At 45.0% G+C, this 144,179-nt stretch overlaps 2 protein-coding genes across 3 annotated transcripts; one reads left to right on the top strand and one right to left on the bottom strand.

Annotated features, from left to right (window-relative positions):
- Window positions 1–34,321: 34,321 nt before the first annotated feature.
- On the top strand, window positions 34,322–96,443 carry LOC139054265 (synaptic vesicle membrane protein VAT-1 homolog-like). 2 transcript variants are annotated; one of them, XM_070531003.1, is made up of 10 exons: window positions 34,322–34,688; window positions 72,917–73,046; window positions 75,905–76,120; window positions 76,987–77,129; window positions 81,239–81,342; window positions 81,679–81,734; window positions 89,058–89,252; window positions 90,663–90,761; window positions 93,814–93,919; window positions 95,558–96,443. In XM_070531003.1, exons 1-10 carry the CDS (start codon window positions 34,474–34,476, stop codon window positions 95,566–95,568), a joined length of 1,275 nt encoding a protein of 424 aa, XP_070387104.1. In that variant the 5' UTR covers window positions 34,322–34,473; the 3' UTR covers window positions 95,569–96,443. The 2 variants fall into 2 exon arrangements, with proteins under 2 accessions (XP_070387104.1, XP_070387103.1); XM_070531002.1 differs by having other exon boundaries at window positions 90,663–90,803.
- An 8,593-nt stretch (window positions 96,444–105,036) lies between these two features.
- LOC139054264 (heat shock factor-binding protein 1) lies at window positions 105,037–117,070 on the bottom strand. Its single transcript, XM_070531001.1, has 4 exons — window positions 116,863–117,070; window positions 116,541–116,665; window positions 113,714–113,780; window positions 105,037–106,332 (listed from the first exon to the last, which is right to left on the bottom strand). The coding sequence occupies exons 2-4, from the start codon at window positions 116,661–116,663 to the stop codon at window positions 106,244–106,246; spliced, it is 279 nt and encodes a 92-aa protein (XP_070387102.1). The 5' UTR covers window positions 116,664–116,665; window positions 116,863–117,070; the 3' UTR covers window positions 105,037–106,243.
- Window positions 117,071–144,179: the final 27,109 nt, after the last annotated feature.

The following is a 144,179-nucleotide window of genomic DNA, read 5'->3' as shown; positions in this document are numbered from 1 at the left end:
CGTCACCAAGGGAATCTCTTCACGACGCGTCCTACATCTAGATGTTAATGTTTCATAATCGTTAATGTCTATGTGCAGAAAACTTTCTGTAATTTTAGTACGTGTGGCCTGTGTGCTATATCCCTACGCTCCTTAGATCGACAGCTTTGTCCACTAAGCTCCGGGCGTTTATGTTAAGTCGCCGAAACTCGGCCCGTATTCACAAAAATGCCCTTCTGCTAAAATTGCCGCTAAGAGCAGGAGCCCTGTCTTGTTTCTTGGCGTCGACATCATGACTATAATGTAATGCATATGACGAAGATAACGCGAATACGTTGTTTTCGTTTTTCATTTCTTGCTTTGTTCTGCGTGTAAATACGTTTTTCAGAATAGCCAGCGATCTTATTATTGCCGTGGAAGCTTATGCACAGCTAATCATGATAATGCAGCTGCGCTGTATAGTAAAGGTATACGTGTTGAAGTTAGCAATTGAACCCCGTCGGTTTATATTTTCTAGTCAGCAGACTTTACCAACACTACCATTATGTTGCTAACGCGTTTGTAACAAATGCGACAAGCTGTTCCAAACTTAAAATTAAAGTCTGCTCCTACAATTACCCAGTGTTGGCAATGTTGGCCGATGTGATTGGCTCTGCGTTGGTGGTCGAACGTCGTCCAACATTAGGACAGCGGTAGCAAGTGTAAATCCCCATACTTGGGCCTCTCGTGGCAGCACACTTCAGGCTCACGTCAGGAAGGTACGTATAGACCGGCCTCGCGCCCGACATATTCGTCCGATTAGACAGGCTCTTACCATGGCTCCTGTTTTTACTAGCTCTGAGTAATACAGTCACAGTGCCTGTAAAAAAGGAAAAAAAGAAAGATGCAACTGGTGAATTGTTGTTCTATGTATATTGTAGCATGTATATACGAAGATAATTTTTTTGCTTTTTCTGTCTTTTTTGTCTTTGCTGCGTTTTTACATAAGGCCTGCGACAGGAAGCGCGATAAGAGGTGGGGATTATTCGCGCGACAAATCGCATTGTGCTGGGGGGGGGGGGGGGGATGATTCTGTAAATGTCCACCTGGTGGATTGTCCATTTCGACCGCTGCTGATTGGCTGGTGCTGATTTAGCGAGAAGGAAACTGGCTAAATCCCCACTTGGCGGACATTTACGGCATAAGCCCCCCTACCCCCCCTGAAACAAAATTTCCTTAACTAGCCTCTGAATTATTTACTTCAGACTACTATACAGCAGCAGCTCGTGTTATTATTGGGAACCCGCCGCCTTCCACCCGCACTCGTGGGTTCACATGGCACAACCGACTTTGAAGAGCGCACCACCCTGTTACCGATTCGCGCACGCTGCAACGATGGCTCGTCGCCATAAATGTTTCTACATCTTCGAGCGCGTGACTTCTCGCCGTGACTCTTCGAGACTACGGCGAGAAGGAGACACTCGATCGTGAGTACACAAACCGCGGCGCGCAGAGGACACATGCGACGGCACTTCTGCCGGCGCAACCAAATGCGAGGCTCGCGCGCATGAAAAAAGCCTGGTGGTCTTCCTCGGTGGCAATGAAATTTCTCAGCGCCTGACACACATTATGTACGGAGCGTGACTACGGCGACCTCGCGCGGATTAGATCCATCTCCACAGAGAACTTTATTTCTCTTGGTGACATTTACCCTCACATATCGCACAGCGAAAGCTTATAAGCTGAGATGAAGTCCGCGCAAGTAGCAATCGGAGAAGCCCAGCTGGGAAAATGCCTTCAAGTTAGGGGCCATAACGGTAGTTTAGAAGGCGGATTTTCGTACGTTACAAAGCGCGCAGGGACGACTGCATTATTGCGATAATCGTCACCGTTCACTAAGCGGCATTCAGACTGGAAAACTTGGGTCTGCGCATGCCCTGACGCCACGGCTTCGAGACTTTCGTACTCTCTACAATAATAATAAAGAAATATATAATATAAGTAAAAAAAGGAGTCTAAAAACCTGCCGTTATTGCGTGAACGAAGGTATATGCGTGTTTAATTTATTTGAGAAGACAAATCAAAGACACACGACATTATTTAGACATCGAAAAAAGAAGGGGAGGAAGGAAGGCAGGGAGGTTAAACAGACATGCGTCCGGTCTGCTATCGTACGCAGAGGCAGGCACGTAGCCAGGGGGGGGGGGGGGCCGGGCCCCCCCCGAAATCAAGTGGCATACCCTCCCCCCCCCCCCCTCCTCCCCACCGACGCCACCACTACTCACACATTCCTAAAGCGCCGCCAGATCAATGTTGAGACTTCGCAGCTGTTCATCGGTCAGCATTATGCTGCCTTTTTCACTCCTTTTAGATGGCGGTAGTTATCGGCATCTCTTGTAATGTGAAGGACAGTTTTCTCGTAGATTCCACACCCGCGCGTTTAACTCGAGATGCGTTCAGTTGTCATCATCTATTCAACCGTCACGCGCATAGCTGTTGCTTTTGTTAGTTCAACCTTCTTTGTTTAGGCTGATTCTGGGACCAGGAGAGGGATGCGGCTGTTACTCAGCTGTCTGTACTCTCATGGAACGAGTTGCGCCCGGAGAAAACGCCAATTGCGTTTAACTTATCCCTTTGCTTCATTGTTTCCTTGAGTTACGGCTCGCCGCGACGATGGCAGATGCCCGGAACCATATACACGTGATATGGGTTAGCTAAGGTGGGAAATAAAATAATGTGAAAGAGCGTCCATCATGGAACCCTGCAATAACCCTTAAACCCATAAGCAAGATGACTGTCGCCCGTTACCTCGTCTGTTTTTCCCTAACTGTATAGCAGTTTTCGTGCAAAATTGGCAACTGGAAACAAAAATCGCAAGGAGTTGAGAAATTAAGCGATCTACTAAGGAAGAGAGCCAAGGCAACAACCAAACTGCAAGCAAAAGCGAATAATAAAAAAAGTTAACCGTTGTTTATGAGAATATTTATGGATCAACATATTTTTATTTAAAAAGGAAGTAGAGAAAACGCCGCCGGAAGTGGAGAACAATTACTTGTTTTGAATGACGCTTCTACAGTTATCGGTCGAACCGCCTCACGTAGCCACTTCTCTGCTGTGCTTATGTGGGTGTTTTTCTAACCTATCACAGTGAGCGCAGTACGTCTAGAATTGCAGAGTCCTGCGCTCTACGCGGTTGTATGGGACTGGCGGCCGCACAGCGTTACGCAATTCGCGGAACTGTCAAAACTGATCAACAAGACGAAAATAACTGATATTCGAAACTATAACATGAGAAAGACTGAAGAAGCCGTAAAAAATGAACGCAGCCTGAAATCAGTAAAAAAGAAACCTGGCATAGGACAAACCATGATGTATGCACTAAAAGATAAGAAGGATAACATCATCAGCAATCTCGAAGATATAGTAAAAGCAGCGGAAAATTCTAAGCTTACCTGTATACAGTACCCAGAGAAGTCACGATAGTTCACTTAGAAACAGTAACGAACAGGATACAGAAACTCTCCTATAACTAGCGATGAGGTCAGAAGGGCCCTGCAAGACATGAAACGATGAAGAGCGGGAGGATAAGGTGGAATAACTGTCGATTTAATCAAAGATGGAGAAGACATAATGCTTGGAAAACTGGCGGCTCTTTATACGAAGTGTCTATCGATTGCGAGGGTCCCAGAAAACTGGAAGAATGCACACATTATACTAATCCACAAAAAAAAGGAGACGTTAAAGAATTGAACAATTATGGGACCGTTAGCTTGCTCCCCGTATTATATCAAATATTTACCAAAATAATCTCCAATAGAGTAAGGTTAACACTGGATTTTGTCAACCAAGGGAGCAGGCTGGCTTCAGGAAGAGATACTTTACAATGGATCGCATCCATGTCATCAATCAGGTTATCGTGAAATCTGCAGAGTATAATAAGCCTCTCTATGTGGCTTATATAGATTACGAAAAGTCATTTGATTCAGTAGAGATACCAGCAATCGTAGAGGGACTGCGTTATCAAGGAGTGCAGAACGCTTACGTAAAAAGCTTGGAAAATATTGCTACATGCGTGAGGTATTTGTTTGTTTGAACGAGGCGCGTAGGCGCCATCACTCCAGAAAAGAGGAGGAAGAACGAACTGGGCTCGCGCTGTGAATCTAACCGGTCAGCGCTGCAAGCGTTGTTGTAAATATAATCTGTAAATAGTTTCTCGTCTTACTGACTCGTCTTTCGCGTTAGAATATCTACAGAGGTTCTACAGCTACCTTAATTCTGCACAAGAAAAGCAGGGAGATGCCTATAGAGAAAGGAGTCAGACAGGGAGACACAATTTCTCCAAAGTTGTTTTCTGCGTGCTTAGAAGAATTCAAGCTATTAAACTGGGAAGGCTTAGGAGTAAAGATCGACGGCAAATATCTCAGCAAACTTCGCTTTGCTGATGACATTGTTCTATTGAACAGCAATGCAGACGAGTTACAACAAATGATTGGAGACCTTAACAGAGAGAGTGTAAGAGTGGGGTTGAATATTATTAAGCAGAAGATGAAGATAACGATAAATAGCCGGGCAAAGGAACAAGAGATCAGGATGGCTAGTCGGCCACTAGAGACTGTGAAGGAGTACGTTTACCTATAGGTCAATTAATCAGAGGGAACCCTGATCATGAGAAGGAAATTCACAGAAGAATAAAAATAGGTTGGATCGCAAACGGCAGACATTGCCAGCTCCTGACTGGAAGCTTACCATTATTATTGAAAAGTAAGGTGTGCAATCAGTGCATTTTGCCAGTGCAATATGTCCAGTGCCAATGCATTTGCCAGTGCATTTCCCAGTGCATATGGGGCAGAGACTTGAGAGCACGTTAAGGACCACGCAAAGAGCGATCGAACGAATATTGCTAGGCATAACGTTAAGAGAGATAGAGAGTGGTTTGGATCAGAGAGCGAACGGGTATAGACGATATTCTAATTGACATCAAGAGGAAAAAATGTAGCTGGGCAGGTCATGTAATGCGCGGGGTTGGATAACCGTTGGACCATTAGGGTTACAGAATGGGTACCAAGAGAAGGGAAACGCAATCAAGGACGACAAAACACTAGGTGGAGCGATGAAATTAGGAAATTCGCGGGCGCTAGTTGGAATCGGTTGGCGCAGGACAGGGGTAATTGGAGATCGCAGGGAGAGGCCTTCGTCGTGCAGTGGACATAAAACAGGCTGATGATGATAATGATGATGATGATGGAGGTGGTGGGCCCCCCCCCCGAAAAAAAATCCTGGGTACGTGCCTGCGCAGAGGGAAGGTGTTTAAGAGATGAAAACTAAGGAGAGATAACTGTGAGTGCGCGTTCATCCGGGGGGGGGGGGGGGGGGGGTTGCACATGAAGACCTACAAACGATCAGTGATGTCTGTTGACTTCAGGCACTACAGCATGCTGTAACGCACGCATGGCTTTCTGAGTTTGCGATACATTAGGCCGCTGTCCAAGGACCTTTGTCACCGATGTTCACTGTAGACACACACGAAAAAAAAAGCATAAATGAAAGGCAGGAAGGTTAACCAGGACTGCGCCCAGTAGACTACCCTGCACTGGGGGAATATGAGAGGGAAGAAAAGATTAAGAGAAGGAGAGAAACTCATGAGCATGTGCGCTGGAGTCACCGAGGTACATTGGAAGTCTCGGCTAGACGCTCTAGCCTCAGCGGCCGGGTGTCACACACGGTCGCTGAGTACGGTTGACTTCAGGAATCGCAGCAGTGCTTTTGTGGTCTTCCGAAGCCGTGATGTACTTACGATACCATGGCCACAAGATCTTTTCCAACGAGGCAGATCTGCCGTCTATCAGTTTTAGAGCGGCGAGGGGGGCAAGCCTTTTATCTTCGAAGTACAGGTAGTAGCACAGAAGGTGTTCTACAGTTCCTTCGCTAACACAGGCATTGTAATCGACGCTATCGATCCTTCCTATCAGGGGCCTTCTGGCGCAAGCGACAAAGTAGTGTTTATTCACTTGGGATAAGTCGCGGTTACATTGAAAGGTCGAGTCAACGGAAACGACGATGAGTGAAATCAGGTGTCTTCTGTTCTTAAAGGGACCCTGAAACGATTTTGATGATTTTGTAGAAACGTAATGAGTCGTTAGGGTAGGTCTTTCTGATCATTAAGTAACATATTTAGGCGTTCCGCGTAAAGCATGCAATTTATTACGTGGTTTTTAAAATGTGCGTCGCTACCGATCGGAGCGGCTCCGCTTCCCTGAGTTTTCAGTCACCCCGTACCAGTTACTTGTTGCCCGTACTGCCCCGTACCACTGCTGCGTAGCAGGGGCGTGTGACGTAAGTTGGGCGAGCTATCCGATTGGCTACCCACGTTCTGTCATCGGTAATTTTTCCATCTTTATGGTGAACAAATGTTGTTCGTAATTGTTTGAATGTTAGTTAATTTGTTTCTATAAAAAAGAACGTAACAGAAAGAGAATGCACAAGGACAATTTATCACTACACTCAAGCACTTTCGGCATACAGCAAGTGTCGTCTGCTTGTGTTGCAACGTGCTCCGTATTGGCGCGAACTATACGCGACACGCTGCTGTGAATGACATGAATATACAGGGCGTCCCAGTTAACTTAAGCCAGAGTTTAATATATGCAAATGCCACGTAGCTGGACAGAACAAAGGTAATGTCGTTTGCCGTCCCTTGGAGATATTCAAATTATATTTTTTTCGTTCCGCGTAATTAGACAATTAGTATTAATTAAATAATCAACTTCTCAAATATAAACTTCTCGACATTCTCAAATATTACAATTACATCAAAAGTGTCAACGAGAAAATTGTAGAGCGACATGAAAAACTCCCGGTACAGCTTTCTGTTTCTCAATTTACATGCTACATAAAAGTGTTTTTCCGAGCGTGAAAAAAGCCCGCAAATGCACGCAAAATTTCCGCGTGACTGGCCGCTCGAGGCACTTTGCGTGTATTCGCTGGCTTCTTTCACGCTTGGAAAAACGCTTTTATGTAGCACGTATTGAGGGACAGAAAGCTGTATCGGGAGTTTCTCACGTCGTTCTATCATTTTCTTATTGACACTTTCCATCTAATTACAATATTTGAGAAATTGATTAATTGATTCAGAGTAATTATCTAATTAGAAGGAATTAAATAAATAATTTGAGTATCTCCAAGCGACGGCAAACAACATTAGCTTTCTTTTGTCCAGCCGTTTAGAAAAAGTTTATTTCAACACCACGCAGCTACGTGGCATTTATATTTTAATGCTCTGGCTAAAGTTAGCTGGGACACTCTGTATATGTATATACTTACAAAACCATAGCCTTAGTAGCACAGGCGTTACCGCGGTGGGCAGCTATGTATTTGGATAAATGAGTAAAGTTAGGAACCTATTTGTATAACGTACAATCTGCACATTTTTGTGCCACAGTGCAGCACATAGCTATTAATCCAACACAATGAAACAAACCATGGTTCATCTAAACGTCGCATTAAGATCGCCTTGCACAGCATAATAGATCACGGGTGAGACAAGGTAATTTCTACTAACTGGTCTGTGAAACTTAGTAACTGCTCAGTAAATGAGACAGCACTTGCTAAGCCTGAATTTTGGTAAGTAGTGAACAGTTAGTGAAGAAATAGTAATGGGTGGTGAAGCCACTAACTGCACCCGTTACTGCCTTTTTACAAGCTACCTTTTTCTAAAAGTGTGATATTCTAGTTGACGCTTGCAAGTTAATGTTACTGCGAGCTTGATTAGCTAGATCATCTGTCATTGTCTTGTGCACACTCTTGGCTCCTAAATGTGGATTTCCTATAAAATGGAAGGTCTGCAGAATTACTGGCCACAAGGAAGGCACAGCCACATAGCCAGGAAAACTTGGACGTTTTTATGCCGCAATCTGCACTGCAGGTTTCTGAATGTCCGTTATCCATTTCTTTTTTTTTTTTGCTTCGTACGCCGTAACCGTAATTTTTATCATTTGTTTTATTGGCCCTTTTGCTTTAGGTGCAGTCAAACCGTAGTCTATGTTATTCTAACCCACCGGCACTGAGCCACCGAAGCCCGCCTCATATATACAGTGCCTGAAAAGTTATTGAAAACTATTAATGGCGTCTCATCCTTTCCTTTTTTTCTTTCTTTCTTCTTTTGCCCTGTCCATACTGAAAGCCCAGGAATGCATTGCCCACGGGTCCCCATGCGGCCCACTGGGCTCTTGGATACGGCCTTGGGGGTCCTACTACTCAGCCATGTCGTTCTTCTCGTGTTGCCTAAACCTTAGTGAATTGTTCATACATCAATAAGGCTTCCGCTTGGGCTAGTTGCCGCTCACAGGTCGCGGTTGGTTTGAAATGACGAAGCGCAAGCTGCCATGTCTCACCACAGCGCATTTTTATGCGAAGCATATTACGAGGGCTCAACCCAGCTCCTCAGGCGCGGCGGTGACCATGAAATCACGTGACACCGTGACGTCACGACAGAGGAGAACCGGCGCTCCAACTCCCGCCGTCGCTCGCGGCGTCGCGCCCCGCATCGGACGCGGTGCGCGTCGAGCAACGCAGCGTTCGGCGCGACAACGAAATGTGCGCCTGAGCAAGCGCCGCACGCCTGAGCCGACGTTATGCGAAGCATATTACGAGGGCTCAACCCAGCTCCTCAGGCGCGGCGGTGACCATGAAATCACGTGACACCGTGACGTCACGACAGAGGAGAACCGGCGCTCCAACTCCCGCCGTCGCTCGCGGCGTCGCGCCCCGCATCGGACGCGGTGCGCGTCGAGCAACGCAGCGTTCGGCGCGACAACGAAATGTGCGCCTGAGCAAGCGCCGCACGCCTGAGCCGACGCCGACGACACCGGCTTTTCTGCGACACGAGCTCCTTAACGCTGTCGCGTTAAAATAAAGGCTAGTATGCTTCGCATCCTGGGCTTAACCTTAGCTAAGCCACAGCCATTTTTTTTAAAAGTTTTTTATTCGGGACGCACATTTTTGTTGTTGTTGTTGTTGTTGTTGTTGTTGTTGTTGTTGTTGCTGTTGCTTCCTCTTTCGACGCCACAATTCTGTTGATTCTGTGCTTTGAGATGGCGGCGGAGCATATATATGCTGACTGAAGGAATAAAGACACTTGGTTGTTAGTCAGCGCTGTGGTCTGTGTCCCTCTTTATCGACGTGGTTCGAAAATTTAGGTAAAAAATATTTTTTTTTTCGGGTAAGTAGCACATGTACCGTCATGGGTCAAAAGTTATCATGTACACTTCATTTACATCGTGACTCAATGGCGATATCTATACTTTATCAGCCAGGCTCGCAGGTCAGCTTTCACTTTTTTGTACGGTTAGCTGGACGCACGCGGAGAGTTAGACGAGGGAGAAGGATTTCCCAGCAGCAAATAAGCCACTGAAATGAATGAACGATGATAACATATGCTAATTTGGCTTAGTACACCGAGTAAATGGACATCATCCAGTTGTAAAAGGAATCTTTGCAGAACGGCCAAGGCACGCGTTTCGCCAGAGAAAGCACAGCGTTTGTTTCTGTCGCATCGCAAGCACTAATTCATGACTCCGTATCACAAGCAAATTCTCGACCTCAGTGCCTTAAACTAGTTCAAAAAAGTTTAAAAAGGATGCTTCCCGCTTGGCTTCAACCTAGAGATCACGTTTCAAATCGTTACAGCAACTTTTTTTTTTTTAACCAACTCAAACAGATGGTTTCTTCCGTTTGCGGATTGGATAAACGATGTACACAGTATTGGCACGCGAACTAAAAATCATATTGCTGAGGGTGAAAATTGATTTAATCTAATCGCGTGCTTGAAGATTTTTTAATGCGCGACTATAGCGGCGGAGAAAAAAAAATAATCTGAGCAGTTTCCAACTGCGGTTGAAGGTATATGCGTCGTCCTTCTCGGCGGAGGCAGGATACATACAAGCAGGTGAACGTGCATTCACCGCGCGTTACCACGACTCGCTGGCGCTGATTGTCCCATATCAGCATGCCAGCTAATAGAAAACACCAGCTCACACGCAGTGTCAGTGAAGTCTATATATGATTTGTCCTATAGGAAATCTATAGGCACTTGGTCAAATAATACTTGCACTAATTCAGTTTGCACATCGTCTGTATCGTCGTCTGCACATCGTCTGTATACATCGTCGTCTGTAAACGCCATGTATACCTTCCGCGTATTGTTCAAGCGTCTAATTTACGGATTACTGCAGGGATTTTCCCTAAAAAATCTGTAACGAAGCTGATGTCATTACTGCCGCGAGGTTGCATCAGTGTAAGGGGAATATGTAAAGCTGCTCCGAACCCAGCTATGCGCGAGCAGTGCGGCGTTGTTCGCGGCCGTTGATGCTGTAATGCATTTTATTGAGTTTCGCTGACCACTATAGTCTACATCACGTACTGCGGCACAGAAATATCGCCAGGACAATCCGTAGCTCATTCTCGAGACGGATATTTCGGAACAAGGCTCCTGATAATTGGGCATGTCTTCATCACTGCCCTGTGGAGGTACTCTCTAAACAACACCTTCGGAAATACTTTCGCGAGAGTTCGCGTGATTTGCACCGGACTCGTCGGTGTCTACATGCGACAGTGTTCCTGGCACTGTGCCAGCTGGGAATGCTGTTGCTCTATAGAAGCCGATGCGTCTGGTGCTGTCACACGAAATATCACCAAACTGTCACCGAGATTGATCGTTCGAAAACATATATACCACCTCAGGTTGCAGTTTATTTTCGCTGCTATGTTCCCGCTATTATTTTTTTTTTCAAACTACTCTACATACTGCATAAAGTTCTTCACTTCACCTTCACCAACTCCAAGACGGTCTCTCGTCTCCCAAAGTCGCAACAAGTTGCCACGTGTGCAGTAAAAGGATTAATTTTTTAAAAAAAAGGTTAGTTATTTATACTTGGTTCATGATCTAATTGAACATCGCAATTTTTCACGCATGTCCGCCTTTCAGATATATTTAGTCGACCTGAATATGCGGAATTGGGCTGTCTGTCACAGGCGATGCTTCTATAGAGTAGAAGAAAAAAAGAAGCATACGGTAGTCTACTGAAGAAAACCCAGAACCGCTGTTCCACAGTATGTCTCCACTCTTCTGCAGGAGCAACGCGTTACTTTCGGAAGCCATGAAACGTGTCCGGGAGATTCTCTTCGCGAACAACATCAGGTAAATACGCAGTCTGCATGCGCTTTGCCGTTACCCTCACTCCGTGTTACCAGCAATAAGTGAAAGCGGAGGACGAAAGGCGTCGAAGAAACGAGGCTTCAAGGCGAGGAGGAAGTAAGACGTGGCCGAATCCCGAAGATGCTCAGCCCACGCTGAGACAGCTGTACACAGGAGAAGTGCGACTTTTGTCTGCGGCCGCAGTCCAGCACCTTTTCCATGTTCTGTCTATCCTCTATCAGCCGCTTGATAGACTCCGTGCGACAGCCCTATTTTCCGCTTGGCGGATCCGGTACATGCAGCTAAAGCATTAGAAGATTATAGAGTACTTATTTGCGGATAGCGTGGTGGAAGCGTCGATCCGGCTGTTGCCATTTGTTAGGCTTTCTCTTTTTATATATATGTATATATATTTTTTGTTGGTCTGCACTGGAAAGCCGCATCGTTCACTATACTACTGGGGATTAGACCTTGCTGCGGTGGTTATATGTCGGCCGACGTAATGTCCTGCGACCAGCAGATCTTCCACAGAACGATAAGCAGGAACATGTCCACGAATCCGCTGCATCGACGTAGAGGTTCCGATTGGATTGGGCGATTCTTGGTCGGTTCTGTAACGAGTGGCGGGCGCAACCGCGCAGTACTGCGAAATACGAAGCTTGCGCATCTTCTTCTCTTTCTCTTTTCTTTTTGTTTATTATATGCTACGAATAAAAAGCAAACAGCAGGCAAAAGCTGCTTGATGGCGCTAAAAGAAAAATCTGGAAAAAAGAAAAGGCGGGGGATCGAGAAGTTCATGTTCTAAATCGGCGAGCTGTTGCCGGCTGCAGTGGTTTTGAATTTCATTCCATTCATCCTAAAATGGAGATCAGGCTAATGTGAAGCACAGGTGAAAATTTTTCTCCACAGAGTTGCATTTACGCAGAACTGTTTGTTGAGCTGAGCGGGATATCCCAATTGGCAATGCAGCAGTTCCGTATTACATTTTCTATCGTCTGAGATGTACTTATTTTATTATTTTAACTTTGATGCTATAATCACAGATCAACCCCAGCTCTACGAATCCCGATATTATGAATAAATTCAAGTTCCCCACTTGTTTTTCATTGGATATAATGTGTTTAGCAATTAAATATTAAGAATGAAAATTGACCATCGCTCCCTATTTTACGAAACCGCCCCGAATAAAGGAAGGAGAAAAAAAAGCTAAAAATGCCACAAGAGGCAGCCGAACAGACTGCCACGATGGAGGCAGTTATGCTACGCTTGCTGGACCGTTTACAAAAATCCGTTAATGAATTGATCAAGGCCAATCAAATACTGCTCTTTAAAGTACACGTTCTAGAAAACGTGCAGACTAAGCGCGCTGAGCCAGTCAGTATGGAAGTCACTCCAGCGGCAGCTAGAGAAGCTACAGGTAGCGTCCTAGAGGCCCTCTCAACCCAAAACACTAACAATGGCGGGTCACACTAAAGAATTTATTATATAGCAGTGGAAATGCGCCAGTTTTCAGAGGCGAAAGGCCCCACTGCAGCAGTTTATCGCGACACAGGCGAACAAACCACATGTTATCTTATCACAAGAAACCAGAACTAAAATTTCTTCATTTCCAGATTACCGAGCTACCTTGGCACCCGGAGAGGGCAGACTCGACCTGGCGGTCCTAGTTGCGAAGAAATGCTTTTGAAAGGAGCATAAATTGCGATTGGGCAACACGAGGGTGGAGGTAATGCTTATCGAAATAATTCTCAGCCGCTAGCTTAAAAACAGCGCTTTCATTCTAAACATTTACAGTTTCCCGAGAGACCATCACCAGGCATTCTTGTCGATTATAGTCAAGGCGGCGGCAAAAGCAAAGGATGCTCCACTCCTGGTAGCTGGGGACATTAACGTGGCGCATCAGGCGTGGGGTTGTGTGAGACAGTCTTCTAAAGGAATAAATCTACTTCAAGCGGTTACAAACTGCTCACTAGAGCTAGTTACGGAACCACATTTTCCCACGCGCATTGGTAATTCAGTGTCGCGGGACACCACACCGGACCTGGCCTTCGTTAAGAACGCCACCTGGGTTAGTTGGCACAATAAGCAAGAAAATCGGGAAAGTGACCACTTCATTGTGAAAATTTCTCTGGAAGTTAGCGCAGCTCCCCTTAGGGTGTTCAGCGTAGTAGACTGGGACGCCTTCCGTAAACGCCGGGGTGAGGACTAAGAGTAGTACGAGTCCTTCTAAGACCTCTTAAGGAGAATAAAAGAGGACGTCAAGGCTGTTACTGAAACAGTCGTAACGGACTTGAAAGTCAACAGGATGGATGCGCACTGGGCGCACCTGGTAGTGCTCTAAGGAAAAAAACTCCTTACTCGCCATGGCAAACGCAGAGGTTCAATTGGAGGTTGTGTAAGCAAGTAGCGATGTTAAATTGTGAAATCGAAGCGTATAGCCAAAAATTGAGCAAGCAGCAATACAACGAGGTTTGTTGGGCAGCCGACGGACATATGCGTACGGGAGGCAAAAGGAACCTCCTGAAGCAACTGTTAGATGACTCACAATCCAAAAGCAATCAGGCCCTAGCTGTTGATAGAATATCCACGATCTTAAAGGATAGGGGCTAAAAGATGTAGACATACTTCAGAGTCTAGCAGACAGGTATCTCTCTGTAGTGCCCTCGGGGCACGAGGAATACCCAGAGTTTTATAGAACGGATCTCAGGGGCAAGAGACACTCTTCCCCTCCCGACCAGATTCCCATTAACCTATATGCGGAATCTAGTCAGATGATCCTCAGAGTCAAACCGGTCAAGATTCTAGGTCCGGCACTAAATGCAAAGGGAAGCAGCAATCTAACTGTTGTCCGCGCCAAGGCAAAGACGGAGAACAGGCTCCGATTAGTCACAAGAGTCTCGAAACGCAGAGGCGGCCTCAGTGAGAGCAATCTCCTTAGGCTGTATCATGCGTTCCTCATGAGCCATACAAACTACGTAGCATCGGCGCTCAACTGATCCCGCTCGAAGGAGGCCAAAATTGATGCGCTGAGAAAAAGCATCAAACGCATACCGGGAATTCAAACTAGCGCTAGCACGGAGCAGCTCGTACAATTAAGGGTTTGCAATACCCTGACGGAGGTAATCGAAGCAAGAAAAAGGTACAAACCGTCCGCTTCTCGTCTTCGAAAGCAAGCAGAAGCATATTAATGTCCGCAGGTCTAGCCCCCTTGGCCATCGACGCGAATGTCATCATGCTCTCTCACACCGTTAGGGCGACCTGCCAGGTTAGCCCTTTCCCACGGAATGTACACCCCCAGTATAATGCGGCTATATACGCAAGGCACGAGCCCGCTCTCTCATTGACTTTACGCACAAAAGGTTGCAATTAACTACCTATGTAGATGCTGCCCAGTATGGGCGCAACAGATTCATTCGTAGCTGTTGTAGCTGATCCTCACGGGAAAATCCTTAATGCAGCTTCGGTAAGACACACCACGGTAGAAGCGGCTGAACAGGCTGCCATCGCGCTAGCTATGAATGACCCCTCGCCTCCTTACATCTACACTGACTCGAGATCAGCCATACGAGCCTTTCTATCTGGCCTAATCTCGAAAGAGGTAGCGGATATAATCAAGCAAAGGACCGCCTGATGCTTTTCGACACTATCGCATGGTTCCCGACGCACATGGGAACCAATGTACATCCCAGCAAACCCAACCCGAATTAGCTAGTTCATGACCAGGCGCGATGTCTAACATTCCGCAATGGTCCCGATAAGCAAAACAGTCAGCATTGTGGACCCATTACTCTCTTTTCGTGAGATAGTCAAACACTATCAGCTCTGGCGCAGGCAATTCCCGCTCAGACCTCAATCTTGCACATTGAGAATGTTACAAATGGGACCTTTCCCTTCGAGAGGAAAGTTTAGCCGCTTTGCTCCGGACATCGACCCACGCTGTCCTTAGTGCAATGAAGAGTATTGCTCGTTAGCGCACATGCTCTGGCAGTGTTCTGCGTTACAAATCGCCTCTTTTCATAAAAAAGCGGGCTGGAAAGAGGCTCTCAGAAGCGGCGATCCCCAAGGCCAGCTAAGAGCTGTCCAAACGGCCCGCGAACGGGCAGAGGACCATGGTCTTCCGGCCCCCAACGTGGGAGCAGCCCGCAACTATACGACATATTAGTTCCTTAGGACCTTAAAAAGTTTGTTGACTGACTGAATGAGGGAGATCTGCATTCATCCTCTGGACTAGTGAACAATAAACAGCGCGAAAAGTGCCTAAAAGCGTAGAGTGATTGAAAAGTTCCTTTCAACTTGTAGATGGGCAAAGAAATTCAGATCGATGTTATTATGGCGATCGACACGGTGACTGACCTGTAGTGAAAAAAAAGGCAATCCATAATCATAAATTGTTGCACGCATGCCGGTTTCAGGCTGTGAAGAGTCTGGGTACCATGACGATGCCAACCCCCTAGTCATTGATTTTTGCTAATTACGCAAGCGCTGATGCCAGCGAAGACATGGTTGCAACAGAAAATTAACACAACGCAACGTACCCTGTGTTGTGCAATATACTTCATTAATCTTCAATAAGCTTAGCAAGGCTGACTGCAGTATATCTCTTCTGACCGAATTTATCTACCCACCAATCATCAGGCAGTGATGCTGGGAGCGCGATTTGAACATACTCCGCCTGCTGACGAAACCGTAATTGCGCTGATAAACGGAGTCAGCTGAAAGTTACAAAAAGTTGTCATTTATTGCGCCGCAACACTCGCTTGAGCATTTTCCGGATGTTATGCGATGAGCCATATGTTCGATAATACCGCTTGCGTGTACTACGCTCACACGTGTCTTTCTTTCTCATTGTTCAGCTGTAACAAAATACTGCGACAGTTGTCGCGGTTCCGCATCTATCGAGGTCTGCTACTCTAGCCTCATTTCGCGAAAGCGATTATTATTATTTTTTTTTACTTACTGTGAACGGATCCCGGATAAGTACTTGTCTCAGGTCGCTGTTTTAAAGCCCTATTTGTTGATGCGTCTAGCATTGTCTGGCGATTAAACGCTTTTTTTAGAGTTCCGCAATGTGCGCGCGCCTCCGGTCGAGATAGGAGCGATGTGTCGCTTGCATCCAATAGCTGACTAGCTGGTAGCTGACCCACACTTAACGGACGCCATCAGAGCTTTGCGTGTACAAGAGCGGGTTCTGCGCATTCACGATGCCACAGAGTAAGAGTTCTTTTACAAAAGACGCTTGCGTTCGCTACTTCTAAACGGAGAATGTTATAAACAGCGTGCCCATAGTTGGCGTACGACAACCACTCTCCGTGCAAAAGAACCCACGCCGAGACTGGGTACTGCGCCTGCGCCTCGCTGGTCCTATGATTTTTAGGCTAAGCTATTTATAAAGCTCTCTAATGTATCTGCATAACCTAGGCTTCCCTCTACCCGTGCTCATCGACCACACTCTCCTTTCTTTCCCAACCCCTACCTCTTGCTTCGAACTCTGGTGTCTCCCACCGCCCTCTCCGATGTGTTTGCTTGAAGTGCCAGGACTCTACAAATAGAAGGCTGCGCGGTGCTAAGGACAGAACGTCGCTTTTCAAGTGACGAGCAGTTGGAGGTTAAGGATATAAAATAAAACGCTGTTTTGGTCAGCTCGTGAATTATACACGCGGTGTCCTATCTACATCCGCCCAAGATGTTCAAGGCGATGGAGATGCTCTGGATGGGCGTTGGCTAGGTGGTGGTTATTGGGTCCTGCAGGCTATTCTTTTCCTTTTCTTTTTGCGCCTTAAGCTAGGAAGAAATCTGAAATGATTTACGCTACATGCGATCTAGAAGACTTGAAGGAATTCTGGGGTTTTACGTGCCAAAACCACGAATCGATTAGGAGGCACGCCCTATGGGGGACTCCGGATTAATTTTGACCACCAGGGGATGTAACCACCAGGGGCAGCATGTAAAAGTTGACGCAGTCATAAAACGGGTCCGTGAAAACTCTCCGCTTTCTGCTTTTATTGTGGCCAGTTAATGTACATTCTACTGGTTCATGGATTGCAATGACATTGGCCTCAGTCCAGTTCGAAGCCACATGTACAGCCGCTTGCCAGAGGAGTCGGGAGATCAAAAGTGGATATATATATATATATATATATATCCACTTTCATTTCCATTAATTTATCATTTCTTTAATTCAATTATTAAGTACAATTAGTTTCCCCTGTGTTGTCCTTGGTGTCTTTGTTCGCTTATGCTGATTACTAAATATCAGGCCCCTCGGTTAACCCCCTTTCTTCTCGTTCATATATATATATATATATATATATATATATATATATATATATATATATATATATATATATATATATATTTGTGTGTGTGTGTGTGCGCGCGCGTGTGTGTGTGTGTGTGTGTGTGTGTGTGTGTGTGTGTGTGTGTGTGTGTGTGTGTGTGTGTGTGTGTGTGTGTGTGTGTGTGTGTGTGTGTGTGTGTGTGCAATGCTACAAGGCGGCAATGCTACAATGCTTCCGGTCTTCTATTTTTCTGGCCAGTTTGTGAACGCTCAGCTCGAGCAGACATCCCCTGCCTCCGATCTCAAGTGAGCTCCGCAGACTTGCAATCAAAGTAGGAACGTGGTAGGTACCAGTCAGATGTGCAATTGGTGTTTTACTTCCCGTCAATGGTGCCTAAGCAAGCTGTGTACTTCGCTCAAAGGCTTCGCGTGTGCTGGTCTCCCTCCTTTTGACCCGATGTTTCACCCTTTAAAGCCATCTTTACTGCGCTATTAAGTACTTTGCAGTGAAGCCAGAGGTTCTTCCGAAAACGCAAATGTATGGTGGCCCGTTGCCTGCGGACATGTTGTTGTTGTAGCCTGTGGCACGTGTGGCTCCTACCCACGATGGGGGATTGGCCAAGAAATGGGTGGATTATACCGAAATAAATTGGCCTCAAACGCTAGAAAAAAAGTGAGATGACGAAGATGGATCCGGAGTTCCCCACTACAGTGTGTGCGATAATTATATCGTGGTTTGGCGCGTAAAACCCCAGGATTTAGTACTCGATTTCCTGTTGTACAACAAATCAAACATGTAATGTTACAGAAAAATCACACTAGCATGCCCCCCCAAAAATTCGTTTTCTTAGGCATAAATGTATCAGACATTATGCGAACTATATATGAAGTTGTATTTACTGATTTCTTTCGAACCGTGTGTTTTCTTTTTAGGCGTCATAACATTGCACAACTCTTTTTATTTCCAATTGCATTCCTGGCGTTACCGCTGCCGTTCGGAAAACATGCCGCTCATTTTCTAGTCTTTTGTCTGCGTGATATCTTGCGCAGCCAGAGCAATCACTCAAGCTACTGTGCGGCTTCTCGTCAACGTAATTATGCACGAAATTATTCATCGTAATATCCACCGGCTATGACTCCGTGTGATAACGTTTCTTTAATTGCGTTGACTCTTAGAAACGTGGGGCCCGCTCAGTACTTGCTGCAGTGACAAAGCGTTTCTTCTTCCACCTGTACGTTTTAGGCTGCATCTGCTGCCGACGCTGCAAATACTGCCCATACTTTACATGTCCAGCTAGCGAAACCCTCACTCACTCTCCCTCTTTTACTCTGTGAGGCTCTCGCCAGAGGCTCGTCCCGGTGTAACGGCTCATCCACATTGCAAAGCATGCGAGAACAAATCCGAGACATTCGCGCTTGACTCCACGCTGAGAGTGACAAAGTATGAAGGCGGGAAAATCAACGAGGCACCATACGCAGGAGTGCGACTCTATGCGCATAAAAAGTGGATACATAAAACGAGGAATACAGGGCAAATAACCGACAATTCACGCTTTCGCCGTTTGCTTCCAGAGCAAGTTTAAAAGCAGTGAGCTATGGCTACCGCCTATGCACTCTCATAATTCCTTTCGTCTTTTTTTTTTTTTTTTGCGAAAGAGTGCCCGTCATTTCCGTCACGCCGTCAAGTCGCCGCCAGGTCACCTCCTCGTCTTCAGGTAAACTCTCGCCATATGGCGAAGAAAAACAAAACATAGCGCCTATCCAAGTAATGCCCCTGTGGCAATGTGCACCAGATAGCCGAACTTGCGAACCACTGCGCTAACGGACTTGAATTTTTTGCTGGGCTTTGGACGCCGCACAAGCTCTAGGAGTTGTGGCATCTGTGCATGTATTTCGGAAGCCACGCCAGACAACACTCGAGTGAACAATTCAAGTCAAATCAAATTATGGGCTTTAGCGTTCCAAAGCAACACACTGGCAACGAGGGACGCCGCAGAGTGGAGAGCTCGATATTAATTTTATTCGCCTAGATTTTTTTTAACGTGTCCGTAAATATCGCACGGACGTTCTCGCATTTCGCTCCATCGAAGATGCGGCGGCTGTGGCCAGTAATCGAAACCGTGACCTCGTGCTCAGCATCAGAACTCCATAGCCACTGAATCACCGATGCGATGTCAGAATTTGGGGGACGATCTCACCGCTGGCATCCAGTTGTAAGGTTTGTAGTCGGGCATGAACTATGTGGTAGCTGGCCCATGCCGCCGTCCAACGCACCCACGCTTGGGACGTGGTCGTAGGGAGGAACTTGCTCTCATCGAGAACTAGGAGTACAAGATTTAATTACAATATTTACATTAAAACGTGAGATAGATTTCAACAGTCTAGCATGACTCCCAAATAGAACACGCAAGACGAAGCACACAGCAGACGAGCTCCAAGCACCAAGCACCCCGCTTGTCGAGCACACAGCTGGTTAAAAACACTCTGTCCTCCCTAGATCCTTAGGTGAGGGAAAACTGCTGTCCAACCTTCGTCCAATCGGACCGTCCACAGTCGTTGGAGGCGTAGTAGACCCGCCTTTGAGGGGGAGGGCTCACTCACTCACGTACGCACTTCGGATTCCCAGACCCCACCGAATTGAGCGGGTCTTCGTAGCCAGATTGTCACGCTTGACCCCAGCCGGCGCCTCTTAAATCCAGAGCTGACTTGTCTACCGGACAAGTCAGCTCTGGATTTAAGAGGCTCCACGAGTGTCAGAAGTCTGTGACGAATCCTGGGGATCGAGGAAACGCACCGCAAAACACCCTTTGTTAGAGAAGCTCTCTTGCTGCAAATAGACCACGAAGGCGACGGTGAATCAAGCAACAATACTCGGTCCGCCGAACGGCTAGCCTGGCCGACGGGCTGTACGAGGAGGCGCATGGTTGATTAACTTTGCCGTGGTCTCCAGTTCTCCGAAGGAAGTGCATGGTCGGTTAACGTTATCGGCGTCGCCGGTTCTCTGAAGGACGCCACCCCCGCGGGTCGATCGAAACAACTGCAGCGGGCTGAGATAGGTTTACAGAGCAGCACCCCTGCAGGCCGATCGTAACAGCGGGTACAACCGCGGACGAAGACGGTGCTGTGTGCATCGCAAAGTTGTTTTTTTATTTTAATGCGAATAGCATTGTTGGCATACTCAGACCAGTTTTCTCTCCGGCTATCCCACCATAAATATGGGACGATCCTGGAGATAGTGAAGTATAAATATGTGGGCCTATCCCGAAGGTAGCGCCGTCTAAAAATGTGGGCGATTCGCGTGGGTATGTGTCCCTGAATATGTGCCGCTCTTCAATGAACCTCTTTTGCGCCAACTTAGGTATGTGCCATTGAGTATGCACGGCTCTTCTACGAACCCCTCTGAGAGTAACTTGAGTAATTGTATAAAGTGCGACTGAGTATGAGCAGACTTTACAGCGGCGCCACCAGAAGGCGCCACGAGTCCAGAGGGGATCCGCGAGTCCAGAGGAAGTCCCGAGGTGCTCCTTAGATGGAACAAATGCCGAGAAAATAAAAGTAGGGCGAGTGCGCTCGTGCAAGAGAAAATTAAATGCGCGAGTGAACGTTGGGTGCGTAACATTCGCAAATGACACAAAGGCACACCAAAAAGATCCTGGAGCCATCTAAGAACACTCGGAGCTCCAACTAAATATTTGTGGACGGCTATAAGGGGTGAAGACGGTAACATCTTCGAAGAAGACGATGCCTTGCGATACATCACAGACACTGTTAGGGCTAACTTCGGCACAAAAGAAAGCATATAGTTGAAACCCAAACAGATGAAGCATCAACAGAGAAGTCTGAGAGATCAAAATTTACCATTAAAAGCTTTTACTGGAAAAAAAGAAGAAAATGTCGCTAATAACACCGCCGCTGAACCTGATGAAATTGTAATACAGCTAATCAAAGATATCGGTCAATAGAACAAGACACTGCTGACTAATGTCATTGAATAAGTGATTAGAACGAAGAAAATTCAAGTTGGATGGCATGAAAGCAAGATGAACCTCATCTACAAAGGCGAAAGTGATGACAGGACAGCTCTTATAGGCCAGTTACAGTAACGTCAATGATATATAGAATGGCAATGCAAACCATAAAACTAAAACTGCCGAAGTGGGTGGAAACAAATGATCTACTGGGGGAACTAGGTAGAATGGGCTCAGACCAGGCAGACGCTTAGAATATTTTTGTTCGAACTCGGCGTATAGAGGTTTCAGTAGCTCATAATAGACCTTTGTGAATAGCGTTTCTATATATTAAGGGAGCTGACGACAACGTAGACAGGGAATTATTATAGGATATTCTCAAGCACAAAGGCACAGATGGCGATTTCGAGGAGCTGCTGAGGGAGATACATAGAAACAACCAAGTAAAAAATTGTATAGGCAGGCCAAAATTGTAACGAAATTGTGCAAATTCACCAAGGACTGAAGCAAGGATGCTCTCTGTCTCCATTGTTGTTCACGCTTTATGTTAAGGGCATAGAAAGACGACTGGAAAGCAGTCAATTAGGATTTTATTGATCACACGCGTGTAGTGGACAAATGGCGCAACAGAAGGTCCACGCACTGATGCATGCGGACGAAGCTGTACGACAATGCAAGAGATTTACGGACACTGGCCAGTAGCTGTGGCAATGCAGCGACAAATCTAGGCCTCAATTTAGCACAGAGAAATCGGGAATTATGACCTTTAATGAAGAGAGGAACTACGTGGTGTCGAGTGAACAGCATGTCATACCCATATAAAACAAAATAAGTACATCGGCATATAGATAAACGAAGGAAAGACTCGAGCACCCACTAAGATAATCTGAATATAAAAGGCAAGCGGAATGCAGCAATAATCAAACATAGGGCACTTTGGGGCCACTATAAACATGAGGTGGTGTGTTGTATCTGCAAAGGATCGAGTAATGGTGTTAGCGCTGACGTTTGCAAATGCAATTCTGTGCCTAAAATCCAATATATTGTCGAGGTTGGAAGTTAACCAAAGATCGGTGGGCCGGTTGGCTTTGAGAGCCCACGGCAAAACCACAAATGAGACAGTGCAAAGGGACATGGGTTGGGCCCCGTTTGAAGTCAGAGAAGCGCAGAGCAAAATTAGTTTTGAAGAAAGACTCAAGAACATGGATCAAAATAAATGGGCGGCTAAAGTGCACAACTATCTGTACCTAAAAAGCGTGGACACAGAATGGAGGAAGAGGTCAAGAAGGTTGGCAACCAAGTGCAGGGTAAGTGAAAGTGTACATAGACAACTAGAAGTAATCAGAAAGAAAGTGAGAGAAACAGAGACAGCGAGCGGATGCAAAAATGGAAACGAGAAGGACGATGGAAATTCACAAGAATTAGAAAAAAAGTTAGAAGGGAAAATCTATACGTTAACACGAAGGGAAGTGTCTTGCTATTGAGGCTCGAGCTTGTTGCCCAAGGACAAAAACATACCGGAGCGAATATTCGCAATTGGGTGAAGCATATGTATGCTGCAACAAAAAACCCGGAGGCCACTCAGCACATCCTAACGGAATGCGAAGGAATTCGCCAAGCGAGACCAGTACGTAACGTAGAACTTCCAGAAACGCTTAGATTTAAAGTAGACGGAAGTATCAACCGGTCAGCAGTCTAGATAAGCAAGAGACGTTTAGAGTTTTGGTGAAAAAAAAAAGCGGGGAAGAGACTTATACGACCGGATCCATAACAGGCATAGGTAACGGTACAATTGGTAGATAGAGAAGATTGACGAGATGTATACAAGAATGTTAGTAGGAGAAGCATTGATAGCATACCTGAGTTACTCAAGCAGGCTAGGTGATGATTTGTTCCCGCCTCGTTTCAAAGGGGATGTCAATAAATAATCATCATCAAGAACATCATCGAAGCGCGAGAGAGGAACCGGGCTGCAGTACACGCCTCACACATGACGCCTTTCAACTATTCGTATACCTGGATTGTCATCGTAGATGAGTTCTGCCTGAATATATTTATTTAATTATTTATTTTCCCTCTTCCTTTCTTTCTTTCTTTCTTTCTTTCTTTCTTTCTTTCTTTCTTTCTTTCTTCTGTTTTAAGATCTACTTTTGCGAAAATGAGGGGGGAGGCGCTTTATCCGGAAAAGAAGTTTGGTGTTTCTGCGAATATTTCTGTCTCATAAATCTTTGCCTTGTTTTCTTGTGTAGGTCTCCCGCTGGCGGAAGACGCTGCGCCATTTGTGTTAACCTCATTTTAGCTGTGGTAAGTTGTTACAGTGGTATTCGATAGATTAATAACTCCATCAAATAAAGGATATCTTGAGTAGTACATAAGCCGATTTAAATAAGCGTGGTTAGTAAAAGCGAGTGATTAGGCTCCAATTGTAACTCCAGGCAGTCAACAAATGATGACGTTTTAAGTATAAACCACCCAGACATGCTTCATCACCTCGTCATTTGCCGCTGGTTTGAGACTGTCTCGTGCGCCGTGGTGCGAATCACAATGGGTGCTTCCATGGGCAATTGCTGCTTTTATCACTCGCGCTTCGTCGATGCCATCGTGGCCCAGATATTGAATTATGTATGGAGTGATGTTTATATCTTTCTGAAGTGTTCTTTGAAGAATATTCTAAAAGGCAGCAATGTATACAAACGAGACATCCCCTTTACTCTAACCCTGTTTTACTGACGGGAAGAGTTGCCGAATGTTTCTTTTTTAAAGCTATCTCCCTTTTTGAGCTGCTTTTTTATCATGGAAGAAGGTAAGTCGTGCAGACACGGACACAAGATAAGAGAAGCAGACAGCACGAACGGCGTTTGTGTTGTCTGGTTTTCCTCTCTTGTCTCCGTCCAGAAGGCGAATATATTTGAACCACATGAATGTGTTGTACCTGCGGTACAAAACAAATGTCAAAGGAGAACAGTTTCTATGAAGGATATTGTCACGTGGTAATGACGTTAAAGAACACAGTAGCAATACTGTGAAAGACAAAACTAGCTTTTATTGGGCGAACCTGTTCCCACAAAGACAAGCTACACTTAAAGCACAACGATAGCGGCGAACACAGTCGGCGATCGTCGAAACTCTTATCAGCGGGTCAAGCGCGTCGGCTTTTATAGATCAGTCGTCGAATGTTCCAGAGTGATCGCTGGGACCCGCATGCCTTCCACAAAGTTCTACGCCATTCGCGTCGCACATACATGCAATCAGATTGCACAAGGTTCGGCGACAACAGACAGCGGATGGAACCATCGATAACATTCCAGAAACTTCCGACACATGCAAGCACGTCCTGCGCTGTGTGTTAACATTTGTTAGGCGGTGAAACGGGTCGCCCGAGAAAGACAAGTACACGTGTCAATATGTTGAAAGATTTGGTGATGGTGGAATAAAATCGACGACGGTGGTGAGATGTATGGGCTTGTTGGTTGGTCATCATGGAATTGTATCTGGCATACGTCGCAGCAGAACTTGAACACAAGAAGAACCGACAGACGGACAAAACGCTATCAACAACGAAATTTTAATTCCGGGATCGGTCGTACTTATATGCAGACAAAACCACGTGTACAGCGATATCAAACCCTAAGATACATGACGGCATGAAAACAATATTAACATCGGTACATTAAAAAAACACCAAGATATCCTAAATGATGCATTTCAGATGAAGTCAGCTCTCGAGGCATGCGCAAATAATCAATTTTTTTCGCGGACAATGTCAGTGAAGCTTTGCTTATACATTGGTCAGCGGCCGAGAAAATGTGCTCGGTTTCTATTATTAATCTTCCACACTCACGTTTATTCCTGTCTATAATAACGGTGTCTTCAAGAAGAGGGTGACGTTTACATGCTTTGCAATGAAACGCTAGAAACGGTCACCTGATACACTTTTCACTTCGTTTCTGTGCTCTCCTAAGCGTTCATTGATGCATGGCGTTCTAGGAGACACCGCTATTACAGACAGAAATAAACGTGAGCGTCTAAGAATAATTATAGAAACCGAGCACACTTTCTTGGCCGCTGACCAATGTATAAGCAAATCTTCACTGTCTTGTCGGCGAAAGAAATTGATTATTTGCGCATGCCTTGAGAGCTGACTTCATCTGCAATGTATCATTTAGGATTGCTTGGTGTTTTTGTAATGTACCGGTGTTAAGATTGTTTTCATGCCGTCATATATCTTAGGGTTCGATATCGTTGTGCACGTGGTTTTGTGTGCGTATAAGCGCGACCGATCCCGGAATTAAAATTTCGTTGTTGATAGCGTTTTGTCCGTCTGTCGTTTCTTCCTGTGTTCAAGTTTTGCTGCGTTATTCCAGATCCCATTCCATGGAGGAAGAAAAGCCATCTCTAGGACCACGTGTAGAGCCGTCTTGTACAATTGTAGACATCTGGAAAATTCCGATTTTGTGGAAATTTAATTCCAAACACGCCACATTCCCCATGCATTTTGGTGGTCCCGGTATGCGCCTTCTGTTGGGACGTTCCTTCACCGAGAGAAATGCCACCGATCTCTGAAGGCTTATGTGCTTCAGGTCGCGCAACACAGGCAAGTAAGCAGTCAATGAGTCGATAAGGAGCGATGAGGAGTTTTATGGGTTTCATCACGGTTGGTAATGGTTCGATGCTGATGGATAAGGTACTAAAGAGTGATAAGGACTTATATTGGTCGGATCAATTATGATAAGGGTAATAAGCACCGATAAGGGTTGATAAGGGTCGTATCAAGTCCGATAAGGTTGATAAGGTTGATAAAAACCGATAAAAGTTTATAAGGATCGGATCATATCCGATAAGCTTGATCAGGACAGGTAAGGATTCATAAAAATGAAGTCGAGTGCGATGAGGTTGATACCGATCGATAAGGGGTGATAAAGCTCGGATCGAGTCCGATAAGTTTATAACAGTCGATAAGGGTTGATAAGGGTCGCATCTAGTCCGATAATGTTGATAATGACCGATAAAGGTTCATGAGGGTTTATACTGGTCGGATCACGTTTCATACCATTGATAATGACACCGGGTTGCGTGGAGATGGGCAAGCGGCACAATGCTTACGCATACTTAGAGAACTCTCAGAGGAGTTTCCGTGTGAATTTTTTTTTACGTTGTTTTTGACTACTCCCGGATTTTCAAGAGCCTCTTGTTCTGTTAAATCTGCCATAGTGTTAATCAATCGTAGTTATCATCCTTACTGGACGACTGTCAACAAGAAAAAAGTCGCAGCTATAGATAGTATTGTACGCGTGCGCAGTGGATTGTACAGTGGACTACTGATTATGAATGCTTAAAAACCGGTCAGCCGGTGTCGATCAAATGAGTTGGAAGTCAGCGAACTCTGTTCGCCGTTCGTCGTGTACCGTTTTTTTTGTGTGTGTGTGTGTTTTGCGTTGAAGGATGCCGAATGTAATTTGAAGAAAAATGTTTGAAATCCAGGGCAACGATCAGGGGGGTCAAGCGGACACGCGTCAGCACGTATTAGAAATTGCATGCCAAGTAAAGTGCACGATAAGGAAGCGGGAACAATGCGTTTCTGCCTTTCAGGAATCAATGTGACCGGACGTATGACACGTTTTTGTTCGCATAGCCTCTGACGTTGTACGATGTGCGAAAGACTTGCTGAAACGGCTAGAGATTGATTAGGCCGTTGCTTCTGGAATAGGCCAGTCATATCTGCAGTGCTTATGGCCCATATGCGGCCAAGGACAACCTTACTGGACGTTTGTAAATCTTCTGAACTTTCAGAACATGTGGTTAAAATCACTTTAACTTGCTACAGTATATTTCTTTTTCTTTCCAAAACTGACATTTATTCTTCTGTAAAAAGAAGCAGCGTTAGCTATTATTTTGGTATAACCGGCCCTGTTTGGCCAAACTTCTCTCGCTGCTAATAAACAAGAGCAACAAGGACAACAACATTCCTTTGAAATCAAATGAGTGTGTTGCTCCTACTTACCCTGTACATATGAAAAAAAAAATGCATATGAATATATATGTGGTAGCTTCTAAGTGAATATTTTATACGATTAAAAATTTGAAAGATGCACATCACACTTGTATCTTGAAATCACAAATAATTGTTTTATCGTGGTTAGGGCCCTGCAGCTGCCTTTGCTAAGCTGGGAATTGTTTTTGTATTCACAACGCGGTAATGCGTACCTCACCAAAGGGAGGTACGCATTACTGCGGTGTCTTTGGATACATCTCAGCGTGTATTTCGAGCTTGGTTGGAATGCATTGGTCGGACAGGACCACCGCACACTTTGGTCTGTAGCAAAGCGTGCGACGCATCTCACAACCGTCGTAATTTAGGATAAAATCACTGAAAGTGGGCAGTAGTTGGTCGTGATTCATCTTTAAATGATTTTTTTTTTCACCGCCAAGTAAAGACAAAGCCGACAGAGAAGCACACATGGACAGCTCTGATTCGCAATTGAACGTTGAGGCAGCAAAAACTGAACGTTTATTGCACAAAGCACGAACGCCAAATGGAAATGCGCATGTGCAACAGGGAAAAAAAGAATGAAAAAAAAAAACAGACCAGCTAAAAAAACACCAACAGCAGGGCAATGTAGCGCTTGTGTCTTTCTGAAAATTCCGTCTCGCACAAAAGCACAGCGACACGAACAAAAGAGAGCCTTATCACATAAGCAGGCCTAGTGCGCTGTGCATCGGCCAACCTTTTATCTACTTGAGTGATAACGAGATAGAATTTTTTTTTCAGAAACACATGCAAACGTTTAACACAGATTGCCTTGCATTTCGTGCTTTTGTTGTTTCGCCTTTTCTCTTTTGTTCTGTTGCACATGCGCATTTCCTTTTGGCGTTCACTCTTTGTGCAACAAATATTCGCTTGGGAGTCAGCGCTGTCCGTGTGTGCTTCTTCGTCGTTATTGTCTTTCCCCTTTGCACTGAAAAAAAAAAAATCATTTTGAACATCGTACAGTTACGTCGCAGTTGGTGTCGACGATTTCGACACCTTACATTTTTATTTCCTCGTTTGCCTCGTTAAGAGCAGGTGAAGAACTGAGAACTTTTCGGCGCGCCGTGGTGGCTCAGTGGATGTGCTGCTGAACACGAGGTAGCGAGTTCGATTCCTGGCCGCGGATACCGGTGTAGAGGCGGAATCATGCGCTCGCGCTTTCGGTGCACTTTTGAAGAGGCTCATGTTGCGAAAATGAAAACTGAGCCCTGCACTACGGCGTCTCTCGTAGTGGGGCTGTGCTGTTTGGGGACATTAAACATCACAAGGTCATCGCCATCATAGATCGATCTTTCTCTGCCAGGACGAAAAAAAAAATGCTAGACTTTTGAACGGTTTCCGAGATGTGAGAATAGCACTCTACTCGCGTGGAGCAGCGATCAGTATTGTGCAGTTCAGCGATGGGGGAGGCCTGTGGGCTCGCTGCCCGTGCAGCGGAGTTCGAGTGGTCAGGGCATATGCGCGCCGGGCGGTCACGCTCTATCTGGCGTGCTAGACCTCCCGGTGGCGCCGGAATCAGCGGTGCGATACAGGCGCGCTGTAACAGAAATGGAATGGCCGCGGGCACTGTGCAAACTTCCTCCGCGGATAAGGCGCCTTCACTTCCAGCACTGGCCCAGCGCGAGCAGCGCGGACGTTGACACTGTTGGGCGGCAGGAGTCACTCGCTGATTTACGGCGCCCTGATGGGCCATCGGAGCGCACGCGGGGGAGGATAATAGAAAGAAAAAAAAGAGGAGGAAAGCTTCTCGTACAGTATACGCGGCCGCCCTTGGCGCGATAGGCAAGTCCTTTCGGCTATGTGTTTCGGCACTTCCTACACAAACGCCGGCCGATTGCCTTGTCGGTGCTCCAGAAGGCCTGCACTCGCCTTCGCGACGTCATTCATGCGCAGGTGCGACGAGGGCTGCTCGCGGAAGACGAGCGCCTGTCGATGCGGTCACGGTGTCGGCGCCTCTCGAGCAGACGCGCCCTTCGTTCGCATCACGCTCGCTGAGCTGAGCACCGTCTTCGGGCAGCTCGAATCCGGGCGCTCGGGGTCAGCGCGCAGCTGCCCGTCGTCGCACAAACCTGCAACAAGTATGACATATTTCTGTTGGGATGCAGGTATAGTGTATACCCTACGCAACAGGGAGTTTTGCAGCAATGGCGTCTTGCGTGCCGTAGAGTACGCGCATTTAGCGTGCGGCATAAAGAAAACAACGCTTTGAAACCTCGCTCGTTTTTTTTAATTTATTTTGTTGTATTTGTAAGCCGATGCTGGTCATTGCGACTGACTCAAAGCTAACGCAGCTGGCTTGATATCTCGGTTTTGCGCTGATGCGTGGGTCCCGTGCTCCCGTTCTCTTGACTTATTTTGCTCTTGGCGGACAAACAGTATAACGAGATTTTCCTTCCTATAAGAAAGGCTTTCCGTGCCTGTTGAAAAGTCCATCACGTAGTGCCATCAGGAGCGACTTACGAGACCTTGAGGTCTGGAAAGATTGTAATCAGCTAGTTGCAATCAAAGTCAAGTTGAGGTGGACCTAAAGAAGTGCATGGTGCGCAATCAATATCAAGTAGGATTTATACACCGAGAACACGAGGGAGGAGTTGACGACTCTGGGGCGAAGTGAAAGCGAGAAGTCTGAAGTCATTAAAAACGACGACCTCACATGTAGAAATGGGAAATAGCCGACAGAAGGAAATGACAAGAAAAAAAAAACGATTCCTAGTATGGAGGACAGAGTGATGTAGCAGACAGATATATTTCGGCACACCACCGGGTAAGTGCTCGAAGCTCTATACTGCGCATGCTAAAGGCTGATGGCTTCCGAGGCGCGCATGTGCACTGGCTTAGGACAAATCCATACAGGAAACCTACTTCCGGTCTGCGCCGCCTCTAACGTTTCTCGCGATCGAAGCTCACTTACATTGCGTCTAGACGAAAAATGTAAGGAACGTGTTGACGCAAACATGGCGTTCGTGCGCAAGCGTTGTTGTGCCTTTGTCAGCCTGGAAACAGCGCGAGAAACGGGGTCTGGCAGACGCCACACGAGCGCTGCAAACAATTGGATTTGTTTATTGCGTCGCTGATAAGCCCCATGACAACACGTGGTTTGTCGCATGACGTCAAATTAGAAAACACTAAAGAAGGGAGAGATAGTATAAAGTCAACAAAACAAAAAAACCTGAGGGCATCTATAAGCACTTCTTTGAGTTGCTAATGCCAAAGCACGAGCCGTCCTTCGAGTTATGAACTCGCAAGCAAGCGAGTGCGTTGAGACGCTTTGCCAAAGCCTGAGCACAAGGCCGGCCGGTGCGCTTCGATCCATGACGTCATGCTACCTTGTCCGAATGCCATAGAATCTAATGGAGACGCTCCCGAGCATAGAGTTTCCTGCAATATACTAGAGGGAACTCTGGCGCTGAAGTCGTTGATCCACCATAGGAATGATGAGAAGTACATGGACTTGTGTGATCTTCGTGCTTGTGGATTCAGACGTTCTTGTGGATTTGTTTATTACGCTTTATATGCATTCATTGTCGTACATTTCAGAGAAACCTATACTCTTCGAAGTGCAGAAGACGCTGCAGCGTCTTCTGCACTTCTGCACCCGCACAATCGCTACTAATTGCAACGGTTCAGCTTGTTGAGGTGGCCAAATCGAAACTCGCCAAGCGTCCCAAGGCACTGGCTTGCCCACGATAAATTCATAAGGGCGTTTCGTATCGCTAGTCAATGCGTGCGTTTGTGGCGTAATGGTTTCAATATCGGGCTTCTGTGCTAGAGAGGTCCTGTGTCCGAATCCTGGCGTATGGCAAGTTTAATGATGTTTATTTAATTATGTATTGCGCAGTACTTTGTTGAAAGTGACGAGTTTACAAAGTCATGAAGCCGTTTGAAGCCAGAAGGACGAAGTTTAGGCAAATCCATATGCTTCCCATCATTCCCTGGCTGGCTCAACCGCTCCCATTGCAGCTCTCGTATACACTAGCACCAGAGTTCCCTATGGTAATTATTGTATGAAACTCTATGCTCCCGAGTAAGCCGCGGTGATTTTGACGTCACCGCTTTCGTCATGCCGGGCTGGGCAATGGAAATTTCGGCCCAAGTAGCATGATGTCATAAAGCAGAGTGCACAGGCCTGCTAGCTAGAAGGCACTCGTTTAACCCAGTGGGTCGGGTTATGAGCGTGTGATCCTGGCTTCGAAACTCAACCCTGCCAACTTTTTTCCTTTAGAAAATTATTTCTTTCTAATATTAATTCCTTTATAGCGATTACCGAGGCGAAGTTCGAAAGCAGGCGAGAGCTTGCGCGACAAGGAACGCGCGGATAACACAGGATTTCGAGAGCGAGGTTCACTTGGCGCCACGGCGATGCCCTCTCCCCTCACGCTGGTGCGCCAGCGTGGCAGCAGTTGTGCCCTTTGCCCTGCTTTGCTCCCTCGATGCACGCGCAGGACGTGGCTTCGCAGCCAATAAAATTTAGGCGCCGTTTCGCTGCTACAGACGCCTTCTTTCTCGCTCAATTGGCAATTTGATGCTTTCGCATCAAGAATGCGCATGTCAAACGCGCCACTGACACCGTCTAATCGCTAAGGCATTCTAAGCATATCTATGATACGCAATTTAGTTGCTGTTTAGGCTAATAGACGGCGTGTTGGCACAACTGTTGGGAATTAGAAGAATTCCGCGGGCTTCGAACTCCAAACACTCATATAGGTCCTATAAATGGCTTTAGCATTGCGCATTTATTTTTAAATCCAGTTTGCACCCCTGCACAGGTCTTGCAGTGGATGGTCACTGTGCTGCCGCTCTTGATTCGTGTGTTGTGCGCGTACTCACTCAGCCCTGTATTAAGACATCTCCCGGTCTGTCCCACGCAGCAGTGACCGCAAGACGACAAGAGCACATTGTAGATCCTTTACTTTACTCCGCCTTTACTTTACAAACTGCCTGGTGTGACCTTCACACTTCGCCGAGCTTAATGCGCTTTTCATAACACATTACGGTCACCCTTAGCCTCCCCCCCCCCCCCCCTTGGAGTAACACTCCGTGTGTATTGTCAAAACGAAAGCGCACGCCCTCAACATCTGCGCTACAAGTTACCTTCTGTGACTGCACCCCCCCCCCAAAAAAAATAAAGATAACATTCCTTTTGAAGTTCCATGTTTTCACAATTCTACTTTACTCAAACTACGCGTCAGTCATCCGTTACAGCCGCAAAGTAGCGTGCCCATGTTTAACTCGCGTGGCACCGTTGCAAGGAGAGCTGTGTGGGAACCGACCGATAGAAAGTGATCCCAGCATCATTGTTTTGCCAACGAGGACTTTACGTGCGGTGTGCATGGGATGCGGTGAACACAAGTAATACACCCGTCGGGAAGACGACGCCGTTCCGCACGCACCAAAGGCGCAGAACGGCGCACACAGCCAGAACCGAGGGCACGGCCTCCATTCTCGATGCCGCATGCGTGTGCTCAGGCAGCGCCCTGTGAAGAATATTTGCGCTGAGGCACGCTGAATCGAAGCAGCCGCGCGTCGGGGAAGTCTGCTACCAGAGACTCAAAACCGCCGCAACTTATTGTTTGTCTAGAGGGACTTCGGGAACGCTAAATACGCCATTCAATGAGCACGACAGGTCTCTACAGGGAATCACAGCAGCTGGTGCAAATAGGCTATGCGCATGCATGGGTACATTGTCCTATAGGTGTAACCTTATTTCATGTCTTCCGAACGGCAAGCTATAGGAACATTTAGCCTGCCACAACTGTTCTTGGTCATAACAAAAAAAATGACATCTAAAATGACAGTTCCATATATATGAACTAGTACTTCGCATTACACGACAGCGGTCTGTGCTTTACGAAGTGCAGCGATTAAGTAATAGTTCACATATAAAATGCAAATGAGTCGTTGAAAAGCAGAAAAATTCTCTCTCCTTTTTTTTTTCACGTCCAGCCATTCAGTGAACGTGTGCCCAGAAATGCTATTACTATTTGATTAAGAATGCTGTCCACACACTAACAAAAAGAACGCACACACACCTGTGCGAGGAGCACATCCATCATTTTGCAACAACTGTATGCATAAATTTACTCTTAATTTCGTTATTTGGTAGCAGCAGCATCGTGAACAATACGTAGTCATTATTCTTGTTATGCGGTAGTTTTATATGGCTAAAGGCTTCACAACAAGTCACTCCGTTGTTTTAAATGCGGTCTTTACTATCCCTCTCAGCGCGATAAGTTGCAGAGAAAGGGGCGGGGCTCGTACTTTATTTGCAGTGCTGAGTCTCACTCTGTTCCCCTCCTTCCTTCTCGTAATGCGTTTGTTTAAACGGGTGATTGAAATATGTACAGAATCGCACTAAGATAAATTGAGAAAAAAAAAACGTTTTAAAGCGACACCTAAATATCATGTGGTGGTGCAAAAAGAACTTCGGATAGGATAAAATCTCCAATGCCACTCTTACCAACGCTAGCATGTTTCACAAACTGGGAAGACATGCAGATCAGATTGATGGCTCTATACGTGTCACCTGAAATTCTCCCACGCCGCCTAGAAGCCTTGCAATACTCGCTTGCAAGCAGAGACACGCACACCTCATCGCTCATGGGCACAATGGAGAGCGGTGTCAAAGGAGCGGGTTTCTGTGCAATGAAGCGACAAAAATCCCGGAGAATAGTGGCAAAAATGTTTTATTCGCTAAGGCAGAGAGCCGCCGCCCGCGACACAGAACGCGAGCAGCCATCGGAGCGGTTGGTGCTGTTGGCTGCTTGCCCCCGGATGAGCGGGCTTAGCCACAATGCTCGCCGCCGCCGCCACCGCCCCGGACTACTTTCGTCGCGAGAGTGCGCGTCCGCGCCGCCTTCTCACGCCGCCTGCGCAGCCCGCGATGCGCGCGCGCGTTGCTTTTCTTCTAGCTGTCAAACGCTGCCGCCAACTGCCACCAGTTGAGTCACAGTTCGCTAGGCTCAGTACGTCTGCTTCTCGGTGATCCGCTGTCGCAGGCTGAGCACCGCTCGAGTTTTTCGCGTAGGCATTTAGCTGAAAAGAGCAACTCGTCATGTCCGAGACCGAAGCAGCAACGAAGACGGAGGAACAGAAGCCGGCGGCAGCAGCGGCCGCCCCGGCGGAGGAAGCGGCGGCGGCCGCTCCACCGGTCAAAGAAATGCGGGCCATCGTCCTCACCGGCTTTGGGGGTCTCAAGACTGTCAAAGTCCTCAAGAAGCCCGAACCCACCGCGGCCGAAGGAGAGCTTCTCATTCGAGTCAAGGCCTGGTAAGCATGCTTGCACCGCAACGAGCTCCCCGGGCGCTCTTTTTTCAGTGCGTTCACGCGGATTCGAACTGCCGAATTTCGGAATGGGCGGTGTCTGTAAGATTGGCCGCTGCGGACAGGCTACCAGACGAGGTGCTGCTACAGCCGAACCGGGCCCTTCACGAGCCCGCTTTGTGGTTGTGACAGTTCCTCCGGTTGGAGCCAACACCCCCTTTAAGTGGGATCGCGCTCCCGCCTACCTACATCAGTTTTTGGGCCGATAGGCGCGACAGGCGAGCGTTTTTTTTTTCTTTTTTTTTACGTTGCTTTGGCTGCTGTGCGTGCAACAATTCTGGTAAGAACGTTCAGGTGAAGAGCGCGCATTTCTTGAGCTAGTTGTGCGTATTGAATTTTTGTTTTCGCCACTTTCTTTAAATAATTTAAAATTCTAAAGGAGCGGAAAATACGACGGTGCGCACTCTGCGGATGAGTAAGTATGGTGCGCTGGGAACTGCTCTGCGATTCCGAGTGGAAGGCGGCGGCGGTTCTTGGTACTTTTGTTTTTAATGCAACAGCTGTACGATGCGGAGCAATATTTCTTACGCATTTCTGCGGCGTTAAAAAAAAAAGTAAAAAATAGTCTGCTCTAGTTGCGTTTGTTGCATCATACTTATTGTCTGAGACACCTGTGTACATCTTAGAGAACTAATACAGCTGCTGCGAATTACTAATGGGCGTATAGTGACTTAACAGAATGATGGATAGCGTTTTCAACCGGTTAATAATTTGAGAGGGGAAAGGGGAGCGAACCGGTGATGCGGTGTCGGATCACTCTTAGGGTGACAGGTTGTTTTGCAGCCAGCCCCCCGCCCCCTCCCCCCCTCATTTTAAATGTTTCTGCCACCCTTTCCAGACTACACGAGTGAGCCATCCTAGACAAATACATGATTTATTCATTCATTCACTTTTCCGGTTAAGGATATTTAGGGCGGAATAGTGCGACAGCAAGTTCGCGTATGACGTGACGTTTGACGTTGCCTTAACAAGCGCCCACTCCTATATAATACATTTTACTACCGATAGCCCGGCGATTCGCGTCCCATCCTGCTCGGTTGAGACGGTGCTGCACATTAGTGTGCTGGGATAAAGCAGCTGTCATATTCTCGGTTAGGTTGGAACGTGGCGTAAAATCTTTACGCATGCATATAACACATGCGTGTTTGCACGGTCAGTTAACTTCAGACAAGTTACGCCGCTCGAAATTTTCAGCGCCTGCACGCTTTATCGCAGGAAATGGCTAGCCACTGAGTTTGCGAGGACGAACGGAGGGAGTGACAGAGTAGGCTTTGGCAAACTCTATACAATATGCATGCTGACTGCAACAGGGAACTGAGTTTTTTTTTTGCGAAATCAACGAGGTCAGTTTGTTTCCGTAGGTATGACTCAGAGCCGCCAGCGCACGCTCAAGGCGGTGTCGCTGAGTCACTATGATGCGCGGCGCTGAACGGCTCACAGGATGCGTGACCGCGTAACGCTGAATGTAAGTGTATGCCCTTCGTACGCTCCGTGTCCAGTTTATTGCCATATGCCAGCATGTCTGGTGTTCGGTCAAGCAGAAAAACTAATCTTGCTATCTCGTAGAAATACAATAGCTGCTTCACTCTTTGACGCATTACGCAATAGCGCGCCTTGCCACTAGTCCAAATGAATCCGTTGCGGACAATGCAGTGGGGTATTGCGTAAACCCTCAAACGAGTACAGTCTCGTTGCATTTGTTTGTGATTTAGTACTTAATAGGGATGTCATGACCTTGGGTCCTAAAACATAACGAGGTGTAGTATGGGGCCTATAGTTCAGTGTTAAGTGAACGATGACCGGGTTGAAGCCGCGTCCCTAAATGATCGGCGTGGTCACTTGCTTATCTAATCATTATAGTGCATCGCCCCTTCTCCTACGCCCTCACTTCCCCCGCCCGCCTCGCTCAACCATTCTTTCCCGAGAAACTGGGTGGGCGGATAAATGGCTGCTACGTGGACTATACCAAGTGTTCGACATTTTTTTTTTTTCGCTTGGGTTGCCACTCGGCATAACGTCACAATGGAGCTAAATATAAGCATTCATGCCCGTTTCATCGAGATACTGCAACAGTGACTTATAAAAATGTTGTCTATAATCCACCTTTCATAGTCTTCAACTTGATCTCTGTTCAATTCACACCTTTAAGAACGCTTTGCGGTTTGTCTTTGTCCCAGGGTACGTCCAGAGTAGATGGCCGGCATCCGCCCTGTAGACGCAGGAGCAGAGCACTTCGGACACCACTACATGCATTTAGGCATAACCATGGTATACAGCCGGCGAGAACGCCCAGCACAATACGTACATGGTCGTAGTTTCGCTGCTAGGCATATGCTAACAGATTGAAAATTCTCGGCTCGCATTTAGTCTACCAATTACAGTTCGCTTGTCGAACTAGTTGCACCGGACTCAAAAAGTCGCGGTAGGGCGTGTCTGGGTCGGGTCGGATACGCGTTTAGCGCACACGGCGGGTGGTGTTAGGCGAGTGGCTACATAGCAGCGCAGCTGCGTAGCCTTGCTTAAAGCATTGCTTACCGCCTGTGCTTCACACTGCTGGCAGCATCTTTTTCAAATGCCGCTTGCGGGCCCAGGTGATCGCCGTTGTTGTAGCTCAGCAAAAATGCGCTTCGAAACGGCGGCAGTGAAGGTTATTGCTCTGCGTGATTAACATGCCGCAGTCGTTGGCCGCGCTGAAAGTGGGATTAAAATGCACCTGGCTGCTAGCAGACGACAGGAGAAGCGAGCTAGTGGCGTTGGGTTCATGGCTCGGTTCAACACGCGACTGCTCTGGCTAGCTTTCCGTGTCATGCCCCTACCCTGAAGCAGACTGAGCTTTCAGATAAAATGTGCCGAAAAAATGTAAATTTCATGTGTGCGAGCAAACAGCGGAAATTGGCATCCACCTAAAGTAGCACGAAAGCTGCGCAGGACACTTGCTTCTTGTTTATATATCCGCAGGCTTATTAAGCGAGCACCTTCCAAGGGCGTGCAACCACCTCCACTCTTGCCAGCTGGTGTGCGTATGACTGGCGAAGAACTTCAGTAGTGTTGAGAAGCATACATGAAAATATTGTCAAGTGGCCTGTCATTCATGGTCGGCTGCACAAGGCTCCAGCCAGTTAATGCATTTTATTGTGAAAACGCTCGATCGCCCTAGTCAGCTGCCGTGAAGTGACACTGCAGTCTTCGGACCTCTCGTCGGGTCGACATGTTCGCAAACCGGAGCGCAGCTGACAGTTATCGATTTGCATTCTCGTCCAACTGTTTGGCAACGCTTGCCATGCACGGCTGTCTAGGCCCTCCCTATCAAGCGTGCTGAGACGTGCGCTAGTTTTCAGTCGGCGGTTGAATGCATCGAATCCGTGTCGCAAAAAGGGCAGACGGTGTGCAGTCGGCCATCTTGCCTCTAATAGGCCCCGGCAGGCGGGTACCCATGTCGAATGCAGTAAGGTTATTCGCTTCTCTCTCGCCCCCTTCCCGCACCCATTGTTGCAAATCTCTCCCCTGCGTCGCATTTTCTACGCGTTCGAGTCAAGCTAAGCTAGCAGTCTGGGTGATTGCAAACTCAATCGGCAAGTCGAAATGAGTCGGCCTGCGTTGTCTGCATTTTTTTTTCATTTGCTACAGAAATTGCACCCGTGGCACGCGCTTCGGTGTGCGGCCGTTATCGCCGCCGCGTTGTTCGCTCCTGTTCGCCCGCTTGTGGATCAAGCTTTTCTCGATTCCTCCCCTGGGAACTTGTTATCGAGCGCGCGTGACAGACGAAGCTTTGCGATAAGGGCCGCCTGCGTCATGGCGGCGTGGGCTGTAGTTCGGAACATGCTGCTTTCGCAGCTTTTGTCGCATGTCTTCTCTTGCAGTTCCGTGCTATCGCCAATCCGAAGTTACCGAGTTGATGGTGGGCGCTCGTCCTGTGTCCTTCAGTGGCGTTTGTCGGTTCGCGCTTTTCCTAACGATGAACTCGCACCAACTCGGCCAAGTTCGCCAGTTTAATGGGGAGACGGGCCTGCGATCTACCGTTCCTGCCGGACGCTATCGAGCAGCGTTCTCGTTATCTGTACGACGACCTCCGAATATTTTAGCTGAAAGCCACTCTTAAATGAGCCCTAACTAAAGGTGAACAAATTCGTCGTTATTCGAGCGTGGTATGGCTATACGCCGCTGAAGTCGTAGATTTAGAAGTATACGTTAAAATGGGCCAGCTCTTACCGATTTATTTCTCAAAAACAGCTCTAAACAGCAGAATAGGCACATGTACAACGCTCGTATTGTCGGTTTTATGTGTGTGTGTGCCTTTGATTTGCGTTGTGAAAGGGGAAAGAAAAAAATTGGATTTTACGTGCCAGGAACACGATCTGATTGTGAGGCACGCTGTAGTGAACTCCTGATAATTGTGACCGCCTGGGGTTCTTTAACGTGCACCCAAACCAGGGTGCACTAGCGTTTTTTTGCTCCGCCCCCATCGGAAGGCGGCGGCCGAGATCGAAACCACGCGACTCATTGCGCTCAGCAGCGCAATGTCATAGCCAGTGGGCAACGGGTCCGCTGTGAAAGGGAAATGGTAGATGAGGTTTTGGGCACATTTCTCATGGGGACGATAATCCGCAATAAATCTGCAAAAGGCGGTGCAGCTACAGGGTCGGTCTCGCACGGTTTCTGGAAGTTGCCGGTCTCGCGGAATCGACGTTTGCAGGTCCCACGGTTGGCATCCACTGCCGGCTCAAGTGAACCACGAGGTGGGTAATATTAGCTTTGCCCACTACTGCAGTGGGCAGGCCTCCACGTTCGCCCAACCGAATCCGCACCCTCGACTGCTTCCAAATATTGGGCTTCTAATTTATACTTCGGAGACGTACTGGAGCCCGGCCACCGGGGTTGAGTCGAACTATTATTGACAAGTAGTGCACCAATATGCAAGCTCAATATCCAATATTAAGGTATTCAAGTTGAGTAAACGAAAACTAGTTTGATATACCGCGTTTCTGCGGCGACTGTCACAGAATACGAAAAATAGTGGATTCGAGACGAAATGATCTTAATACACCAAGATTTGTAGCAGCTGTAGACATCAATTTCCGTAGCCATCGCCGATACAGTCAACGAAATTTGACTAATTAACTTTTAAATAATGACCTTGAGGGGCATGATATAATTCCAGAATTAAAGTCCAATGCACAAAATTATAACTTCTTGCTAGAAACTGAGTGTACAAGTTTCGAGAAACAACTGCTCAAAACGAAAAGCAGTTTATGCTTGAGTGCCTTCAATTCTGCAATTGCAGAGGGATTCGTAGTCGTAAATTAAAACGTGAATTTTTGTTAACCATAATGGAGATCGCGCAAACGTATGTTCGCCGCTACCATGAAGCTTCATCAGTAGAAATCCCGAATCCCCATCTTTTTTTTAAGCAGAGAGCCTTCTCAGAAACGTGAGGTATATATCGCTTCCAGAATTGATATTGCAGAATAAAGTATAGCCTGAATGGCTCCACGGAGGATGCGAACCTCTAAGCCAATCGTACACGGCGGTACAATGTAGCAGCGCAGCTATACATTCGATGTGTCCAGAAAATGGCGTTTCTAAACATTCCCGAAGCAAGAGATTGGTTCACAGGAAGATAGAGGATGAATGTCGCTGACTGTTAATCACATTGATATATTACCGGGTTTTCTTTTTCTGTAAACTTATCGCAGTAATGTAAACGACCTCCCCGCAACAAAAGTCGGGTCTTCTGCCCTTGCGATACCTCACGAGCCGCTCTGGACTCCTCTTAAGCGTGAAATTGGTCGTTTACATCTTACGTCGGAAAAATACGCCGATACTCGCTAATATTTCCGTTGGATGTATGCACTCATTCACATATACGCACTCGCTACGTTGCTGGTCACGCCCACTCATGCATACCAACACTCCACGCATACTGACGCCCATTCACGCTCGCCGGCAGTCGGTCGCGTTCATGCCGACGTCAATTCAGTCGCCGTCGCTGATTTTCGTTCGTGTTAACCAGCCCTCTTTGACACTCGTCGGCCCATTGAGAACTCATTGGCACTCTCTCGTTCCCGTCCCACGTCCACTCGATCACACCTCTTGTCTCTGCTCCATCTCACGCCTGTGGAGCAGTGCGGCGCGCGAGCATGAGTCGCTGGGCTTGCGAGTACGCCAACCTGCGATTTACATGAACCTGGCAAGAGCGGATCGAGTGTCAGTCTGAAATGCCTGTCAGGTTCGCGAAAGCCGGACCGGCTGGGTGAGTCCGCCTGCTTGAGTCGGTCTGGTTCGCTTGGCAATGTGCGTTTTGGGCCAGCGAAGAACCCGACACTGTGTTCGCCTCTGCCTGCTGCTCGCCTCGACTCGGGCTGCCGCTTAGCCCTGTCTTCGAGAGAAGCGCGTTTTGTGTAATCGATGACCGGGGTCCGGACTTGTGTGAATCAATTCGCTCTCCTCGCGTTCGTAACGAACCCAGTGGTTTCTGTCAATCGACATTTTCGGCGTGTGCCTGGTGCTCTCGTCAGTGTGCATGCCCGCCGATTGCGGAGTCGGTGGTCAGACTCCGACACGAGTATACCGCAAAAAAAGAAAAAATCTCATTATCGGTGACAATGTTTTTTGCAGTAATCTGCGCAGAATATATATCCTTTTGCCATGCTCTTAACAGGAAGCTTTAGCTCGGGCCCAACTACGACGCGGCCTATTCAAATACACGTAAAACGCAAAAACATTTTTCTGAGATAACCCCTGGACCGATTTTAATAAATTTTTTTGCATTTCAAAGTTAAATTCTAGTGACTGTTGGAAGCAGAACTTCGATTTATGTCGTGAATTTTCTTAAAGATTTTCAAACATGCGACCGCTTGAAAAAGGAATCACGAAGTTTACACATATATAGCTCTGCATCAAGAACAGATATCGCGGTTCTGTAAGCGGCATCCATTAGATAATTCAAAGCGGACAAATTTGGTATGTCATTTTACATCGTGCGTGAATTTGTTACGTTGGTTACAAGGGTTCTGCAAAAACTGTATTTCCATATTTAATTTTCATATGTAACATATCAATTTTGCCGGCTTTAGATGTACTATTAGATGCAATTCACAGAATTGTATTATCATTTTTCGTTGTTGAGCTACAGTTGTAAACTTGATAGTTTCGTTTTTTTGAAAATTTTCGATTTCCCCCAATTTTTAATAAAAAAAATTAACGACCTGAATAAAAAATTCGAAGCCACCAGTCACTAGATCTTAAGTTTTTATTTTAAATTCAACAAACCTCGTCAAATTTGGTGTATTGGTTGCCGAGAAAAACCAATCTCCTTTTACATGTATTTAGATAGAAGCACACGAGCTAAAGCTTCAAGCGGCGCAGGCTTGATACTCCGGCGATCCTCCATGCTTCAGGTGAAGTTTCTGTGTAAGCTTCGCTATTACGTACACACATTGCTTTATATCTTGTTTTCAGTTAATTGCTACAATGGGTTTTGAAGCAGACCCGAGCGTTTGTGCAGGTTCCAGCAATTTAGCTTTTCAACACGATATATTTTTAATATATAATCAGGTGCGCGAATTCGGACTAGTATAAAAGCGAGTAATTAAAGCGGGTGGCGATTAGTTTCCGACATCAAGCCGAGAACGCGAAGCTTTGTGTGCTAGTTGGCGCGGAACATTCATTTGCCCAGCGTTCCTCGCTCTACGGAGTATTGGTTTTCGTATTCCTTGGTCTGATCGAACAAACACTTATGATAGGACTAATAAAAATCGGTCCCTAGGTTAAACCCTGTTCTTCTAGTTGGTCTGATCGAGTAGTTTGACTCATGAGGCCAGGGGCACAGCGTATGCGTACGCCAGCACTTCGGAAGTGGAAAAGCATTGTGCCCTGTCGGGAGGCTCCTCCCACGCGAATGCGTTGGGTTCAGCGTTAACTGGAGTCACCGGAGCTGCGTGCGCGCACGCCGAGTAGACGCTTCCTTTCATCCAGAACCTTCCTCCTTTTTAATGATGAAAAAATGATGCGTATTATATGTAAGCGGGGGAGCTGGAGCAGCTGAGTAGAATAACATATTCAAGTATGCCGTGGTACCGAAGATCATACGCTTCCACTCCGGAAACGTTAATAGATTAGATCTATTTTGTGCGAAAAAAAAAAGAATTATGGGGTTTTACGTGTCAAAACCACTTTCTGATTATGAGGCACGCCATTTTATCTGCTTGACAAAAGTGAGTGTTTGGCGACGCACAATTCCTTGCGTCCCAGGGGATGCTTGCGGCGACAGCGCAGCAAATGATGCAGTGTTTGTTGGAGGCGCTTAGCAAAGCTGAAATATGAGATGCTGCCTCGCTCTATGCGCCTATGCAACTTGTTGCTTGTACGTAATTGTTTGAGTGTGTTGAGTTTGTACACTGTAAAAATGTTTACACCCTTAAGGGTGTTTTGTACTGGTAACACACTTACCGTTACGGCCTTACAAAAAATTTAGAGACCGACAACGGAGCTCGAACTGAACGTGCGATGACAAGACTTAGTTGAAAACTGTGTAATCATTCTGACAGCCTTGGGCGCACCGTAATATCCGGCAGGAGTTTCATCTCTCCCTGTGAAACTACCGGCCGTAGTTGCTTAGTGGCTATAGTGTCGGCATGCTAAGCACGAGGTCGCGGGATCGAATCCCGGCCACGGCGGCCGTATTTTGATGGGGGCGAAATACGAAAACAGCCGTATACCTAGATTTAAGTGCACGCAGTGGGAACTCTGGCAATTTCGACCACCCCAGGTGGTCCAAATTTCCTGAGTCTTCCATATTCTACGGCGTGCCTCATAATCAGATCGTGGTTTTGGCACGTAAAACACCATGATGTTTTTTTTTTCCTGTGAAACCCTCCTGTCGTATATTTGTGCGCGCCCAAGGTTGTCTGAATGATTACATTGTTCTCAACTACGCCTTTTGTCATCGCACGTTTAGAGCTCCGTTGTCGGCCTCTATAAATTTTTGTAAGGCCCTACACTCTTAGGCAAAAGTACTCTTTGGAGTGTACATCTGCCACACAATAATCGTCATTTGCCTTGCTTGCGTTTCCTCTCGTGAAAAAGCCGCGCCCGCTACTTTCCTGTCGGGAATGCTATGTCATGCTGATAACGCGCATGCCGTTCGTTACTGGGAAGTACCGGGCTCGCCGCGTTAAAGAAAGGAAATGCGGACAAGACAGGTAACGATTATTGTGTGGCAAAAGGGCGTAATCTTGCTTACGAGTGTAATGGTAAGGGTGTTACCAGTAAGGGTTGTTACCAGTACAAAAGACCCTTAAGGGTGTAAACAGTTGGAGCGCACTTCGGTAGCACACGCCACCTCCGCTCCGGGACAGCGTCGCTCGGCACGTTGGCTCCCGTCGCTGATTGAGATGTTAACGCTTTAATTCGTGCTTCCGAATGTCCAGAGTAGGCGTCGCCAGCGGATAGCAAAGGTTGACTTAGGCCTGGTTTGTGCGGCTTATGTTACGTTTAGAAGTATAGGCATTAACGTAACGTGGAGTCGGTGCAGTGCGCTTTCTTGGCTTTGCGGCTAGTCTCTTCCGAGTGTCGCCGAACCATTTTCCGCGCGCTCTTCGCCGCCAGCAGCTTACACTCGCGTCTGAACGAATGACCGGCGGCGTCAACAGGCTGCTATTGCCGTCCGTTAGTTTGCACAACCAGGTCGATACTGAGGCGACGGCGATCGAAGGAGGGCTCAAAGTGCCGACTCGCCGGAGCGACTCCGTGCGGCCGGAATACTTGTTTGTAAAAGATATTAAAAGGCGCCTATTTCAGTCGACACGGAACGGCTGGTCTCCTTGTAATGGACGATTCAATTAAGCGCGTACAATTTTTCCGAGTTTGAGAAATCTCTAGAATAGATTTGCATGCTTGCGCGGCATAAGTATGCTCTGCGATTTGTGTGCATAAGCTGACGGAACTATTCCAGCAGTATTGCAGAACATGACAAGAGACGTTGAAAGATCGCGATCGCGATCGCGAAGGCATGCATGCTGTATGTGTCCGTCGCATGTTGTGAGGTGTAGCAGATAGCCCAGCGCGCCCTGTTAGCGGTGAACTGGCAGCGGCCAACGCTTCGTTGTCGACCTTTGCTGGCGTGCCATTAACGTGTCGGCACGTAGTTACTCACCAATCTCGGCTGCTAAACAGCGGGCGCGCCTGTGTCGAGCACGCGACTGACCGCAGCTACTCGACTTTGGCATGCCGCTGTGGGGAACGCGCTCTCCCTTATCGTTCCTTTGTTTGAACTTGGGCTGGGGTGGGGCCTGAAATAGACGGCCTCTGTGTTCCTTAGCAGCGGAGCAGTTGCCTCAATGTCCAAAACACTCAAAGAGCGGCTGATAGTCTTTCCGTCTCCGTATCGCTCGGTGTTTCCGTCCCTGACATCCCCTCTCCCAGTCAGCTACTGTTTTGTCCTTATCAATGCTTGCCGATGGGAGAACGGTCAATCGATAGTTTTCGAGTGCAGCAGTTGGTGGTTGATCGGCTGCATGTTGCAAAACACGGGATTCTGTGCTACGCTGCAGTCGCCGCTCTTCGGGGAACGCGTCATGGACCCCGATTTCCTGGATATGTTCCAATAAGGATGGAATTCCAGTGATGCATGTTAGGCGAAGTCGACCGCAGTACCGAATTGGGCGCGTGGCTTAAGAGCTCGCTGCTTTAGTTTTTCTGTGCTTTTGCTTTCATCCCCTTCTCCACTTCGAAGCTTAAAAATTGGCAAATGTTCAACTGAAGGCTTTCTTAGCGTGGCTCATCATTGGTTGTATATATTCTGTGTAGCAGTGACGGTGCAGTATGCACTGCCGGTAGGTAACGATATAAGCCTTACTCATGTAAGACCCAGTCTGTCAAAATGTAAAGGAAAATGTGGCTCCTACGAGTCTGTACGTACGCACGTTGAATTGAAAAACTTAACAATGTCATCTTTGTGAAAGGCAACACGCGAGCGTATGACAGCCGCGTCGTCATGTGGCGCGGTGCGACGGCGAGATTTGAAAAGGAGTGGGTGGTGCCTCTATTGCGTGCACCCTTTCATTCTGTGTTGATAATGCATGCGAGCGCAGAGCAGGAGAATCTGATTGGACAATGTTATCTGTCATGCTCACCGTGTCTGAAGTTGGGATAGCTACAGTGCGTCCATATATATGTAAAATGAAATGGTTTTGTTTGCGGGCGTGCCACAAGAAAGGATCAAGGTAAAAGAATCATTCGGGACGGGAGTGCAAGCAGAACGCGGAACGGTCTCATCTCCTCTCGTTTTTGCATCCCGCCGCGGGGCCGCGCAACATGTGGCCGACGAGGCTGCTTCCCGCGCGCTCGCGTCTTCATTCCTTAAGATGACTGTACGTACAGTAATGCCACTTCATTCGCAGAATGATAGTTGGACTTTTGAGAAGTCTTTTCACAAATCCTCGTATAACGGGTTTTACCTCGAATCGGCAAATTTGTTATAAGCTGTCCTTGTACCGAGACACTGGAAAAATATTCCGGTAACCGGTCGAAACAATTGCATCGCGGCAACACGATTAATTCATGCCTGATATCATTGTTTAGCACGCAGCTATGTTTCTTCACAAGAAATAGCGCGCTATATGTAGACATGATTAGGAACTATTTTAGAATTCCTGAAATTTCTAACAGTAAACCGCCACTAAACAGCAACTTCGGCGAGCTACTTTTAACAGCAAGTGGCTTCCTCATTCTTGCAGTGACAATGATCTTGAGCTTGCTGTGACAAGGGCCCGGGAGTTTGCTACGTTTGTAACACGTTACTGCAGAATCATGCTTCAAATAATCGAATCACGTTGTTGACGCCAAGAATGGTTTTGTCGAAACAGCCTCGCACTGCTACGCAGCCGGCAGGAATTCGCGCTGTCGGGGTGGCCCGGGCTTTGTATCAAATATAGCTCTGTAGAGTATACGTTCGGTCTGCATTCGTTTAACGTGCATAGCTCAGATGGTACAAAACAGTGAATCACGACTGATGAGCCCCCCTCATTTTTTTATGTTTTATTTATTTATTTATTTATTTATTTATTTATTTATTTATTTATTTATTTATTTATTTATTTATTTGCCTGTAGTTGCGCCAAGCTTTCGGTAACCTTTAACTGCGCGTTTATACAGCTCAGTCAGTGAGCTTCAAGACGCACGCAAACTACCTGAAGACAACTCTGTAGGTATACGCCTCAGCCCTGAGCTAACGTTTCGACAAGAGTACTTGGTATTCGTCAGGGCTCCCATCTGCTTTCCTTGGCAGAGTTACCTCTCTGAAGGGCGATGAGCCTATGAGGTAGGAAAGAGTAAAGTGATGACTGGGTGTAAGGGGATGTGTAAACAAAACAGCTTAGCCCAGTCATCACCTTATACGATTCCCTACCTTCTGTAGGCTCGTCGCCCTTGGGAGAGAGGAAACTTTGCCAAGGAAAGCGGATCTGAGCCCTGATCGATACAAGTACCCTTGCCGAAACGTTTGCTCAGGGCTGAGGCGTATACCTTGCTCGCTCGCTGTTGATCTCTTCGTCTTCCTGTAACCCGTTTGCTTTGTTGTAAATTCGAAACTTTACCTTTCATCAGACTGCCCGTGCATTTTTCTTGCCATTTGTGCGGGCTAGCCTGCATACGTCCAGCGTCGGGTTAATGGGAGAGTGCCACTGGCGTTTTTGGTCGTACGTCGTCCGGACGCGCACGCTAATGGCTTTTGAAAGCCGAACGTTTTCGTTACGAAGACATCTTCTGTTAAAGGTTTACCAGTTAAATATCATCATCATCATCAGCCTGGTTACGCCCACTGCAGGGCAAAGGCCTCTCCCATACTTCTCCAACTACCCCGGTCATGTACTAATTGTGGCCATGTCGTCCTTGCAAACTTCTTAATCTCATCCGCCCACCTAACTTTCTGCCGCCCCCTGCTACGCTTCCCTTCCCTTGGAATCCAGTCCGTAGCCCTTAATGACCATCGGTTAAATATAATGGAATATAATGTCGTCAGTGTTATGCAACCCAATTCGCTGGCACGTTGTTCGCAATAATTTAATCAGTTTTATAACTTGTAACACAATCGTCACTTTTCAACGCTTAGATTCTGCCAGAAGCTTGTTACGGATCCGTCCAATTATGTGCAGGAGACGCGAAAACTCAACAGAAGATCAATTTAATTTGACACGTACCTCGAGAATGTCACTGTAGCGTTGTATTACTGCTTTATCTCGGATCATAGTCGATCTCTCCCTAAACTTTCAGAAGTCTCACCGTACAGCGTATGCCGGATGACTCTTCCGTATTTTTCCTTTGCGGCCGGAAGCACAGTCGTTACGCGGCGTCGTTACGTAGGTTAACGGTTAATATGGAGGCGGAGCCTTGCGTTTCATCTTTTGTTCCGGCATTAAGGTTAACATAAGCTGTTAAGTTATTAAGTTAACATAAGCTGCCGTAAATGTTTAGGTAGTGGAAAAACGGCTGCAGTTATCCGGCGTCATCCTGTTAACAGGCCCTTGTACGTCCGGAAATTCACAGTAGTGGACACCTCTGCCAAGCAAGCATAGCTGTCCAAGACCGTTAAGCACATGCTTGCCGCGTGTGTTGGCCATTCTGGCTTGCGCTGCCGTTCCTCAGGTCCGGATGGAAGTCGTGCCGCATCGAAGGCGCGTTAATCAATGTTACTGCTTACGTCCCCGCGCAGCTGGCGCGCAAGGTCAACGCGGAGCGTCCGAATGCGCCACGTGCTTTGACAGTGGCCCATTGCTCTGCACGTCACTGCTTGAAACTAGCACTGCTCCTCTTACAAAATGTGCGTTTTCTAATTGATCCGAGCTCGCGCAACTTTTCGCACACCATTGCATGTTTCGAGCGGCACGTTTTTGAAACGCCGTGCTTTCGTCTGCTGCGCTTTGTTCGTCCTATCGACAGCCTTTCCATGAGTTGTGTATACGCATAATGCCAAGGTTCTGTTCTGTGTTTGTGTTAGCGAACTTGCTCGCTTAACTTAGCTCTTTACGCCGTATACGCGTCAGCAAGCAGCCGAGTCGCTGCAAAATATACACGGCTGCGGGACAACTGCTTTTCCAGAGCGCGCGGTACAGGGAAGAGGGATCTTGCGCGCAGCTGTGGGCTTGTGTGGCAGCCTGTGTGCTGCCACTGCTGCTCCTGCACTGCTGTAGTATAGTGCTTGTCGCGCGTTACAACCTCCCGCCAGGTTGGTCCACGCAGAGACGTTCCAGATCTTTGGCTAAAATAACTTTACTGCGAGTGGCTTTCCCCGTTCAATCCTGTTGTCGGGCGCGCCTGTCTGGCAATCAAATGAGTGCAATGGACAGATTGCATTGGAAGATTGTATACGTCAGGAAAATCAATTTACTTGAGGTGCTTTCCGACAAGTTTCGTCTTCGATATGTTCAAGCGCACTTCTAGCTAAGCTAAGTCAAACGTTGATACTCGGAAATGTGCAGGTTTGGTTTGATAATGCGATGTTGCTGAAGTCGTTAGCTTGAGTTCGCACAAACTTTTCGCACGACCGCGCTTGCGTTCTGGCATCATCTTTCGTGTTACTGTATGTATTCACAACCAAGGCGGAAGAAGCAGGTATCGTGTTTGATGGGAAGCATGTATATTTAGAGTAATGTTTATTTTCAAGAGTGCGAAGCTTGGCATCCGTTGAAAGACGCCAGCTGCCGTCCGTATAAACACATGATCGAATTCCCCTCTCTCTGTTGCGCAACGCTTTGTTTTGCTAGGAGCAGGTTTACTTCCAAGAAAGTAGTCCTGTTAGCGAGCTTACTGTTCCGTGCATGTTGATGCAAGCTCGATAAAGTTGGCGGTTCTTGCGCCATTATAGTTCTTTTCGCTGCTCCATGGAGTACGTCCTGCAGCGTCGTCTAGTGGCTTTGGTGACGCGCTCAGCGCATGTGTACAAGCGAAAAAACTATAAATGAAGGCAAGTGCGTAGTATAAGGGCACTACTCTCTGGCATTTGAGTCCGGTGTGCAAGTGTTGATTGGGAACGTTGCGCGCGCTCTGTGCTACTTTCGTTGCGCCGCGAGTCTCGCGTGGCGGCTGTCGTACGCAGCCGCCACAGCGCGAGACCGCAGCTGTTGTCGCCGTTGCTCAGCTGTGAACTTTGTTGCACCCGCACGTTTGTGGTGGCAGGCCCCTCCTCGCACGAACGCGCGCCCGTCGAGCTGCGCAGATTAGACATGGTGCCGGTCCTACCACTGTCATTGACGAGCACCGTTTACGCGTTTTTGTCCACGTTGCGCGGACGAGGTATTCGGCGAACGTGGTTTTCGAGAGATCCACAGGCAAACGCTCTCCCCTCTGTTTGCACTTCCGTTTTTTCGTGGGCCGTCATTCTCTGCATCCACTGCATATAATTTGATTAGGCTTGTTAAAGAAAACTGCAATGTCGGGGGGCGTGTTCTCGGACTCTTTCGGCGATACTATCGCCTTCGCGTGTCGTATACTGCTCAACCAGCTCATCAGGTTTTGCTCTGATTCACCGTAAGTGGTCGTCCCAGAATATGTACCCTGGTTACTGTCGAACCAGATTAATTTAGGCAGTAATTTTTTTTTGCGAAATTTTCTTGCCAATCCCAGAATTCGGAAGCGTCGACATAAATGAGATTAGCAAGCAACGGAGCGAACTGCCACCGCCGAAACGAATCGCGTAGCAGGTTGTACTTCAGCCGGGATCACCTCTCGGCGCTTACCTTTGCACACGCTGCGCCATGTAGCGGCGCCGCCGCGAATCTGCGCGTGGATACCGATATGCATGGTGCGCTGCTGTCCGAACGCTGAGTAAGGCTCCATTTGTGATGCATGTAGTGCTGCCGGTCTCTATGGCGCTTAGGTGATAAATTATTGACCAACATCTCTTCGTAACGAACCAGAAACTATTGGCCATTCAATTCCTTTTTGTCGCCGCTTCTCCTTACTCCGCACAATTTCTCATATTTCCTACTGGTAATCTGGTTGTATCACTTAAAGCAGCAAACATATTTTGCTTTGTGAATTGGGCACAAGCCAAGAGTCTAGTAATACTATCGTGCTTATTGAGACTCTAGTACTGCTCTGCCTAAGTTCAAGCGTCCGGAAGATTACGCTGTTAGGGTACCGACCGTGGTACGCTTTATTCTTTTCTATATTTGAGCGAGACCTCAAATTTTATGCTTCAGTTGCCCTAAGGTTTCGTTTTTGTTTGCTTTTTAGTGCTGTCTTGGTTGCACTTGATTAAATCATGTTTGACCAACCGCTGTCGTGGGTATCAGCCATATCTTGAGGCAACATCAACCTGAGCCACCACACTGGTTCGCTGAGTATTACATGTACTTGCATGTTTAAAGAAGTTTAGCTTCCGCCATTTTTATTTGTGTGTGTGTGTGGTTACAGAAAGCTACTTAAACGGAAATATCACTCACTGCAAATGTTTTGCACTGAAGTTGTACAGGCAGTACCGAAAAAACTACTATTGGGGCAACTCGCTAAAGCGTGAGGCTGCTGTGCTGAAGAACATGTGGTGGCGGTGGCTAGATTCTGCCCACCGAAAAATTTCGTTTTTTATGGAAGAGGCCGTCGAAAACGGTTAAAGGGCCCCTCACCAGGTCTGGCTATTTTGAGCTGACAAGCGCAGTGCATACAATACGCGCCAACGATCGTGTCTGCTAAGTATCGCATCCCTACGTGCCGCGGAAAGAGCTTAACATTTAAACCAAACGCCGTTTTCCCTTCTCCTCGGGGGCGCCGCGCTCCCAGCCGGAGAATTGACGTATATCGCGCAAGTGCGTCTGCGTACATGTTAGTACTGTGACGTCACTCAGTGACGCGTGAGTTCGATAATTATTCAAAGCAACATCAGTTTGTTTAATCTGTGGCTTCATCAGACGGATTATAAGTGATAATAAAACATACAAACCGAATCTCTGCGTGTTTCTTGCTACGGTACGAAGTAAAACGAAAGATGTACTTCCGTTTCGTCTGCTTGTTCCCACGTCGTGCAGTCGTGCGCGAAGACAACGGAACTGTCATTTTCTACCGTGTCCCAGCGCCGCGATTATGCTTTCATCCTCTCGCAGCTGCTTCAGTGCTCGTGACTGTGGCACCAGCCTATACCGCTAATCGGGTGTTCTCGTGCATGGGCCCAAAATCGTACGCTGCGCGAAACGAGACAACCACAACAGCTTGCGCGCGATACCTGTCACCGGAAGTGCGCCACACACAAAGAACGCGACAGGGAAGAAAAAACGAAGGCAGCATCCGTGACGTATTCGTCACGCGCTCCTCCGGCTCTTTTCGCTTGCGGGAGGCTACACGGGGCAAGTGGAGTCCTATGTTGGCGGTGCTGCTCACCTCTTGAAATCATCGGTTCGTAGCACTTCAGTTTATCTCATCTATTGAACTAATTTCAAAAATTCTTGCTGTAGAACATGCCTTAGAGGGCTCGTAACAACTTCCAGCGTATAACCAAAATTTCCTGTGTGGCCTGGTGATGACTCTGTAAGAGACATACTGAAAAGTGCATAAAGTGTCATGAGAATGCTAATCGCATTGAAACGGGGGTATCAAGGTTTCCAACTCTAAATCAGTAATAAACATGTCGCAGTTTCGCCCGAAAGAATCGATTGCGATAGCAAATTAAGCAGTTATACGAAGTAAGGATAGTAGTTTTATTAGCCGTATAAGCTTGGAAACATTCGCTTACTAACTGAATTAGTAAGCATGGTGTCGGCGCGAGCACGCAAACGTGAAGACATCACTCGATGAGCGCGGACACTCGCTGTCAGAACGCTGGTGTAAGCTAGTGCGGCAGCAGCAACAAGCTAAGTGACCTTGCTGTCTATGGCTTCAACGCAAGAGCGGCGAGAACAAAGTGTGCACAAAGGTATGAGCCGTCGGCAGATCCCTTTCAAGATACGGCGCGCGCGACCGTGCAGAGTACGCACTTATTGGCGCTGTCGAAGCCGCGCCTCCCCCCCGCGCTGCCTCCCCGCTTTCCTTCCTACCGTGCGCGAGATTGAACCGCCGTCGTCAGTTCTTGCGTCCGGTGGCCAAATGAGCTGCTGCCGGAGCCCAACACCGCCCCCCATCCTCTCCCACGGCCTTTCGCGCGACGCAAGACGGCGCGTTTTCTCTCCGCCTTCCTCCCTCGCGCGCGCCCGATAGAGCCGCAATCGTCTGGTCCCCTCGCGTGCTTTCACTAGCACATACAGCATACGGCGCGCTACGATAGTGTTCTCGCCTTTGGACTTTATACGCGAGGCGACGGCAAAAGTGCGCCTGGAATGTCCATATAATTGTTACAGCCTTAGAACTATCACAATTGTGCATACTGTATCTGTCAAGACATCTAAAGCGTAAAAATTTATAACTGCTCGTACACCGCGGATTTGGGAGGACTTTTGCAAAACACTTGTAAATATTGTAACAATTTCGCGTAAGCTGTAAACTATATCAAATTTGACCGCCTTAGATGCTTTAACTGATGCAGTTTACAAAACTGCCATGTTTTTCGTGCAGAGCTATGGATTTGTAAACTTCGTGTTTTTTTACGCGGAGGTCCTGAATGAGGTTCAAGGGAGCTCCTAAATGAACATTGTGTCCTACATATCCTAGGACTTTCTCTCAAATGCAACAAACTTCATTCAAATCGGTGTAGCGGTCGTGTCACGTTCGATTCTGCGTTTTAGATGCACATGAAAGGGGAATTGGAATTAACCCCGAGCGAAAGCCTCCTGGGCAATTGGAGTTGGCCCCGAGCTAAAGCTTCCTCTTAGCAGAACAAAACGTCATGTGAATTTAACCGCTGCAAAAACGGGGAGTGTCGTTGTTCAGTATAAGTGGGATTTCGCGCATACGGTTAATCACTACTGAACTAGCGCGCTGTTTGTCTTGCCTTGCGGATCACGTATGGACATTCATAGCGCCTACTTATTCCATTCCACTTCATGGACGCACGAAAGTAAAGTACCTAATTGCATTGCATTTAAAATGTAAAGATGAGGTGAACAAACTTAATCCTTCCGGGTCTCACTGCGTACGTAGTTGTCTTGTTTAACACAGGTCAGGCGTCTGCGATGATATTTAGGAAAAGGGTGGTATCCATGATTGAAAGGGCAGTCCAAAGCCGCAAGCAGTAAAGCCTGCGCTGAAAGTTCGACGCCCAGAAAATTGCAGTCAGCGGGAACGCTGAAGTTCCGCATATTTCTAATGCGAAGTCGTTTTGCAAATATGCATTTCGGCGCGTAATCGCCGCCAGTATCGACACCCGACCCAAATTTACTTGGACATCGGCGACGTTTCCTTGCCCACGTTTGAAACCCACCGAAAAGCTCTGGGAGAGGCCGCCTGTTGACTGACAGCTGCTTGTCACGAATTTCTTTTCGTAATTACTGATATTTTCGTGTAATGGTTCCATCTGACGCGCGCCGCATGTCGACGTTCTTGCGAGTCGCGTTTGCACTGCCGCAGCGCCGGGCACTCGTGTCGCCTCCGCCTCGTCGACCGAGTGAAGCAGGTGGCCGGTGCTCTACAAGGATTCTTTGCGCATTCGCCTTGGAAAGTGAAGACTGCCGGGGCAGCCGCTTGTTCACCACGTGCCAGCCAAGTCTTCAAACGCGAGCTTGACGTGCAGTGATCCGAGCAAAGTCGGTCGCGTGTTTCGCCGGTATAGCTCCGAAGGCGCGGGCTAGGTTCGGCACAGCCCACGAGACCCGTTTCCACCGAGCTGCATGCCATTGACCGATTCCGCTCCAGTCAATGGTCTCGTTTCATGCGTTCCTTGTTTCGAGCCACTGTTCAGTGTCTGGCATCAAGCAGGGCTGGTCGGTTTTCATGCAACATGGCGAACCGCACAGGAGAGGGGCAAGGTGAACGCATATGTACTGTTCGTATCTCTTGTCTGCGCTGTTCGCCAGCCTCTGGTTCCTTTCAGCTCCTTTGTTTATTACAAAACCTCAAATTCGGCTAGCTTCGTGTGACTCAAGACCGTCATCAAACATTTCGGCTGACGTACTGGCCGGTATATCACTTACTGTGAAGTAGTCTAAGGCACACCTTCGCCGTAGGTGGAAGATTTTCTACTCGTGTCCGGTTCCTGTACTACGCCGCTGCCAAAAATGGCGTTCGCTTGCGAACCTGGCATGCAATGTTTGGGCTCTCTCGAAGGCAGTCACGCAAAGCCGTCGTCCGACCTTCGCTCTATATTTAGGACGCGTGCCCTCCCGCGGTGCTGCCTTTGTTTATGGCTGAGCCTGCGTCTCGGGTGTGCGGTTCAAGGGGCGCGCAGGCCATGTGTGATGGACGCTGGGTTCGCCGCATGCGCTCGGAACGATTTCAGCTTGTGCAGCCCTTCGCTGTAAATGCTCGGACCGTCGTAACAATGTCGCTTCGCGTGGTTCAATCGCCGCTTCTCGTTTCACGGAACAGCCTACAGTTGCAGCATTTCGGCGCCTTCCTGTACACCCCAGCGATATCACGTTAGTCCATGGCACGGGCGTATACTTCAACATTAGCTGCAGCCACGTATGGCAAACTAGCATACGCTTGACTATGTGGCCCACACGGGTAGCGCGTATATCCAGCTCGATCGCTCGGGTATCGGAGATGCTGAACATTGCACGTTCAGTCGCGAGTGCATTCTGTAAGATTAGAAGCCCTAATTATACAGGACACTTGCAGGTGTGGTTGCGAAGTGTAGTTGCTGCTAAACGTCAGCAGTCGCTGAGCTTTCTTTAAGCAGGATCAAATGACATGGTATTGACAGTGCTCGTCATCCGTGAAGCGTTTTATGGGGTAGAGGGACGTTTCGTTGTTCAGCGCGCCTTCTTTATGCTCATATTGCAGGGGTCTCAAACACGCGGCACACTCGCCATGGTGGCGTAGTGGCTTTGGCGTTGCTCTGCTAAGTCCGAGCACGCGGGGTCGAATCCCGGCCGCGGCGGCTGCATTTCAGTGGGGGCGAAATGGAAACGCCCGTGTACCGTGCATTGGGTTCACGTTAAAGAACCCCTAGGGGTCAAAAGTTATCCGGAGTCCCCCACCATGTGATTCTTCATAATATCTTGGTTTTGGCACGTGTTTAAAACCCCAGAATTTAATCATAAGCACGCCGTACGCGAAGCCCTCTTATGTGGCCTGTCGTGCCTTCCCTATATAGTATAGTAACGAACTTGGTTGCGGAAAGCTGTTTCTCACTTCCGAGCTCCATCCCCGAGCATTTAGGGGGAACTGAGTAATTTTGTGCTGCCTGCATGATAGTTAGGCCCATGTTGGTTTTTCCAATTAGTCGGACGTTTGCCGGTAATGCATGCGCCGTCGTGGAGCTGACTTACGGCGCGCTCGAGCTACTGGGCGGGCGCACACCGGCCAGCAGAGCGTAAGCAGGTGTCCTTTAGTCTTTCGACGACACGTGGTAAAAGATCACGCTGTACCACCCCTTGAAAACTTGCACTCGCACAAGTGTGATGTACACGATTGATGCACGCAGCGACCTCTCCGAGAAAGCAGCCGCGCCGATATGTCGTCACTAGGGGTATGCGAATAGTGATTTCAGTGCGAAAGCATCGCGCGGGTCATTAGGCGGGAAATCCGGCGTAGTTGGCGTGACCACACGATGGTCGGAAAAGGCCACAAACCTTCGACCTTCGGTGGCAGTCGAACCCCACGACCTTTGGTGTTAAGGCAAATTAAGGCACAGGGAATTAAGGTGGAGTTAAGGCACTCGAACCTTTGTTGGGAATCGAACCCTCGACCTATGGCGGCATGTCTAAGCATCGCACGATAATCGCAGTGCTTTCCATTCATCCACACAGGGATAACTAAGTGCTTCCTGAATTTTTTTTTTTTTTAGATCGAATACGAATCGAATGCTCCTAGAAGAAAATCGAATATCCAGTGTCTAATAATCAACAGCCGTCATCAGTTATTATAAAGCGATGTTCACATCCTGGTATTTCTAAATTTCGCAAGCTTCTTACATAGTAAGTTACGTAGCGTGGTTCATTAAAAGCACAAATGTGGCATCAGGTGCAAACAAGCAGTTTCCTCGCAGGCACAGGATTCTTCAGTATATGCGAATGATCGCGGTAAAACCTGTAAAGCGTGGCTACCTAAGCAACGTAGCCTGCTCCACTAAGCAAGTTATGTTTTATGCCCATGCTATGCCCGCGAGGGTGAAAACTTAACATAGTTCTACTCCAATTCTCTTTAATTGGGCGCAGTTGACGATTTGAAGTATTCGAAAAATATTCCCATTTGGAAAGTTTCGTATATTCGCACAGCCCTGTCGCACCGTATATATGGCTGTGACGTTAAGGCGAGATGAGCCTCCGAAATCCATTCTCATTACTAACAACGCTGTAACTGGATGAAATTTATGAACTGTATAGCTTAAGCTCCCATTTTTAAACGTTGTTTTAATCGAAATCTTAAGTTTCTGTTCCCCCTTCAAGTGGTAAACGTAGGGTCTTGTGTGCAAGTTCGGAGCTTCATATCATGACAACTGTTGTAAGATAGTCTACATTGTTCCACATAGAGCACAGATTGCAAGGAATCTAAAAAAAATAATCGTGTTTCGCTTCATTATCATGTTTTTGTATATATTTCAAGAAACTGCCATTTTCGAGAACATTATTCAGTGGTTTCCGAAAAATGCACATAACCAATATTACTGACCGGTATAAGCATATTTTACGTGCATATGAAAAATGATGTGTAAAATGCAAGTATCTGGGTCTTAACAATTTCGCAAATTTTGGTTGTGTGCATTTAGGGAAACTACTCGACAATGTTGTCGATAATGGCGGTTGAGATTAAACATGTTCTTCAAATGATAAAACGAAACATTTTTTTGGCTTCCTTGCAATCTGTGCTCTGTGGAACGGCTGTTTGATAACATTCTATTAGGGATTGATACGAAACTCCAAACTTGCCCAAGAAGCCATACTTTTTTTTTTCCACTTTGAGGACACAGAAAAATAAGACTTAGATAAACCAGACATAAAACAAAAAGGTTAAACTCCGTACATTTCGCCCAGTTAGCTTTATTATTAATCCAAATACATTTTCGGGGTGCATGCACGGCGGCTTCTGTAGCTATGGTGGTCCTGCTGCTGAGCATGAGTCGCAGGTTCGACTCCCGGTTGCAGGGGCCGCATTCCCGTATATGAGCTACACTCGAGGCTCCCCGCCGTGTAAATAGTCGTGTAGTTCTCGGTTTGCCCTGTGAAAGTGGGCCATAAAAGGCGTACGCAGGAAAACAAATGCTTCGTTTGTTCTTCGCATTTCTCGAATTTTCTCAGGAAATTCTGATAAATAGCAAGGAACGTTTGAACGATGCTTGCGAAAGCGTCTGGCGCATTCTGCACGACAGCGGTTCACCAGCGGCTCCCAGGTTCACCCGAAAGCACGCGTATCCGAATAGGTGTATACCCTCTTAAAAAGTCAGTAAATAGCTAGTAAATGCACGCGTTTACTAGATTATACTCTGCATTTTCCTACCTTTACTCGTTCTGTACGAGCCAGCGGCTAGTAAACCTAGTAAGTGCTGCCTTTACTATAGCCAGAAAGGCTTCTCAGTAGTTCTAAGTAACTATTAAGCCCACTACTTATGCAAAATATTAATTGTCCATTTAGGCATTTTGATTTCTCGTAGAATGGCCGCCTCATGGAGGAATTTAGACTAAGGGTTAAAATTGTGCTATCTGCCGTGGGCAAGTCTTAAAAATTTGGTGCCGCTAAAAAGCAAACACCCTGCATAGTATATAGCCGCCCAGATTCCATATTGAAGGCCTCTCGTTAAAGCATGAGCCAATCTAAATCGCTATAATGGCCACAGCGATATAATGGCCACGCGCGGCTTCGGAACTGCAATTTAGGCTCTCCTTGGCATCATGACATGCTCTCGACTTCGCCGCAAGATTCATAGGCCGGCAAGGACCTTTCGTTGGGCGATGCATTTGCACGCTCCCGGAATCAATCGTTGGATCGATGCATGCACACAGGAATGTGTTACGGATTTCGGGAGTCCTATTCAAAGTGCTTCACTTTAGAACAAATTGTATATGTAGTATGTCGTATATCGTATCGCGTCTTGAATTCTTAGACATTGCGCCGCATGTTTCTTGTTCTGTATTGCAATTCTTCCCCGAGTTCCCTTTTTATGCAGGGTGTCTCGGGTAACTTGCGGTAAGTTGACGCCCTCAGTTCGGCGCTATACTCGTCCTTCGCAAGAATTTAGTAGCGTCTACACCGAAGATATATGCTCCGCGTCATATCTGTGCATTCGCATGGTCCGGCACGAAGCTCGTTTATTTATTCGCGTCTCATTTGAGGGCAGCGTGAGAGGCTTGCGAACTGGCTACTTCGTGACCGTCTTCTTTTTAAAAGAATTTACAGCATGTTTTATTTTAAGCGCCAGAAAAAGCTACGCGAAGCAGCTTGCCACGAGCAATTCACTCTCGTTTTCAAAGCCTGTCTGACAGTCCGGTACTTACTCTTAAACCTTGAAAGTAATAAAAAAATCTACGTAGTTTATTAATCATAACAAATAGACCTTCTTCAAAACTGTATAGCCATTTTTACCGCAGCGCAGTTTGCCAAGCTAATGGGTGGCATGGTCAATATTTTACCAAGTCAGTGAAAGCTCTTTATTGGAAGGCATGTTTTCGCAGGCGTGCATATCGCTGACATGCAGCGCTTCCTCGGAAGGGGAAAGATTAGAAGTCGAAGAAAGGAAAGTAAAAATAAAACGCGTCAGTAAACCTGATCTTTACAGTTAAGACGTTAGTGGAAACTTACGGCCTTTCTCTATCGGGAACCTTTTTTTAAAGGTTTTCGAGTAGGCCAATTTGAGAGGTATCAGAACAAATCCAATGCTTGCTGTTTTGGAAGTCGGGGGAATAGGGACCTTAAGGCGCCACGGCGCTGCATTTTATGAAGTGGAATATGTAGTCTTGGTTCTCGTCATACCGAATCAGCGTCGAAGTATTAGCCTGTACAATTCGCGCGTCGTATGGACGATGACGTACATGTTGCCAATACTTACGCAAATGTGGCGAAGCCCACTTGTGGATTGGAAAGAGGTCCAATTCGAAAAAAAAAAAAAACGATGGCAGTTTCTCCAGCGGCTGCTTACATATATTGTACTGCCGTAATATGTGCGCTTTACACCTTCAGCTAAACATTTGGCCGCCAAAAGGCTGGATTTGGCACTAGCACATCGCTCTTTGGCCATTTGTTTCACCATGCGATTTTGCAGCTTTTGATGGTATAGTTGGGCATTATTCACTGCGAACACAGATTGAGTCTTCAGTGAAAAGGGAGTCGTTGGTCTAGATCTGTACAACATATGCAACTGCTGCATTGCGCACCGGAAGTTAAAATAGATTTTAAGACGAACGAGATGTACTGAAATAGCCCCTTCAGCCACGAATCATGGTCGGCTGTCGATACATGTGTGAAACATGGATAACGTTGTCGGGGTGCTGGAGACTTCTCTAAAAGAAATTATAGTAGAATTACTTGGTGCATTTTATGATCAGTCATCATTACAGGAACTGTATATTTGAATATTGTAGAGTCAGTCATGCTACGTTTCCTCATAAAAAGAATTGAATCACCCGCCAGAATTACATGCACAAGTTATTGGCCGCAAGCATTTCAAGAAAGAATTTTTTTTTCGAGGTTGCTACCGACATGCCCCATGTCAAACGTCGCATAAAACACGGTAGTGCCTTCACCAAAGCGGTACTCTGACGATACATGTCACTCAGAAGTAAAATGCAAATAATTTAGTTATGCAGGATGTTCAATTTGCCCTAAGCTTAACGTATGTTCTATTCCTTGCTACCCCTGCAGAGATTGCAAAACTAGGTTGCGTCCACAACTGTGGACACCGCGACTGAAGGGGACAGGGACCGTCTTATGCAGTCCAGTTAAAGTGAACGCAGCAGGCCATACTTGTGGCGCGTACGCTTACACGAGGCGCCTTTCTTGTAGCAGCTGAAGCTAGCTGGGCACCTGCGTTTCCATTCCTGCCCGTCCGGAGGCCTCATGGAGCGTGGTTTATTTTTCCCGCAGATGCTGCATCCGTTCAGGACTCTTGTTCGGTAGGAACCGCGTGATTAGGTGCCTCCATTCCAGAATCCTCGAGGCCTCGCGGTTTATTGTGAATTTATAACTCAAAGGGAAACTCTTAATTTTGGAGGCGAGATCAGGATGCCTTAGAACGTGTCGCTTTAAAGCGAGGTATACACGAAGGAAGGAGCGTGTGCTTGCTGCGGTAAAGCTAGGGAAACGATGGAACATGTTTTACTAGGTGACGATGTCTACCCGGGTGTCCGTCTATAGGCTCCGCTGGCCTCCTTGAAGCCCTTTAATTCAGGGATAGCAGAGGGAAGGTAAGCATGTCCGGATCAGATTTGTAAGGGGCGGTTGGAGGTTCGGTGCCAGAAAGGTAGACCACAAACAACGGAAGTGTACAGAAAGTTTCCAATAATGGTTCAGAAAGTTTGATGGTGGTAAATTTGTCTAAAAAAAATGTTAGTAAGACATTCAGCAAAATAAGAACAAGAGCTTGGTGGCGCAACCCACCGCCGTGTTTCAAAGAGGGCGCTCATCATCCAACCGTGCCTCCGAGATTGCGTGCGCTGGCAAGTTTTTCTCCGGCCGTCCCTTCCGTCCGGAGAGAGCGTAGTTCAGTGGTGGGTGTGGCCGGCACCTTCGCACTGCGGCGCACGCCACCGAGGGCTTTCACTGCGCTGAGGAGGCTTTGGACGCACCGATACAGTTGCTGCGGCTTGGATGAAGTGACGAAATTTGGCACTGTTAAATATCTTTCACTAATTTGGAAATGACTGCTAAAGGTCTACGAAGGGCGAAGTCATGGCACCTGTTTAATCTCTGCACCCACTACATTCACGCGTGCATGTACACGTGGAATATCTGTCGAAAACCCCCATGTACCGTAAGCGCACCGTACTTCAAATGTTGCGGGTTATATGTATATAATTTTGTGAGCTGGTTTCAAAGCTCACGAAATGATGTACATATAACCTGCAAAATGTAAAGTATGTTGTCGGCACTTGCTTTTGTTTGTGCACTTCTCCGTCTCTTCTCCTCTCTATAGAGGATGCTGCTGTGATAGTAGTCCTTTACACGCCTTCAGGTCCTTGCGCTTCAAGGACTCTGTTAGGACAGTAGTGCTTTTCCGAATTTTTATCCAAATGACCAATTTTCGCACATTGTAATTCTTTTACAATCCATCTTTCGCGTCCTTGGCACGCTTCATAGTCATTGTTAGTTTTATTGCATGTAGCTCTTACGCACTTTACAGTGACCGTCTTTTAGGCCCCTTTACAGCCCTGTTACATTCATTGCTCGTAATTTATCGCTTGACTTTGATCTCATTGGCTTGGCGCTCTTTGGCCAAACATGGCCCTTGCGCCATAAAACACCACACATCTCCGTCGTGATAGGACGTGACTTAAACGAGACGTAGCACGATCCGCCCACAGAAACGTATACCGCAATCGCTCGCGTACCTAATTTAGGTGTCCGTTAGAGAACCCCAGGTGGTTAAAACTAATCCTGAGTTCCCACTACGGCGTTGTCAAATGATACCTTGTTTCTGGCACGTACAGTTAACCACAATTTTACGGAACACGAGATCTGAACATGTGCGCATCCTCATTACGCAGCGTAGTATTCGCATTTACAGCCTCTGCCAGTATATGTGAACAACGTTGTGACGTTCAATTTTAACGACTGTTACAGACTGCTCGGAAATAAACGTTTTCTGAGATCTAGTTGCCCGTAAACTTTCGTGGTTGACTTTACACCACAGAATTCACGTTTTTTGTCGCAATCGCGCAGTAACGCTTCGTTCAGCCACATTGACAAGATTTTTCGCACTAGATTATTCTGGAGTAACGGCCAGTCGGGCTGCCGAAGTACGGCCATTTTGACGCCAGATTTTAGTGGCCTTGTTCTTCGTCATGCCAGGGATGCCGAGGGCCGTATTCTGTCAGTGGATCTTGATTGTGGCATTCGAATTGTTAATGTCTACGCTCCAAACAAGGCTAGAGGTCAAAGCGAGCTTTTCGCTGCGTGAATCATACTTGGTAGGCCCCTCTCGGCTTATTCTTGTGGGAGATTTCAACTGTGTTAGAACAGGTTGATCGCGTCTCCCATAGAGGAACTCCAAAATTCAAAGATAGGGCTTGAAATGCTGTACTGCAAAAGCTCGTCGATGGGCTGGGATGGGTCTATGCTTGGCGCGTGCTTCGCCCTGGACAGCCAGGAATGACTTGGACAGGAAGAGGCTTGCAGAGCCGCATCGATCGTTTTTAAGTCTCGTCGTCACCGGCTTCTAGTATGCATTCTTCATGGTTGGTTCCTTCTGGTCTTAGTGACCACTGCTTCCTACTTCTGCGGTTTGTCGACGAACAGTCTCGCAAGGGAACAGACTGGCGCCTAAATCCACGGCTCCTAAATGACATGCAGGCAACTGCAGAGGTATCACCCATTCTCTTTTGATCGCTGCGCAACAGAGAATCTAGATGGCATAGAATGGGATGAAGTGAAGGCCAGTGTGCAGCAGAGTGCTTCAGGTCTTGGTGCAAGCGTCGAGCGCGCTAGATTAAAATCGTCTCCGACGTGATCCTCCTGCTCTCGATGCCACTGTCATGCGAGCCTGGTATTGATCCAGCGCTGGCCTCACTCCGAAAGGAACTTCGGATCCTCTTCTAGCAATGCTGGGATGACTTGAGCCACAACCCGAGCAGAGCAGATGGAAATGGAAGCGTGGTGCAGCAGAAATGACCTCCTTTAAGAGCACTACTCTTTCCTAGTATAGATCCAAGTGATGGAAGCATAGCAGATTCACCAGACGAAGTTCTTGCACTGGCGAGGCAGTTTTACACGAAGTTGTATGCCGAACGAGCTGCCACTCCAGCTGTCTTTAGTTTCACCAGCTGAGTCGCCGGAAGTCTGACTCAGCCATAGTCGAGGACTAGCTATTTTCGGCTTTATGAAGCATAATCGCAGTCCAGGATCCAATGGTCTGACAGTTGAATTTTGTGAAGTGTTGAGACTGTTAGAGAAACCGTTATATCATTGGTAAACAGTAAAGGCTCTGTTAGCGTCTCAGAGAGGGGATAATCACTCTCCTTTGCAAGGATGAGTCAAGCACTGCAGATTCAAGAGCATGCATGGCGCCCAATCACACTTCTGAACTGCGATTACAAGCTGAAGTGTCGGTGACTAACTCAAGTACTCAGCACTGCTTTAGGTCCATACCAGGCATGTTTTGTCCAGGGACGTTCCACCCTGCTTCACGGTTTAGCAGTCAGGGACCTTCTTATGTAGGCAAATGCCAGGAAACTTCGAGGTATTCTGTGCTCCTTCGATCAGAATGCTTTCGATATCATTAGCCATAGATACCTGTTCCGGGTTTTGGAAGAGGCTGGCTTTAGCGTGGGTTTTCGGCAGATGGTCCCAGCTTTGTATTCTCGACCGACTTCTGCTGTTCTCATACAGGATCGCGTCTCGGAGACATTCATTGTGGGACGTGGTGTACGGCAGGGGATCCTCTCGCCTGCACTCTACGTGTTCTACGTGATCACTCTACGTGATTACTGGCAGATGACCCGCTAGTGCCACTTACTAACCTATTCCACTTTTTAGAAACAACTGGTTATCTGCACGAACTATAATGCAATGCAGGTTTACCTGCTCTAACCTTGCGTTTCCTTCTGTCTTGTCTGGCGCAGCATGGCCTTACTTGCCTTTGCGCCATTAAACCCCAACCAACCAATCTACGTGTTAGCTTTTGAACCGCTTCTGCAGAGGTTGTCCTTTGAGAGTAGAATTGGCAGGTTCCTACTTCCACCACTGCAGGTTCCCCTCAGGTTGCACTCTTTGCCTATGCGGATGACTTGTCTATTGTCGTCCCAGGCGAGGCATCAGCTTGCACAGTCTTGGATGTCATGGACAGTTACTGCGCGCAAGTGGTGCAAGGTTGAATAGGTCGAAAAGTGCAGCCATGTACTTGAACTCCACTCCGTCTAGTCCACAGCCCAATCACGGTCTTCCAATACGCGGCTGAGCATTTTTTCCATTTCGATCCAGACGGTCTGTCTCCTGAAAACTGGCAGCGAGCTAAGGAGAAACTTGAAACCGGAATTCAGAATTCAGCGCGTTGCCATGTCCATTGACGGCTCGATTTCAGTCCATTTTCCCCACTGTGTGCCTCGCTCAGGTTCCCTGCCTACCATTTATGCGGCGGCTGCGAACTCTCTGGTATGCCTCCGCAAGGTTCACCCCGACATTGATGTAGTTACAACTCCAATCCAAGAACTAGTCAATATCCTCAGCCCAGGTCTCCCTCCGCATTGCCAAAGGTAAAATATGTCCATCCACAGGCCAAGCTGGAAGCTCGTTACGGTCAGTTTCCTCGATGCCAGGCGAGCTGCGTTTGTCCTGCCTGGTGCGAGGGTGCCTGCCGTTGAGTGTGCTCCTTTTTGTGGCGGTCGAGTATTCGACTCATATCCTTACGCAGTGTTTGCTTCCCGCAGCTCTTCCCCAACGGATTACTAGTCTTTTTAATCTCCCAAGTATTCCATATCAGACTGTTCGATTTTTGCACCCTTTGCCTAAGCAGGCGATCAACCAGTTCGTGCTTCTTCTGGAGTGCTCATACCAAGTTTGGTTGGCACGCTGTGATGCGGTTTTCGAGGGGCGGGCGCCGGGCCTTCACGAAGTGATTGCGAAAGCACGGAATGAGGTCTGGTTCTATCTCACCCGGGAGCGGCATCACTTGGGCGACAAGAAGTTTCTCGAAGTGTGGGCTCGTCTTGCTGCGATTTTTTTGAGTCAGGTGGAAAGCTCTCTGTTAAGTTATGATACATGCTCCTAAGGTTGATCGACTTGGCCGTGTGTGCCAGTCGATCCACGGGGTTTTGTTTGGCTCAGTGGAACCCAGTGCCGGGACCGGTCGTGGCGCACCCCCTTGTGGTCGCGCTGCTCCGTGGATGGCTTTGGTGGTCTCCATGGTTGTATGCCTTGACCTCTTTTGTGTTAACGCAATCCGAAGGTCTGTCAGGCTCGTGTCCTGTAAGACCGGCATGGCTGTTTGTGCTGAGTGCAGGAGCTTAGTCGCGCTGCACCACTGCAGCCCCCCTTGTCCGGGAAGGACCGTTGACCCGAACCAAAGCACCCCGCCCAGTCAACCCGGGTAGAGGGAGTGCCGAGGTCAATGTACCAAATGATGGTGGGTTGATGAGTACATGTAAGCTCTGGGACGCGGCACCTCAGGGTACCAAGTCCTCTTCCCATCTGACAACGGCACCTCGTGTGCAGATCGATCTGACCACATTCCATGCTTCTCGCGCCAATTTCAGGCCTTTCTAAGCGTTTACGTTGTGACAACTGGGATTGCGTCTTGAACGCGTTTGTTTTCAACTTCTGGTAGCGTGATGGTTAAAAGACGGAGGCGCTCTCGATAGGACCTTGAAGCCTCGTACGCCTGCTTCAAGCCATTTAACCAGCCAGCGCACGCACGACATATACTGTCACAGACGGTTAAGGTGTACTGATGCTTCCGTATACAGCGCTTAAAATTGAGCGTATCTTCGTGACCACGACACTTTCAATCTCGGCCCGTTTTCTTTCAGTAAGATCGTCTGCTGAGTTTGTGAATGCAAGATCGTGGCTTCAATAGAAAAACATCAGATGGTAGACGTACTGTCAGGATTGGGGGCTCAATCCCATCGTCCGTGGTCCTTTGCCAAGATTGGAGTACGGCATGAATTCGAAGGTAGCTGGCCCATGCCGTCGTCCAACTTATTTACGCTGAGATCGTTGATGAAGTGAAGAACTGTTTCTCATCGAGAACGAGGAAAAGGGGTTTATTTACAGGAATTAACTCAGTCTAACATGACTGCTTGAGAAAAAGAGTATCAGTCCAACATGACTGCATGAGAGAAGTGACTCAGTCTAACATGACTGCTCAAGAGAAGTGTCCTCAGCATTCGCACAACCACAGTTTTTATACACTCGATCCGCCGGCCATACGAGGCGGCGACTGTTCATTTACTCATCACCAACTCGCCACTGCTCTGCAGATCAGTTTAGACACAAAGACACACACATTCCGAAGCCCAAACGACGGCGTTGGAGGGGTGCCGTTCCGGGAACTATTGGTGCCGATCGAGGGTCGCTCGTTGTTTTGCGTCATGCCGAAGCGTGAGAAGCCCCAAAATACGTCGTTCCCGCGGCAGCTTGTCCATGCGTGTCAAATCAGCTCCGCGTTGGGGAACTCCGGAATCATTGTTCACACACCGAACTAGTTCCGTCACAATGTCGATGGGGCTGGAGGAAGGAGGCAGTTTCCAGCACAAAGGCCGCTTCTTCGAACGCCTCCTAGCTGCAGCGACGATGAGGGGGACATGCGCGTCGTGTCGCCCTGTCGTAACTGTGTGGCAATCTTGTTTTGCAGCTCGCCATTCTTAACAGCGCAAAGGCCGCTTCTTCGAACGCCTCCTAGCTGTAGCGACGGGGAGTGCGGAATGCGCGTCTTGCCCCTGTGTCGTAATTGGGTGGCAATTTTGTCTTGTAGCTCGCCATTCTTAACAGTACCTGTTCAAATCGTCAATCGTTTCTTCCTGAAGAAATGCCTCGTCTGCTTCATCGCTGGTGTCACTATGCTACGTTCCATCCATAGCAGCAAACTCTCTGGAGGCTAGACTTGGTGTAGTAGCTTCGTTGGCACTTGGATATAGTTCGATGTTTTTTTTACAATTGTGCGCAACTGTATACGCTCAGTTTTGAATGACGGGTTTTAATCCTTAGAAATGCACTGTGGTATGCGGTTGCGTATGCGTTGTTTTAGGTCATTCTTATTTTTGTTATGCTTTTCGGGTTTGCAACCCGTCGCGAGGAGCCTCACAGGCATGCTCGCGCGAGCGAACGCTGTTGGCGCTGTTGTGAAGTCTGGGGTCTGTGCGGCCAACGAAGGTCCCATTGGTGGTGCCGTGCCAGGTGCCGGGAGAACGAACTGTTCTGAGCGACGTTGAAGAGAATGAAAAAAAAAGGATATTCAAAAAGTACATGGTTGAGTTTTACAACACGGCTCCAACTATCGGAGCACACTACGGTAGCGTCTTTGCATGTCCGAGCGTCTCATGTCCGAGAGTCTCCCTCCCCACAGTCGTCCGGATCCGCTTGTTACGTCCTTTTCTTCCCTCTTTCCCTCGTTGAGGGAATTCACTGGCCAATCAAAACGCCAAATCGTTCACCACCTCTATCGCCCCTTACTGGTCTTCTACGTGCTGCTCCTGTCTTCAGCGTGCTGCTGTGGTGCTTCCGTCTTCTGCTGCTTAGGTCTCCAACGTGGCGCACCTGTCTCCAACGTTGCGCAATAGGAGGCAACCACCCGCCGTCGACGCTTTTCCCCGGTAGTTATCGAAAGAATACCCTGTCATGGATCAATTGCCTTTTCGTGCTGTTCCTCCACCGTGGTGCTCGGGCCTCCACCGTGGCACACTGAGGCAACCGCGTGGCAAACCGTGAACCCGCCGTTGGTTTCCCCAGGAGTCCCTGTCAATGACCCTGTCAACGATTAATGGCCTCTTCGTGACGGCCAGGAGGGCGTCATTGCGGTCTTCAAGCGAAGTGAATAAGGCGTGAACGTCAACCGTGACAACTGTATGTCGCATGGTGGTGCATCCCCCGCTCTGAAGAACCGCCAGGCACGACAGCGCCCAGCGAAGCATGGACGGAACGCGCGGAGTGATAACTTTCCTTGACTGACCTTCTTGCGTAGTTTCCGCAGCGTTGACTGCTATGTATGGAACGGAGTATAAATGGACAGGATTTCCTTGAGGCGCGTAAAGCAATGCTGGCAGACCTAATCGGTGTCGCGAATGTCATCAGCCTCTGGCAGTAGCTTCCTCAGGGAGGCAACATCCAAATCGTTTACGCAAGTTTTTTTTTTCTTGGCAATCTTTTTGTGAACGCGTAAATAATCGGCACAGAATACTCGGACCGAGCTATGAGCCGCATGCGTAGCGTGTAGCGCGAACAGCGAGACCAAGTCGAAACGTTTGTACGGAACAGCACCGCGCTCTTTCTGTCGTTTTGCGCCGCTGTGAAGCCTCAACCTCCAGAATGTCACGGTTTCATCATGTGGTTTCATGTTTTATGAACAAGGCCGTCTAAAGCTTTTCACTGTGAAAATGTGTGGGCCATGCTCGTTATCGAAGGACGATGTCCGTCTGGCGCTACCAGTGACCTCTGCTGTTCTCAGCGTGGGGAAGCACGTCAGTTAGGTGCTAACAAATTACGCAACTTCGGCCGCTTTTGGCTCAGCCATGCCGCACTGCACTTTTCGGGACAGCTGAAACGAAGAGGTGAAGACGTTATCTGAGCGACGCGGAGAACATGTGGTAACGGAAACGAAATAAACAGCTCGGGAAATTATTTGGATAAGTTTTTAGCCAGGCGCAGTGCGAGTCACACGCGGTGGTGCCGCAGAAGGTTCCAATTAACATATACAGTAACTCTAGTTCCAGTATCCGTTGTACGTGGGGGATGGGGAGCAGGCAGTGGAGTCGCCTGCTGATTATGGAAGCGCTCCGTCGCTTACGGTTTAGCCTGCCTTGGCGACGCTTACGGGCGATTCTTCTGTGTGCACCAGGTGGGTTTGGGGAGTCTGCCACAACATGCACTCGCGGTGTTTCGCATGCTGTTGACAAGCGAATAATGGAAGCGTAAGTGCGGTGCCCACAGAGGTTGTAGGCTGGAAACTACGCGTTAGCACTGTAGAGGGCGGCTGCCCCCACCTCCACTCAGCTAGACGCAAATAAAATCAGACAGTACATTTTCGCTGACAAGCTGCCAGAGCGAAGTTCTCAAGCAGCAAAGAAATTAGAACTACATTTGCGTACAATGCAAAGTGAGACGATCACCAAAGGTACTGAAGCCAGCACGCTCAACATGGGCCACTTCGGCCCGTTAGGTTTCGTGAATAAAGTAAAAGAGGAAACATATTATCGCACCCACGTTTTGCCCGGCATAAGCGTATTTAGATCCAATTTTTTCAAAATTGCAACCATTTACTTTTTTGAGAACGATTTTTTTTTTTAAACTAGGAAGCGCTGGGAGAGCACGACATCGTTCCAAACCTTCTCTACAATTGAACTGCTTTCTTGTTTCATGTAGGAAGATACTTTGCATAAATGTTGCGGGGAGAACGTTGTATATATGTTTGGCACCATGGTTTGGCACTTCTATCAAGTTTCTGTGTGAAATAGAAAACGCACCAAGACGACTGTTTCATAATTTTTTCTGATTCGGGCCATGTTTGGAATATTACATTTTTTTTTCGATTGGGTGGACTGCCTGCAAAAAACTCAAGCGTATTAAAATGGAACGTTTTTCGACAAGCTTATCGTTATTTAATTCGGCCGTGAATTCGGCCGCCACCTTGATTTTTCTTTTCTTTTTTTTTGTTTTTTTTGCTTGCCGGGAACGCTTTTCGGGAATAAAATTTACGGTTCCATGCAGTTTGAATATTCCTACATGGCACATAAAAAACCAGGCAAAACAAAAATATCAACTGGACAGGCATGTTTGATCTCTTGTGGAATCACCCTTGAGCGTTCGCACGGGATCCGCGAGAAGCGCTTCCGCCCACGCAGTGGGTGTGGGCGACCCGGCGTTTTTTCGCGGCCGGAAGTGTGTGCACTGGTGGGGGAATGGCTTTCGCGGTCGCTGTCTAGTGACTGGTCGCCGCGGCATGCTCGACGAATTACTCCGGAAGCTGCGCGCTCTTGGCTGAGCAACAAAAACGGCGTCTTTCCGGGTCGTCGCTTTGGGGCGTGACAGAACGATGCGGGTCCAGAGTGGCGTGCATGACCGTTCGCTGCTAAAACTGCGCTCGATGTTAGAACGTGCTGTGCGCAAGCTAATTTTCTAAGTTAATTTTTTGTGAAGTTTACACAAGCTGGGCACTTTCATGCATGTAGAACTTGCAGCAGCTAATATTTATCACTTTAGACCTCTATATATCTGATGTTTTCTGTACCCTCAAGCAAATTGGTTAACCTTGTGAAAATTAAGTACTATGACTACGTGCATCTCTGTAAGCTGACAGCTTGACTACATTGATCAGTTTTTTACGTGTCTACTTGAGTGATGAATAATTTGAGCAAGTACTGCTAAATGTATGTTACCACTTGTTTAATACAGTTGATAGCTTCATTGAATATATAGAGTGAACTTATCATTCTACATACCTCTGTATGGTGCAATGAACTGCTTATCCCTATGCATATTTATCCCACCCATTAAAAAGCGCACTGTCTGAGCAACTGCCAGCATGCCTCTGCAAGGCTACATCTTCCCATAGCACGATCTTCCTCCTCCACCTGTCGCATTAGCAGCTGCAGAACTATCAGCTTGGGGCAGTTCTGTTGCCGCTCTAAGCCAGCTTTACAGTGCATATGACAGTGCTTTCATATGGACCACATGACGAGTTGTCGTAGGAAACTTTGGAAATAAAAAGCTGATGAAATGACTTTTGTGTAGTTCCACGGTCATGGCATCAATGACAACGAATATGCAAACAAAGCTGCTCACACCACATGGAGACTGCTGCATTCCAATTACACATCAAAGGGCACACTGAGGCAGCTTTGCTTTCTTAGATCAATGTACACTTGTTAGCTCAATGGAATGCCCTTAATATGCCTGCTAGACTCTACACTGAACTCCTAACTGCAACTCTGACCTCCACCTACGCTTTTCAGGTGGGAGAAATATATTCTATATTCGTTAGCTGCAATCGGGAGTTGCCTTCACAGAAGCTTATTCAACACTAATTGGAATGACATGTTTTTTGCCACAATTGAACACACACAAAAGGACAAAGACAACACGTGCGGCACTTCCAACTGATCTAATTTGGGCTGTGAACCATGAATATATATACACATTTCATATACACAGTTCTGTTGCAACTAATTGGAATGATTGACACTGCTGCATGCGGCGTCTGTGGCGACAGAGGGAACATCAACCAACTGCTGTGCCACTGTCCTCAATAAATTGCACTGTATACTTCAGTGTATTGCGATCGCAGGAAGATATCCACTGTACAGTAAGTCTATTTGAGTAGTGACCTAGCTGCTCATTGGCCTGCAAGGCAGTGAAGGCACTTATCTCTCAGAATAACTGGTGTGTATGAATGCTAACGACTGCATGGTGTTGTCCATCTATGTGCATGTATTCACTGTCTCCCCTTCCTATCTTTCTGTTCCTCTTTTCCAGTGTATGGCAGCCAATATTCCTTGTTGACAACCATACCTTTTTGTAATCTGTTGTCCTCATTTTACGTATTTGCTGAACACAGCATCTATGGCAAGTTAAAAAGTTTACTGCTAGTTTTCTCCAACTCAAACCTTACATCAAGAGTTCAGTTTTTAAGTTACGTGGAAGTTTGCCTAATAAGTGTGGAATTGAAACCAGTATACTTGGCTCAAGTAGCCACGTGTATACAGTTCTACCTGGGTGGGGTGCGGTCAACTTCCAGAGCAGCGTGCTCCTGCTTCCCACATTGTTTCATTTGCCTTGCTGGGAGATGTTGGACTAGTTCCAGTGAATTGTATCAGTGCCGCCAAAGCATCAGTTTTATCACAAAGCTGCAACACAGAGGAAATTACGAACATTTAATGTTTGGACCACAGATCCTCTGAGAATGTAAATTTTATGTGTGTAACATTGCTAACACAATGGCATGACTCCTTGCTACTTGCTGTGCCTTCTGAATGGCCTTGCAGGGACAAATGTGTTTTGACCACCTTACCGAAGGTTTGATCAGGCAGGCAATATTTTGCAGGAACCACGAAGCCTGCATGCTGAACCCATAGTATGCACCCAGTATGTAGCACTGAAAAGTGGAGTTAAGTTGACTTCCTGAATTAGTTTATCGATTGCAGCATGCATATCTGTAACCATGTTTGTCTAGGATCACTTTACGTGGTGTACTTGTCTCAGTTATGCAAATCGTTTTATTACTAGAAAACTATGGCAGTTTATCATTCAGCAGTTGACGTGTTGCACATTCCATGCTTTTCTCACCAGTATGGTCTTTATTGCAGCGGGCTCAACTTTTTGGACCTTATGGTGCGACAAGGAGCTCTTGATAACCTTCCAAAGACACCGTTCATCATGGGATTTGAATGCTCTGGCGAGGTGGAAGCTGTGGGTGAAGGCGTAACAGATTTTAAGGTGAGTGCCTATGTGATGCATACAGGTTGCAAGAAAGCTCGAGCCATTAATTTACATTGCAAGTGTTTTGCATTCTATCCACTATAATCCAGGGCTGTAATATTGCTCCATCTGCAATAATCAAGTCTGCCTGACTACGTTTGTCTAAAGAATTCCAATGATTGGTAAACTGGGGATGTATGCTCAGATTATCACTTTCAGTAATACTATCCCTTTCAGGTGACTTGGTACATCACGCATTAGAATATTCAAACAGTTCGACTCAGCGAGCTAATTGGCATTCACTGAAAAATGTCTACAAGAGTAACCGTTTGAGAATACGTCCCGTGATCACATGCTGACTGCATTTTTGACCCTTTCAGGCACCAATTATGTCCAGTGAAAATTTAGTTTTGAGACACTTTTTGTATCGGAGTCATGACAAGCATACTGCTGCCGAATAGGTTGTTTTCTAATCATTGAGTTTTGTCAAGTTTACAGAATGTGAACTCCATGCGAGTACTCTCTACAGGAACATCAGATATGAGAACATGAACTATTTCAGTCTAACATACTTGGAAACCGCCTGCCCAGCACTTAAAATGTGCTTGATGTAAAACATTCTGAAAAACAATAAACATTTAACCTGATGCACATGACAACATATGACCATGAGCAAACACCCAGGAGTCTACCTTTCAACCTGTTTTACTACAACACCTTACACAATCATTCAAACTTGCAACACAGGTCCAATCAGAAGTGTGAAGATGTTCGGGAAAAATTGTCATTTTCATCAGTGCCTTTGCACTATCTCTGTGCTCTTCCTGGATCCACAGTTGTACATTCACCTCAAAGGGTTAAGCATGATAGATTGTTTGCACATGTACTGAAATTCTTATGCACCATTTCATGCCCCATCTAGCTGTCAGGCTTTTCATTTTTGCTAGAACTGCTGTTCACACCAGACACCTGATATACTGTTAAAACAGTTGGACCCTTTGGAGTGTATTTGTCCCACAATAATCATCTGCCTTGCTTGCATTTTTTCTTCAAAACGCTGCACTCTTCAGTGTCGAGAATGCTGTGTCACGCTGATAACGTGCATGCTGTTCACCCGCCGTGGTTGCTTAGTGACTATGGTGTTGGGCTGCTAAGCACGAGGTCGTGGGATCAAATCCCGGCCACAGCGGCCACATTTCGATGGGGGCAAAATGCGAAAACACCGTGTACTTAGATTTAGGTGCACGTTAAAGAACCCTAGGTGGTCTAAATTTTTGGAGTCCCACTACGGCATGCCTCATAATCATAAACTGGTTTTGGCACGTAAAACCCCATAATTAAATTTAATTTTAATTTAGTGCATGCCGTTTGTGACTTCGAAGTACCACCGTGCTCTCAGCGTTAAAGGAAATGTGAAAGACAGATGATTATTGTTGTGGGACAAGATAAGCCCCAAAGAGTGTAGTTTATGGCATATGACAATTTCATGTACAGAAACTCGTTCTTCCATTGACTTCTGGGGTGCGATCTTGTACGCGTTCCAAAATAGAACGGAGGCGGTTCGTTCCACCGAGCCAAATACGGTTCGTCAATTTGAACCGCGCCGAACGCCATGACGTCAATTGTGACGTGATATCTGCTGTCAATCATTCCATGTCGTCTGCTATCGGACGAACGGAACGGAACATACCGCCTATTTCATGACGTAAAGAACGAACCGCCTCCGTTCTATTTTGGAACGCGTACAAGATCGCACCCTAGACCTACGCACATTTCGCTGTTAGCATGCCTGCATGCTTCTTTTGTAAACTGAAAATTACATATACATATGCATGCAAGCATACAGGCATATATATACAGCCACTTTTAAAATATGCAAATACCTCGTAGCTGGACTGAACCAAGGTAATCTTTGCTGTAGCTTGGAGATACTCTGATTTTGTGTGTTCTGCCTAATTAGATATTTAGTCTTAAGTAACTAATCAACTTCTCTATTATAATTAGATGAAAAGTGTCAATGAGAAAATTGTAGAGCTACATGGCACTCTCTATACAGCTTTGTTTCTTAATACGTGCCACGTATTTGTTTTCAGAGCACGAAAGAGGCCCGCGAATACACGCGAAAGTGACGCGTAACAGGGTGCTCATGGAACTTTGCGTGTATCCGTGGGCTTCTTTCACGCTCTGAAAAACCTTTATGTAGCATGTATTGAGCAACTGAAAGCTGTATCGGGAGTTTTTCATGTTGCTATACAATTTTCTCGATGACTTTTCATCTCATTATGATGGAGTTGATTAAGACAAATCTAATTAGACGGAATCGAAAAAAGTCTCCAAGTGACACTAAGCAATATTACCTTAGTTCAGTCCAGTTATGTGGCATTTGCATATTTATAAAGTTTGGCTCAAGTTACATGGGCCACCCTGTGTGTGTGTGTGTGTGCGCACAGCACCTTTTAAGCCTGTTAGCCAGCCACGCGCAGTGCTGCTGCTGGCACCATTGTATTGAAAGCACAGTACATTTCAATCGTCGGCATTTATTTGCAACAGTGGCTTAGCACCTATGGTGTTTTGTTGCTAAATACTGGTTACAGGCTCAATTTGCTGTGGCTGCATTCCACTTAGGCAGAATTCAAATGTTTATGTACCACACATGTTCAAAACCACAGGTCAAAATTAATCCAGAGCACTGACATCTTTCATATTTTCGGACATTGAATTCCATCAAAACAGCATGCAATTTTTATAAACAATATGGCAAGAAATTCAGCCTTGTTGAATTTCAAAGTTCAACAATCACGTTCAATCAACACACTAGCCATTCGAAACACTGATTCTTGATATCGTAAGAGTTCAAATAAATTCTTGCTGTGCAGGTTGGAGACCGTGTGGCTGCTCTGACAGAATACAAGGCTTGGGCTGAGCTAGTTACTGTGCCAGCCAAGCATGCTTACATACTGCCAGCGTCCATGTCCTTCGATGATGCTGCTGCTGTGCTCATGAACTACGTCGTGGCCTATGCTCTTCTTTTTGACATAGGCAACTTGCGAGAGAAGCAGACTGTGCTGATGCATTCCGTTGGTGGTGGAGTGGTAAGTTGCACTCAATGAGTCATACAGTGCTTTTCTTTGAGCAATACCTTTCTTTAACTACTTTTTTCACCTGTTGATTGGATGAACTTGTGCAATACAGTGGCACATACCCAGAGACCCAAGTTGTCTACTAGCTTGGCCCACTGGGTATGTGCCTGAACAACTTTAGCACTGCATGTGATCTTCGTATGTGCCCATTCTTGGCCATTTTCCTCAAATGGATGTGCTGAGGTGACACAAGGGCTGTGTAGCCTTAAATATATTAACGCAACAGCACCCCAATCACTACATATACCCTTTTGTCAAGGATAAGCTGCTTGATGGGGAGCTTTTGCAATGAAATTGCAGCCAGGATACTAGGGATAGCAGGGATGCTGCAGTTTCAACTGGGGTGCAGCAATTACAAGATGTACTGTCATGGTATCGCACGGCATTGTGGTTGGCAGCAAGATTGCCACTTCATGCATCTGCTGATGTGCCCATAGTTTTGCGGTTCACGAATGGCATGAGGATATTGTGCCCTTTGCAGCATGTAGATTACACAAAGCTATCACTGACCTTGACAATCTTCAATTGTTTCTGCCACAATTTTGTCCCCTTTGTGGTGTATCAAATGTTTCTCACAATTCCTGGCCTCTGCACTAATGTGTGCATGCTGCATTGTGTGATAACTGCTTTTGTCTATTGTTTTATCATTGTTTACCAAAATGGGCTCACTTCATTACATAATTCCACCTGCACTTCGTCAGAAAAATTGTATCCCTAACATACCTAGCTATTATAGAAATACTGTATTGTATAGTTTGTCTTTGCTGCTACTACTTACCTTGTGAAAATGGCGCTCGACAATGTTGATTGTTTTCTAGGGACATGCAGTGGCTCAACTTTGCAAGACTGTTCAAGATGTGACGCTTATTGGAACTGCCACCAAGAACAAGCACGAGTCCTTGACAAACTTGGTTACTCACCTCCTTGACCACAGCTCTGACTATGTTCAAGAGGTCAACAAGTATGTGCAGTGCATTTTTGTGCTCCCATTGACTTTAAGTTTGCTCTGGATGAGTGTACTAGTTTCACTGAAGGTCTCCCTAAATAGATGTTCGAGAGACCTTGCGTTATTCACTCTTGCTCTGTTCAAGTTATTGCAGCTTACAATTGAATGTGCTTTCTTCATGCTTCCCTCTTCATTATTGTGAAATTGCCATTTACAAATCAAACACCACAACTGGGTGCATTTAAAATATCTTCAATCATGCCCACTGCCATGTCATTAGTAGTGCTAGCAACTCTCAGTAACTAGAAAAGTAGCATAGCAACTGCTCATTTTGTTCACGTTTACTATTTCATACACTTCCGCAGTTTCAGTATTACAACTGAAACACAATACTGACGTTTACGCTCGGTGATATTCAAATGGGCTCAAATCATTGCACATCCAAGCCCAGCTCAAGTGGTGCGACATTTAAAAAGTTACAGGTTTTACTGTAAATCTATTAGAATAACATGAGGCCACTAGTGTTGAAGCCCAACATATATATATTAGTAGCGCCTATTTAATGGTGTAGTGTGCGCAATAAAATGAAGCTATCCTGTGCTCGCAACCACAGGGCTTTTTTTCTAGAGCTTTTTTAGGTATTCACCTTTAACTGTATTAAACTTTTTTCAAAATACATGTTAAGAGCTGAGTCCAATGGCATATTTCACTGGTACGATTGAAGCATCAGGTCACTCATCCCTTTCCATTGTATATTGCTGCCTATAGAGTGGTGATGCACCATTGCCACTATTACCGCATGGTTCTGTCAAGCCCTTCACCGTGTCACTGCTTCATCTGGCAAGGCACCAGACTGGCCTCCCTAGTGCTTCTTACGAGCATGCATTGCACATATAGCAGGCTGCGTGCCCCCATGAAGCACTGCTTGTCATATGTACGACTGTGCCCACAATCATGACTGTGCCCATTTCCCTAATGTAGTTGCAAATGAAGTAAACTTGCATTTTTCATGCAACGTTAGGATTTGGTACCCTGTACATGCTCAAATGCTAGAAAAGCATACCTTTAACACAATCCCAAAATGCATCATTCAGTGCATGCACAATGTGCTTGGAACATACATGATTTGCATTTCAATGTTGTACTAACTACAAATGCATTACTACTTCTATATTCATTAATGTTCTACAAAGTAATTCATACCAACAAGGTAGTAGCGATTTGTTTTGCTTGTTTGCACATTCTGCTTCCTAGTTCTTTCAGCTTCATATGACATTACAAATATGTTACACATGGATGAACTGTATTCAATATAACAAGTGACCCTTGTGTCCTTCATTGGTGGCAGCCCAGTAAGCCTCTCTTCAGCTCATTATTGCACTTTGTGCCCATCATTGAGTCATGTTGACTGACCAAGGGAAGTGGTATCTTGTGAGTACTTAAGTGCTAGCTAGCTGAAACACACTTTACTGCTTCATTGGCAGTATAGCATAAAAATTTGCAGCACCTTCGTGCACACTGCTGCAAGTGCTAACATGTGTGAAGAGCGGTGTGCTATAGCACAGTGGTTTCATTGTTTGATGCTTGCTGGGAATAAATCTTGCTCAAGCTAAGTTGTAAAGGTTGGCACACACCACCTGCTTGCAGTGCACCACTGAACACTGCACTAGCATTGCGCAGCATAGCACCAGTAGCTGTGGCTGTCTTGGACACATAGCTGCCTTGCCATCAAGTAGGGGCAACCAGATTCTTTTAAGTTCACCCACCTTTCCAGTAAAAAAAAGTTTTATGGAGCATTCACTGCATTGTCTGCACTATGTAGTGTGCTCTTCCACTAGTCAGATTGGCATGGTGCAGCTGTGGTGATGCTACCATCATACCATCATGTACATACACCTGCTGGCAGCTATAGCATATGGCATCTTGCAGACTGCACTTGTCACTGAGTGGCTGCATTTAGAAGATGTATGAGAGCTTGCAAAATTCTTATGACTCTCCAGTATAGCCAGAATTGCCTCAGGCACTTCAGTATTTTTTAGGGGTGCTCGAATAACAATTTTCCAATCGATTGCGAACGTTCAGGGAAAACAACCCTTGACTATGGAATTGAAAACCATAAAATTTTTATTTTTAAGCAATCAAATATAAATGTTGCAGGGAGTCTGTTGAGTAACAAAAGGCTTTTACATCAATACGTCTAATGGCTTCAACAAATAGATGTGGAGTTCGTGAATAGCTTGTAAATGAGAAACAAGGGAAAGTTGATATCTGGTGCACCAAGACAGTGACAGTAATGAAACAAAGGAACAGCACGCAGTAGAGTGTACTGCTTGGTGAAGGAGCTAAGTGCAATGCTACAGCACTGCTAAGCGTTTTAAGGGAACTTAAACGTGCTGAGATTAACCAAATAATGTAATGGTTTTCCCAAACCGAGACAAATTTGTAGGCTGCCCAATTAAATAGTGGCAAGTTCTACACAAGTTCCCTTTCCTCCAAGAGTTCACTCAAGAATGGGTTCAGAGAACTGATTCTCTAACAGTGGAATCATTTGCACGTGTATCCACTTACATCAGTCATTCTCCTGGTAGACTGACATATATTCCTGTCCTTCATTGCTATTCATATTCAATTCAATAAATAACTATTTGAAGTTGTTGAATATATTTGTTCTGTTCAATTATTCATGATATGATTGACAGAAATATATGAATTGAATAGCAATGTCTACTCAAAAGTTCGAATATTCGTACTGTTCGAATTTTCATACTAAACAGTGCACCCAAATATTTGAGTGCTCTGTTATGTCTGTAAAAGAAGACATTTGGCTGAATCAGTCATTCATGCTGCTGCAGTGAGCAATTAGTTTATAGTGATGCAAAAGAAACTGACTAGAAGCTTGCTTTGTGCTTAAACGGCTGCTGCAGATGTCAGGTCATTAGTTTTAGCAGTGTTGCTTCAGCTTCACTCTGCTCAGATTTCATGCGTTAAAGTGGCTGCAGAGAAGCGAATCTCCCAGAGACTCGACTGACGTGCTGTCAGCTTGGCTACAAAACATCAAAGGAGCAAGTGGATGCACACTGATGCTCCGCTCAGTAGTCTCCATAGCGGGGTGGAGGCATGCAGCGTTCTGCGATCCACTGCTGGAATGAGCGTTGCATGCACACACACTGCCGTTCCTGCTGTTCCGAGACGCCGCACTGTTCTGAGCGGAGCGAATCGTAAATACTCTAAAACTGTCTATTGAGGTTAGGCCAAGTTGAAAGGCATGTGCAACATGTTGCACTAGCACCTTTAACATTTTGTCTACTCTGCAAGTGCACCAGCTGAATTCTTGTGGCACCATATACATAAGACTCAAATAAGGCAGCTGTATAGGCCGATGTATAAAATCTACAATTTCTATTACTCTGACAGTGAAGATGGATGAAACGGAAGGTAATTTTTAGTATGTTTGTCTGCTATTTCAATCCGGGGTAATACGCTTGCATATTTCCATTTATCTACAAGTTTTAACTGTAGTTCAGGATATATTGTCACACAAAGTACCCCCTTTTTTTTACGCGATGTAATCGATGCTTTCTTCAGGCATAGAAACAGTCCTGTGCATTCTGTTGTACAGCACATGCACCTGTGCGTGGTAGGCTGCCACCCACCAGTGGGTGCCCGTATGCATGCCGAACAAGTGTTTTATGGGTGTGAATTTTTACTGAATTCAAAATAAGATGTGCATTCAGTTTTCAATTCAACAGGAAGTTTCCTATGTGCATTTTAGTGTTTAGCTATAGTATTCAACTTCTCCCACTATTCATTTCTTGTGCTATTCCTAACTGCAAAGGAGTCCTTGCTCATTCCTCAAATCATGCAGCACCTGTGTCAGAACATAAATTGCAAAAGATCTTACACATTTAACTGACAATTTTTAGGAATTAAATTTTATACATTGCTTGTTTTCCCACTGGTTGCCACCTATCATTTTGCATAATCGCACCATAAGTCAAGTTCCAAATGCAGAGTCATCCACTTGACCATATAACATCATGTTTAAGCCTTCTGTCTCACCTTCAGGCATGAGCATGCATTCATAACCCCATTTTCTTTACCAGAGCTTTTTCTTTTTTGTGCAGGATTTCCCCTGATGGAGTGGATCTAGTCTTGGATTGCCTTTGTGGTGAAGATTGCAAGAAAGGCTACAGTCTCCTGAAGCCCTTGGGAAGATACGTTCTCTATGGTGCGTGTGCATGCGTGTCAGCATTCCAGTACTGACATAAAGCCCTACTGGTTGACTTAGTAATGAGTGATGATACTTATGTAGGTCTTCTGACTTGCTTGTGGATGGAATCATGGTGGAAAATTTATAAACCGGTGCATCAACTTGCTGTTCACATGAAAACTTTGGGTCTAATTTTTAATTAAGCTTGCATATTCAACACCACCTTGCTCAAAAGTTGGTAAAACCTTGCTGCCTCGCTTTCAGTGATTTCTAGGAATTTTTTACCCATATATACATTTTTCTATATACATGTTTTACATTTCTTATATCCACATCTAAAATGTCTTTTTGCAGGAACATCATGCATTGTTGCTGGAGAAACAAAAAGCTTTTTCAGCTTCGCCAAATCGGTAAGCTGTACTTGCATATTGCACTTTCCAGATTGTGAAATCATTAGTGCAGGAGTGAGTATTGTATTACATGAAATGATGCATGTTCTAAATCAATGTTTTTCACCTATGAAATGCTCCATATGCTTTATAAATTCATTTACTACCTACCTGTTCTTCTATTCGAAACAATTACTTGAAGATAATAAGGGATATATACTTCAGCAAAATAGCCATAATTGGGGTTGTTACCCATAACCTTTTACTACTGCAATGCCTCAGTGGCTGGTGTTCTGGCGCTGAGTATGCGTAAAGTCAGATTGGTGGATGTGGTGGCTACATTCTGATGAGGGCACAATTCTTGTGTACTATGCTTTAGGTGCATGAGAATCCCATGTAGTTGAAATTCCAAAACTTGCATAGTTTCTCGTAGCCTGCAGCTTGCTTTGCGATATACTAACCCTCACAATTTTCATATTAGCCTTTTACCTTTATCTCCAGTGTCCTGCCTGGACCATTTATATGCCTTGCATCACCCCTCCTCCCCTTGCATAAGAATTACCTGAGCTTGCCAAAGCTAAATCCACTACCCACATACAATCAACTTACCTTGCTACTGTGTAGACCTGCCTTTCGCACAGCATCCTGCAGTTTTGACCTCTTGCAGTACAGAATTCACCACTATTATGGAATCTTTGCCCATTTCATTAGGTGCACTCATCACTTGGCTGCCACAACTGATCATGCCAAGCAGTCTGCCCATGTGGTGACTCAATATACCGGGTGTCCCAGTTAACTTCGACCAAGATTTTTAAACCCAAGAGCTTTAGAAAAATCGTACTGACTGCATAGTAGCGGCAGTCGTGTGTACTTACAGCCAGTATTTTTTTTCATCGTGTGGTATTAATTGCTTTTAATTAGTGCATTTTTCTAATTATTGCTTGAATTGCAAACATGTTCATTACAAATTTGTAGAACACTTGAATAATCTCTGGATATAGCATTTATTTTGTGCTGAAGTGCGCCTGGTTTTTCCGAGAAAAAAACAAAAGCCCGCGAATTACGCGAAATATGAAATAGATGCGCACTCGCACACTGTTACTCGGACGCGTCCAAAACCTTTGAAAGATATATGGCTGCATTAATTTATCACCACATTGTACGAGGGTTCGTCATGTAAAATGGCTCGAAGTTTCACGACCTAACTAGCGTGGTGCGATAAGTCAGCATCTGCGGACGCAAGAATGTTGTGCTCGATCACGAGGCACTTGGGATAGCTTTAACCTTTACGTATCGTGAAAAAAAGCTACTAAAGAAATTCAACCAATGTTAAAAAAAAGTGTGCAAAGGAGCACGAAAAAAAAAGGCAGCTTTAGGAATAACAAAGAGCTACTGAGGAGTTCATGTCAATAAAACAAACAAAAAGCATGCAAGGCATCTCAGCCACTCACAAAGACTCGTCGAAACGTGCAACTTGTTTAGCCATTTAGCCTTTGTCTATTGAACTCCGGATAAGAGGCAAAACAGTCTTTTACCTATTTTATTTCTATCTTTGTTGCAAGCTTTTTTTATCCAAGGATAGGGTGACATCATAAAGGTCCGTTAAACAGTCACGTTTTACACCAGTTTTGAGCGGTTATTTTCTATTTCTACTTATAGCATGTACTCAAACAGGTCAATCTGAAAAATTACAGTACTTGCTTCTTTCGAACACTTATGCTGTTGCAGCTTTGACCGACATTGGAATCTTGCTGCAGACTCTGCTTATTTTTGCCTTTAGGGTGTCGTGTGTGCTAGTTTTGCTGCTATACACGCGATCTTTTGCGTGGCCCAAGAAGTCCAGCGGTGTCATGTCTGGCGACCTTGCAGGCCAGGGTACAGGTCCGTACCGGCCAATCCACTGTGCAGGAAAAAGCTTGCTGAGCCACGCTCGAGACAGACTACTACTATGCACAGTAGCACCATTGTGTTGAAACAAGGTGTTCCGAAGGTGTGCAAGTAGAACGTTGCAACAGACGTTGTTCATTGGGCCCTCGAGGATGTCGTTGATGTATCATTGCGTCATTAGTGTATTGTAAAAAAGATGGGTCTGATGATATTGCCATCAAAAATACCACACCACACATTGAACTACCACGGGTATTAATGTCGTGTTTGTGCCAGCCAGTGGGGATTCCTATCGCTCCAGTAGTGCACTTAGTGAAGATTAACTTATGCGTTCCTGGAGAAATTAGCCTCGTCCATCCAGAGCTCACGAGTGAGTCTGGTTGTCCTTCACATTTCGTGAAAATCTAATTGGCAAGGTTGAGTCTCTTCACAAAATTTCAGTTTTTAAGTTTTTGATGAAGATGCACATGGTACGGGTGCATATTCGGAATTTTTCTTTTTCCACCTGCTGTTACCTTCATTTCATAGTTAGTCGGTGGAGAATTAGATACTCTTCAGGAATAAGATGTCTGCTTTGGTTAACCAGTATGTCCCTTTCATTAAGATAACCAATGGAGCAAACTAATAAAGTTCAAGGTGTCGCATGCCTGATAAGTAACCTCAAGCTAACCACATCTTGTGACATTGACGACATTCATTCTAAAATTCCGAAAAACATTCATACCATTCAGGCAATCTTCAGAGACTGACGTGCTGCCCTCAGACTGGAAAATAGCAAAGCTCATACACATATTTAAGTGAGGTAATAAACGCGCACCGGAAAACTACCATCCAATATCATTCAAATCTATATGCTGCAAAATGCTAGAACATGTAATTGCATCGAGTGTCTACAGTTACCTGGAAGCCAACAATTTTTTTCTAATCAACATGGATTTGGGAGAAACTTCTCTGGTGACATGCAATTATTAGAATTAAGCGATTTGCATACTAACATGGAAGAGCATCTACAAACTGATTGTGCCTGGACTAGACTTTTCAAAAGCGTTTGACCTTGGAGCACATTGCCATTTGATTTTATCACATAAATAACAATATTTTGCATGATACTCAATATAAATATCTTGGTGTTAACCTAACTTCAACTAGCTTGTGGTCAACGCATATTGTATACATCTGTGCCAATGCTTTGAGATTAGGGTACATAAGATGCAAGTTACATAATTCTACTAAAGACATTCATAAACTAGCTTATCTAACATTTGTTTGACCTCAGCTTGAATACGCCATATCCGTCTGGTCTCCCCATCAGAAATACTTGACCAAAAAACGAATCTAATCTATTAAAGGCTCCCTCACAATGTCTGGCCATTTACAGCTGACAAACTTATCGCATACATTGTGCGATAATGATCGTGTCTGCAAAGTATTAAATCGCTACATGCCGCGGAAAGATCCGAAATTTCAAACGGAACGCAGTTTTCCTTTCTCCTCACGGCCGCCACGCTAAAAGCTGGAGGATGACATACTCGTGTACCTGCGCCTACGTACCACTTTCCGCAGTGCGACGTTGCTCATGGTGACGCGAGACTTCGTGAATTATTGAAGACTTCTGTTATCCGTGTGATCTGTTGCTTGAATTGACGAATTGAAGTTTAGATAAATAATAAAACACAAACGGAATGTCTGCATGTTTTACTTCGGACCGAAGCAGGAGAGATGCACTTCTGCTTCGTCTGCTTGTTCCCACGGTCGTGTGGTCATATGTGCAGGTACCGAAACTACATTTTCTACCATGTTCCAGCGCGTGATCATGCTCTGTGGTCTGCTTGTTCTCCCTCAGTATTCATGTAGCACTGAATTATACTGCTAGTCATGTGTCCTTGTGCAGAACGCGCAAAATTGTGCGCTGTGCGAAACAAGACAGCTCGCACGCGACGCCATCAGCGGAATTGCATAGCGCCAAAAAAGTGAGGAGAAAAAAATGAAGGCGGGGCTTGTGATGTATGCGTCACCCGACCCTCAAGGTGCGGTATGGGAGAATGCATGGAAGGAATTTCGCTTGCGGAGGCTAGACAGGGCTATCGGAGAGTCTTGCTTGGCAGTGGAGCCCGCCTGCTGAAACCATGGGTTCACGGCACCGAAATTTATCTTGGCTATTAAAGAGCCGATATGAAATTTTTATGGCAGAACGCTCCCTAGAGGACACGTAACAACTTAGAGTATAACCAAAATTTGCTATGGGGCTTGGTGAGGGGCCCTTTAAGAAGAGGGCTGTGCATTTTATTTCACGTTACGACTAACAAAAGCATAACTCAAATTAAACTCGACCTCTCACTTGCATGATCGTCGTGCAGCCCTTGCATGATCATCGTGAAATAGCCCTGTTATCATTATTTCATAAATACGCCCATAATACAGCGCCATCAGCTCTGCCTTTTGAAATGTTTCAGGTCACGCTGATTGTACAATCGGTTCAATTTCATGCACATCTATGGAAAGACTTCCATTCAACTACTCCGCTCTTCCAAGAGCCATTCGCCTTTGGAACAATCTTCCTAACGCAATCGCTTAGTGACCGAGAAAATTTCCGGCGTCTTCTAACAATGAATAACCTAACATGTTTTTTCTTGCCTTGCCCATTATTAATGTGCTACTATCCCTTAAATACTGTTACTTGTAGCCAATTACGTCCTGCTCGCTCTGTAATTCTATTGATTACATTTTACTTTGTGAAAATTTCTTGTGGAGTGACCTCTCGTGTTCAAAAGCATTTGGTTTGTTCATTGTACAATTTTAATGCCACATTACACATTTTTTTGTATATGTATTCACACATGTATTCTAATTATTGTATATTCTAATCTGAGTGTCTGAGAATATTGTGAGTGTATATTCTAATCTTACGCAATGCCTCTAGGGGCCTGTAACGTATCTTTAAATAGACCTTTTTCTAAATCCTCCACACTAATGACCTTGAGGTTCCAACATATGCACTAGCGTCGCGCATACTGCCATGAGGGTTAGCAGCAAAGAATGCCAAAGCATTCCGGTTTTTGAACTACTGCCACAGTCCTGTGTTGCTTTCTTGTGAAGCTACCCATCTCGCAAAGGACTTTGTACATTCTAAGTATTGTTTATGGACTAGGGTGTTCTCCACAATGCCACATCCAGAATAGCTTGACTGGCTTCCTCTTGTTGCCGTGCGCTGCCCTCAGAGCCAGGATCATTTTAGCCTTCTGATCATTCGTGAAGGTTGACTCTTCTTAAAGAGCAGGTCGCTGGCGTTGTACTGTTAACATCTCCCGTTATGATTTACGCACCGACACGTCAAGCAAAAATTACTTATGTAATCAACAACAGCATATGCTGGCTGTACAGATCTGCCAAAATGCATTAGATGGACATAGCCTGTGCAAGGCTTGTTTCTATGGCTAAAGGGAACAAAAGGAACATAAGTTCCAGGCGCACCTATCTACAGAACAATGAGTGGGCAAAATTGGTCTCTAGTGCGCCGTCACGGTTTCCCGGCTTCGAAATTCCCCTCCCTCCCTACAGCTCCGCTACACTTATCAATGCGTCAGCTGCGTGTTCTCATGATGCCGTGACCTTCACATAGCATGAAGCCCTGTATCGAGCTGCTGCCGCTAGTAAAGCCATGTATCCGTGGCTATGCGCTTGGGAGTGCTTGCGTAGCAGTACGCGAGCACTTATCTATTGCATTTTAGATGTTTCGCGCGCTTTTGTTCTCTGAAAAACCGAGGCAAAGCTGAGCATGAAACAAATGCTTGATTGAGAGGTTATTTGAGGTGCCCTACAGCTTTGTAATTGATGTTTGCGATTCAAGCAGTAAATAAAAAGTTCACTAATTAAAAGCAATTAATACTTCGTGATGAAAAAAATACTGGCTGATGAAAAATGATACTGATAATGAATGGTACTGGATGAAAAAATTTAGCTCTTGGGGTTTTTTTTTTTTTTTAATCTTCGTCCGAGTTAACTGGGACAACTAGGGTGGTTGCTTGGGCTAGTTGGTAATTCATGATAAAAAATTACTTGCAGTGTGAAGGACAAGGACTCTGAGAGACAACATACACTGCACTGACTTCCAACAATATTTCGTTGCCACATCTTGTGTATATATTCAAGAGGGGGCATGCGCAGAAGATGCGCAGGCATGCGTAACACCCCTTGTGGCTGCCTTTCATTTGTGAAATACTGTCATTGATTGCTGTGCAGCTTCAAGTTGACACGGCAGTCCCCCATGTCTGCTTGATTATGCACAGCATTTCTCATGGTATGTGCAGTAAACTAGGTGCACTACTTTGCATACTACTATATAAAAAAAATGTACAGGACTACCATTGACAAAGCAAGATTATACATGTTCTGGGCAGGTTTTTGTGTATTGTGCAGCTCTTCTGGATAAGTCATTCTGCAGGTAAAAGCACATTGCAGTGCTTTAATTTCTAATTCTCGGCAGCTTGTGTACCTGCTTTGTGCCACGGTATCTCGGTAGTTATTGTGCACTGCTGAGCATGAAGTCACTGGTTTGATCCCAGCAGTGGAGGCCACATTCTGGTGGGGGTCCCAGAGTATGCTTAACGATTTGAAGTTAGTGCTCGAAACATTATGTTGTTTGTGATAAGTTTACAGGCCTGTGCATGCAAGGTCATTGATATAGCAGTTTCCATGCATGGCGTGTTAGCAGTTCGCCGTACAGTGTGTGGCAACCTGCTGTGGTGGCTTAGCAGCTATGTCATTGCACTGTTAAGTACGGGGTCATGGGTTTGATTCCTGGCCTCGGTGGCCACATGTCAAAGGGGGAAAATTCAAAAATGCCATGCACTGTACCTTGGGTGCACATTAAATAACCCAAGGTGATCAAAATCATTCCATAGTACCCTACTAGTGTGCCTCGTAATATCGTTGTCTTGGCATTGAAAACCTTAGAAATTTAAATGTGTGGTGGTGCATTTTGACTGTTACTGGAAATGAAATTGGCCAAAATTTATGTAATCTTAGGCTAAAGCCAAAACTGAGATTTCTTTGTAGCTGCTTTGTTGTGGTAAGGCTGCTGGTTAGGCGATGGATGTTAGATGATCTCATTAATTATTTGAGGTTCTGTTAATCGTGGTTGCTTCCTCGTTAATGGTTTGAGCTTACTTTGACTCCGGGCATCGCAGCTTTTTTGTTAGGTGGTTCACAGGTATTACAGGAATAGTTGTGCTCTATGCAGAATGAATCGCGGCAATGGAAACCATAAAACAAGTGCTTGTACTATGGTCTTTCTCGTTCATTTAATTGTTGCTGCTTGATTCCATCAAGCAGATCGACTGGCCCAGAAGGGTTTCTTGTAACCTAGAGAAGCAACAGCAGGGAATCTTTATATATTCAACCTTTATGCTGAAAATTGTGGCTAATGAAGTTGCGGAAATTTTCCTTTTTCTTCTGCAGTGGTGGCAGGTTGATAAAGTAAGCCCCATCAAGCTTTATGAAGAGAGCAAGGTGATCTCTGGTTTCAACCTTCGTCATCTCCTCTACCAACAAGGCATGCACGACTATGTCAAGGGAGTTGTCTCCAAAGTGTTCTCCCTCTACGAGCAGAAAAAGATTACTCCTGTTGTGGACTCATCCTGGGCTTTTGAAGACGTACGTGTTTTCTCCTTATTTCTGTAGTGTCAAAAATATAATTGGCTTAAAGGTGCGATGTTAGTTTCACACATGGTTCCCATCTAATTTATATCTGGAGTAGTTGAGGCAGCACTTGCCCTTATTCTCATGAATGCAGCTCTCAACAGTGATTTTTGCTCAGCAATTCCCTAATAATTATGTACTTATTATATCCTTCGTGTGGTTTACTGTAAACCATATCTTTATATATTTTAGCCTTATGCTGTGACATTCCTGCAGTACCTCACCATTTGTTTGGTTTCACCTGCTCTATTCTCCGCCTCCTAATGATCACACATCAATCAGTATTTTTGCAAGAAAATTACAGTATTAACTCTATCACCTCTGGCATGCCAGTGTTAGATAAAACACCAGTGTGCTTAGATTTAAGTGCATCTTAAAGAACCCCTGGTGGTCCAAATCATACTAGTCCCCCATTACGGTGTGCCTCATAATCAGATAGTGGTTTTGGCACGTAAAACCCCCATAGTTAATTTTTTTAAGCAAGCCATACTTCTTCCTGATACTTTAATTTTGTCTTCAAGCTATAAGAACACCTCTGCTTCAAATACATCATTGACTATTAAATTTTCTCAAGATAACTTAGCGTACATGAAAAAAATTAATGTAACGATGGATTTGGTTTCAACAGCAGTTACGCTGCTTGCATTTCACTATTTTCTCTCTTCAGCGTTTGTTAGTACTGAGCAATTATATTTGCTTGCACTAATAAAAGCATCTAAGCAGGCATTGCCTTTTGCAGTTACATCCATTTTGCACTTGAAGCAAAATGAATGTCAACTCTCCTGTGAATTTTGCCATGCACTTAGAATTATGATCGCTGTTTTTGTTCACTAAACTAGCTGAGATGGCTTGGGAGGAAGAGAAGCTGCTGAACTTGAAGTACTGGTGAAAACAATAGGTGTCACTGTTGCAAAAAGCACTCCTAAAAAAAAATGCAGGCAATCTGAGAACCTGACCTCTAGTAGTAGTTTGTTGTATCAGGGACAGGAGGAAGGCAAATCAAGGGTCGCCGGCATACTAACTGTCTTGCTTCCCAGTGGACACCTGAACTGTTCCACAACTGTGAGAAAGACTAAGAGAAAAGATAGAAGAGAGGAAAGTTGCAATAAAATCTGAAAAAATAGAAAAATTGAAAATTGAAAAGGGAAGTAAGTCTTTAAAAAGCTGCATTTACAATAAGCACTACCTCACCCTGGCCACCTTACATGGGTGAAAAGTTCTGGCATGCTCATTCGCATGCTTTCTGTGAGTTGCCACGTACAATAGAAGCTTTTTATTCTGTGCATTAATTAATGGCAAATGATTCTCGATGCTTAGCTGGCAGTTTTTGTAGCATCATTCAATTGTGACATTCTTTTCTCTCAGGTGACAGAGGCCATGCAGAAGATGCATGACCATAAGAATGTTGGTAAGCTGACGCTGAACCCCAGCCTGGAACCAAAGCCCAAACCCCAGCCAGAGAAGGTAGGCACACCTGACGCACACCCACGCCGTTTTAGTCTCAAAGTGAGCACAAGTCAGTTATCTCATTTCCTCACTAACACTAGCATGCTCATGTAATGCTGACTGGTAGTGGTTACCAACAATGCACTAACCTCTTTCCTTGCGAGTTTGCATTTATTTTTAATTTTGTGCTTCGTGAAATTCTGGTAATCCGACAGCAAGTCAGTGAGTTGCATGCTAGGGTTGTCCAGATACTGACTTTAAAGTATTTCCCATTAGCTGTTCGGTTGAACTGGGCAGAACCTTGATGTAACCATTTTCAATCAAATGAAATTCTGTTGCCTTTATGTAATAGACGGGCCTTTTATTCAGTTCATCAATATAGGTCTGAATTGCAGCTCTTCAGGAGCCTACATGAGGACTTGCATGGACTTGATGAGCACAATTGCTGCTATTAGCTAACCTGGCAACTGCAGCAAGTGTACTCTCCTGTTGACATATCATCATTCATGTCACATGCTCCTGTTGCGATGTCATTGGTCATACTCTGCACTGTTGCAGTAAGTTCCCAGTAAATTCGAGGTTGTGGTTGCTACAGAAGCTGCCATCACAAAACTGTTTTTGCTGCAACTCTGAACTCGCAACACATTAAAGCATTGGTGCAGCGAAGTTTTCATTCAGGCTTGAGTGCATTGGGACACTCATCCATGTGTACTACTACAAATTACTTGCCGAATATTTTTTGCAATATCAACTTGTTGATATCCCAGGACACTTGCCTCTTCCATTACTGCTGTTACACGAGCCGTACCACAGTTCAGCTATACAACCTTCTAATATAACCCTTTGAATCTTCATCCACTTGCCTTCTGTTAACCCTTTCTGGTTCAATGATACCGGCAGGAATACACTTTGCAACAAATATCAGACATAGAAAAGACTAATCTTGGAAATCTGAGTGTCGCAAACTCTATATAATTTCTCAATTTGATGTTGCAGATAAATGTGGTTTGCTCTGACATTTCATAAATGTTCCTGCATTGCATCCTGCTGAGGTTGTCTTTACAGCCGACTTCAGTTAATTTGACCCTGATGGGACCGCTGAAACAAATAATTATGTGGTCGGTCAAATTAAGCAAGATGCAGAAAACGTCCAAATGCACCGCTGATTTGTTTGACAGTACTTTCCCGATTCAACATGCCACCAAATCAAATGCACACCCACTTTCAGTGTCCAAAGTAGAGAACTAATGCAGAGATAACATTAAAGCTCTTAAACAAAGCAGAAATTAATGTGCAGCTGTTCGTTTAGCAAGAAAAATGGGCTAGGGTCTAGTGTTGCACAGTGGTGGCTGGTTTATTGAACTCGGCTTCGCCAAAATACAGCAGTGTTATGCAGCAAAGCATAAAAGCCTCGAGTGTAGTTTTCGGCTCAATTTTCATGCAAAAACAAGGTGCACCTTATGGTCCGGCAAATACTGTAATCTGACATTGTGAGCTACTGTTATTGCCTGAAAATCTTCCTAGGGCAGGCCGAAAATCGAAATTTTCGACTTGAGATTTTGACACATGTTCAATGCAGTCACTGTCCCCTAAGCTCTGCCGAGACACTGCCAGTAAAGGGGTGGTTATTGGGGTCACCATAGGGGTCAGGTGCGTGTATGCTGACTGGTCAAGCTTAAATTATCTGGCGAAGACCAATTTTAGGACCAAAATAACTAACTTTGGAAGACTCTTAAGCTTCGCCTTCAAGAGTGGAACACTATAGCATTCAAAGATCCCAGACTGCTGCTCGCGCTTCCCAGCAACTGCAACTTATGTAACCATGTTTTCCTGGAAACACTGGTGGCGAACGCTATGCACGAAGGCGAGCTTTCTGGTTCTCTTTGTTTGTTCCCCCCATGGCAGATGCTGTGGATGCAAGTGCCATGTGTATGGTTTCAAGGAATTGTGTCGAGTGCAGTGCTTTTACTAAGACGGACCTCAAACAGCAGCTGGAAAAGGGCTTTGAGTTTCCGTGTAACAGAATTGTTTCCTCATTAAAATTACAAACCAACACTATGTCTATATGTTGCAATTCATACTTTACAAATTTTTTCCTGCGTTTGAAATTCAATTAGTTCAGCAACACCTATGCACCACGCGGATTTTTCTCGTACGGACATCAGCGCCGACACCTATGCTGGATTTTCTGTGACACAGGGCCCTTAACGCTTTCGTGTTAAAACTTATGCCCATAGAAATGCATGGGCGCCGGCTGGAACCCTCAGTCAGGATCAATCAGGATCAGGCCAGTGCATGTGGTGCAACTTGGTCTGCAAAACACTCTCCTGCTCCTATATTCACTTACCTTGATATTACAAATGTCACACCTTAAGTAACAGGCCTTGTGCTTGTGGCCATTCCTCTCTTCCTCAAATGAATATGCATTCATGCATTGCCAAGTTGCATTTTCATTGCTACAAAAAATGGTGGTGCAAGCTTTGCTATAGTCATTATCAGAATTTCTAATTAAACCTTGCTTAATGCTCATTCACATGCTTCACAGTACTGTTACAGGGACAGAACATTTGCACTGTTTGCAGTTTTTAACGAAGTTTTAGTTACCTGGTTAGGATTTAATTTTGGAGAATATTTAAAGGTACAGTCAACCACAAGTTTATGGACCACAGGATCTCGGAAAACGTTCAATTTCCGGGCAGCCTGTAACAGCAGTCGGTAAAACCGAACATCACAATGTTGTTCATATATATTGGTAGAGGCTTCTGATGTGAATATACTTCGTGTTATGAGGCTGTGCAGATATTCGGCTTTTTCTCGGATTTCATCTTCCGAAAAATTTTATGGTTGACTGTGCATATGCATGCAGTTCAGTTTCCATCCCTAGGGCATGCATGTGTACTGCCATAGGAAAACTACCACTGTCATGCATTTATACGTTTTCATTATATGTGTAGCAGTGCATGTCAAGGTTATGTGCATGACAATACCATTGCTGTTAAGTCATTACTAGTGATGTGATCTTTCATTTTTTGCACAATGTTTATAAACATTTACCAATTGCTACCTTCAGTCAAAGGGAAAAGACAAGGAATCAAAGGATGGGAAGGCCCCTGTGCCTTCGGGTGAGAGTACGGATACAGAGAAAGATGCCAAAGAGGAACAGACCCCTCCTGCCAGTGAGTTTTCCTTCAGTGTTATTTGTGTGTTTTTAAGTACTTCACAATCTTTCCCAACTTGGTTACAACACACATTACCCAGACAACATGACTTCTTGGGGATATCATTGCAAGGTTCAAATTTATTTGTTTGCACGGATGTCCCGCGGACGTCTTTGGTATGTAGCTTATAGTATCGCTGTAGTGTATACACTTGTGCTCCCTCTGAAAACCTATATAGTGATTCCATTAGGTTGTAAGATCACTTAGGGATGTCATTGACATACCTCACAAGTGTCCATATGAACACAGCTTCTCTGCATCGGCTTTTGTGGCAGCTATTTCACTTACATTTATATGATAGTACAAGTTTTTTCAATTTGTGCAGTAGTTTACAAAACATAATAAAGCGCATGCAGTATATAAGATCAGATATGAGGCTGTTTCGCATATGCATGAAAGATATTAAAGCCTTGATGACTGCATTGCAACAGATATTTTAATTTCCTGTGTTCACCAAGAATAGTGGCAACAAACAAGTTTATGCAGAACACTGTCTACTCTGAACCAGAATTCAACCAACCAGATCGCTGGCAACACAAAGCACTTTCCAAAAAAGTTTACTCTATTTTAATGTCATAATTTAATGTTCGTCACTGAAAATAAACCAGAAAGTCTCCAGAAGGTGAACCCCTCCACATTGGCTCACCGACTATAGCTGCTGCCAAGCACAAAACTGGGTTTGATACCTGCCTGTGGCAGCCACTTGCCGATAGGGACGCAAAAATGTTTGTGTGCTTACATTAATTGCAAGTTGAACTTCAAGGGGGCTGAAATCTGGGGCAGACCACTATAGTGTCTTATAGCCTCAGTGTTTCTCTGGGACTAAACACCATGAATCAAATCCTTAACTCCCAAGAACATCCTGAAGTTGAGCAGTAAAGTATGAAAGCACTACATACATTTGTGGGAAGGTGGGTATTTAAGAGCACAGGAACCAGTCTGTTGCAGATATGCACACACGCAGACACCAACTCCATGCCTGCACACTTGCCAGTACTTGCTAGCAGTCCTTACAATTTACTAAAAGTCTTGTGTACTAAGTTTCCTTCGCTCACTGAGGGGTAGCAACTAGCAAAAAAAAAAGCTTGTGCAGAACACTGTGCTGAATGGGATTCTTGCACCAGAGGAACAACCAGAGCAAATTAGTTTAGTTTCTCAGCCAATGTGCCTCAGTAAGATAGGACAGTCTCGTAGTGGCAGTACATTTAACAGCACTGACCTGCTTTGTGTGTGGTTTTCAAGCATCCTCAAGGCCTCTGTACTTTAAAATGAAGCCAATGCCGACACCACTGCTGCTGCATAACTGTCGTATTCAGCTGAATGTGCTTTGGCCTGATGACTTGCTTATGCTTTGGCTAGTCCTGATAAAAAGCCAGATTCTTGACCAGCTATAAAAAAGGGGAATCAATCTCTCACCAACATGACTTCTTGCTTTCAAAATTGCTATCAAGGCAAATTTCATTTTCTTGCAAACCTGCCATGTGCTGCCTGTATGTCAAGTTCTTGTGCTTCCCACCTTAAGGCATTCTTTGTGCTTTTCTGTGGCCAGTAGTCTTTGGCATACAAATAAGGAGCCTGTGTTTAAATGCTTTACAGATGCAAGCTAAACAGCTTGCTGAACATGGGGCCCGGACATCTGTTGTTGCTGCAGGCTGCTCAGGAGCGTGAAGAAAACATTGCATGGTGGTCAAAGGAAATTTGTGTACTTCAATCTTGTCTGGAAGCTGCTTTGAAGCGAAGGGGTTTGGGACTAGCACTGCCAGCCCAACTCCTCCTAAACATGTCTTCAATCTGTGCTCGAATGACATTCCCTTTACGTGCAACTCTTTAAAGCCTATGCTTTGTCAGTGTTGTTCGAACAGTATCTATTCGAGTCTATTTGTTGTCTTGACTCCCAACTCTTGTTGACACTTAAATGTGCAGTTTTTCCATTGATTACATACTTTTGGGATGTTGTATCATGTGGTCAATCAAGATTGTGGCTTTAATGAAATGTGGCTATTGCTTCCCTTCCCTCCCTACCTGCCATTGGGGCTGTATCTTGGTACGACATATCATAATAGGCAGTTTTGCACAACTTTGGAGTCCCTGGCTGTGTTCACGAACGAACAGGTGCAAGTGGCTATTGATATTAAAATTATTGCACACATGTAATGTGAGCCCAAAATTTGCAAGCTTAATTTACAGCCTTCTGTGCACCCTTTGTAGTGCTGGTAGAGTGGTCCTTTCTTGCCCCTTTTGTGGAACCTTTTCCTAGCATTGTGCATTCTCTCCAAAGAGCACTGCAAGGTGTGCCACTCCTGATTTCATCGGTTTTTCAGGCTGTGCATTACAATGTTGGTCGCAACTTAATTGAAGGTTGGCTCTTGCAAAGATAATTTACATGTGTCGCTTTAAAGATGTGTATTTTTATGGCCGCTGTGCGTGCTGTGTTTCCACACTGCCTGTGATCTTGTTTGCATTAAAACTGTCTGTACACATATCTTCAAGTGTTGTCTGAAAAGAAAATGCATGAATCCAATGTCCTCATGAATGTTCATACTTTCTGTACACAACTGCACATTGCAGATCGAGCTTTTTTCAGTGCAGCCTGCACATTACTACCTCAACCACTTGCATCATATCACTTGCAAAACACAGAATTCAATAACAGTAAGTTAGATTTCAGAGCTTCACAAATCATAAATGAAGACATATCAAATGGACAGGTAATATTCTCTTTGTCTGCTGCGTATGCAATAGCTAGTTAAGCAACATTTCCTCAAACAGCAAATGCTGTACATGCAGCAGTATATACCATACTTACTATAGCGGAAGGCCCATACTTTAAGAAAAACTTTCAGTGTACAAGCCTTACAAGAGACAAGCTTACAGCTACTTGAAGTAGCCTTGAACTGAGCTTGAAGTGCTATGCAAATGAATGCAGCCACTGGCAGCAGACTATGAACACATTTAGTCGGCTTTCTTTTCAGTCGTGTACTGGTGCGATCTTGAAGTGGCTTGCAGGTATTAAACAGCGCACGGGTATGCACATGACAATTGGCAACTTTTTTCCAAATTTTTATGCTCCAAAGTGGGTGCGGGCCTTGCACTACTAAATATAGTGATAGCACGCACTAACCAATCGGAACTTGCACATTTTGTCAATGTAGACTCGAAGCGATGAGTTTGTGATGCACTGTGCCTTGCTTTGTCGAAAAGCCTTTTTGGCACAATCGGTTCAGTAGCTTTACAACTTCGCAATGCTTTTTCTTCGCTGTATGCCGCACAAAATTTAAAATGCATTAATAGTCGATGACTGACAGCAAAAAGCACTTGGCTTTGAGGCTTTACATTGTTCAGTTAAACATTGCCAGGCAGGTGTTCCAACGAGTCTTCACATTGCAAATATAGTCCTTCTGCACAAAATAGTCGTAATAATCGTCAAATTTGAAAGGTGTGAACTATGCGAGCTGAATGGTGATACATTAGGTATGCACTTTTCCACAGCAGCATGCAGTGGAGAACATCGTGGACCTTATTTTGAGCAAGCAATGAATTGCGTACTATAAGGAGTACTGTGCATGCTTGTGCTCAATTGCAACTTTTATTTCAGAAGATACATTTAGTAAAGATGGCATTCAATTGATTGGTCTAAGTACATTGTGCCTGATGACCAACCAGGCAGTTGATCAAGCATCTAAATGTGTACAACAAAATTGTGCCACAGTTATTGTATCAACATCATATGCTACCCATTATTTTTCCAAATTCAACAGTGTTCTACATAAAACTTTAAAAATATTCCAAGTGTATATAACAGCATGTTGCAAAAGCCGGATTTCTTATAGAGAGATCAATGATCTGTTCGGCGCTGTTAATGACACGGTTGGAGATCCCCTATTTGCAGAAGGGTGCTGCAGCCACTGCCTTTTTGAAACTGATTAATGTCCGTGCACTCGAATAGTAAGCTAAAGCAGCCATCTGTCTTAGCTTTAGCCATTGGGCTATTGCTTTTGCCACATTTAACTTGGGCAAAATACATGTGCAGGTCTGACTGTGCACAGCAACCCCTGTATAGTGAAAAGGTAACACAGCAAAATTTCCACTTGTTTCCAATTGGTCCCATTTGTGTATTAGTACCCAATTGGGCCACTTGGAAAAATTGGGCCAATTGGTTGTATACCATCTGGCTCAAATGGTGCAGTTGGCATAAAACCAATTGGTTGTATACCATTTGGCTCAAATGGTGCAGTTGGCATAAAACCAATTGGTTGTTGCCAATTGGGTCACATGGTGCAGTTGGCATAGAACCAATTGGGCCAATTGGCACGGAACCAAATGGTGCAAATGGAGCCGCTCGACGGGTCAAATGGTTTCGACTGTGCACCGCCTGCCTGCGCTGTGTGAATCTGGCAAACTAGCACAGCAATAAGGAACCACATTATTACGTGTTGCTCGGCTAGTTGGTTCATATATATTGTGATTTAATATGATGCAATACAATACGAACAGCACAGAAAGAGAATCTCTTCATTAATACTCTTCCCCATGCTTTTCTTGCTTCACATCATATCACACAACAAGGAGCCACTACTTCCTTAAGATGATAACTACATGTGACAATGAGGCAACAAGTGAAAAGTAGGATTTAAAGCTTTATTACTAAGAAAAATGCAATGCGGGATACTGTTCATGGTCCTTTTCCGGTCTAGTCGCGCCACAACCTGCAGAAATGGATAAAAAAGAAAGACAGCATTGTGTATAAAATCCTGAAAAACCTGTTGCCCTCAAAAGCTGGCAAGACAGGCAAGCTGATATTGGATAAAAAAGGCACCTCAATTTTAATATTCAGCAATCGAACCAGGTTGAATAGAGTCACAATTTGCGGTTTATGTAGCTAAGGTTCAAGCAGCAAATGCAAGAAAATTGTTCTAATCAGTATATATTTCGCTGTTCTGTCAATGTCAGCAATGTTCTCCCCCACGTAGTGATTCATACGTTTCACCAGTGCTGTCACGACGCTCTCGGGGAAACCTTGCTTTTAAGGAAACGCATCATACACTTGAAGCATTTTTCTCGAAATTAGTTCAGTGCATCATGCATATTTGCTACATTACACAAAAGCGTATACATATATATGTGCAATCATTTAACTCAAACGAGTGTGCGTGACCCGTGCACTCGTGTAGTGCAGTAATGCAAGAGCTTTGGAAACGCGGAAACTTACCTCCGATTTGCAAAATTCTGGCAAGGTAGTGGACACACGTGCCGGCCGCGTTTGTCCACTTCACCATATAAAAACCCGCCGAAAAGTCGTCGTCAGGCTTGAAGTTCTTTATGTCTGTCACTGGCACAATTTCCAAATGTTTGTCGATTTCGTGCCGCACGAAGCACACAAGGCGATCAGGACAAAGCGCAGAATGCATTGCACACACATGCACGACTATCGGCGACTGTTTTTGTTGCACTGCCATGGTTGCACTACACACACGAGAGCACATGTTGCTAATGTTGATGTCGATTATGCTGTCCCGTTCGGTCGCCAAGGAAAAATGACGCTGAGACAAAATTTAATTCCAAGGAAGAATTATTTTATAGATGTGAAATATAAAATTTAAACAATATTGCTAAATTACAAATTGCATTATGCCTAAAAGTTGTTTGAGTCGTGTGTTCAAGAAACACATAAAACAGTGCAAGTTTTTTTTTTTTACTGTTTAACATGATCAATACATCGCGACCACTTTTTTTACGGTTTTTTCCCATTTACTTGCCCTCCAAATGGCAAATAGTGTCTTCCAATCTCACGAATCCAATCTCGAATCTCGCGTCCAAATCTCAAAAGAGAAATCTCAAAAGGAAAAGAGAAATCTGCAAATTTTGTACACAAGAGACATCAACATTTTCTGACTTAAATTTTATCCAAATGGTTTTGATAACTCCAATTGGACCATGTGGCAATTCTGATTTACCCAAATGGTCCTGCTGGAGACTCCATCTGGCCCAATTGGAAGGGAGGGTTTCCCTATGAACCAATTGGCCGTTCTAACTGGTCCAATTGGAAATTGCCGTTTCCAGTTGGACCCATTGATATTTCCAAATGGTTTCAATTGTTTTTTTCGACTGGGTTGGCAAGCCATGAACATGTTGGAAGAGGCACTCCTGCCAAGCACAGCCACAATCTGCACTTGGTTACATGTTTAGTGTGCTAGAAGTATGGCACTAGCATCTACATGAACTGCTAGTATGACAGCTCCACGAGCATGAGAAAGACTAGTGCATGGATTTGCACAAACTTCCTGCTCCAAGCACCTTTCATATGCAAGTTGCCTTTGAAGCAAATTTTTTTTAGTGTAAATTTGTTGCATGAGAATTGAAATTTACGATGCTGAATGAGATTGACTTTCCAAGTACGGTAAAAGATCATTCAAAATATAAATTTCACATGGTGACTCTTATTAAACCCCTTCATTTGTAGGCACATACACATGAAAATGCTAATGTTCCGAAAATTACGCAATGGCAAATTGTGAATGTGGATCCCTTAACTGCTCCAAGTGTTGGGATAGCATGTACTGCAATTGAACTACAAAGGAAAAAAAACTGCAATACGTTTTCTCAACAAACCCACCCTAAATTACAGAAAAATTCATGTACTGCAAACATTTCCCATGGAGGTGAGATTTCCCTCTGGTAGTGTGTAAACAAATCAATGCTTAGTCCTTCATTGATGAACAACTTCTTCACAGGAAGATTGAACATTTGAATTCCCAGTAAAAAATGTGGCAATATTTTTAAGATCTATGATCTATCTCATACATCATGATCTATGATCTATGACATTTTCACATTAGCACCAGGATCAGCTGCTTAACACGTAAAAACAGGGTGTCTACCAACCGGAAAAACCGGCAATTCTCGGGGCCGGATTTTGAGTAGTCTATCAAAAATTATCAAATTTTATTGAAAGGGTCGAAAGTCGCGGTAATGCTGGCTCGAGTAACAGACAGGAATCGTAATGAATCGTCTTTGACGCCCTGTCGTCGGTTGGAGGAGTTGCCAGTGTACAGTCAACGATCGACTTTCTGGATGCCCGATCATTTGGATGGCTTCGCGCCACCACCACGCACCCCATAGTCAATGTAAAATTTCGGACGCAAGAACCCTTCGCCGTTCGATTTTCCGGACTTCTTGCCGTGACTGCAGGTCCGAAACTGCATTAATCAGAGCCACCACCGCTGCCAAATTGATTACCTCGCCGCCTCGAACCGGCGCTCTCGAACGCAGATCCGCTGGCAGCCGTACCCACCACTGCGGCAACGCTAGGCCTAGCTGCTTCGACATTCGCTATGAAGCTTCTTGCCGTTGGGTGCAGTGTTTTCATTCAAAGAATTCGCTGCTGTCAGCAATGGAACTGACTCCGCCTTTGTGGTCTTCGCGATTGGCTTAGCTTGGAAAGCACGGTGCGTTGCATAAAGCCGCTTTCCGAAAGTCAGGTTCGCCTCTGTACAAAAATGTTACTTGGTGAAGCACACGCAAAAGCATTGCAGTGAAGCATAACAAGCCCGGGAAGGGGCTATTGCCACGGGACACAGCATGTATTCCTTCATTTTACACGCGTGCACCCGGTATCTCCTGTCACAGTACGAGCACCGATATGCCTGATGCGTGAACCGATAGGCCTTCAGAGCGTTTTTGAATGTGCCTGTGGCGGTTTTAGCCCTTAAGGGCAGTAAATTACATGAATTCATTTTTTCCAACTGGCCAATTTTTTGGACGTTTTCGCTGCCCCAAGGCAGTTCGAAAAATCGGACGTTGACTGTACAACTGACCAAGAAGATGCTTCAAATGGTCCGTGGGGTGAACGAGTGGCGGAAGGAGGGCGGGAACAGAAAGAACCTATGCATTGAGGAATGAACGCGAAAGGAAGCGTGCTGCCGCCGTTTTGAAAGAGCTTGAGCTCAATTTGTTCACGGGCTGAGAGTAAGTCGGGACAGTTGAGGTTGATTTACGAGTTGTTGAGAGAGAATGTCAATTGTGACAAAGTTCGGGCCTCGTACCACTGAGCAGTTGATAGAAATAGCTCATATTCGAAAATATTTGCTTCTGTATGCATCTACTTTTTATTCGTATTTGAGAATGGCTGGCTCGATTTGCAATTTTTTTTCGAGGACGTCTTATTTGCTGTGTATTTTACTAACCCCTCCCTTCTATTCTCTTTTTGAATAACATAAACACTACTCCTTAGTGTTCAAATTGGATTAAGTCCTTATTTGTTTTTTGCTTTTTTCATATGCTTATTAGAGAGTGACAGCATCGGGCGATATGGTTTCAGCCCGTCTTGACATAAAACATAGTTCTGCATTACTCAGGAAATTTCGCAAAGGCACTCAGGGAAAGCCTGGAAAACTCGGAGAATTTGGAAATGTCAACCAGGTAGACACCCTGAAAAAGAAATAGTTGCACAATAACGCCAAGCTATACAAATGGATTGGGCAGATAGATGGCATTGGCTCATGGACAAAAAGTTCACTAAACCACTACTGCAGTTTCAACATGAGGATTTAAACATCTGGCGCAGGATAAGCTTCAGGAAAAGAAAGCTGAATTTACAAAATTTAAAAATGAATTGAAAAAAAAAAGCTTACTATGCAAGAAGGAGTAAGAAGGGGAGAAACTTTCCAGAAAATGACTTGCTGACACCTTTAGCTCCCAGGTTTGAGCTTTACTTGTCCAGAGCATTTGCTTGCCAAAAGGTATGCTTAAGTTTGCTTGCATATTCACTGATAACAGTGCTGTCCAAATCTGGGAGTTCAAGGGTTACGTGGCTCTTAAGATGTGCCAAAATCTTCACTGCATCTGTCTGTAGACTGGCCAAACTCCATTTTACCGTTTTACTCTATTTTACTCTTGCACACAAAGCATGTCATTCCATTCGGTGAAAAATTCAGTGTGGCATCTTTGGGTTTCATCCTAATACTGGAGATAAATAAATCTGGTGGTGCAATTCTTCAACCACTACAAAAAATTGGGTGGTACATTAATTTAGATATTTTTTCTAGCTGATCTGCATGCAAGCCTGGAAGCGCTTCAGGGCATTCGTAAGAAATTTTGCATTTCATACGTCAAGGAATTTCGAGCCTGCAAGTCATTCTCTACACTGTTTATGCATCATCTCGACATTGTTTATGTGACATGTTCAGACAGTAGCACCAAATTTCAATATATTGTTAGTAGTGTGAAACTGTGTGGTGCAGTGTAGACTTTTTCCAAAATGCAAGTGGTAGCAGATATTATGAAATGTGATGTGCACTAATTAGTAAACTAGAGAATATGCTATGTGTACCTTAAAGCTACAAATTAAAAATGATGTTAAGACACTAATTGTAATTACACATTTGAAGAACGTCTATAGTCGAGGCACGTTCATTCTTTTTCTTGAGCCAACACCACCAATATATGCTATGAAATACAGTGATGTTCCCACAGTGGTGTTTCCAAATGTATCTTGCAGTACATATTAGGGGACGTGTCTTGAAGCCAATGATAGTCCAGAAATCCAGTGCAGCACATGCTTTCACAGTGTACTAGAAAGGGGTGTGTGTTCAGGGAGGGCCAGTGGCTGAGGCTCCTTTTGTAAATGTCACCAGGTGGCGCCATCTCAGTGTGGGCGGTATGGAAGCCACCGTGTTTCCCCCGACCCGCTCTGAAACGATGGCTTCTTGCGCCAGTTGCGCTTGTAAATGTTTGTAGCTTTATTTTTTATTCAAGGTCCTCACATGCTCCGAGGTGGGGCATTGCGTGAGGGGGTCTAAGAAAGGCTAAACATATTGAAAAGTAGAGCGAGCCAACTCATTACATAAGAGTTGGCATTATGAAATCAAGTGTAATACAATAGTTAGCCGTAGAAGTCACAATTGTTGCTCATACATTGCTAGACTGCAGAAAATCAACAGCTGTGAAAATGGACATGCAATTCTTACAATTACCTGTCGCACATGAGAAAATTCATCGATGCAAACCTGCTCCCACCTCCCCCCGTCACTACCTCCCGGTCCTGTGGTGGTTGGAGCAACCAACTTGATTGGGGAGTGATCAAGTTCCTCAGGACCCTTCAATAAAGTTCTTGTAAATTGTCAATTGCTCCTTCATATGCAGATATCATTCAAGCAGTACATGGACATTCTGTAAAGAGACTAGTGACTTCATTTCTAAAAGTTCCAGGATCAACTCTATTGTAGATTGCAAAAGTAATTAACAAAATTATTATTTACCTAATTACTCAATCATTTAGGTAATATGAGCAATACAAACCAACAGCACAGTTTTAATTAGTTAAACAGTGAAACAACAATTCAACTAACTGAGCAATTACATGATTTACTCTATTACATAGCTAATTAGTAAATGACTACATTTCACTTGCATGAGTTATTTCAAAGCTGGATAATTAAAAGCAATTCCAATACCTTTTATTGCATTCATATTATATTGCAGTGACAACCACTGTGTATAATTTAAACTGAACCACCTCCGGAAAAAGCAAGCCTTCATTTTAAACGAATGCATTGTTGAATAAACTAAAAAAAATATTGCTACAATAAGCTGGACGTTCACACTAGCAGCGCACAACCAGCACAACTGACAACAGCACGAATGATCGACTGGAAACCCTATGCAAAGGATGTTGGCAGCAGCGCTACTGTCGCATGGGCTGGCATCCAAGTTCCAGACCTTCCCACACTTTCGACCTCCCGGCAATGCATGGATTGTACCACCCCTGGACACACTACCCCCTTTTAGTACACTGTAATGCTTTTTGTGAACTGAACTGCTTAATTGGTGCATATGGAATAGTTCATGACACTTGCCATTGAAGAAAGGGACACTTCTACCTCTCCAGCTCTGTTATCGAAAATCTCACCGAAATTGGCAGTAAGGCACAAGTACAACAGTACAGTAGAAATGTCAGCTATGCTTTCACTATGCACCATACTCCCCAAATATGCTTACTTTCAAAATAAAACAATAGGCTGTTATGTTTGGATTGTGTAGCTCAACAGTGTTATTGGTAGGAAAGAGGGACGACGTCGGTTAGTCAAGCATTTATTCTCGTCATTCATCCAACACTTTCACTTTGTTATGAAGATGAAGAAGCCTAACCCCGGAAAGGCAGCATATAAGAGGTCTTTGGCAAGCTATCCCATTGGCCAAGTTGCAACCTTGGCCACTATAACATAAAACTATTCCAATCTGTTTTTATTCCAAATTGGCCTTTAGCCCTCCATGATAGCTCAACATGGCTCGGGCTCTGCCCACATACATGCGATGCCCACCCATATGGGCTGGACCCGAACCATTCCGACTTATCGGGGAGGGCTAATGGCTGATTTGGAATAAAAACAGATTGGAATAGCTTTGCGTTACAGGATCCCTTGTCACGATTGCATTATGAAAGCCATTGATAAAGCATGTAATGGGATCAACATTTGAGCTAGTTTATGACTATTTTTGACAACACTACTGCATTTGAAACAATAGTTGAGAAAGAGATAATTCATACACAACCCACAAGCTAATGCCAACTTCAGGACTCGCTGCACAGGGTGCCATCAGGCTTGTGCATGGTTTTTACATGATAACTTAAATGTCAGTCATTCAGGTGCCTGCTTGTGCATTACATATAAATGTTTGCTTGCAAACAAACTTCAGCCCCAAGTGTAACGGTGTGCCATCGTCTCACTTTTCTGTGCACGGATCAAGTCAAAGAGGACAGTGCCAAACTCCTGGATACCCAAACCATGGAAGATTGAGCTTGTCTTGTGAAAACTTTATAAAATTAAAAAAAAAAATGTCTTGCGTCATTCCACTTTAGTGGCTGAACCTAATTTTTCATGGTAAAATTTCATCTATAGGTAAGAATGCTGAAACAAAAATGTCTCGCGTAAGGAACATCGAAGTCATTGAGCGGGCAATGTAGTACAAATTTTGCACACATTTGCAAACTACTAGATGAAATAAATTGGGAACACCGCATTAAGATGGGGCACATTTCTATAGCTTTTATTCTCTTCAATACAGCACCTGATTCAGAGGCTTTATACAATACACATTCAACTAGCCTTTTGTTATGTACGAGGCCTGCCTCGGGAACACGTTAAGCCAATGCTAGCAATTGTACAAGCCCACGGGGCAACAGAACTATACAAAGCGAAACATTGCATTTCTTCAGCTTGGTGCTCAGGCCACAGTTATCTTACAAGTATGTAGTAGCTCTTCACACCGCATTTTGACCGTAAATCATTTGTCCGCTTCTTCAACTCCTGCTTGTGCCATGAGGTCCGTGATGTTCCTTTCCAAGTCATCTATGCGATGCCCCATTTCATCAAGTACACATATTAAGGAAAAGATGCTGTACACAGTGTCTTTAACATAAGTATTTTATCGCATCATCATGTCCAACTGTAGTAATTCACTCAATTCGCTGAATACTCTTGGAACATGTCAGAACTTGAACATGAGCTGAAAAAGGGATGGTTACCAAAGAAAAAAAAAAAATATGGGGTTTCACGTGCCAACGCCATGATCTTATTACGAGGCACACTGTAGTAGGGGACTCCAAATTAATTTTGACACCTGGGGTTCTTAAGGGGCACCAAATGCATGATACACAGGTGTTGTTGCATTTCACCCCCATCAATATGCGTCGTCCACAACCGGGATTTGATCCCACGGCTTTGTGCTTAGCAGTGCAATGTCATCGCCGCTAACCACTTAAGCTATGGCGGTTATTAATTTAGAATGCAATGGTTCAAGCATATACCAGGCATTTCTTTTTATGCAGAACACTTAGAACAAAAAATTATTTAAGCCTCTGCCATTCTCGCTGATGGGACATGTGGCTAGGTGTACATTAGCAGCAAGAAAAACTTCAATGATTTTAATAATCAACTAAAATATGTTACCTAACTGTTTAATTCCTAACTTTAGGACACATTTTGTAATTGCAAAATGAAGCTGAGGAGTAACAAACTCATGTCTGCTTAGCAGAAATCCTAAAGATGGCACCACTTTCGAGATAACCTTAAATTGTGCTATGAAATACATTTTCACTCCAGTTAAGTTACCCAAAAGCGTGCCTCAAACAGTTTCGGACAATCTTAACTGGAATGCTGAGGACTTACTTCTTTATATTTTGGCAATGGATATCTCTGAAGTAGTGCTAGTCATATGACTTCTGCAAGGCAGACATGACTTCACTGCTTGGCTTCAATTTTGCAACTGCAACATGTGCAATCAAGTTATCAATTTAAAGTTAATTAGCTTATTTTAGTGTGAAATTATCGTTAAAATTTTTCTTGCTGCTAATGTCCACCCAGTCACGTAGCCTATTTGCAAAAATGGCAGGAGCCCAGTTGTAATAAGATTTTCAATCAATCTTTCTTTATTTCAGACATAAATACAACGTAGTAGGTATGTCCACGAGGCGTGGCAAAAGGAAACACGTATGTTTCCTGACAGGGCCTTCGCCTCGTGAGTACACATCAGACAGCATTGGCACTAAATCAAATACAGTGTGCAATCATATAATACCAAATAAGTAGAACAAAACAGACATATTATAATATGTAGGGAACACAAGCAAATGTACACTTTACGTAAATTATAATGAGCTGAATAACACACAAATAGTAACAAGTTATACAAAGTAGTGCAATACGATTGTGTCACTATAAAAATATGAATAAAAAGGGATGAACGCACTACATGTGTGCACTACATACAACAATGAATTTCATTGCCTATTACACACAGGTCAAGCACCAAATAAAATCAGGTAGGATCGAGTATTTTTAACAATAGCAGTTTTGTTTTCCTTTTCTAATGCCTAATAGTTTTACTGTTGAGAGCGTGATCAATTATAGAAGGATGTCTGTTACAAAGGGATATTATTTGATTATGTATCGTTTGGGTACCATAGTTGGTCCGAGGTGTATGTCCAACTAAAATATTCGTGTGTAAATTATATACTACATCCCGCTTTAAATATTTTTCAAAGAAAAGTGTGTAGTCATTCTTGATTTGACAATAAACAAAAATTCCTAGGAAGTGTGTTCTGCATAGAAAGATACCTTGCATACCGAGATGATAATCAAAGAATTCCTTTACTCCTGGGGATGATCTAGCTGTCTGTTGTCATCGTAGTGTTTGGTAGCTGTGAAAAAAATTTTCAGTTGCAACTGATAAGCAGTCTAAACGATGGTTTGCAGCAAGTGATCAGCAGTGGTTGAACAAAGGAAGTCTTTGGAGCCAATGTTTGGACAAGGAGGTTCACAAGAACAAATCAGACGACCACTATTGATCGCTGGAGATAAGCAGGCATTTATTTGTGCAGATCAAGCTTTATCGCAATATTGCTGCAATAGACTAGTCTGATACTGGTAACTATCTTGTAATTCAATATATATAATCTCAAAATCTCGACTGCAAAAAGTCACTATCTAAAGGTATCCATACTTTGTGCGCAGCTGCGGTAACACCAAAACTTGACAGGACCGCAAGTTTGTAGTGAATTGAGCTTGATTCTTCACCACCCTTATCATCCACCGTTTACAGCAGGCTGCGATCTCATTGATAATGCAGGTGGAGTGTTGCTCTGACCTCTATCTAAGCACAAGAAGGTACACGTGACCTCCACGATATGCATGCTCATGTGTGCTTGGAGCATTGTCAGTATGCTTATTCGCCGTGCTCTGCGTTTCTACGCTTGTTGACCTGTGCACTAGGTTAGCCGAAACAAGAAAAGTCATTTCTTAACGAGGGATCTCCAATGCCTTTTCCAATACAGTTTCTTATCGCGCTTTGTCGGTGGTCACAACAACGTACTGAAAGCATTATCAATGGGATAAGCCAGCCAAGAACGGTGGATGAAAGAGTGGCATATAATCTAGCGTAGGGCATGGCTACAAAATTGCGGCCCAGGGGCAGTATTCCCGGCCAATTATTCCTTTGGTAAACGTGCACCAGTGTTAACTTGGCTCTGTGCGAGGATTGCTGTTGCCCATAGACGCTCGACGTGGTCGCACATCTTGTAAAAGTGATTTACCGAAAATATCGCTCCTGGTATAGCGAGCTCTTGCGAGAAATTTAGCGAACACTGGCACCTATATCGAAAGGCTGTGTGCCGTCTATGTGCAGCCAGGGACTTATATTTTCTTGAATTCGCTTATCTTTAAATTTTTCTTGGTTTTTACAGCTTCAAGTTAATGGGGTTTTACTGTACTTTGCTGGTGCTTCCAAATGTTCCAAGGGTGGCCTTGGTTAAACGTAAAAACACTTGAACATCAGCTCACAGGGACAGCAAAAATATGTTGCAGTTTCACCCGCAATGCAAAGAAGAGACACAACAGCTGGTGCAATATTATGTGCACTGAGTGTTGCACTGTTTTGTGTGGTATCAGTTGGAGTAAACATCTGCAGACATGCACGAGCCAATATCCTTTCAAGGAGAAGAAAACTTCAGTCTGATGCCTCTAGTTTCTAGTGCACCTTACCTCTAGTCCGAGTCATCATTTATGTAAGTGGCACTCCTTCGACGGTGGAGAACCAGAGATGCAGAACTCTTTCTTCCTCTTTCCTATCCTGCTCTTTGCTTCTTGCCACTGGCTTCGTTTAATACTTTCACCTCAGTGCTGGTCAATGGATAAGCTACAGAGTGTGGTGTCAGCCAATCATTCTTACAAGAGGCCAAGCACAGTACTCTTCAGGCACAGTTATCCTTTGCTGTAACATCAGTGTAGAGAGGTAGAATGTTTGACTAGCAATCTGTGGGGCCGAGTTCAAATCCCTAAGGGGCCCTGCAGCTTTCTTTTGTTACGAAATTCTGACAAAATACTGTGGCATTCCAGCTATCAAAACAATTATGGGAATGAACAGCTCCCTCTGAAAAGAATGCACCATAATAGAATTCCTGTTTTCTGTCAACAGAAGCACTCACAAAAGGGAGCAGACCACAGCAATTACAATCCACTTGCAGTTTTGATGTGCCCTGTTCAGACTTACACCTCAATATGACATTCATCTCTAGGGCTATGTGAATAGATTTTTTATTTTTTTTGATCAGACAACAAATCAAACGGTGATTGAACTGAACAAGCTACAATCAGAATATTTTAAAGTGAGACATTTTTAGCCTCTTCTCCCAACTTTTCTGTCTATTTCCAACTGCAATAGACTTGCTTTAAGCGCACTACATGTCCACATTGATGCCCAGTGAAAACTGTCGCTCAATTAAAAAAAAAAACATTTCCAATGGTAATGTGGTTCTTGCTGTGGCCACCACAGCAAGAACTGCCGGACTATTCTTTATTAAAGTTTCTTCTTCTTCTTCCAATGGTTGGTTTCGAGCCTGATTCTCTAGCAGAGAAGCCTGGTGCTCTAACCAGCCACAGAACCATTTATACTCTGTATGCACAAGATGTCAGACATTAAAATCAGAAAAAAAAACTGCACTGCATAACAAACTAAAAATGCCACAGATAAAATGGAAGTTGAGACATTGTAATTGGATCAAATTGTGCAGAAGTAATGCAAGAATGCCTTCAAGCATACATAAACACTTTCAGAAAGAAGCTTTGCAACAAGGATATATGAAGCAGCAATTTTAATTTGCCAACTATTTGGCATCACTAATGATGAAAGGGCAAATCACCTCAATAAATCTGGAAGTGAGCAGGAGGGTCTAAAATAATTGTTAGGAACAACTCAGCTTAGAATACTAATTCTACCAGTGCACAACAGGCCATGAGTCCTGTCGCAATAGTGAACCAGATGCAAAATTTTTCAATGAATGATATGTCAAATGTTGAATCTACCTGTTCAGAGGGCAGCTCCATACTTCCAACTGTTTTAAAGCAAATAGAAAACGAGTATTTCAGCCGACACTGGAGTCAAACTTTCATACTATGCTACAACTGCTAGGTGCATATTTTTCCTTTGTACTTCACACGACGAGCCACACACTGTGGTTCATGTAGCATTTATTTTATTTATTTATTCAGTACCTGCATCACCAATAAGGCTTTACAGCAGAGGGGATTTCATTCGAAATGCAAATGTTTATAGAAGGATATTTATATGCTCAAAGCGTGGTAAAGAGCATCAACAGATGTAAGTAGTACACCATCAGGCGGAAGAAGGTTTCAGGCGTGCACTACTTGGACAAAAAAGAAAAGAATACCACAAACTGTCACCTTTAAAAGCAAGTTCCTTGACTTTCAAAGGGTGATCCTTTCTTTTGGATATATACGAAGTCGGTTTCAAGTATTTCTCTCGACTAATGCCAGTATGGGAATTATATGTGCTATAAAAGACGATGAGCAAAACGAGAACAAGGTGAAAGCAGGAGCCAATGTTTCGACAAGTGGACTTGTATTCTTCAAGGCCTAGAAGACATGTCAGCTTGTCGAAACGTTGGCTCCTGTTTTCATTTGTTCTTGTTTTGCTCACCGTCTTGAATTTCCATCTCCCACCTTCCCTGTGTTTTCCCTGGATATGCTATAAAAGAATTTCAAATGCAGGTTTCTTCTGCGAGTCTTTAGGTCTGGCCATCGGGGAGTATGTTTAGCCTCTGTCATGCTGAATTTTCTGTCACAGTTTCGAAGGGCACATCTGGCAGCCCTGTTCTCTTTTTTTTCAAATTTGTTAATTAATTCTAAGGTTTAAGGGCCCCAACATACACATGCGTATTCGAGTATTGATCGTATGTGTGTGAAATAAACTGCTGTTTCAGACCATTGGGTAGGGGAATGAAATTCTGCCTAAAAAACCGAGAACAGATGCCACTTAATTCCTTAAATAATTCCTTAAATAATTTATGTGCCTAGTCCATCGCAAGTATCGAGGTGAAAAAACACCTAAATATTTCAATTCCTTTGCAGTAACTAAACTAGCCTCACGGATTCAATATGTGTGCTCTTGGTAGGTGCGCTTCCAAGTAAAGGTGACATGCATAGATTTGCTCACATTCAACGACATCTTCCAATGTGCACACTGTGTTGCCACAATGTCCCAATCATTCTGCAAAGCTGCATAATCACTATGATTGTTAATTACTGTATAAGATAGTCACTGGCAAACATCCGAAATGATGACGTGATATCTGTAACGTCATTAATCAACAGTGGGAATAAGAGTGGCCCCAGTACTGATCCCTGGGGTACCCTGGAAGTGACTGGGGCGTTCAATTGTGGAAAACATTCACGGTGTTCCACAACACAAAACTTTACGGTACGGCTGCACAACTCTAAACTAGTATGGACCAAAGTCAACTTCCTAGGGAGTTACAGGGGCCGCACTTTAGTGAGGAACGGTGCATGTTTTGCTTGCAGAAAGGTAGTTCATCTATGTTTGGTGTCATCGCACTTGTCGCTGTCTTCAGGATGCATTGTAATGTCACGTCGGTCAAAAAAGACAGAAGGCAACTCTTGTTCATGTAGGTCAAACAGAATGTCTGTTCACAGACCTAAGTGCTTCGAAAGAGAGACGCCAGTTTTATTACCGTCAGCCATGTTTCCGTATTAATCCTCGTCGAGGTTATTAAAGAACCAAAGGAAGGGCTGCTGCCCCATCATGTGCCAATTGGCTCCAGCGAAAAGAACACGTCAATGAGCTCTAGTTGCACTATATAGTCTTCTGGCATCCCCATGAAAGGGTCACAAAACACGTTCTCAAGATCAAATGACTTGAGACACTGTTGGAACTGTGCCAAAAGGTTACCAACTTGTTCTGAACATTCGGTCTTGCACCTTCTACTCCACGTGCATGAACTTTTCCATTCGATTTTCCAGGTATGAAACAGACAAAAAACATGCCTTTAACCATTTGAATGAGTCGGCAGTGGCTATGTCTACATCTAAATACTGATATTGCAAACCAGGCTATTAGCATGTCAAAAAATTGGCCCAACAAGCTTTGATGACTTTATTACAAGCTCCTTAACATGTGCCGATGAAAAGTGGCATGTTAATTACCCTAGTACAAATTCTTTAAAAAAGTTATTGATGCTTTAAAACTAGAAGTTTTATGGATAACTTATATTAGAATATTATGCTTTTAAATATATAACATTGATGAAAGCAAAAACATAATAGAAAACTGAAATACCACTAATGTAAAACAACTAAATATATTAAAACGCTAATTTGCAACCTACGCTGAGCTGGGTGATATTGAAACTTCGAAGTTTATTTCACCGAGCAGGACAAAGGCTACAAATTAGAGTAAGCTTTCGAATGGCACAATGTAGAAGCATAATTATTTTTGCAATAGGTAAAGAAGTGCTGGGTTACTTCAAAAATTAAAAAAGATTTTTTTGTATGAAAATTTGAAGAATGTCTTCATATTTTAATATGTTCGTCATGGGAATGCGTGATTACGTGTGATCACGCATGTGATTACGAGTGCTTGTTAGCATAGCTTTAATGTAGTACCTAAGCAGAGTTGATCAACCTGTGTCGCATAATTATAGATCCAACCAGCAGCTTGCAGTAGGACATCTGAATGCCCAGTCACCCAAGCTTGCAACATCATACCACATCTTACCTGTACTTCCAACAACTCAATCTAATACACAGGTCAGTCTTATGGCAGCCATCACTATCCAATGAGGTGAAAAATTATAGTTGAAGGAAACAAACACCTAAAGTCTTGTATAGCTCTCTTAGACATTCAACACAATGCAGCAGAGTTCACCCAATAACCAAAGGATATTCCTTGTAAGTATCTGATCCGACATCACTTGAAATTTGTCTTGCATCTGCTGAAGCAGGGTCTGCACCTAAAAAGCAAAATACTATGCTCAGTGCATTAGACTACACACACAGATGAAAAGTGAAGAACAGTAAACCTTCATTTTAATGAAGTCATAAGGAAGGCAACAAAGTCTACTTATGAGTGGTGTTCAAGGGTGGAGGGGCCTTAACACGGCCATGATAATGTAGTAATAACTTTTAAAAAGCATGCAAGCTTTTAAAATAGCCAGACAAATGCTTCTCATTTGCAATACAAAAGCATTTTTGTGTACACAAGAAAATGCAGACTGCCAAAATTTGCTGCCACCTACAATTCACAACAGTGTCCCTCAACTATTGCACACCTCATAAGGCTATTCTCCTTGCCATCACATCAAGAATGTGTCACACATGGTATGTTACCTAAAGGGAGAGGGGGAGCTTTTGAAATGGAAAACACCACACATATTTTAAAAATATCTGGCAAAAAAGAACAGAATTGCTTGAGGAAACCAATACTAAGTCATCGTAATACATCGTCGTCAAGCAATATCATTGAATGAAAGAGAAAAAAAGAAAACTAATGTTGTCAGAGGCACATGGTTATTATGCTACAGTAACAATTAATGCTTATTTATGTATTGTGATATGTTCAGGAACAGTAATAACCAAGAGCACTGGTGCTGCTATCTGCTGGCAGAAAGTAACCAAACATGCTACATGGCCAGCAGTAGCAGCGATGTGCTTTACCAGCTGATGGCGGCACCAGCGCCGTCAAAAAATTGGGTAAAATTGGGTAAAAAAAAAGGTAAAATTGAGAAGCTGCTGTCATCTGCACATCCTGCCAATGGATGTGCAGATGACAGCAGCTTCTCAATTTTACCAGACAAGCAGGCAAGTCCTGCTGCAAGCTGGTATACTTACAGAACAGACAGCAATACACTACCTCAATCTGGCAGCAGACATCAGCTAATTCTGTTCTGGCTTTCTAAATAGATCTGGCATTCTTAGGTTCGTAAATGCAGAGGCAAGATACTTGTACATAGTAGTGACTGTGAAGGGTGAAGACAATGTCTTGACACAGCATGGTACGCTTGAATTATTGTGACAGTTGAAGCAGTGCCCAAAGGAAGAGAATTATGTGGTGCTCTTTTGCTGGGGAGGTATTCTGTAAGTGCCCACCAAGTGGCCTGTGAATTTCAGCTTGCGCTGAATAGATAGAGCTTGAGAGCTGGCGGTAACGAATGGTGCCTGCCTACTGGCTTTGAGCTCTGCCTAATCAGTGCATTCTAAAATGGACAGTCCATTTAGTGGACACTTGCAGAATAACCCCCTGGTTATTCTGATATGATGCTCACAGGGCCCCTTACCCTTTTATTTAGGCATTCCCATTTAAAAGCACAAGCACCATATTACTTAAAATACACACTGCACCTGGCACTGTGCCTACCCAAATGCACTCCACACACATGTAACAGCACTAAAGAATCTAATACTAGTACTCTAAAACACACTAAAAGAGGCAGTTATCATATTTCATTTCATTCACTCTATGTACTAAGTGGAGTTTACTACCACTGTGCCTCGGACAGTCATGTTTAAGAGAAAGATGCTATTTAATGAATCTTGGAATGGTTTGCCTCAGTCATGTTTAACATTCACACAGGACTATGGTAAACTGACTACAGCAACTATATGAGTAAAACAACTATACCGTAACAACCATATAATATATAATTTAAAGATCCAAGCAAACTTGCACATACATTATGGCAGCAGCAATATAAAAATGGCAACCTACTTTATAGTCATGAACAGATGAAAAATATGAATGAACGTATTCACTGCCAAGGCTACAGATCCCTTTTGGCTGCACTATCTGCATGGTTCTGACCTGAGGTACAGTCAATGAAAACCACCTACAGTGCCTCCGGTCACTGAAATCATTAATGATATAACTCATGCCTCAAATCACTGGCTACCAACGTTTGCATATTTCTAAGTGGTGCACCACTGAAATTAGGCAGGGTTAACATTGACGCACTATACTTTGCTACGCTACGCACACTTTACTGTACACCTACATCTGCTTGCATTCTTCCCTGTCATTGTGCATGAGCACAATACTGCCAGAACAGGTTGTTTTGCACTCATCATGAATCAAACTTTTTCTTCGCCACCGCTGTCCATGACTATCTTTTAAACTACATTTTCAAACATGTTCTGGCATATGCAAGGCCGCAGCGGTGTAACTAAACACAATGCTTCCATGTCTTCGAAATTTGCTTATACCCATGGTGAAATGAATGTTTTTCAAGCTCTTCAAACATAACAAACAGCTAACATATCGTCAACGCATCTGTGCATAATTAATCCTGTAATTTGCAGAAAAGCTAAATGAGGAAACTTTGGCCAGGTGTACGGAGCAACCTAAACGAGCTGGCTGGTTCTCCTACTACGTGGTGCAGACGGACTGTTTTAGATTCATTATCGATACGAATGCAGCACACGAATGCCTGTAATGGTAGCTAAAAACAAGGTCGTCTTTTACTTTCACTGAGAGGCATGGAGTGATCGATAATATATGCGGTGTCTAAAATAAAAGCGAAGTTCGTTGGCCAGAAAAGTTTTTAGCACTTCCAGACTGGTGTAATGCAAACACTACTACATGGTCAATGTGTAGCTTTTCGCTGCCAGAATGCAAGCCAAAGAAGCAACAAAACGCCAAACATCAAACAAGGATGTGATGAATACGATAAATCACAACAAATGCACAAGCCCTGGGCTGAGGGCAATGGCATGCTTACGTATTGCGTCAGGTCTTGTATATTCTTAGGGTCCGGCGCATGGTCTGCTCCAGATGTAGATTTATTGAGATCAGACTTCGAATCTTGGTTTTTGCCAGAAGCGTAACCGGACTGCTCTGCCATCGCTGCATTAAAACAAGATCACATTAACTCCCATTATGCACGTAGCATAATGCAAGCTTTTCTTGTGACAAGGGCATCCACAACTACTCTGCCTGTTGGGTTAAGTTAGCGTAAAATGATCGGTTGGAAACTGCTTCGATACATTTCGAAAAAGAAGCGCTGCGTTCCACGAGATTTGCCAAATATTGAAGTGGATTACCTTGTACAGTGCGATGTACGAGTGCACTTCAGAGAGTGTTTCTATGTTGGCTTTGCGTTTTTCCTTAACAGCGCGCACAACAAGATCGTCGCCGAAGAGGGAAATCAGTTGAAGTTGGGCCGATTTTTAAAACTGATCAGGCATTCCAGGTGCAGCGGGTGCAGCGTCTAGAAGGCATAGCGCATCATAGCGTTTGACATCAGTCGCCGAGGAGGAGGCGGAGGTAGCGGAGGCACTGCCGCTAGTCGACGCATAAGCCGCGCAGAGTGCGATATGCTAGCCAAGTCAAGCCAACCAATTTAGGTTACAATCGTTTATTTCCTGCCATCATGGTTAAAATCAGAAGCACTAGTTTCTACCTAAATAATTCAGAAGCCGACTTGGGAATAATATGTTCTTTTCGGCAAGGAAGTTGAGCCGCGCCCCGCCCGGGCCTGTTTCGTTAAACTGAAGATGCTGTTCTACAAACATGACGGTCCTGACGTCACTGGTCGCTTCTTGCACCCGCAGTATACGAAAAGTATGGCCTTTGAGATAAGGCGCCGCTGACTCTATTGCGAAAATTATAATCTTGGAGGCCATGTAAAACCTCATGCACACGCAGCGATATATATATATACACGGAGGAAGGAAACTAAGGAGAGGCCCTACCCCCTCCGCGCGCTAGGAGAAAAGTGTGGCGGAAATGGCGTAGTAGGTTCTCATTTTTTGCTGCTTTTTTATTTTTTTTATGCATGGCCACGCCTTTTGGGCCACAATGGCGGCGTTGTTTGAGTGCTCACTATAGTGAACTAGAATAGTTCACTATAGTGCTCACACGTGTTGCTCTGGTAGGTTTCGTGCCGTGGCGAAGGCGCTGTGTGGGCGGGTTTGCGTTAGTCACCGTGTCTTGTTGCGCTGTGTTACCTGCACCGTGCTCTGCCGGATGTTGCGCGAGCGCTAGCGCTCCGCGCGCGAAACCACGCGCAGCGCGGCGTGGTTTCGCGAAAGATGTAAACAAGAGAGGAGGGTGGCACAAAAGGCGGAGCATCGCCATGAGCAACGCCAACTTCCGGCTTCACTTTTGCTTCACAAAGAGTGACGTCAGGGCCTCTCCTTAGTTTCCTTCCTCCGTGTATATATATATATATATATATATATATATATATATATATATATATATATATATATATAATGCTTACATATCACTTTTATACTTTCTTCGCTACCGAGATCAGTCCATAAGGTCACCCGCCGCGGTTGCTCAGTGGCTATGCTGCTGAGCACGAGGTCGCGGGATCGAATCCCGGCCACGGCGGCCGCATTTCGATGGGGGCGAAATGCGAAAACACCCGTGTACTTAGATTTAGGTGCACGGTAAAGAACCCCAGGTGGTCAAAATTTCCGGAGTCCCCCACTACGGCGTGCCTCATAATCAGAAAGTGGTTTTGGCACGTAAAACCCCATATATTATTATTCCATAAGGTCAACGCAAGGCCATTACTACCTTTATTTCCTTCTTATCGATGCCTGCCAAGTTGCATTGGTTTCGATTATATTAGTTCCTTATCACGCTCATGGCCAGTCGATGACGGCGATTGTCGGTGATAACGTAGGCGAAGCTCCCAATCTGTAGGCACCCATTCGGTAGCCCTAATGTTCCAACGATTATCTAACCTGACCTGCCCAGCTCCATTTCTTTCTCTTAAATGTCAATTAGAATATCGGCTATACCCGTTTGCTCTCTGATCCAAACCGCTCTCTTTCTGTCGTTATGCCTAGCATTACTCGTTCCATTGCTCCTTGCGCTGTACTTGGTCGCAAGCTTCTTTGTCAATCTCAAGCCTGCCCCATATGTCAGCCCCGGTAAAATGCATTGATTGTACGCCTTCCTTTTCAATGATAATGGTAAGCTTCCAGTCAGAAGTTGGCAATGTCTGCCGTATGCGATCCAACCCAATTTTATTCTTCTATGAATTTCCTTCTCTTGATCAGGGTTCCCTGTGATTAGTTGACCTAGGTAAACGTACTCCTTCACAGACTTTAGAGGCTGACTGGCGATCCTGAACTCTTGCTCGATTGCCTGGCTATTCATCATTATCTTTGTCTTCTGTATATTAATCTCCAACCCCATTCTTACACTCTCTCTGTTAAGGTCCTCAATCATTTGTTGTAACTCGTCTGCAGTGTTGTTGAATAGAACAATGTCATCAGCAAACCGAAAGTTGCTGAGATTTACGGCGCTGATTCCTAAGCCTTCCCAGTTTAATGGCTTGAATACGTCTTCCAAACACGCACATAATAGCATTGGAGAGATGTGTCTCCCTGTCCAGTGTTGCCCTTATTCTATTGGATATTATTTTGGTTAATATATTATATAACACTGGGAGTAAGCTAATGGGCCTATAATTTTTCAATTCTTTATCTTCTCCCTTTTTGTGGATTAGTATAATGTTTGCATTCTATCAGTTTTCTGGGACCCTTGCAGTCGATAGACACTTCGTAAAAAGAGCCTCCAGTTTTCATTATCCCGGCCCATTATTCAGAGGGATCGTCGTTGAGGGGTGTTGCGGTTGGAGTGTAACAACCCGGGCAAAAAGGATGCTCAAAGACCATGCCTAATCGAAACGAAGAATGGATTCATAATTTGCTGTGGTTGTCTCGAGTGGTTGCCGGTCTGGCAGGCGCCCCGCAGTGATGACAGGCCCCGTTGTGTGTGCAACTCCAGGGGAGAACCCTTTCCGCAAACTGTCCGACTCTAGGGGAGACCCTTTCCGCGAACCAAACAGGACCCGCGGGTTGCCGCCAGAGGAGGCAAGTACGTGCAACGTCACCTGGAAGAAAAGATCGGCCGCCCATCCCCGACCAGACTCCGTGCATGTCACGTGACGTTAATGTGAGCAAGATCCCGCCTATGATTTTGTGGGCCTATTTAAAGGGCCCGGCAATGTACTTTTTAATTCATGCATTCTCTTCTTATCCTTCACCAACTATTGAATAAACAATGCGTTTTGCACTAGAAATCGTCTCGTCCTTGTCTGGTCGTCATGGTCTGCCGGACGCTTGCAGCCCGCCGACAACGCCACGCTACTGTAGGGGTTGAAGGACGGACTTCGGGATGAAAACCAAACTTGGGAGTATTTATTTTACATTATATACAGAGAGGTGAGACGTCAATGAACAGTCGTACAATCATTACGGGCCGGCAGCAACTCGGACGCAGCGGCCCGCGGCAAGAAGTTCGAGAGGGGTGAATCAGGGAATCAGGGAATGCCCTGGTCTCTCTGGAATGCTTCTTATAAACCCTTCGAGCACTGGAAGTCACGTCATGTTTGACCAATGGGAGAGTCCGCTCAGATGACGCCACTTTCAGCCAATGGTAGGCGCCCGTGCGATGGTGTCATACCCGACGAAGAGAGTCGGCGCTTGGTCCTCCTCTCTTGATCACTTGATCCCCCTGCGATCTTGCCTCGCAGACTGGCAATGCGCTTCTTCCAAGGAGGAGAAGGGGAGGGGGGTGCTCATGCTCCATTGTCCTAGGACCTACCTGCTCCCGGTGCTACGGCCGCGCAGCGGTAGCAAATGTCTTCTTCAAAGGCGAAGGGGGATGATTGGGCTCCATTGTCCAAGGCCCCCTTCTAAACCCGGCGGCGTACGAACTTGTTTGCAAGTGTCCTGCCTCAGGAATGTGGCCTTCAACTTGTTTGCCTGGGCGCTCCTCTGGAATGTGCTTTCCTGCTTCTGCATTCCTCAATTAGCTGTGCTGCGATTCGATGTGGTCTGGGGGGGAACTCGAAGTAATCGCAGGAAACAGCTCCATATCTACCACTACCCAATAGTAACGCCGGTCGAGGTTCGAGAAACAGGCGTGGCAACAGGGGCTACGATGTGGACAGCATTACACAGCATGTCGTTACTTAAACTGTGCATCCCAACAAAATTATACGTGGAATGGGCATGGGGAGGAGGGGCTGGACTGGCCGCATACTAACACAGGTTTTTTTTTTTTCGCGGGGGAGGGGCGGAGGGAGTACACACAAGTGTGGTTGCTTACCACGGCGGGAATCGAACCCGTGACCTCGTTCCAGCAGCACAACCGTAAAGCCACTGAGTCAGCGCGGGTGAGTCCGACTGAGCTTTTCTGCACTTGTCTGCTACTGATTCTGAGTCCCAGTGAGACTGGCTGACTGGCTGGGTCTTATTTTGGTGAGTTAATTTGAGTGAGTTTTGTGACTTAATTACGACGTGTGAATGTAAGCGTCGATCTTATTTCGGTTACTTATGAATACTATGTAAATGTTTAAACAGTTACTGCATAAGTAGTTAGCTTATGCAGTAACACGAAAGAAAAGCAATAATGTTGAGCCACATGTCATTCACGTCCACTTCGCACATCGTTGAAAAACGTCTCCGCCGGAGGAATAACTGAAGTGAGCAGGTTTTTCAGGAGTAAAAACACTTGAAAAGCTATGTTGGAAGCAATGTGAGCATTCAGCAACATATTAGCATAATTGTAGTCCTTGAGCTGGATTACTCGAAGCGGTGGACATTGCTTGCAGGAATAGAGATGCGTAATCGAAACTTAACAGGAAATCAATTAAATGTTAACTAATTACTTTATTGCACACATTGAATTATTAATTGTAGCTGATGAGTTTGTATGGAACATCGACTTGGAACGAATTGTGAAGATGGTGCGGGTTTGGAGATATGCGCGGCTTGCTGTAAAAAAAACACTGTTCCGCTAACTTTTTGACAAAATGTAGTTTTATACATTGAAGCACAAAAGTAACTGGAAAACCCATGTATTTTGTCGCACACTTAGCAACTAATATCACGAAACCATGGTCACCCTGAAAATTCGTTCTTAATGGACACGCCTTTCGAACTCACCGGCTACAATTCGTAAATTGTAATATGTGTCCTAAAGTAATTAATTTAAAAGGTAATTCGTGGATGTGTGTTAATTCGTTCATTTTGCATTTCGATGTATCATACAATTAATGCCCGCCTCTTTGAGTAATCCAGCTTAAGTATTAGAATTGTGATACCTGCCACAGGTGATTTCTAAAAAGTACGTAATGCTCCGCACTATGTGCGGTACACAGCCAAGTAGACACACAAGAGTCGCAACACGCCAGTAAAGACAATAGCACCACATTGCTGGGAAAATGCGAACCCTTGCCACAAGATGAGGTGCCGCAAATTCTATTTTGTAACAATCGTCTCTCGACTTTTACCTGTCGCTTTTGTCAAGTTATTTCTCCGGGAAATGCTGACAACGCAAATACTTGTAGTGTTAATAAACCAAAACTCTTACGCGTATACGACCTTGTTTCTCTAAGAGACACTGGACCTGTGTGTTTACTAAAAAAATTATTACGCTGAAATTTTTAGTACGAGCAAATGTCAGCTAATCGTGACGTTCGACATATTATTAGCGAAGGAAGCCGGCCAATGGGAAACAACCTTTACATCGTTTCGTATTTTTGTGAGGCAGCCAGAGCACCGATCCGAGCAGCTCGGCTTCCTCCTTATAGATTTTGCCGAGGGATCAAATACATAATAACTGCATTGCCATTGCGAAAGATGCTGCAAACGAATGCTTGAATGCTACGCACTGTCAAGACAAATAAACTATTATTTCTTCATAAAAGAATACACTCGTATTTCCCAAAAATTACATCCGAAAAATAACAGCCGAGTCTTTCCAAGGCAATGACGAGGTTGTATTTGAAGAAAAAAAAAGAGCATGAAAGAGAACCAGCTGGAAAAAATGGCTGTGGCTTAGGTAAGGTTAAGCCCAGGATGCGAAGCATACTAGCCTTTATTTTAGTTGTTGAACCACTGTTTAGCCTGGTGAACTGCTGTTGCTTGGCTATATTTGGTTCGGCTAGACGAAGAAACAACTCATGCATTACTTCTTCGCCTTCAAGAGTGGAACGCGACAGCGTTCCCGTCGACCCGCCAAGGGGTGTAAGACAATGGGCTACAGGGCAGCGACTACGCGCCCCGCATTGGACGCGGTGAGCGTCGAGCAAAGCAGCGTTCGGCGCGGCAACGAAATGTGCGCCTGAGCAAGAGACGCACGCCTTAGAAACAGCTCGTTTCTAAGGCAACACCGCATTCACTAGAGGCGCTTTTGTACCGCTTTGAAGCATCGTACTCGTGGCTCAGTGGCAGCGTCTCCGTCCCACACTCCGGAGACCCTGGTTCGATTCCCACCCAGCCCGTCTTGCAAGAGTTGAGCCAAAGCCACTTCTCCTCTGTCGTGACGTCACGGTGTCACGTGATTTCATGGCGACACCGCCGCGCCTGAGGAGCTGGGTTGAGCTCTCGTAATATGCTTCGCATAAAAGAGCTGGTGCTGACAAATTTCAACGGGAAGAAAGCTGAAGAGAAAACTCCTAAGCGCACAGCCACAGGGCTAGACGATCGAGGTTCCCCTTAGGCTGATTAATGAACTAGGACCAAAAAGTAAGGAAGTTCTGGTGAAAGCAGTGGAAAAAACTTTAAAAGATAGACGAATACCAGACAGTTGGCGACAAAGTAGAATAAATTTAATTTAAAAGGTAAGGGGGAGAAAGATAGAATTCACTCGTATAGACCGTTGACCATGAGGTAATATACAGGCTAGCAATGCAGGCAATCAAATTAAAGCTTCAAGCATGGGCAGAGAATAATGGCATTTGGGTAGAACTTCACAATGCTTGAATAGGTAGGAGTTTAGATGATAACTTATTTGTTCTTACTCAGTGTATTGAAATATCAAAAGTAGAAAGCAGACCGTTATATGTGGCCTTTTTAGACATTACATGAACCTATGACAACGTAGACCTTGACATATTGTGGGATGTTCTGGAAGGGGAAGGCTTAGGTGACGATAGTCTACAGCTTTTGAGAGAGATTTGCCTGACAAATACCGTTTGCGTTGAAAGGGAAGGGATGAGGAGCGAGGAGAAAGTTGATATCAACAAGGGCTTGAGGCAGGGGTGCCCTTTATCCCCACTGATGTTTATGATGTACATGGTGAGGATGGAGAGGGCGCTAGAAGGAAGTAATCTCGGGTTTAATCTCTCATACAAACAGGCGGGTACAGTAGTAGAGCAGCAGCTTCCAGGTTTGTGTACAGGAAGGCAACAATTTAGGTTTGAAATTTAGTGTTAGAAAATCAGGTGTTTTGGTGTTCAATGAAAATAGTGAACAGACAGTGGCGATACAGGGCCAGGAAATACCTCAGGTAAGAGAATATAAATACCTTGGTATAGAGCGATAGAACCGCTTTTTTTTGTTGTTGTTGTTACGAAGCCGTTTTAAATGCGGGTTATGCCAAAGTGCTTTTGAATGCGAAGAAATAGTGCGCATAGGTACGTGCCTGTTAATTCGTTCATGTGAGCAGCATCCCGGGCAAGTTGGTAATCCATTACTCAAATGATTTTTGCGCGACAAAAAACGACACGGACGTGAGAGAAGACGACACACCAAGCGTACTTTTGTTGTAAACATATTCCAGTTAGTTTCGGTAGTACGGCTTTCAAAAACATTTAAGAAAACGTTAAGAAACGTAGACAGTTCGTTATTAATGGCTTCAAGGTTGGCTTTGCTGTAATTACGAAAAGAGTTTTTGACTCTCCGGCGTATTGAGTGACAATATTTTACTTCAAAACAGAGCGCTAAATCATCGCTAATACTTGGCAGATACGATAAATCAGATACCATATCAGGACAGTTCGTTAGTATAAGGTCAAGGGTATTTGCCGTATTGTGAGATAGCCTAGTAGGTTGAGAGACAAGCTGATAAAGAGAAAATACCGAGCAAAGATTGATAAAGTCAAAGCTTTCTGATGAAAACGGTTTCAAAGCCGGGGGATCAGAAGACCAGGAAATGTTGGGAAAGTTGAAGTCTCCCAGGAGATAAATGAAAGCGTTAGGATGACGTGCGATAATGGTATCAATGGCATCATGTAAATGGGCAGTAAAATTTGAGCAGTTATTGGGCGGACGATAGCAAGAGCTTGGTGGCGCAACCCACCACCCCGTTCCAAAGGAGACGCTCATGATATCCATCCACCCATTTATCCATCCATCCGTAAAACCCCCAAATGAAATAAAAGTAGCGCCATCTCCTCCGCCGGCGTTCACTCTCTTTTCCGTCGACCGTGGCTCCCCCAACGCGGTGCTGAAACACGCGGAATTTATTTTTAATCCGGTGGAAAATTGCGTGGCACCGGGATCCGAACCACGGTCCTCTTGCACGCGAGGCGGCTGCTCTACCTCTGCGCCACCGCTGCACCTCCTGCCACATTTGGCACCAATCCTGGCTGCCTTCCGTCCACTCCTCAATACCCTCACCTTCACCCACGTCAAAGAACCACATCAAATGGACTCACGCAAGAAAGAAGCGCAGGAAGAACACTGCCAAGAACAAGTAAAGGAGCGAAAGTGTAAAATAAAGATTACTTTAGTAGAATAGAACTTAAAAAAAGAACAGCAGTTGGGAACAAAGGCACACGGACCGCGTGGAGTTGTGTTACTCCGCCAGCCAATCACAGAAGCAAACAAAATTGTAATCATGCAGCCTTTTCAAAATGGCGTCGTACTTGATACCTCGGGAACGTCTGCTGTTCTTGAATCTTTTAATCGGCGGAAGCACTGAGGTATGCGATACACATGGACAAAATGTATGGAGCCTGAGCATTTCGCTCTTCATAAGTCTGCTGTGCAGTTCATTTCAATGCTGAACCCGTTTTACTCATGAAACTTCACTGCCAACTGAAGTGAAACTTCACAACAAATAGTTGTAGCGAAGCAAGCATGCTATTTCAGTTCAATAAAGAATTAGGCATTCGCCATTCCACTATAATACCGAGGGGAAAGGTATAAAATTACCCACTAATAATTTTATTTTTGTAGTTGCCGCCTTATTTGGGTAACAGAAAAAGTTTGAAGTACGAATTATTTGCAGCCTCGTGGAGGAACAGTGGCTGGCGGTTATGAGTGCGTGGGCGGGGCTTCCTTGCAAACTGAAGTTGTATCCGACTATAGTAGCGTTTTCTGAATTAGCGCTGGAAGAATTATACAGAAATATGTATTTGCGGAACAATCACAGTTCATTTGGACCCCTCGTTTATGCTCTAACAAGTTAAGTGCAACAACCGACTTTGTTATTTGGGAAGTTACGTAACGATGCGTGGCCGCCAGTCGCGTACAACCGCGTATAGCGCAGGAAGGTGCGATTTGACACGTACTGCGCCCATGCATCGCGGAAGGTTAGAACACCTACATAAGTACAGCAGAGAAGTGGCTACGTTAGGCGGCTCGAATGATAACTGCAGAAGCGTCATTCAGAACACACGGAATTGTCCTTCACTTCCGGCGGCGTTTTCTCTACTTCCTTTTTCCATAAAAAGATGTTGATCCATAAATATTTTCATAAACAACGGGTAAATTTGTTAATTTTCGCTTTTCTTTCCTGTTTGGCTGTTGCCTTGGCTCTCTCCCTTAGTAGATCGCTTAATTTCTCAAATCTTTGCCACTCTTGTTGCCAGTTGGCAATTTGCCCGAAAATAGCTGTACAATTAGTGAAAAACCAGACGAGTTAACGGGTGACAGTCATATTGCCTATGAGTTTAAGGGTTATTGCAGGGTTTGGTGATCGACGCTGTCTCACATTATTTTATTTTCCACCTTATTTAACCCATATCACGGGTATTGGGGGCGAGCACTTACGAAGTCGCCATCTGTCGGAAGCGCCTCCCTCGCGTAGTATGAGGGATCACGCGGCGCGCTCCTCACAGGTTTCGCTTACGGCGCTCAATAATACCACCACGCGGCAGCCCTCCTGGACATTTCTGTAAGTACTCTCAAAACGAGAGAAGTTTTTCACTGTCGAAATTGGGCAAACTGAAAGCACAGAATGGTTTACAGACGCTATCTCTTTACCGAATACGTACAGTGAACGCCACTGCGCGCGGTCGCCGCGATGGACTCTCTGAACCGGCTTCTTGCTTGAAAGGTAGGCAAACGCTGTGAGCAAACTATGTGAAATATGTTGTTATAGTGGGCTGTCTGTATAACTAAATGGAGTCTAACAGAATGAGGCCTCAATGCAGCGATCGAACGGCTTCGCGGTGACCGACTGCGCACCTGCATCCATGTACGCGCACAATGTTTCCCTGTCGCTGCGAGTGCGTTCCGTGCCCTGAGCTTTAGGCAGCATATATGAGCATTTGACAGCACACAAACAACAAGTGTTGCGTGGAAACTATCAAAGCTGTTCAAAAATAATTTCGTTATAACTACGGACTTCGACACCTACCAGGGCGACTTGCAATTAGGATGTCACATCACGATGATTGATTTTTTTTTCTTTTTCTAAGGTCTTGGACGTTTAAATACCATTATTTCTCAAGTTGCCTCGCACTGTATGTTTGTCGGTCTTCTTAGCGAGGTATTACCCGCTGCTTAGTTTATTTAAACCAGTACATTTCATTGTTTGGTGTTACGCAAGCGTGAGCATACGTCATGCCTCTCTTTATGCGCTTTTTATGGTTCCCTTTCCATTACTGTGAATTTGCCAGTATCTAGCATCAACAAGTTCATAGGCCAAAACTTCATGACATTAGCCGGGCAGCGCGCTTTGTGCTACTCACCGAACATCGCAGCCCCGACGCAGAAATCTTCCTCGCATCTGTGCTTGCTGCACACTCGACTTGTAGCCGATGGCTGTCTGCCGGTCCTAAGTTTCGCGAGCCTAGCTTCACGCAGCGTCTTGTCCTGCGGCTACGTGTGAATAAGGCTGACACCGGGCTCCATTGCGTACGTCCGACACTGCGGCACAGAGCAGTAGCCTATACCATGTTGCACGCCTCCAAAGGCGGCCACTACGTATTATAGTGCTTTCAAATGTTGCCAAGCAGACACCCAAGGCGGGAAATCCTCACCACTTAACCAGAACCGCAGCGCATGTGGGACTTTAAACTTTCGTTTTCAGCTCGCTTCGGCGCTTCCGAAGCAGCCGATGCGGCCACTGTGTCCACGTGATCCCTCATGCCACGTCACGCCGACGGTGGCACCAGCTTTTCCAGTGGTGAAGCTCGCCCCCAATATGGTTCCGAGGATCTGTCAGCGTCACGGCGAGCCGTCATTCGAGGAAATAATGAAACAAAAAGAAAAGTTAAACGCAATTGGCATTTTCTCTGGCCGCAACTCGTTCCACAGGCATACAGACCAGCTGACCAAGAAACTGAATCGCTTTCCATAGTCCCTGAATCAGTCTAAACGAACAAGGTTGAACTATCGAAGCAACAATGATGCGCGTGACTGTTGAATAGACCTTGACAACTGAATGCATCTGGAGTTAATCGCGCGGGCACCGAATCGATGAGGAAACTGGCCTTCACATCCCAGGAGACGCCAATAACTACCGCCATCCAAAAGGAGTGAAAGCGACGCAGCAAAATGTTGACAGCCGAATAGCTGTCAAGTCTCCAGCTTGATTTGGCGGCGCTTTAGGAATGTGTGTGAGAGGTGGTGGCGTGGGGCGGGGGGAAGTATGCGTCTTAATTACGAAAAGGGGGGGAGGGGGGCGGGCCCCTCGGACCCACCCTTGGGTACGTGCCTGATATATATATATATATATATATATATATATATAAGGTATGATTTTTTTCAGCAGGATCGGAGATGGTCGAAAAAACAGGCTCAAATATACCGGCGAAAACGCGCCGGGGATACGGTTGTAATCATTCCTTGAAAGCCTCATCAGTGGGAGCAACGGTAGCAATGGATCGTCGCTTCGGCGGGAAATTTCTTGTTCTGATCCTTTCCTTTGTCGCTTCGGTGTTTGTTTCCACTCGATCGTAATTAGACGCGTAAACGACGAAGTCCTTCTGCAGTGCAGCATGCGGTTTAAAGGCATTTCGCTAAAGTTCGGAATGCCGTTCGCTGCTTATATTGTTTTCCGCTTTTTTACCGCGTTGAGCTAGCTAGGCAGCACGACTGCGCACGAGCGAATTTGTTGTATGTTAAAGATACAGAAGTCTGCAAGAACTGAAATTGTTAGTTTTATGTGGCCCGGTAAGTCCTCTCACCAGCTGTCGCGCACTTCATGTTTTTACATCTATTTTATGCGTGACTTCGCACATGTTTAACTGTTGCTAGCTGCTTCATGCGCAACTCTTGTTGATTCTTTTGAGCTGCGAGGTTTTCACCCTGCCTAGTTTGTAAATGGTATAAATCACGCTGTGTCTTATCGGAATGATACCAAGGAAGTGCTTCTTTAACAGCTTTATTCTTTTCGCCCGAGGGCATCTTAGATATTGCGGTTTTTTGGGAAATGTGTTTAGAAAATAGGTATTTCAGGGCGAGGATTGCTAATAGTTGCTGCATATGGTATTTTTGTTCCATTTTTCGCTGAAAAGTTCGCGTCAGGTTTGGGAAGTCATGACACCTCGATGCTGTCTGAGCAGACTTGACACGCCGAGTGATTTGTTTGTTTCTCAACGTAGTCGCTTCTTGCATGTGAATTTTGTACTCAACTGAATTATTTCTTATTATGCTTACGCCGCAGAGGACTAAACCCGGCCTTGCCGCCAGCGCTCATCTACTTTGACTGGCGCTGCTCTGCCTTTAAATATATGATGTGGCACCTCTCTCTAGTAACATTTAAAAAAAAGTACTGGAGAGTTAGTCAGACTTTAGCTATGTACGTTTCCAAGCAGCTGCCTTGGAGAACTTAAAATTGCAAAAACTGCAGCGGGAACGGCAGTTCATCGGTGGTACAACGCTAACACGCGCTCTTATTAACCCGTGCGTTTGGTGACTTCGTTGTCTAGTGTACGCGTTTCCATCAATAAATTCGCAATTACTCTTCTTGAGGCGACTTTGACTGCACTTATTCGGTGATGTCACATGTATTCATCGGCAGAAAAATCACAATGGAATATGCAGACATCGCACCGTGCGGATTTGTTTGATATAAGTCTACACTAACGACGGGTGCTTATAATTGAGGCACAGAAGCAGCATTACGGCAAGGGTAGAATAAAAAAAAAACACGATCGAGACATCGGATTAGTCAACAAAATTTATAGGCTAATTCACATGTGCTCCACTTCATGTAAGTGGGGTTCACGGCGTTTGTCTGCGGGACGCACCTGGCACGTATGTGGACCATGTTGTCCCAAACACCGGTAACATCGTGTTCATACCCGCTCCCAGATGTCAGCGTCTTCCCTACAGCTATAACCGCAGAAAAAGTAGTCTCGCGCCCGTACAAAGGAGAAATCGCAGCCGCGAACTTCAGCCATCCTTGCTGCAAAGGGTTGTCGTCTGCTACTGCTCCAGCGAGTACTGTTGCAAACGCCCGCTAGGTGGCTATCAGTGACGAGGCGGATACTTGAGATAGAATGACCGATATAATATCATCATCATCATCCTATTTTATTTCCACTGCAGGACGAAGGCTGCAATTACGTACCCCTGTCCTGCGCCAACCGATTCCAACTATAGCACCCGCAAATTTCCTAATTTCGTCGCACCACTTAGTCTTCTGTCGTTCTCTACTGCGCTTCCCTTCTCTTGGTACCCATTCTGTCACCCTAATGGTGTAACGGATATCTAACCTGCGCTTTACATGACTGCCAAGCGCCATTTTTTTTTTATCTTCATGTCAATTAGAATATCGTCTATACCCGTTTGCTCTCTGATCCAAACCGCTCTCTTTCCGTTTCTTAAAGTTATGCCTAGCATTCTTCGTTCCATCGCTCTTTCTGCAGTCCTTAACTTGTTCTCAAGCTTCTTTGTCAGTCTCCAAGTCTCTGCCCCATATGTCAGCACCGGTAAAATGCACTGATTGTATACCATCCTTTTCAGTATATAACTGTACACTCTAAGAAAAATCCCGGGGAAAACGGGAGTGAAGTTAGTCCTAAAAAGGGCGCTTACTTCCCTTAAGGTACTAACTGCACGAATGTGCGTGCCGTGTGCGAATTTCGGAGACTAAGTGTTTAGTCCCTGGTCGGAAAGAGAGCAACGGGAGGACGAACGACAATAGTTACTCCCCATGCGCTCCGCTGTTTTCGTCCGTGTGGTGTAGTGATGCGGCAAAAACGGTATTGTCTATAAATCGTGAATAGTTCGAAGTTCGTGCATTGTCTATAGAACTGCATGCAAAGCAGCACTCCGACTCTTCGTGAGAAAATTGCGTGAAATTTCAAAGCTGGAATGTGAAGAGCCATGCCCTTCGTGCGAACACCATAAGTGAGCGACACACATTAAACGCGCAACTCATTGATAGACTGCCAGATTTCGCTGGTCGATAGTACCTAAGTTCCTTCCGTTCCAAGGAGATCACGAACTTAACTGAAGCGATGTGTAGCTCAAACGGGACACACTAAGCGACAGAGAAATTGGCCTTCTCTGTCGTCTTGGGTGCCCCGTTTGAGCTCGCTACACGTACACATCGCGTAACACCTCAGTTTAAATCAGGCTAAGAATACTCGGGCTGATTTCTTTTCGCAGTCGCTTACGGTTGCAAGTACACTCAACGTTAGACTCTCCCTGCACAGCATACACAAAATGCTGAGCCGCTTTTATACTGCCGCACCTGCGTTCAAACGCTTAATCACTATCCTGTCCCGTCAACCGATCTGCCATGGAGATTAGTTATGGAGTTAGAGTACCTGACTTGTGAGCGCGAGGCCTACTCTCGGGCAATTTTATTTCTTTTTTTTTCAACTCAGCAATCTTTTTATCAGGGCATAAATGCCTAATTTCATTAATTCCACCTTTGCGGAGCATCGGAAATAATGACCGTTACTCCATTGAGCAGCATCAGAAAAGAGCAACTGTTAGTCTTCGAACGGCATGGGGAGTAACAGTTTATCCCCTCGCACTTACCCCCTAAGCGGAGGAGTGGTTGTGGCAGATCAGTTCCTCCCCTAAGAGTAACCTCAATACCCCATTTCCTCCTTTTCTTCTTAGAGTGCAAGCTAGAGAGCCTTGGCCAGCTCCGACCTCGAGGATCAGCAACGGCTGATTGCGAGGGCCCAGGACGCGGCCCGAGCTCAAGGCATTCTGGAATGAGGACGCCTCTCCCTAGCTGCATTTACCTAATAAAAATGTTTATTCTCTCTCTCCAGTCAGGAGCTCACGATGTCTGCCGTATGCGATCCAATCCATTTTTATTCTACTGTGAATTTCCTTCTCATGGTCAGGGTTCCCTGTGATTAGTTGACCTAAGTAAACGAACTCCTTCAGGCTGACTTGCGATCTTGAACTCTTGTTCCCGTGCCCGGTTACTTATCATTATCTTTGTATTCTGCATATTAATATTCAGCCCCACTCTCGCACTCTCCCTGTTAAGGTCCTCAATAATTTGTTGTAACTCGTCTGCATTGTTGCTGAATAAAACAATGTCAGCGGCAAATCGAAGGTTGCTGAGGTACTCGCCGTCGATCATTACACCTAAACCTTCCCAGTTTAATAGCTTGAATATTTCTTGCAAGCACGCAGTGAATAGCATTGGAGAGATTGTGTCTACTTGTCTGACTCCCTTCTTTATAGGTATCTACCTACTTTTCTTGTGTAGAATGAGGGTGGCTGTGGAATCTCTGTAGATATTTTCCAAGGTATTTACGTAAGCGGTCTGTACTCCTTGATTACACAATGCTTCTACGACTGCTGGTATCTCTACTGAATCAAATGCTTTGTCGTAATCTATGAAAGCCATATAGAGTGGCTTATTGTACTCTGCGAATTTCTCGATAACCTGATTAATGACATGGATGTGATTCATTGTGGAGAATGCCTTCCTGAAGTCCGCTTGTTTGTTCCCTTGGTTTACTAGGTCCACTGTTGTACTTATCCTATTGCATATTATTTTGGTAAATATATTTTATAATACGGGAGTAAGCTAATAGGCCTCTATATATATATATATAGTAAGAAGCCAGCAAACATTAACACCTAAATGAATTAAAGAAATGATAAGTAAATGGAAATGAAAGTGGATGAAAAAATCAACTTGCCGCAAGTGGGGAACGATCCCACGTCTTAGTATTGCGCGTTCGATGCTCTACCAATTTTCATCCATCCACTTGGTGTCCTTTGTGTTGTCCTTGGTGTAAATGTTTGTTGGATTCTTATGACATAAATAATAACAATCCAGAAATTTGTAATGACGCGTGAGGACGCCTCGAAGGTAGCGCACACAAGTGAAACTATTTCACGCAGAAAATTTTCTACAAAATTATTGTTTTGGCCTGTTACTGCGAATTTTCTTTTCTATAAGCTGCAGACGGTACTCTTTAACGACTAATGTCGTTTATTAGTTTTTGTTTTAATTTACATGATTGTTAGTCATGAGGAAAAGTGGACAATGGCCGCTTGTTTAATATTTGTTATAAAAAAAACTAACTGCTCCATGAGGGATATATTCAGAATATGGGCTTGTCATGTGTGTACATACTTGATGATAAAAATACTCTGATATTAATATAAGAAATAAAAGATAAGAAAGATAAGAAATAAAACCTAAACTTTGTGTTAATGTCATGGCAAAAATTTAAAAAAATGACGTTCTGACTCAACTTGTGGCTTCATTTTCACAATGTAACGGTCCAAGTAAAAATATGGCTTAATCAGCATTGTGTAGTATGCTTTACTGCCTATTTAGTTAGAAAGCTTTAAAAGAGCAAATTTTGGTTTAAGCGAAAAAAAAATTCTTGAATTACAAATTTGCGCGGAGTATCTCTCCTTCGCCTTCACTTCACAGCACGTCGGTCAGCGTTTCAACCACGCTCGTTTCACGTGTTCCTCCTTTTTCCTTTTGAAAAGAAGGTCCTCTTTGGCACCATTGATTTAGGGTTCGTTTGGTTGAGTTTCTGGCCATTTTCGTCTTGTAAATTAGAATATTTGAGGCCTTCTAGTGCACGAAGGACAAGGAAATAGCCGTCTAAATTAAGCTTGGAACGAAAAATACTCATGAAGCTAGCGTAGAGCTGCGTACAGAGAAGTAATAACGCGTAATTGTTACAAAAACGGCGAAATAAATTAAACCGACCTGCGCCCGAAGCCAGAACCTGCGCCGTGGCTCTATGAAAAATATGACTAAACCCGAAGATATTGCAGTCTAAAATTTTAGGCGTAAACTGCTGACACGCACGTGGTAGGAGCAAAATGCCATACTAAAACGCTGCTGCCACGCACAGAAGTGACGTCACAGTTATGATGACGTTGTTTAAACAAGTATGGCGTGTTCCGGTTTATAGTTTTGCGCGCGCTGCTGGAGCTGCTTCAGCTCTTCTGCTTAGCTAAAACAGAATTTTACGGTTTCTTACTGTGTTGTGTGATAGAATGTTGTTCTAGTTAGTTGCGCTGGAAGAACCGGATGGTGTTCGAGCTTGCGATCTCGAGCCACACTTGGGCGCAACGCTGGAGCAGCTCGTTTCTTTATGCCTTGGAGCGCGTTTATGGTTGGTAGTGTGGTCTTGTGCAGCTCCTGTTACGTTTTTCAGTGCTGTTGCTCTTGTTTGTTGAATTTACTGATGTGAATGGAGCATATGTGGGCTCTCAGTTTGGCAGAACATTTTGCTCTTATGGTAAAAAACGTTTAAACTCGTTCCAAATGCTTGTTGCTGCAGTTGCCGCTTAGTGTTGTGCATCGATCGCGAAAAAAAAAAAAAAAAGTTTCATCCTTCGTAGGATTGCTGTTGCAGATATTGCCTAAGTAAGTGAGCTGTTGCAATTTTCATATGGCACTCGATGTCGCATTTACCTGTACTGTTTCTTGTCTTGCATGTTCATACTGTTCCCTTGTTTATCGGATTTTGGCGGCTAGCGAATCGCGACTTGCTTGAGCACCTGCTCGCCACAGTTCTAAAGGAACATGTTGAGCAACCCCAATGTAAACTATGAAGACAAATATTGCAGAACGTGGCCCAGCCGCTCATAGTTCTACTTTGGCTCAATTTTGTTCTAAAGCTTGGCTGTCTTGAAGACCAAGAAATTTTCTTAAATTTCTTCCAGCTAGTTTGCTAAGCTGCTATTTAGTATTGCTTCTTGTGATGGCGCTATGCGAGGTACCAGGTTTGCGCAAATGTTCCTCGCAACTTGATTACAAACATGATGTAGGTTCATTGCAGGAACCTGCATTAGGTTATAGATGTGAGATGCACGCTAATATGACCGGTGTGGGTTTGCGGGTCAAGCACTCTCAAGCAAATGCCAAGTTTCCATTGTATGAATCTTCCTTGACTTCGCAGGGCCTGTTTGGTTGATCCCTTCATCTGTGCAATAGAATGCTCATTAGTCATGAGCCTTACCCTGATATTCTTGTCCAACAAAAAAAAAATCCTTTAGGCATTGCATTAGGGAATATATCTGAGTGCCAATGTGACAATTTTTGCCTCTGTAACCTTTTTTTTCTCCCATCTTATCAGTGAAGGCCTTGTTTGAACAGAGTGCCATGCAGTGACAGAAATTCTCATCACAGTAAGAAAATCTCTGAAGGAGATTTTTGAGTCTGACTAGGACTTCGTCGTGGGCAAATTGGTGAAGTCTGCTGCACATTGTTTTTGTGTGCGAAAATCTATTTACAGAGGAAGGACACATGAAAGTGCGAACTACTAACTGATTTAATGATTCAAAGGATGAAACATAGTGTACAAATTTTGTGCACACCAAGAGGTGAATGTTGTGACAGTGCTAGTTTGTCTTTTAATGCTACAAATAGCCATTAAACAAGTGCACCTCTGGGGAATTAAGGCAATTGAAGTGCTACTAACATGTGCACTCTCTGATAAAATATACCTTCGTGAGCTCATGCGATGTTTTGTTGCTACTCCTGCATAGGATCATAATGTGCGAAAGCACGACTCATATGAGCAGGCCTTGCAATGTGTGCTGCACCATCCGGTTTATTTAAATTGTTTGAATGCTCCCTCAAATAGTCATTCAGGCATTGGGCCGTTTGGTCCACGTAGAACTTGCCACAGCTGAGAGATATCTTATGACCAACCCACAGCACAATGCTCAATATGGTTGGCGTGATTTTTCATACACCCTTGTCTTTAGGTACGAGAACACAATTGGGCTAATTTGACAGGTGTATAAAGGAACAAATGGGACATTGTATCTAGCAGGCATGTTCTTGAAGCTGTGGGTAAATTTGTGCGCATATTTGTACACCTCAGGCCTAGTGGCGTCTGTTCCGCTTACATTTGATTAGCAAGTCCTTGTCGAGCTGCTCTTCAGCTTTCAGGAAATGGATTCGGCCATGGCACGCATGACCTAATTCCCCCACCTGTTCGCTAGTTGCGCTTCTGCTGTGACGGGTGTTGCGACGCTCGCCACCAAGGTGCTCTGTCAGGAGCATATACTAGATTGACAAGTAACCTTATTTCCGCATTTCTTGTCAGCAATTTGGGCACACTTAGCTAAAACTTTCATGTTTAGTGCACTAGTGAGTAGTTACTCTAAGCACCTTTATGACAAGTTGACTGTCTTTGCTATGCGCTTAGCTGAAAACCTTCTATGTTTTTAAAGCTGATTCTGAACAGTATCCACAATTGCCGACCAAGTCACTTCCTTTGGCCTCCTCGGATGTTCTTATCTTCCAAGCTGAATTGGCCTTTATCGAGCTGAGCCATAATTATTTGACCAGATGATGAAAATAGGTAATGAACTCGGAGAAAGCATAGGGTAAATTAAATATGCACTTTTGGAATTGATAAATAGTATGGATAAGGGAAATGAAAGTGGACGAAAAGATAGTTTGCTGTAGGTAGGAGCTGAATCCACACCACCTTCATTAGGCATGTAGTGCCTTACCAATTCAGCTACTGTGGCACTCACCCTCCCATCCCCTTGGCATAAGCCACTACCACTCACAGCCACAGCAGCAGACGTCTTAACTGCAGGCATCATAAAATACATCAGTAGGCAACTGTTCAAGGGCTCTGACTTCGGCTGCCCCTTGATGCCCTAAGACAGGGTATGATGGTTTATTGGCCATTTGCCCAATTGGGGCAAGTGGCCTGTTGATGTGATTTGATCAAATGAACAGGCATTTGAAATCCCACTTACTCAATTCGTTGTACATGCCGTTACCAAATCTGTTCTTTGAAAGGTGAAGCGTTCCTCACTAGGACACACCATCGGACATAAGAAGAACAGATATCACTAGATATGTCTTCGTGCCATATGTGCTCAGAATTAGCCACAAATTGAAAAACTTGACTAGTAGATATGGTGCCCCAATGGTTTCTCCCGCACCGAAGTGATTAGCCCAATTGTGTCTTTGTAACACGAGTACTGAGAGACAAGGATGTACAAAGAACCATGCCAAGCACTTTGTGTGTTGTGCTGTGGGGGTTATCAGCGCAATACCTCTCTGCTGTGGCAAGTCCTATGCAGGTCAGAGGGACTAGTGTCTAAAGGGACACTAAAGGCAATTATTAAGTCAAGCTAAAGTAATAGATTAGTGCTCGAAAACGTCGAAGGCATCACTGTTATTGCGAACAGAGCTTCAGTAATTGATGAACGGAAGTAACTGCAATACACAATTAGAGGCTGCTCCAGCACATTAAAGTACCAGCCCGATGATGAAGGCACTACTCATTAAAGTTCTGTCGCTAGGACTTATCTACTAGTAATAAAAAGATTGCTGCATTGCATTATAAGATGAAAGAAAATGCTATTCGTCTAGTTCTATTTGATATTTAGAAAAAAGAACCCATTGAGGTTACCCTTGAAAGCATCGCCCACGCTTACATGTTTTAGTAGTTTCGTTATCACATAGTGCTGAGCTGGATTTTCTGGCTCGCGAAACTCGCACAAACTGCAAGTTACAGAGAATTCGATGTTTATGTGATGTTGCGGGATTCCCGAACAGTCCGTGCTACTTGATCAAGAGTAGTTGCAGCGGCGAGTCCAACGTTCTGTCTTGGCTCGGTTGCTACATGGCCGGGCTTACGCATTTTGCACAGAAAACTGTAGCACCGTCTGTAGGGTACTGTTTTACTCACCAATGGAAGTGAAGGGCAGTGATGGCACAACGTCGCCACTCTGTCCTCAGGAGCAGGCGAATTGAATTGCTCTCTAGGTATGCGAACCCTTCAGATGCAATTTTCTCGTAAACTATCTCTTCTTGGCATGGAAGAAGCACTGTGAGGTTTATGGAATGCTACTTTAATAGGCAACATCTACTTAGTATTTGCCTTTAGTGTCCCATTAAATGGCCATAATAGGAAGCACTCAAACAATTCAAATAAATTTCATGGTGTGCATCTTGGCACGCTTTGCAAGGCCTACTAATGTGAACTGTGCTTTTTGCGTGTTATGATCTTGGGCAGTGCATGAGTTCATGGAGGCATATGTTATTAAAACAATCCTGCATGTGTTAGTTAATATAATTCATTTTAATTGCATGTTACCTTAGAAGCAGGCTAGTAGCCAATAAACTGTTGTATGCTACCCCAAGGCATTTAGGCGGTCAAAGTTAGGGCCGTCGACCATTTGCCTGCTCCTAAGACCGATTAATGGCAAATCAGTTCTGTGGAAGCCCGCAAAATCAAGGAGGGTTCACGAAAAGGAAAATTCTCATCAACCTGACTTTAGCACAATGTCCTGGGTTCCATCCCAGGACCTGGAGAAAATTTTTTTTCAGCTATGAAGCTTTTTTTTTTCGAAGAAATCCCTTATGGGTTTTTAAAAAACTGCTTTGGGCTGAGAAACCTATGAAGCCATCATTGTTTTAACATACATCACATGACATAGCCATAGGTACGTACGATTGTATAACACATAATCACTGATAACTTGACAATCCATGCTTCTCTTTCATATGCTCGTCCAGTACACATGTAGAATGCAACAGTCTGCATGTTGTAAGCTGACTTCAAATGGCCGGAGTAGAAATCATGCTGTCAGTGTCACACAATCATAGTCACTGACATCTTTTTGCTTTTGTTACACACATAGTTCATTTTACACAAACATGTTGGTCCGCCTAGCAACACTTCACGTTAATCATAACAATGTTGGGTTACCAGCAAAATGTTACCATAACATTGGTTCCCATAATGCATGGGAGTCGCTCCATTTTGATTTCCGACTTGTGTAGTTGTTTAACCCTTTTGCTGGAACCAAATTAACAAGTCCTCATTGTTAGTTACATGAATGCAATAATGACTTGCAGGCTAAGGCAATGTTTTCAGACTTGCGACGGAAGCACTGTGAGCAGAGGTGTATGTACAAAGAAGTTGTGCGAAGGCTAGGTTTGGTCGTCCTGGTCACCAATTTATGGGAGGCAGCATGAAGAGGTAACTAGGCTTATTCAAGCCAGCCAGCCATGGTGTCACGGGATCTTGGGAGCAGCCGTTCAGGTCGCGTGCACTAGCATGTTCTATTCTTGCTCTGCCTGTGCGTGAGCCCATCTTCTTTGCCTATGTTGGAAGTGATAGCCGCGCGGCTACAGAGCCCATCTCCTAGTGCGAAGTGCAATTGAAATAAAGTCCAATGGTAAAGCCCCCAGGTAAAGTGTGCAGACGGTGTCGTCATTGGTAGTGTCGGGTTCTCGCAATCTGAGTGATATACACCAGGCAGCACCGGCAGCATAGGTTGTGAGTGAAGCGCAGCCACATATGATACCAAAGTGAGAAATTGCAACCTGCCACAGGCACTCGTAGATGCACGGGCCTGTAGAAGTCGGAGCTCCAAAAGTAGACCATCTGGCAGCTTGGGACTTGCGTGGAGATAGCGCAAGTGTTGGTCACTCATGTTGTTGACTTAGAAGTGATTCTCGAGCTGAAGAAACCAGATGGCAAAGTTGCTCCTGCAAAATTTCGGTAGGCCATGCATCTGCGGAAGATGTGAGCACAACATCGGAAAGCTTGCCTGCTGCTGCTTTCAGTGGAATCTCGAATGCCGATAGCATCAGGGTTGCAGTGGTCACTCAATGCATCACGAAGGTTGTGCTTGTGGCAACGCCGCGCCAGCGAGAGTGAAATTTGCGCCTTGTTGAGTCGGTGGCTGAGCCTCTGAATTGGCGATGAGTGAGTTGCCCCGAGTGGAAAGCGGGCAGCTTGTGGGGACGTCTAAGGAAGAACAGCGACAAGCTGTAAAGTAGCCGAAGGCGCTTGCGTTTAGCCCAGTGTATTTCTTGGAAAGAATCGTCGAGCAGCTGCCTTTGAGATGGGGGAGGAAGCTCATGGACCACGTAGAGGTTTGATGCTGGGGTCGGCGCATGCCGACGACCGGCATGGGTGGAAGCAGGTGATGTGGGACGACCATATTCAGAATGACACGATAGATGGCGAGAGCTGTTGTGATGGAGCACCAGCTGGAGGAGAGTGAGTGCTCGAGGTGACATAGTGAGCAAGGACGGCTGCCCACGAGTCCTTGTACAAGTCAGAGCAGGGGCTGAGAGCCGGAACCTGGAACCTTGTTAAGAAGGAAATGGTTGTTTAGCGGGATGAACCAGATGTCTAGCATGTCAATGTAGAATTCCCATGCCCCCTACAATCGCAAGACTTCTGCCAAACCGTGCGAGGCCACGTCACTACTCGCCTTGGTAAAGTCGGTGCGCTGATGCTGGCATGGCAGGGCTCAGTCGTCCTGGTCACCAAGTTGTGGGAAGGCTGGGCTCGGTCAGCTGTGTCATCACTTTGAGGGAAGCAGAGCGAAGAAGTAGCTGCCGTAGCCACTGTTTGTTTAAGCCAGCCATGGTGCCACGGGATCTCGGGGCAGGCTGACACCGCAGCCGCTTTGGTCAAGTGCGCTAGCGTGATCTATTCTCGCACTACCTGCATGTGCATGAGCTCATCTTTTTCGCCTGCGTTAGAGGTGACAGTCATGCCGCTACGAGGTACTAAACATGTTTACTGTTTGAGCATCTCTGAATTGCATGAGCTATTAAATACACCCATCACACAAGTGCAGAGCCCTTCCGCTAAGTCTATCTGGCAGGAGTCTTTTGTCCTGTAAATATTCACGTTTTCCCTGTCCATTGTACAGCTGTATCCTGCTACGTCTACTTGGTTAGATGCCGACGCCAAACTTGGAGGAAAAAGCGAAGCTAGATCCTTATTAAACGACTTCAATGTGATAGAATTTTTACAATTATCAGCATTCAAAATTAGCTCTCATTACAAACCACATTTAAATTTGCAAGAAACTCTCACTAAAAGGCAAAGCTTATACTTTCTGATGAGCCTACCTTGTGCATTTTCATTCCTTAAGAATTTGTGTACTTTTCCTTATAGCTTTTATCTTCAACATTATGTGAACAGGGTTTTTCAACTTATGGTCAAAAGACATTTACACAAGAACTAAAATTCGTGCTATCTTGTGCTGTCAGGCCAAATTTAAGCTTTTCTGTGTTGTATGTCATCTTGCTTTTGTGTTCTACTTGGCGCTTAATAGACAATTTATGCACAAACAAACCATTTGTATTACAGACTCTTCAACTTTATATGCAAAAAGTATTGCCATTGCAGACAGAGAAAACACTGAAATATAGTAATTCTGAGAATTGTTTTCCGCGCAAGAAATTTGGTTGGCTTTGGGCAAGGGTCTAAAAATGTTGCATAATTTGGTTTCCTAAAGTCAGTTTTTCCGTAATACAGCTGTAGTCACAGGACATGTGTGTTCCTTAATTACAGATGTGCGCACCACATGTGCTTAACCCTTTGAGGGTCGAATTTTTTCGCCACATGCGACCACTTAGGGTCGATTTTTTTTATTGCACATTTAAATTCTTCAGAGGGAGCTATTTCGAAAAAAAATTACTGTAATTTTTCTAGGGTGACCGTAAAGTGAGAAAAAAATTTTTGGCGTTGGCATATATGGACTGTTTATTCATGAAAAACAATAAAAAATAGCAAGTAAAGTTATAAGATTTTAAAAAAATTGGCGCATTGTTATACACAATGTGCACACGAGAAAAATACACAAGAAGAATGCGCACACGAAAATTTTTTGCAAGTCTCAAATGTTCCTTTTGCACTAATACTTCTTCAGCGTGTGGTAGTTCTTGAAGCATGGCTCCACGCAGTGCGGTTTGTTACACTCAGCGCGCATGTACCTTGTGTCCTCGCGATATTTTTGCTGCCGAGTGGTGTTGGCGCAGACGTGGCACCTCCTCTGGGTACTGCTTCCCTGAGCAGACGTGGGAGGCAACTTTGGAATAAAGGGCCAAAAAAGGAAACGCATGCACGGCGGCATCCTTCGTATGCGGACCTCTGTGAGCAACAACCGAGCGGGTAACAGGCGGCCACCTTTTGAGTGACAAGAACGAGATAGCCATCAGTTTTGCGAGCAAAAGAAGCCGAAACCGCGTGCGGAACAAAATCGAAACTAACCGCCGCGCGCCCGCGAGCGCGCCAATGCGCGAGCGGTAGCAGACGCGCCGGAGCAAGAAAAAACTATAGAACGAAAACTGAAAGAGAGAGACGCGAGAAAAAAATTTCATGTATTCCCACATAGTAGCACCACATGCCAGGCAAGAAAAAGTTAGGAAATTAGCGCGCGTTTTAAACGTACAGACGGCGCCGTAAATATACGGCGTCGACCATTTTCGGACCTGTTCGCGGCGCCGTATATTTACGGCATCGACCCTCAATGGGTTAAGATACCCCGATAGACATTTTACACACAAACAAACCATTTGTATTACAGACTCTTCAACTTTAAATCCAAAAAGTACTACCATTGCAGACATAAAATACTAAAATATGGTAAAAAATTCTGGGAATTGTTTTCTGCACAAGAAATTCGGTTGACTTTGGGCAAGGGTCCAAAAATGTTGTGTAAGTCGGTTTCCTAAAGTCAGATTTTCCGTAATACAGCTGTGTTACGCGGTGAAGCATGTCAAAAATGAAAAGAGGCTGTTGTCACAGGACATGCGTGTTCCTTAATTACACATGCACGCACCTGCTGTCTCCTGTCATACTACAAATACCGACACATGTAATAACTACTGGCAGCCATTCAAAGTTGTTTGTGTGGAGATTTAAGGCCCATGTTCTGGGGTGAAAAGTGCGGCCCTAGCTGTAAGAAAGTAACGTTTTGTTTATCAAGCCAAAGTTTATAGTGTTCATGTTTTTTAAGTGTTTAATATTTCTAGAATAATAGCTACATCCTTGCAAGGTAGTTGAAATAACAGCTCACATTGCCCCAGCCATGTCCAAAGTAGCTCTGATGGCCTGCTAGTACAATAAATAGGTGTATTGGTGCTTTTACTGACAGGAGACGGAGGGTGCACAGACGTATCATTAAGGGGACACTAAAGCAAAACAATAAATCAGTTTAGACTAATAAAGCATTGTTTTAGAACCCTGCAGGCAGTCATTTTAAAACAATAGTTTGGTTATTAGATGTGAAAATGAAGTTCGAAGTATCACTATTTGGAATTCACGCCAAAACCTCGACACAGCTGCGTCAGTGTGACGTCAGGGATTTCAAAGTATATTTTTGCATTTGGGCAGCGTTGGCTGAGTAAAAATTCCAGAAACTTCATATTTGGTTCCTTTAGAACACAATGTAGACAGTCTGTACCGCTATGCACTTAAGTAGGCCCTAGAAGATACCATCCAAATCCATGACGTCACAGCGACCAGGTCTGGGAACTTCAAGGAGGCGTCGCCACCCGTCTTTTGTTTTTGCACTTTTTCTGGTCTACCAAGCATCTTATACTGGTAAGAGTGGTGTTTTTGGTTTTGTAGAAAGGTAATTTACTAATGCAGAAGAAATAATTTTTCTCTTTATTGTCACTTTAAGGAACACATTATATGTCCCTGACAGTGGCCCCTTTCCACTTTTATAATATGCTTCGCCGTCGTACATTGCATATGCTTCACTGCATAACAAGACCGTATTGTGGCGAAGCTGATTTTAGGAAACTGAATTATGCAACATTTCTGGGAACCTTACATGGCTTCATTCTGTAGAGGCTCTAGGAAAAGGCACGCTGCTCTATATTCGCAGCAAACATAATCTGCGTCATAGAAAAAGAAATGTTTGTGATGTTTATTCGCAAAATATTCATGTAACGTCAGCCAAAATATTACCTGCCGTTTTATTGTGGCACTGCTGCCAGTAAGCCTGAATACCTGAGTGGGTCTGAGTAGTCTGGCTCTGAAAATTGCCCATTGATAATATTTGCATTCCGTTAAGATCAGTTTTTGCCTTTACTAAGATGCAAATGAAAAAATGTTACTGTGATGTAGCATTTAGCATGACCTTTAATACGTCCCGAAGACATGGTGGACCGATCACACTGAAGGCGCAGTTCAATCTTAAGCTGGGTCCACACAAGAGATGAAGAACACGATGTG

The sequence above is a fragment of the Dermacentor albipictus genome, chromosome 1, assembly GCF_038994185.2.
Source record: "Dermacentor albipictus isolate Rhodes 1998 colony chromosome 1, USDA_Dalb.pri_finalv2, whole genome shotgun sequence".
NCBI lineage: Eukaryota > Metazoa > Arthropoda > Arachnida > Ixodida > Ixodidae > Dermacentor > Dermacentor albipictus.
This window is presented reverse-complemented; position numbering and strand designations above follow the sequence as displayed.

Excerpts from the sequence above, each read along its gene's own strand:
- LOC139054264 (XM_070531001.1), bottom strand. The coding sequence starts at position 116,663 with ATGGCAGAGCAGTCCGGTTACGCTTCTGGCAAAAACCAAGATTCGAAG. Across the intron at positions 113,781-116,540 it reads TACAAGACCTGACGCAATAC|GTGCAGACCCTGCTTCAGCA; the intron begins GTAAGCATGCCA and ends TTTGCTTTTTAG. Across the intron at positions 106,333-113,713 it reads GGATCAGATACTTACAAGGA|TTGATGAAATGGGGCATCGC; the intron begins ATATCCTTTGGT and ends TAATATGTGTAC.
- LOC139054265 (XM_070531002.1), top strand. The coding sequence starts at position 34,474 with ATGTCCGAGACCGAAGCAGCAACGAAGACGGAGGAACAGAAGCCGGCG. Across the intron at positions 34,689-72,916 it reads CTCATTCGAGTCAAGGCCTG|CGGGCTCAACTTTTTGGACC; the intron begins GTAAGCATGCTT and ends TCTTTATTGCAG. Across the intron at positions 77,130-81,238 it reads TATGTTCAAGAGGTCAACAA|GATTTCCCCTGATGGAGTGG; the intron begins GTATGTGCAGTG and ends TTTTTTGTGCAG.